Source organism: Delphinus delphis, chromosome X (genome assembly GCF_949987515.2).
Source record: "Delphinus delphis chromosome X, mDelDel1.2, whole genome shotgun sequence".
Lineage (NCBI taxonomy): Eukaryota > Metazoa > Chordata > Mammalia > Artiodactyla > Delphinidae > Delphinus > Delphinus delphis.
The window spans coordinates 41,543,441-41,687,619 of record NC_082704.1 but is presented as its reverse complement, the minus strand read 5'-3'; the positions used below and the strand labels follow the sequence as shown (position 1 = coordinate 41,687,619).

The window sequence follows — 144,179 nt, the reverse complement described above, 5'->3', positions numbered from 1 at the left end:
TTTTGCCTTCATTTGGGAAGAGAAACAATTCACCTGCACAGTAATGCCTCAGGGTTTTACTGAGAGTCCTTATTTCTCACAAATCCTGAAGGCTGATCTGGATGGTATAAAGTTCCTTTGGGGTTCTACTTTGTTGCAGTATGTGGATGATTTGCTTCTTTGCCCTCCTTCTCAAGCCTTCTCATAGGAAAACAGCATCCACTTGCTAAAGCTTTTAGCCTTAAAGTGACATAAGGTTGCCAAGGGAAAAAAAAACCCAGGTTCGATATTTAGGGCATCTGATACCAGAAAAAGGGCTATACCTGGATCCAGAAGGCTTCATGATGTCCTGAGTTTCTGAAAATCCAAAACTAAGCGCCAACTACAAGGTTCTCTCGGGCTAGGTGGATATTGCTGAAACTGGATTCCAGATTTCTCTCTTACAGCCAAATCTCTGTATATTTTACTAAAGAGCAACCCCAACACAATTTTATGGGAAGAACCAGACAAAATAGCCTTTAAGGCCTTAAAGGAGAGTTTGATGAACCCACACACCCTTGGGCATCCAATGATCAGATTCCCTTTTCCATGTTTTTATATGAAAAGGAAGGTAATGCCTTTGGGGTACTCACCCAAAAACATGGGGACCACCATTGATCCACAGGGTATTATAGCCAGCAACTGGACCTTGTGGCACAGGGACACCCCCACCCCACACCTTGCCTTAGAGCCATTACTGCCACTGCCTTTTTGGTTAAGGCTATCAAAAAGATCGTGGTGGGATCCCTTTTAACCATTTTTGTACCTCATGCGGTAGAAGCCCTTCTGAATTCTCATCACACTCAACATTTCTCAGCCACCTCAACTCCTAAGAAGTCCTTTTGTTAACTTCCTCACATAACTCTTTCAGGTTGTAATAACATTAACCCTGTGACTCCTCTCTCCTCCATCATCAACGAAGTCCCTCACAACTGCTTAACACTTATGGATCACCTCCTGATACCTTGTGATGATCTGCAGGAAAATCATTTGGGTAATGTTGACTTCTCATGGTTTGCTGATGGTTCTTTTTTAAAAGGTGATCATAGTAAATATTGTGCTGGGGATGCTATCAGAACTCCTTTTTATGTTGTTGAGGCAGCATCTTTACCTATGGCTACTTCAGCCCAACAGGGCTGTACTTCAGCCAAGTACAAAACTGCCAATATTTATACTGATAGTAGACATGCTTTTGGAAAAGCTCATGATTTTGGAATATTGTGGAAGCAACATGGCTTCCTAACTTCCAGTGGAAATAAAATTTTAAATGGCCCCTATGTTCAGGAATTATTGAATATAATACTTTTACCTGCCACTTAAGCTATTATTAAAATTCCAGAAAATTCTAAACTTGACTCCCTGGAAGCTAAGGGAAATTACCTTGCTGACAGTTCCACAGGGAATGCTGCCCTTAAAGGAACCAAAAGCAGTCAAACTTCTGTCACGGTCCAAAGGGATATTTCCCCAAATGATAACTTAGAAAAACTGGCTGGAGAAGCCCAACAATTGGCCTCAGAAAAGGAAACACAAGATTGGAAATTCAACAACTCTTGGTTTGATAAAAAGCGAAAGCTTTGGTTCAGATCAAATAACAATTCAGTCTTACTGAAGACTCTAATATTCCTACTCCTAATCATTGTATATGCATTAAACCATTGGTCTACTGACAAAATTACAACGTTCATGAATCAATATTCGTCGGGAAACATTAACAAAGCTGAAAAAAATGCCTACCTCATTTGTCCCACTGGTCCAAAGTACAACCCAGGGAAGCCTATTCTTACTGCTCCCAAGTATTTTAAACTGCCTTATAGACCATTCAAGGTCTAGCAATTGGATTTCATACAACTTCCTCCATCTCAGGGATGTAAATAAATACGTTTTGGTTATGGCCTGAATGTTTGCACACTGGACTGAAGCCTTCCCTTGCAGAGAGGCTACTGCCTCTTCTGTGGCTAAAGTCCTTTTGGAAAATATTATACCTACCTGGGAAAATCCTCTCAAACTTCATAATGATCAAGGGACCCATTTCACTGGTCAGGTATTTTTGACGTCTGTGCTGTTTGGCCAGTTTTACAACAGTTTCACTGCACTTAGCACCTTTAATCCTCTGGTTTATTCAAATACAGTAACGGCATTATTAAAACTCAATTGGCAAAATTTGTATGGGCCCTCCAAATACGTTGGCCAAAAGCACTGCCATTGATCCTTCTAAATCTTATATCCATCCCTTTTGGAACTCAAACGCTCACCCTTTGAGATAGTCACAGGTCACTCAATGCACTTGGTTCCTACCTCTTTTGCCCCACAACTGACAAAATGAGAAATACTCCAATATTGCAAAGGCCTAATCGCTTCTATTAAAAATAACCATGTTTGGGCTTCCCTGGTGGCGCAGTGGTTGAGAGTCCGCCTGCCAGTGCAGGGGATACGGGTTCGTGCCCCGGTCAGGGAGGATCCCACATGCCGCAGAGCGGCTGGGCCCGTGAGCCATGGCCGCTGAGCCTGCGCGTCTGGAGCCTGTGCTCCGCAGTGGGAGAGGCCACGGCAGTGAGAGGCCCGCGTACCGCAAAAAATAAATAAATTTAAAAAATAACCATGTTTTAGTAGAGCAATGTTTTCACAGTGTGCTCTCAGGAGACAAAGACCTTAAGCACCCTCGCAGCCTGGAGATTTCATCTACTGGAAAAGACACCTCCAGGACTTCCCTGGTGGCGCAGTGGTTAAGAATCTGCCTGCCAATGCAGGGGACATGGGTTCGAGCCCTGTTCCGGGAAGATCCCACATGCTGTGGAGCAACTAAGCCTGTGAGCCACAACCACTGAGCCCGCCGCGTGCTGCAACTACTGAAGCCTGCACTTTAGCCTAAAGCCCATGCTCTGCAACAAGAGAAGCCACTGCAATGAGAGGCCCGCGCACCACAATGAAGAGTAGCCCCCGCTCACCGCAACTAGAGAAAGCCCGCACGCAGCTACAAAGACCCAACACAGCCAAAAATAAATAAAATAAATATTAAAAAAATTTATAAAAAGGACACCTCCAGAAGGACTCTCTTTAACGTCACTGTAAAGGCCCCTATCAGGTACTGCTAACCAACCCTTGTGCCATCAAACTCCAGGGAACAGACTCTTTGATTCACATGACACATGTAAAGAAAGCACCGCACCCTGAGTGGACCTGCACATCATCTGGTGACCTGAAAGTAAATAGTTCCCAGAATTGAAGCAGACAACATCTGATGAGACAGCTTTCCAAAGATATCTAGGACAGGCTTGTCAGAAGTTTGTCTGCCAATCCTTTGATGATGATACAACATGTCATATGATCTCCAATGTCTATGATCTTGATGATATATGGACTTTAGATAAAAAGTGCCTCAGAGTTGTCCCTCCTGCCCTTCCTTGTTACTCAAATGTGATCTCAATAAGTTTCCAGTATGTGCACTTTCCCTGCATTGTGGGACACTACACCCAGGAAAGGTCCCTTCTGGCACTGAGGGACAAAAAGCCACTGAAACCAGAAAACCTGACTCTTAACCAGTGATGCTTTCAGAGAACAATCATGATCAAAAGGAGGAAATGTAAAAATTAATAAACAAAAACCACAATTAAAATTGTCAAGAGGCTAGAAGGGGGAGGTCTCACACCCTATGACAACAGCAGAGACCAACAGGAAGACTTCCTTTTCTTGCCTGGCAAGAGTTCAGCCAATGAGATTGTCACAACTCAGCCAATGCAAAGCCACTATACTTCAAACTCTCAATTCCTTGAATGGACTTTTTGTTTAGTATAGCCCACCCAACTTCCTTTTCTCCTCCTTGCTGTGAGGGGTACTTATGTTTGGCTTGTCATGGTTGCAGACCCCAAATTGTAATTCTCTGTTGATCCCGAATAAACCCATTTTTGCTGGAGAAATAACCAGCAGCCTATGTGATTTAGGTCAACACTTAATAAAAGGGGAAAATGTGTACAGGGTATATGGGAACTCTCTGTACTATCTTTGTAATTTTTCTAAAACTGTATATCTAAAACTGTTCTAAAAAATAAAGTTTTTTTAAAGTTGACTTTAAAAAAAAAAGAAGTACAATATAGTCTGTCCAGAAAAGATGGAAAGGCCCAGAGCTGAGGCAGTTTCTCTGGTCTCTGAAATCTCACTCACACAGCCTGTGAGTCCCTTAACTTAATACACAGACTCTGAAACCAGACTGCCTGGGTTTGAATTCTGGGCTTTACCACTAACTAGCTGGGTAAACTTGGGCAAATTACTCAACCTCTTTGTGAACCTCACCTCTCTCTTTTTTTAAAAATTTAATTTATTTTTTATATAGCAGGTTCTTATTAGTTATCTATTTTATACATATTAGTGTATATATATCAATTCCAATCTCCCAATTCATCCCACCCCCACCCCACTTTCCCCTCTTGGTGTCAACACGTTTGTTCTCTACATCTGTGTCTCTATTTCTGCCTTGCAAACTGGTTCATCTGTACCATTTTTCTAGATTCCACATATATGCATTAATATACTGAACCTCATCTCTTTTTTTTTTTTTTTGCACTATGCGGGCTTCTCACTGTTGTGGCCTCTCCCGTTGCGGAGCACAGGCTCCGGACGCGCAGGCCCAGCGGCCATGGCTCACGGGCCCAGCCGCTCTGCGGCATGTGGGATCCTCCCGGACCGGGGCACGAAGCCGCATCCCCTGCATCGGCAGGCGGACTCTCAACCACTGCGCCACCAGGGAAGCCCCCTCATCTCTTAAAAAGAATGATAGCCCCTATTTTTTGTTATAATAAGGATTAAGTGAGTTTAATATGTATAAAGTGCTAAAAAGAGTGCTGGCACATAGTAAGTTCTATATAAATACTTTGTAAACTTAAAAAAACCATGATGACCAGAAGTTCATTTAGTGGGCTTCCCTGGTGGCACAGTGGTTAAGAATCTGCCTGCCAATGCAGGGGACCCGGGTTCGAGCCCTGGTCCGGGAAGATCCCACATGCCACAGAGCAACTAAGCCCGTGTGCCCCAGCTACTGAGCCTGCACTCTAGAGTCTGTGAGCCACAACTACTTAAGTCCGCGCACCTACAGCCCATGCTCCGCAACAAGAGAAGCCACCGCAATGAGAAGCCCACGCACCGCAACTAGAGAAAGCCTGCGCGGAGCAGTGAAGACCCAACACAGCCAAAAAAAAAAAGTTCATTTAGTAATTAGCTTTAATCAGACAAGGTAGGGAGATGTGGGGGTTTGGCTGCTATGAACTAGGCAGTGATTACCATGGATATGCCAGAACCTTGACAGCCACTGTTAGGACGTGGACTTACTCTTCATAAGGGGGCAACTAAGCTGTGTTACTCTGGCAAGAAGGCTAGAAAGCTCAATACACCTTCCTATTACTCTACCCATCCTATTTCTTTCACCCAAAAAGAACCAACTTCTAATCAGATACATAATTAACCACCCCAAGGTAAGCAAAATGTATCATTATCTCCATTCTGTAGATAAGAAATCTGAAAATGGTAGGTTTAATTTTATTTTTTTTACATCTTTATTGGAGTATAATTGCTTTACAATGGTGTGTTAGTTTCTGCTTTATAACAAAGTGAATCAGCTATACAAATACATATATCCCCATATCTCCTCCCTCTTGAATCTCCCTCCCACCCTCCCTACCCCACCGCTCTAGGTGGTCACAAAGCACCGAGCTGATCTCCCTGTGCTATGTGGCTGCTTCCCACTAGCTATCTATTTTACGTTTGGTAGTGTATATATGTCCATGCCACTCTCTCACTTCGTCCCAGCTTACCCTTCCCCCTCCCCGTGTCCTCAAGTCCATTCTCTATGTCTGCATCTTTATTCCTGTCCTGCCCCTAGGTTCTTCATGACATTTTTTTTCTTAAATTCCATATATATGTGTCAGCATACGGTATTTGTCTTTCTCTTTCTGACTTACTTCACTCTGTATGACAGACTCTAGGTCCATCCACCTCACTACAAATGACTCAATTTCATTTCTTTTTATGGCTAATATTGCACTGTATATATGTGCCACATCTTTATCCATTCATCTGTCGATGGACACTTAGGTTGCTTACATGTCCTGGCTAAATAGAGCTGCAATGAACATTGTGGTACATGATCCTTCTTTAAGATATGTTCTTAATGAAGAATTTGTGTGATGCCAGTTTGACCTTTTTTAGTGGTACTAACAAATACAGACTGCCTGAGATCAAGTTAGGAAGCTTTGCTAATTATCAGGAAGTAGACATGAAGCTGCTACTTCTTGTCTCAAAGGGAGATGGCTATCATGGAACCCAGACAATCAGACTCTGGTGTTTCAGGCTCCAGGTCTTATCAGTTTCATGAGCAAAGCTGGAGTAAGGCTGGTTTTGATCACAGGCCACATATAAGGTTTCCCTTTCATCTGGCATAAGCCAGAGCTATTCTCCAGGAGGTCCTTATGGGAATCCAAATAATTTTCTAGGGAATGAACTATGCTCTAAAACATGCTATGAAATGTGAGTCCCTATTTGGGGATGGCTATTCTCTAAAACAGTGGGTGACTCTGCAGAACCCTGCTAAGTTATTCATTGATAAGCTGGCACATACACTGTGCTCATCAGATAGCTAAGAAAAGCCCATCTGAGTATCAGCCTAAGTCCTTTGTTAACCCAACCAGAGCTTCCCCCAGCTCTGGGCCCCAACGTAATTAGTCATTAGGAAAATATAAAGCAAAACCACAATTAGATACCACTTCACATCCACTAGTATGGCTATAAAAAATACAGTGAGAGTTGGCGAGGATGTGGAGAAATTTGAACCATCCTGCCTTGCTGGTAGGAATGTAAAATGTAGAAACAATCTGACACTTCCTAAAAAGGTTAAACATAGAGTTATCATATGACCGAGCAATTACACTCCTAGGTATATACCCAAGAGAACTGAAAACATATGTCCTCACAAAACTTGTACACACATGTATATAGCAGGATTATTCATAAGAGTCAAAAAGTAAATACAATCCAAATGTCCATCAACTGATGAATGGATAAACAAAAGGTGGTATATCCATACAATGGAATATTATTCAGCCATAAAAAGTAATGAAATACTAATACATGCTAAAACACGGATTAACTGTAAAGTGACTGTGTAAATTACCCTTTCTACTTAGGCAATCACTTCCAAATACGGCTGTACTTTGATATCACCTGGGGAGCTTATGCTGCTCCCTGAGAATCTTTGAGAGTAGGGTACCTGGACTGATGTTTGAAATCAGTTAGAGTAGATGATCTCTAAAATCCCTTATAGCACTAGGAATTGTATGAAATCTATGATAGTGGGTCACCAACACCCACATTTTGGAAGCACAGGCAGTAAGAGAACCAAGCCCAATGAACTGTTGTTCATTAGAACAGGTCTTCCAATTGAACTCTAAGCTGGTTCTTCTCCAAGGCATCTCTCCACCCCACCCGCACCCCCAAGGTTGCATGAAGATATTCATAACAGGAATGAACTATGGCTGAAGGGATAGGTCACACCTGATGCCATCATGCCTATGTGGGTTGCTTTAATAAGAAATCACCCCATTTTGCCACTAGAGTTGACGATAACCAGTCCCTCCCTCTATGACATAGACAAGGTTGGATAGAATGAAGTAATGGACTTCTGACAGTCCCAGGCTTCCTGTTTATCAGTACCTGTGTACTCATAAGCTGATTTAGGTTCAGAGTTAATAATGGGGCTGATTTCTTGTTTACTTGTTTCCCTTAATATTAAAGAACTAAGCTGAATCATGTTCCGGATACTGACCTCCTGCTGGCCTCGTGTAAACGCAACTGAAGAGACACGAAGGTAATACTGTAATTATTTCTCTAGACCTGTTCCACCATTTCCTCCAATGTACCTGCCCACAGTCCCTCAAAGAACAAATCTTTATGATATATATTATTAGGGGAAGTGACTAAGTAGTGTCTACAAGATTAAGGGCAGGGTTGGGGGAGGATGGCCAATTCTATAAGGCAAGTGAATCAGGGAAGAAAAGCATCCTTGGAGGCTTTGGGGAGGGGTCCCCACACCACCTTCTACCACCTGGCTGTGCCTTTTATGACTGCATTGGGACCACTGCAGGCAGAGCCCCAAACACCAAGGAAGAGTATAATTCTTTCTTTAGCCTAAGAACTAACAGTACTTTTAAAGCTTTGGCTCATTTTCCATTTCTAGGAATGTGACCATCATTATCATTGGACTGGACAACTCAGGCAAAACTGTTCTTGTGAAGGCATTCCAGAGACGTAAGGAATTGAGAGTATTAGATCCTGGTTTAGGTCTCCCATGGGTCCCAGCGACCAATGAAACAATCATTCCTTCCTAGCCTTACTTCATGACCCTTGAGTTTCCTCTTTTAAGGTAAACACTTCCACACACACACACACACACACACACACACACACACTCTCACTCTCTCTCTCTCTCTCTCTCTCTCTCTCTCTCTCTGCTCTCCTTGGGTGTTATCAGCATGTTTATGTAATGCCTGTCACCTGCTCCCTTTATAAGATATCCTAATTGAAGGTCTTCTCATAATGTCAGTATGAATGAACTCAGACTATGTAAAGCACCACAGTCGATTAGGAAGGATAGCATGTTTGAAAGTGTCTAGTTTCAGAGCTCAATTAAAGTGGAATTTGGTCTAGATAAGAGAGACAAGTGGGGGATGATGAAGAAGTTCAATAACGTGAAACTCTTTGTGACAGTTCATATAGAGGGTTGGAGCTTGAGAAATGGTGTCAGTTCAGAGACGTGCAAGTTTAATACCAAATCTCCAGTTTAATACCTTGACATTTCAAGAAGCCGTTACACAGAATTTCAGGGAGCTACTTTTCCGGTTGTGAAGACACAGCTAACTGCTAGCCAATCAAAGAGCCCAACACAGTGGTTGGCACAGGATGCCCTCCACTGATTTTTATTAAATAAAAGAAGGGTTATGATGAGGTGGTTGTTTTATATAGGCTGGCAGCAATCTACAAAGTAGAGGAAAGGGCTAACTTGACTCCTCTGCCTCTGGCCTACTTGAAGCCAGCATCAATTTCGTTGAAACACAGCAACAGCCTGCTGGCTGATCTTGCCGTCTGTAGCTGTCTCCCCAGTATTCAGTCCACACAGCTGCCCGAAGGACTTAATGCAAACATCTGATCATGACCCAACCCTGCATGAAACCACTCAATGCCTCCCTGTTGTCATCAAAATAAAACTTAAGTTCCTCAGCTGCACACAAGGAAGGCCCTCCATGATTTGGTCCCTGATTTTTCCAGCTTCATTTCCCATGCTCTGCACATAGGCCCCTTGATGGAGCCAAAACAAATGACTTGCCATTCATCTGCCACTATACCATTCTAGTTCACATGCCCACGCTTTCTGTACATGCTCTCCTGCTACCTAGCATTTCATCCCCTCCATCATCTACCTGCTTAATCAAATGCCTCAAGACACAGCCTAAGCTTGACCTCAGGAAAGCCATCCCTAATGCCCAGCGCCTCCTTCTTCAGCTTCTACTCTATTCTGTGCCTCCCTCGATCATGCACTTATCACAACATCACTGCACAACTGCAAGTCCATCCCCTACACTGTGAGCCCTTGAGGAAAAATAATGGATTTTTTTCAGCTCTGTATCTTCAGTCTCTGTACTTTTAGTACGTTCAGGTAGGTACTCATTCACTTGTGGAATGAATGTTCTCCCTCATTCCACCATCCTCCTCAGGCTACATGTTGCCTCATTCCAACTTTTCCCTCTCTTCCCCTCCCCCCACCCTCAGAGTGGCAGCCCCAAGCACATTTTAGCCAATGGTTCAGCCTGGTATCCCACCTTATGGGCAGCAGACTTGACTGCCTCTCCCAATTCTGATTGGCAGAAATGGTAAAAAGGTAAGCAGCACCAAGAAAATCAAGGAGCCAGGGTAAATCACAAAATTACTGATAAAAGTGGGGATAATTTTTAGAGCCCAACTCAGCCCCACCCCTAGATTCCCATCCAGTCTGGGTGGGGCCCGGGAATCTATGTTTTAAGAACTCCCCAGGCCTTTCAATTGGCCAGTCAGCTTTGGGAAGCACTCATCTGTAATTAGCCCTATGCTATTTTGCCTATGAGAATAGCATCTGCTTTCCATTCTAATTCCTGGAGGACAGAGCCTGGAGTCTATTTAATTTGTTACTGTATAACTTGCCTTGTGCTTGGTGAATAACTTGGGGCTGATTGATAAACCAATAGGTTTATGGTTGTGACTTCATTCACGGAGAAGTTTTTAATGGCTAAGAAGCAAAGTGCCACTGATGTCACATTCTAAAGAACATCGCAGGCCACCTCTGTCCATGCAGGACTGCCAGAGTCAATCTAGTAGGTTCCTCTGTACCCAAAATGCAATAGCTTGCCCCCCCACCAGCTCCTGCAAATGTTTATGATTGCCAAAAACAGATAACAGCCTAGGGAGGAAGTTCCAATCTACAAGTAGTAACTTGTGTGAATCTCTGAAGACACCAGCTATAAAATATTTGGGGACATAAGCCATTATCATTAACAACATCATTCACTATAACTATTTTGTCTGGCATGGTCATATGGGGCAAGAAACCCAAGCATGAGCACAAGCAGGTGCCCTAAATGAGGGCGTTTAAAGCAGTTTCTCTCAAACCCGGCTATACATTTCAATCATCTGGGGAGCTTTAAAAGAAAATGCTGCTTGAGCCCCGCCCCAGATCTATGGCATCAAACTCTCAGAGAATGAGGCCTAATGTCATAGGTTTTAAAAGCTCCACAGGTGATCCTGAAGCATAGTCAGTACTGAGAGCCAAAAATCAGAATCACCTGAAGAGCTTTCACACCAACTGATCTGGGACCTGAAGGTTCAGATATTTTGGCCTGGAGAAGGCCCAGGGAATCAAAATCTTAACAAGCGCACCAGATGATGCTGAGACACAACAGGCATGAATTTTACTGCTCTTTAAGGCAGTGGGTCTCAAAATGTAAGGTGCAGAAGAATCACCTGGGGATTTTGTTAAATGTAGGAGTTTGCTAAACATACAGATGCTTGGGTCCCAAGCCTAGAGATTCTGATTCATTTGGTACAGGGTAGGGCTTAACAATCACCCACATGTAACTCTAAAGCAGACAGTCCCCAAACTATGCTTTATGCAACACTCTGCTAGGGATATAGAAATGGATTCATCTCAGTACCTGTCCTCAGAGTGTTTATAAATTAATAGAGGAAATAAGAGAAATGTAAATTTTCAGGGGACAACTTCTGGTGGCATCTAGAGTTTGCCAACAGTACATTGAATTATTGAAGAAATGGTAAGGTTTCAAGTAAAAAGAAAAAAAATGGGGAAAGATAAAGCTTGCACTGATACTGAAAACAAGATTTTAAAATTACCTTTAGAGTTTTAACCTCTTCACTTATTATTTTTAAGTAGTCTAATACAGACATAACAAATAACACATCAAAGCTGTGACTGAAAATCATATGTTCTGTGAAAGCTATAATTAAAAATAAATCATTGACTAACATAAAAACAGAAGAGGACATTATGAGATGACATTAAAATGTAATAATATGTACATATACACACATATAGAGAGAAATGTATACATGTAAATGTGTGTATAATCATACATTTCCAAAGATCTGAAAGCATCCTATTAACTTGTCAGCTAAACGACTTATTCTGGCAATCCTATGGAAAATGTTCCAGGTAGATTTGAAACTATAAATAAGAAGCTACTGATTCTGGTCTTAGAACTCCCAGGTATGAGTGTAGAGAATCTATAAAATCATTTTGCTACTAATATGGGCAGAGAGCTGGGCCAGAACGGTCAGTTCAACAGACTGGAATGTGTCTATGGACTGTCATGCTGAACCACATTTCTCTGGGGGCTGAGTGAAGGGTGGAATACCCTGTGGGATTGTATGGTCTGGCCATAGCCTTGAAAGGGCAAAGGTATCTGAGTTTGGCATGGTTTCTCGGAGGAGATAGGAGGAAGAGGACTTCATACGCTCATCCACAGTAACAGGTACCATAAACATTTACTGAACACCTACTGTGCATAAGGGAATGCAGAGCCCCTCCCTCACAGAGCTTAGATTTTAGCTGGGGAGACAGGACATGCACAGAATGAGGTGAAGGGCCAATTTAACAGGTCATGTGTTCAAAAAGAGAGAGAAGTAAGAGCTGGACTGGTCAGAGAAGCTTCCTAAAGTAAGTGGTACTTGAGCTGGGCCTTGAAGAAAGGATGCGAGAGAAGAACGTCCTGTTCATTCATTCATTCATTCACTCATCAAATTCATTCAACAAATATTTATTGAGCACCTGTGTGCCAACCTCTGTGCTTGGCATTATGTATATAACAGTAAGTAAAACTGAAGGGATTCCTATCCTGTTGCAGTTTATAACCCAGATAAATAAATCATAGAATTTATAACACTGTAATATGTGCTGTGATGGTGGTAAGCCCAGAAGAAAGTGGGGGATGGTGGTGTGAGTTAGAGAAAACTTTCTAGAAGGAACAAGATCTAAATTGATATTTAAAAAACAAAATAGGTGTTAACCAAGCAGAGAGTAGTGGAAGAGTGTTCTAACCAGCAGGAATAGCATCTTGTGAAGGCCCAGGGCAAGAAAGAGCATGACAATCATGTGGAGTGGGGGGTAGAGAGGCACATGAATCAAGAAGCATAGGGAGGAAGAGACTGGGTACCAGGGACCCTGGACACCAGTCAGGGAAGAGATGGATCTGGCAGGTTAGGAGGCAAAGGAGTCTGTATTCTACCTTCGGAGCAGTGGGTACTCACGGAAGGTTACTGAGCCAGGAGAGGGTAGCATGAGCAAAGTGCGGTTTAGGAGGATGGATTGGCGAGCATGAGCCAGATGGCAGGATACATTCGTAGGATTCCTCAGGGCAGGCTCTAGTCAAAGTTCAGATCATCGTTTAACAAATTCATCTAACTATAGCCCCATTTTGTTGTTGCTTCTCCTCTCTTCCCCCATGTATAGTACTCCCCAGTAGGACGGGCGGTAGTATGAAACCTGAACTGACCACACTCCTCCTGGATGATTATGAAGTTTCCGTCTATGATCTGAATGGAGACAGGAATGGCCGAGAAATCTGGCCAAGCTACTACGCGCAGGCACATGGACTTGTTTTTGTCCTGGATTCCAGTGACTTAAGCCGCATGCAGGAAGTGAAGGTCATCTTACCACACCTGCTGTCTGATGAAAGAGTGGCCGGGAAACCCATCCTATTGTAAGAGTCTGCCTTTGTGTCCAATTTCCCCTTCCCATTTTGTGCCTTTAGAAGAAGTAGACAGAGGAAGGGTTAAGTGGTCCCTGTGTCACATCCAGTTAGACTTCCTCTCCTCTTTGGCTGAGGGGGAGTGGCCCAGTCCTCTGGGGGCTGTTTTCAAGAGCCACTTTCTACCAGGCACTGCCATGGGGGAGCCTGTTACCTAACTGTGCAAAGGTAATTTTGAAGGCAAGCATCAGAGGGAAATGGAGAGTAATATCTGGATCTTCCACTGCACCCCCAGCCCCAACCCATCCCTCGACTCTTCCTGAAGACTGCCTTCCTAAATTTGCTTCTTTTTTCTGGCTTCAGGCTTTGACCCTGAGATGATGGCAGAAAACCCCTATTTTGTATATTCAGTGCCAATGGCCTCCTCCCCTGGTAAACTGCCCGAGAGTTATGTAACTAACTCTTACCCCAGGGTGATGATTCAGGTGGCCAGTCAATCCTCACCCCTCCCCCACTCCCTTTTAGCCTTTTTTGTTCCCCGTTAGGACCACCAACCCAAGCGTGGACAGAGTTTGGGGGAGGATGTAGAAGCGCCAAATTCATTCGTATCCCAGTTAGCAATTCTAATTAAAGTTTGATGGTGTAGTGTAGAGGAAGTGAGAAATGAGGCCTGGGGATTATCTCGGATTCAAATTACTTGTGCTATTCTTTCCTCCACTGAGAGTTGGCTAGAAAAATGTCGGGCTCATCGCACTGGGTATGGCTTAAAAGCTAGTCCCTGGATATGTAGCAGCTGTACTAGAATTGGTTGTCCCCCTCTTTCCCTTCTTTTCTTTCCCTTGGCCTCTATCTCGGTTTTACTCTTCCTCTCTTCTTCCCTCCCTCTCTCCAATGCCCGGCTTTAGCCTGGCCAACAAGCAAGACAAGAAGGACGCCTTGCTACTTCGTGATATTACTGAATATCTGCTGCTGGAAAGGCTAACAAACAAGAACCAGTCCCTGTGCCGAGTGGTAAGTGTCTAGCCCTCCCCTCCCTTGTCCTCTCAAGCAAGGCCGATGCCTCCCTTGGCCCATAATCAGCCTCCTATGCCGGGTCTTAGGCAGAGCCTCTCTTTGCCAGGCAACAACTACAGTGATGATTTCTGACTCAACAGTGATAATAAATATCACACTCTTACAACACTTTCACATCTGTTTTCTCATTAGGCCTGCAAAATAGCTCTTTAAAGTTGGAAGTTTCAATAGCTTCATTTTATGGTTAAGAAAGTTAAGGCTCAGAGACTCTGAGTGACCTGTCCGAGATCACACATCCAAGACATTACACTTGATTAAAGGATCTTAGCTTTTGTACCTTTCATATACCTTCTCAGGAGTGAATGCTGAGAATCTCCTAGGAAGTCTTAAGAGCCTCTCTAGGCACAGCAGAGCTTATGTGCACCTGTGCTCTTTGGCTGAGGGTGACTGGGACTGTGAACCCCAGGGGTCCCAGGTTGCTGGGCTGGAGCCTTCTCTTTTTGTCACAGGAGCCCTGTTCAGCCATCAAAAACCGCCAGAGAAGGAACCATGAGCCTATAATTGGAGGCCTGCGCTGGCTGTTATCTGCCATTGGGGATAAATATGAAGAGCTGTGTGCTCACCAACAGCCACTCCCATCGAGCATCCCAGCCCCCAAGAGCACCAGAGGCTTTGGGGAAATATGCTCATCAGACAGGTACCAAGCTGTCTCTATTAGGTGTACTGATAAGAATAGATGAAAAAGGGCTTCCCTGGTGGCACAGTGGTTGAGAGTCCGCCTGCTGATGCAGGGGACACGGGTTCGTGTCCCAGTCCGGGAAGATCCCACGTGCCTCGGAGCGGCTAGGCCCGTGAGCCATGGCCGCTGAGCCTGCGCATCCCGAGCCTGTGCTCTGCAATGGGAGAGGCCACAACAGTGAGAGGCCCGCGTACCGCAAAAAAAAAAAAAAAAAAAAGAATAGATGCAAAAGTCAGTCTTCAACCTAAGCAGTGAGTTCTGGGAGGGGCATGGATTCTGTGCGGTGCTGAGCAAGTCTCTCAAGATCAGTTGGCCCAAATGGGGCGAGGGCAGTGACCACAAACATACCAACATTGTTAGGTACACCCTCCCCTCGGCACAATTTGAGTGGTCACGTCAGTGGGATAAGTTAAGTCATCAGTATTACATTGTCTCCAAAACAGGGTTTCAATTCCCTGGTTTGTCACAGAGAGGAGAAAAGGAGCACGAGCCCCTTAAGGAGCTTATTGGCAATATTCTATGGCTAAATACCCTGGAGGTGCCCCACATTCTCCGCTTCCTGTTCTCTGATCATCCCAATGATAAGGAAAGATGGGAGGGAACAGGAATATGGAAAAGAAGAAGAAAAATAAAGAAAACGGGGTGATCAAGGTTTTGAGGAATAAAAGGACTAAATGTCCTCTTGTTCTGTTGTCCCTTTAATTGTTCCAAAGACATATGGCAGGGATGGGGGGACAGCTGGATTTGATTAAGGAGCTTGCATCTGTTTTCACTATGGCTTTGTCCTTTCTATCTTCCCCAGCTTCACTACCAGGATGGGAAAGTCCGAAGAAAAAAGACAGCACCTAGGACAACACTCAATGGAACCTAGGCCTCTAAAGCCAATCCTACAGGTAAGTGGCTCACTAAATGTTATTGCCCCAGGGACCAATCCCTGAGCTCTCGGGCACCAACTGACTTTTTTTCCCTTCATCTTCCTGCTATACAGAAAGAAGGTATAACAAGACCTAAAAAGAACACATCAGTAACATTTGCTTTAGACGAACCCAAGGAGGAGGATGAATGTTATGGGGGAAATGGAGCTTGTAACACCACTGAGCCTGGCTACAATCAGAGTCCCCAGCTCCATATGCTGAGGAAGCTTTTTGAAGGTAATCCTGGATCAGTGGTTAGTCAGAGAAGAAAAGATATAAAGGCTTTTCCTCACAATTTATAAAACAGTATTCGTATTTTGAGTCCAAAACTCTTTTCTCATACTATGGTTGGTGGTCAGAAGAAAGATATGTAGATGAAGTGCTTGGGGATCACCCTCTGGCCGTCCAGTATGATGCCCCAAGATCTTTGTTTGGATGGCTATAAGGTTATCTTAAAGGTTATGATTTCCAGTGGTGGAAGTACAAATTGGTACAACTTTTAGGGAGAGTAGTTTGGTTGTATGTCTCCCCCCTACTCTCCCTCTCTCTCTCAATAGATATATATCGAGAACTTTAAAACTGTGGAAACCCTATGAGCCAATCATCTCATGTCTTGAACTGAAGCCAAAGATAATTACACAAGTACACAAAAAGGATGCTCATGGTTGCTCAATCATAGCATTGTGTATAACAGCTAAAAGTTGGAAACAAGCTAAATGCCTAACAATAGTGAATGGCTAAATCAATTATGGTGCACCCACACAATGGAATACTATGCAGACCTTAAAAGGGCTAATGTTGACTTATATTTACTGACATGGAAAGTTTTCCACAACCCAAAGTTTTGTTAGAGAAAATGGCAATTGAGAGCACAGCACATATAGCATGATGTGTACACATGCATAGAACATCTGGAGGGGAATCACCGAACACAAGCAGTGGTTTTCTCTAGGGGTAAGATTCTAGGTGATTTTGAGAAGAGCCAAGGTACCTTTCTTTGGATTTTTGTTATTACTGGAAATTTTTTTAATAATCATATATGATTTCTCCCAATATACTAAAGGCACTAAAAAAATCTGTGATGACTTAAAGGCCCATTGTTGTTAATGTCTTCTCCATCTCAGTGTTCCTTGGCCCCAGTCTCCATGACAATAAACTGTCAATATTATAATGTCACTTCTGCTCTCCAAAGGATCTGGCCCTTCAGGCTACCCCAGAGCCTTGGGTTGTTACACCTACACAGAGGGCCCTAGATAGGAACATTGAGGAGGAGAGAGGTACTGCTCTGGGAAGGAGGATGAGAGGTGAGTGGATGGAATCTGGCAGAAGAGTGGAGGAAGTGTCTTTCTAGATGTCAGAATCTACCTTTAAATCTCTGTCCAAAATTGAAATCCATTTTTCATTTCTATAACCTCAGAACCAAGGGCAAAAACGAGAGAAGACACTGGGGACCTTGGAAAGTAGCTAACACCCTCCTCACCTGGATGGACAGGAAGCCTGGTGCTTAGCTTTGCTTGCAGTGACTACCTATTTTCTTTCTTTTTTTAGACTTTTAACAGAGTGCTAAAGAGGAAAATGAAGGGAAGTCAAAAGAAACATCTCATATCCCTCCTTTAGTAAATGGGTTCATCTACAGAACCATTAGGATTATTCAGTTTTTCAATTTCTGTTTGTTAGTACCTCTACAGTCCCCCTACAACTCCACCTACTCTATCATAATATCCCTGAGAACTCCCATTGTGCCTGTACATCGACATTCGAGCCATAAAATGAATCTTATCCCCACCGAGAGGCTCAAGAACAGTTAGGCGGCATCCGTTTGAGAGTGAAGACAACGTTGGCAAAGAAGATCAGAGCCTTGACGTCTTTGTACCCAGGTGCTCCCGATGAAGTTTGTGAGCAGCATGTTGTGGGTGACCAACTGCAGTTGAGCCTTAGAAGTACAGGGTCAGTTTAGAATTACATTTTCCCCCTATGTTCTTGGGTGGAAGGGGACTGGCATAAATAAATAGAACTGTTCTGCTGAGAATTATGCTCTGCTGAATCAATTTCAATCACGCCTCTGAAAACAACTCAGTTTTAAATTCCCTACCACTGTCTGAGAAGCCTGGCGACAATTCTTTTGTTGTCCCTTCAGGAATAGCAATTGCTGTCTCTCCTAACACTTAGGTTAGGTATGCAAAAACCGTACGAGCTTAAACACATTCAACTCTCCATCCCAAGGAAGGCAGTAGTAGTGGTGGTAATCATTCTTCACTATTAGTTCAGCTGTTACTTTCACCATCAATACCACAGCCCCCATTTACTGAGTGCCTTCTGGATGTCAGACGCAGCACTAAGCTCTTCACGTTCATTATCTTATTCACAAAAACCTTGGGGGTAGGCAGTATACCTGCCTGCATTTTACAGATGAAGAAACTAAGGGGTAGGGAAGTTAAATAACTTATCCAAGGTCCCACAGCCTGTAAGATGCAGAGCAGGGAACCAAATCCAGATCTGACTCTAGAGCTACTTTAGGCCAGAAAGATCTGCTTATGCTTTGCTCAAACTCTACCCAGAAAGAGAAAGCTATACCCAGGAAAGATGCTGAAGCCTCACCACGCCCATGTCAGAACTACGTTGACAGCAATAAGCACACCCATGGTAGTGGCAGACACGGGTGAGTGAGCACTTCCATTCTGCCAGACGCTGGGCTAAGTGGTTTACATACATTACTGCCTTGCATCGTCACAAGCCTATGAGGTCGGTTCTATTATCATCATCTTGCAGAGGCAGAAATTAATGTTCAGAGAGGTCAAATCATTTACCCCAGGGCACCCATTAGGAAATGGCAGAACTGGTTTTCAAACTAAGCTCCAACTCCATAACTCATGCTCTTAATTCCTATCCTATATGGTCTCACCAGGCAGTATAAACCAACTAGCCTATAATTGTTTCTGAGAGATAGAAACCTGGCACATAAAGGATCAGTCTCACAACCCCTTCTGGAGGGCCTGACACTGTCAAAGACTGCAGCATTTGTTTTATGCATTGCATATGGCCTCATGTCCAAGAGGATCACCCCAGGCACTTTGTGGGTCTTTGACAGGATTCTGACTAAGGCTCAGCTTATTAGTCATGGAGCTGGAAGGAACCTTACACCTCTAGTCCAACCCCAGTTGTTATACAGATTAGGAATTTGGTACAGAAAGGTTAAGTGACTTGCCCATGACTGTAGAGCGATCACTGACAGACATGCTCCTAAAATCCAGATCTCCTGCATGCCCAAGCCAGTGTGCTATCTTCCATGCCCCAATGTACTACACCCTCTCTGGGGCTTCTCTGGCCACTCTTGACCCACCTACTTTCCTCCAATTTGCCCAATAAATATCACTGGAGAATTCTGCTGACAATCATTCTCACCCAGGGACGCAGCAAATACCTCTACTGAAGAACAGTTTTATCAGGCAGGAGACTATAATTCAACAAACCAAGGTTCTTCAGAAAATTGGACCACCCACATTTCTCTATATGGCATGTATGTCTATGAGGCAGGCATACTTTCTCAGCCAAGAGAGAAGGAAAAGTATGGCTAAAAGGGTGTGGGAATGCTATCTATGAATATGGGCAGGGTGGAGAATTTAGGTTGAAACGACCTCTGACAAAACTGAATTTCAGTATATTGGCATACTTCCCTTTGTACAATATATGTGTTCCTGGGTGTCAACCAAATTTTCCTACATAAAATCTATCAACCAAAATTATTTAAAGAGGGCTTCCCTGGTGGCAGAATGGTTAAGAATCCGCCTGCCAATGTAGGGGACACAAGTTCCAGCCCTGGTCCGGGAAGATCCCACATGCTGTGGAGCAACTAAGCCTGTGTGCCACAACCACTGAGCCTGCACTCTAGAGCCCACGAGCCACAATTACTGAACCCTGCGTGCTACAACTACTGAAGCCCACACGCCTAGAGCCCATGCTCTGTAACGAGAAGCCACCACAATGAGAAGCCCACGCACCTCAACGAAGAGTAGCCCCCGCTCGCCACAACTCAAGAAAGCCCACAGGCAGCAATGAAGACCCAACGCAGCAATCAATCAATCAATAATAAAATGAATAAATAATAAAATGATTAATAAATAAAAATTTAAAGAATACCCCCCAATACAGCCAGCATACTCTTATTTAACATCTTTACTGAAGTATAATTGCTTTACAATGTTTAGTTGCTGCTGTATAACAAAGTGAATCAGCTATATGTATACATATATCCCCATATCCCCTCCCTCTTCTGTCTCCCTCCCACCCTCCCCATCCCACCCCTCCAGGTGGTCACAAAGCACTGAGCTGATCTCCCTGTGCAATGCGGCTGCTTCCCATTAGCTATCTATTTTACATTTGGTAGAGTATGTATGTCAACGCTATTCTCTCACTTCGTCCCAGTTTACCCTTCCCCCTTCCTGTGTCAAGTGCATTCTCTACATCTGTGTCTTTATTCCTATCCTGCCCCTAGGTTCTTCAGAACCATTTTTTTCCCTTAGATTCCATATATATGTTTTAGCATATGGTATTTGTTTTTCTCTTCCTGACTTACTTCACTCTGTATGACAGACTCTAGGTCCATCCACCTCACTACAAATAACTCAATTTCATTTCTTTTTATGGCTGAGTAATATTCCACTGTACAATGTGCCACACCTTCTTTATTCATCTGTTGATGGACACTTAGGTTGCTTCCATGTCCTGGCTATTGTAAACAGTGCTGCAAAGAACACTGTGGTACATGACTCTTTGAATTGTGGTTTCTCAGGGTATATGCCCAGGAGTGGGATTGCTGGGTCATATGGTAGTTCTATTTGTAGCTTCTTAAGGAACCTCCATACTGTTCTCCATTGTGGCTGTATCAATTTACATTCCCACCAACAGTGCAAGAGGGTTCCCTTTTCTCCACACCCTCTCCAGCATTTATTGTTTCTAGATTTTTTGATGATGGCCATTCGGACCAGTGTGAGGTGATACCTGACTGTAGTTTTGATTTGCATTTCTCTAATGATTAGTGATGTTGAGCATTCTTTCATGTGTTTGTTGGCAGTCTGCATATCTTCTTTGGAGAAATGTCTGTTTAGGTCTTCTGTCCATTTTTGGATTGGGTTGTTTGTTTTTTTGATATTGAGCTGCATGAGCTGCTTGTAAATTTTGGAGATTAATCCTCTGTCAGCTGCTTCATTTGCAAATATTTTCTCTCATTCTGAGGGTTGTCTTTTGGTCTTGTTTATGGTTTCCTTTGCTGTGCAAAAGCTTTGAAGTTTCATTAGGTCCCATTTGTTTATTTTTGTTTTTATTTCCATTTCTCTAGGAGGTGGGTCAAAAGGATCTTCCTGTGATTTATGTCATAGAGTGTTCTGCCTATGTTTTCCTCTGAGAGTTTTATAGTGTCTGGCCTTACATTTAGGTCTTTAATCCATTTTGAGTTTATTTTTGTGTATGGTGTTAGGGAGTGTTCTAATTTCATTCTTTTACATGTAGCTGTCCAGTTTTCCCAGCACCACTTATTGAAGAGGCTGTCTTTTCTCCACTGTATACTCTAGCCTCCTTTATCAAAGATAAGGTGACCAAAGGTGCATGGGTTTATCTCTGGGCTTTCTATCCTGTTCCATTGATCTATATTTCTGTTTTTGTGACAGTACCATACTGTCTTGATTACTGTAGCTTGTAGTATAGTCTTAAGTCCAGGAGCCTGATTCCTCCGGCTCCGTTTTTCTTTCTCAAGATTGCTTTGGCTATTCGGGGTCTTTTGTGTTTCCATACAAATTGTGAACTTTTTTGTTCTAGTTCTGTGAAAAATGCCATAGGTGGTTTGATGGGAATTGCATTGAATCTATAGTCATTTTCACAATGTTGATTCTTCCAATCCAAGAACATGGTATATATCCCTCCATCTGTTTGTATCATCTTTAATTTCTTTCATCAGTGTCTTAGTTTCCTGCATACAGGTCTTTTTTCTCCTTAGGTAGGTCTATTCCTAGGTATTTTATGCTTTTTGTTGCAATGGTAAATGGGAGTGTTTCTTTAATTTCTCTTTCAGATTTTTCATCATTAGTGTATTCTTATTTATTTTTCAGTGAACAGTTTGGTTGCTGCAGGCTGTTACCATACTCCAAACCCCTTATCAAGCTGGGTGGCCAAGCAATTTCCCCCAGTGAAGACTGGAATAAGAGTATGTACCTAACGGGCTTGTTGGGAGAATCAAAGGGGACAATCCAGAGCAAAATGCTTAGCAGAGTGCCTGGCACATAATAAGTAGCTCATGAAATGTTAGCTACTATTATTATGATTAGGGGAGGATCTTAGATCATTAGATAGCTATACCCCCTTTCTGAGAGAAGTATCCTCTTTTCTGCAAAGAACAACCCAAAGAGAGAGGTCTTAGATTCTAAAATACAAATAGTATAGGGATCTAGGGTAACTATAACCACTGCCAAGCAATGATTCCCAGGTTTGAGAATCCTAAACCTGCCAAAGAAGTCTTACAAATCTGTCTTAGCGTGGCAGCCCAGGAACCAAGATCAGTGAGAGTTTCTTGAGCCTTGAGGGTAAATTTTCTTTCAGGCAAGCGGTTGCCTTGGAGTTTCTCTCATTGTCAAGGTCTTGGCCTCCCTCCTCCAGGATTTTTAAAGTCTAGCTCCTGTCAGAGACACTTTGAACATATAACCCTGGCCCATCATTCAACAAGCCCCATGTGGCTCCGGATACTTGTCCACTTTGTCTTGAAAGACAGGTCTGGGTTTTCAGACTAGAGAATTCCATATGTATAGGTAGAGGTGTCCCTCTGCTCTGAATGGTTTTTACTCCTGAAATCTTGTTACTACTCTTCATATACTGTTTCTACCCACCGTGTATTGCCCAATCAGTAAGGTTGGTATCCAGTATGATCTGCAGAACATGGGTCAGAGATTCAGTACACCATAAGGGTTAAGGAAGAACTGTGGTAATTTAGGGTTGGAGATGGAAACCAGGAATAACTAACCTAGTCACAAATCCCATGGAGATTTGAGTGTCTGGGCCATCCCAGTGGTGTTTCTAATATCACTCTTCCCTCCCAGTATCCTATTAAAAATCACTCGTTTTCAAGGCAGTTGCAACTGGCAAGACGTAACCAAATATACCGAACACAACACCACTCAGGAGAATTTTGCCAATTAGCATCCTTAACTATAAAACACCATTGGCTATGGGTGGAGTAGCGCTCAAGCCTGGACTCACTGCTTTGTCACTCACCCCTGTAAACCCTTTATTGGATGGGCCAAACTTGGATTTCTGACAGGAAGGGGTGTAGAGAACAGGAGCTCTATCGCCCAGCTTTCCAGGACTTGAAACCATCCCCCATCCCGCTTTATTTTCACAGGTGTGCCTAAAAGAACTGCAGCCATGGCGCCCCGACCTGTGCCTTATTCCTTTAGGTATAATAATCCATCCTCCCACTCCTCCTTGCCTTTTCTTCCATATCAAGTTACGTGGGAAACACAGGTGGAGTTGTTATCCCAGGCAAGAGAGAAAGCAGGAGGAACTTCCTGCTGTTGGCAGGGAGATAGTATCAGCTGAGGGTCGTGGGAGTCAGGGGGCTTGTACTTCCACTCCGGTGCCCCTGAAGTGCCCAGCTCAGGTTCAGGGAGCCCGGGAGGCTCTGCTGTCAGGTGCCGGGCAGAACGATGTTAACAAAGCCTCAAACTGCGCTGTTCTATGATGACTCAAGAATCCCACGCAATCCCACGCTCCTGCCAGTCGCCACTTCCAGGAGCTAAAATAGACCTCTGATGCTAAGAGACAGCAGGCCTTTTATATCTGCTCAGAAAAATGAGCCCAGCCCTAAGAACGATCCTGCTATTCAATACAATGGAATGTTATACGGCCATTAAAGATGCAAACTATGCACACTGTGCAGGTGGGAACCAGAATGCGAAATAATGTTACATGAAAACAGCAAAGTAGGAAATAGGTACACATGCCAATCACAACTATGGAAAACACACATCGAAGAGTTCATCCCTAAAGAACCAAAGAAAATGAAGAGCACCACAGTCCTTTGAGTTTCCACCCCCCCCCCCCACATACACACCACCTTTTATTATAATACACTTTTTTAAAACTGTCATGCTGGTCATGCTAGGTTACTGAGGCACCTGTCTTTTAAGTGACACAGGAGTTAACTCTGCAGATCATTTAATTCAGGGAATAAAGAAGAACTGAATGCTAAGGGGGCTGGTGCTTTAAAATGACTGGATTCTTCCTCTTCCCACGCCCCTTCTCAAGATCAGGGCACGTTATCATTCCAGGTTTAGCACTCCAATGAGAAATTCCTTCAAAACACCTAGCCCACCAAACTCTAAGATGGGAGTTTAAGGAAACATGTATTTGGACCTCTCTGAAGTCGGACTGCTGTGTTTTGAACTAAGCTAGCTTATATGGAGAGAAAGGAACTGTTTTTTGATAGGCTGACAGAAATTCCTCATTGAAAAAGAATTGCTAAATGCTCTCCCCCAACCCCACCCCTTGTCACCTTGTCACTGGTAGTGCTTAGAGTTAGCCAAACATCTAGCACATATTTGGGTGTCTGGGTGAGCACTATTCTCTTTCTGGGGTCCTGGCTTCAACACCTGCCCAGACTTGGTTTTTCTAGAATTAGCTTCCAATCAGTATGTTTAGTTTTTAAAAGACTATGTGTAGATATTTTTTAAAACTTTGTATTTTGAAATAATTTTAGATTTACAGAAGAGTTGTAAATATAGTACAAAGAGTTCCTAGATACCCTTCACCCAGCTTCCCCTAAGGTTAACAACTCATATAACTCTGGTATATTGATCAAAACTATGACATTAATGTTAGCACAATACTATTTACTAAACTACAGGGCTTCCCTGGTGGCGCAGTGGTTGAGAGTCCGCTTGCCGATGCAGGGGATACGGGTTCATGCCCCGGTCCGGGAAGATCCCACATGCCGCGGAGCGGCTGGGCCCGTGAGCCATGGCCGCTGAGCCTGCGCATCCGGAGCCTGTGCTCCGCAATGCGAGAGGCCACAACAGTGAGAGGCCCGCATACCGCAAAAAAACAAAAAACAAAAAACAAAAACTATTTACTAAACTACAGACTTCATTCATATTTCACCAGTTTTTCCACTAATGTCCTTCTTCTGTGCAGGATCCAATCCAGGATCCCATGTAGTGATTATATATAGAATGTTTAGTTAAAAAAAAACACCCCTAGAAACAAGTTTCCTTTTAGGAGGTGGAACAGGTAAGCCAGTAGGTGTCTGGGCAATTTATGATCCTGAGCTATTCTACCCAGAAGGGAACTCTATCACTTCTGTACCAAAGCCCTTAATTCAGAACACCTCATCATGGTTATTTTCAGAAAACATGTCTTACATCAGCACTTCTCACAGTAGTACAAAGGGATTTGACAAGTGGGTTATTTTAGCAACCAATATTATGAGGGTGACAAAATGAGCAGGATGGCCTTATCTGTTTCCTATGTGTCATTTTTCTTCAAACTGTATTGAAACTTTTTACTAGAAGCTGTAATATTTGAGTGTAACATAAATGCTGAGAAACACCCACACCAACAGGGAAGGTACTCTTTCCAATGTGTGTTTGGTTTTGTTTGCCTGAAATTAAGTATTGAAATCTTACAAAAACCAAATTGATTAGGTTATTTTGACTCGTTAATCTTGAGAGGAAAGGGAAAGCAGGCTATAACATCCATTTATTCCTTCAACAAATAATCGGATAATCAAGAATAACTCCCCCCTTAATCCATGCCAACTATGTGCCAGGCAATTTGCAAAGTGCTTTACAAATATTGTTTCCAGAGGATTTAAGAGGTTAAGTAACTCACCCAAGGTCACACAGCATAGAGTGATGGAGCCAGAATTCAAGGCTGGGTCAGCCTGATTCCAGAGCTGGTCGTCTTGGCCAGTACGCTATATTGCCGCTCTGAGCACCTGCTCCATTTCAGTCACTGCGCTGGGTGCTAGACAGAGATACAACACTGAACAGCCCTTATTCCCTCAAATCTTACAGTCTACTTGGAGGAGAGAGACCATTAAAGAGCTAAGTAACAGCCCTCTCTTCTCCTTAGGTATTCCTTGGATTGGTTACAAGTAAAGGTGATCAGTAAATGCAATCAGTGAATCCCAACACCTTTATATATTTAAATTCCTTTTTTAGGTCCTCAGAGAAAAGTCCTTTCCCCTCTGTGTACCCTGAGGATCCCTAACAGTTAGGAATGAACTTGAGGATACTGACATGTTCCTCCATTTTGTGGCTCTGGGCTAGATGTCAGCATTGCACACACACACCCCCACCCTGCCACTTAGTCTCCTTTGATGAGAAACAATGGGAACTATAATGTGCAGATACATATAATGATGAAATCAAATCAGCTGATGGAAATTTTTAAAGTCTGGGACACAATAATTATATTCCATTTCAACTGTCTTTTCACACTTGCATTAATTGGTGAGCTCTAAGGGAGCTTCAACTGGTTCATGACTATATGGCATTCCATTTTGAAATATATTTCTTAGAAAAATGACAATGATGACCCTGTAAATTATAAACTGGCAACGTGATTTTAAAAGTGAAGGGCTGGAAGACTTAAATCTCAGCAAATGACAATCATTCTCTTCTCTCTCCCAGCCTCCAAACAATCAAATACCCTAACCCTGTGGTTTTCGAGGCTGGCTGCATATGGGAATCACTGGGGAAACTTCAAAATTACCAATGCCTGTGTCCCACCCCCAGAGACTGTGAAGACTTAATTGATCTGGGGTGTGGCCTGGGTTTTGGAAGTTTTAAAAGAACCCCAGGGGATTTTAATGTGCAGACAAGTTTGGGAACCACAGCCCTAATCGGAGGACCATAACCCTGGCTGCACATTAGAATCATCTTCGGGGCATCTTTAAAAAGTCCAGATGCTTGGGCCACATCCCAGACCAGTTAAATTAGAAGATGTGGGGGTAGTGCTCAAGTCCCAGGAACCAGGATTTTTTGAGAAGGATTTTTCAAACAACCAGGATTTTTTGAACTCCCAGAGGAGTTCAATGTGCAGCCAAGGCTGAGAAGCACGGCCGTAGGTGCAACTCCACACTTGCAATAAGGGCAAAGGCAAAATTTGCACTCAGACGTTCAGCAACTCTAAGATGAGCCTAATGTGAAGAAGCCAGTTCTAGAAGCCAGGTGGGAAGCAGGCTGAGGACAAACCCTTAGAACAACTGTCCTACTTTAATATTAAAATGAGCTCACTTTTCTCTTGCCATGTATGAGGGTCAACTTTTAAGGCTTGTCTAGGATCACTAGTAACTGATGGTATCTAAGCCCCACTCCCTACCACACCCACCAAAATAACTGCAGAAAGAATGGGAAATAAAGTACTTTAAAGGGATGAAAACCTTTGCAAAGGGCTGCAAACCACTGCTCAGAGACCCTGCATGGATGTAGACAAGGAGGAAGCAGAAAAGCAAGCTATTTGACCTACGTATTATCCAACTAGTTAGTTTTTACCTGCAACTTCATGTGCATTTTTACTCACCAAGCCAAACTCTGGGCTTGGAGGAAAAAAGCCCTAGACCATGATTCTCAGCCTTACCTACACATTAGAGACATCTAGGGAGCTTTTAAAATAATGAGGCTAGGGCCACACCCAAAGTGAATTAAATCAATCTCTGAGGGGATGACATCCAGGAATCTCTGTTTTAAAAGGTCCCCAGAAAAAAAAAAAAAAGGTCCCCAGGTGAAAAGGTGAGGGAGAGGGATAAACTAGGAGGTTGGGATTAACATATACACACCACCATGTATAAACTAGATAATCAAAAAGGACCTACTGTATAGCACAGGGAACTCTACTCAATATTCTGTAATAACCTATATGGGAAAAGAATCTGAAAAAGAATCTGAAAAAGAATGGATATATGTATATGTATAACTAAATCACTTTTCTGTACACCTGAAACTAACATAACACTGTAAATCAACTATACTCCAATATAAAATAAACATTTCAAAAAATACATATCTTAAATAAAAATACTTTTAAAAGTAAAAATTGCTTAAAAATGCTAAAAAAAAAAGGTCCCCAGGTGATTCTAATGTTGCAACTGTAAAACAAAGAATATTGCCCACCATCCAGTTCTACCTTCAGTACACCCTGAAAGGAATGCAGAGCGAAGATCAAGAATGAGGCACTCTGCTCTGGGAAAACAGGCAGAACAAGCCCTCAGTTACAATATTTTCAGGAAAAATTTTTATGAACCCAGATTCTTGCATCTTCCCATACTTAGAAAAGCACTAAAATCATTAGCTAAGATGTCTGTGCCTCGTGACTAGCAGCAACCTTCTACCAGGATGTGTGCTTGGTTGCACATATCCCCTTCGCCAAAATCACATACATGCTGACCTCCCCCCTTACCTCTTTGGAGCAGTTCCTCAGAGCTCTCTGATAGGCTGTCTCCTGGGCTTTAGTCCTCAGTTAAGTCCCCAAATAAAACTGAACTCACAGCTCTCAAGTTATGCGTTTTTATTTCAGTTGACACAACCAAGGCTGAGAACTGTCACTCTAAACCAGTGGTTCTCAAACTTGAGTGTGCATCAGAGTCACCTGGAGGGCACATTAAATAAAACACACATAGCTGGGCCTCACCCTCAGAGGTTCTGATCCAGTTAGGGTGGAACCTGAAAGTCTGCATTTCTAACAGGCTCCTAGGTGATGCCAATGCTGTTGGTCCAGGGACCACACTTTGAAAGGTAGAGCTCCCCGTGGACCACTGGTTCTCAGCCTTGGCTGCACATGAGAATCACTGGTGGGCATTTAAAAAATACTGATGTCTGAGCCCCTCCCTAAACCAATTAAATTGTAATGTCTGAGGCCCAGGGATCAGCGTTTTTAAAGGTGATACAAATGTGCACTGAGGCTTGTGATCCACTGCCCTAGACCTAGATATTTTACAGCTGGAAGAGATCATTTAGTATAAACCCTTAAATTTCCTGAGAATTTATAGCTACTTTAGCTACTACTGGTCCAGATGTCCCAATCCCAATTTCCACTATTCTTCCTTAATCATTACTGTGTATTAACAATGGGGATTGTAAATCAACTATACTTCAATAAAATTAAAAATAATAATTAAAAAAACAATGTGACCAATTTAGGGTGACCAACTTGTTGTCCTGGTTTGCTTAGGACGCTCCTGGTTTTAGCACCGAAAGTTCCAGATTCAGAGTAAATCGGGACAGTTGGTCACTGTGGTAATGTTTTACAGCTCACAGATTGGAATACAGTACTATTAGATTTTTTAATTTTTTCTGTACGCGGGCCTCTCACTGTGGTGGCCTCTCCCGTTGCGGAGCAAGGCTCCGGACGCGCAGGCTCAGCGGCCATGGCTCACGGGCCCAGCCGCTCCGCGGCATGTGGGATCTTCCCGGACCGGGGCACGAACCCGTGTCCCCTGCATCGGCAGGCGGACTCTCAACCACTGCGCCACCAGGGAAGCCCAGTACTATTAGATTTTGCTTCTAACATCCAGCATCCATCCTCCACTAAAAGGAACCAGGGCTCCTTGGAAACAGCTGATTCCAGGACTAGGGCAGAGAAATGTATGGTGAGCCTAGGAATTTTCTGTCAGAATCTAAGGAAGTGCTCAAAGACTCATGGAAGCATGTCAAAAGGACTAAAGGGACTCCCACTGGCCAAACTGGAGAAAATTTGAGCATTACAAAGAAAATGCTGAACTGAATGTAAAGCACTGAATTTACATTAAGAAAAACACTGAATTAAGTGACTTCCAAAACAATAAGTAAAACTACTTCTCTACTATTGGAAGTAACTATTACATCAACTTGCTCTGAAAATTGGTATTCGAGGGAAAAGAATTAGGCCTTTACATGATCTTTTTGGTTCATATCCTATAGATGAGAAAAAGCTCATCTTTACAGAAGAATGCCAGCTAAGAAACATAGACTGGATGATAGAATTAGGAAATCACCATCTTGCAACCCCTGATTAAATCACAAAGTCAGGAAATACATTTTAAAAATTAGAAAAACAAATTACTGAGTGAGGAAACAGGAATTGATGGATGCTGAAATTTTAGGTGAGAGGTTATTGGGGAACAGGACAGTCACATGGTACCAAAGTAACACCCCAGATTTCTTGCTAATTAGGAAGAGAAAATTAAAATTACATGGAGAGTTCTGAGGGCCACCACCTTAACCATCACCTTTACTAAGAGTGGACAACTGCCATTATGTACCACTGGATGGGATGCTACATGAAGTACACAGCATTATTTATGAAGCATACTTATCAAAACTGAATCTAATCAAGCCTCTGGACCTAACAACTTCCAGTTTACAGGAAACTCAGGTGCTGGAAGGGAAAGCTAAACACCATCATAAGAAAACAAACCATCCTGGTTTACCCAGGACTGAGGACTGTCCAGGATGCAGGATCAGTGTTAAACCAGGAGAGTCCCAGGAAAACTAGGATGGTTGGGCACACACACAACAGTCAGAAAGATTCATAAGTGGGGCAGACCTGGTCTCTAAAAGTCAGTGATTAACAAAAAGTGGGGAGACTGTTCTAGATTAAAAGACACTAAAGAGAGACCACACTCAAATGCAACATGTGAACTGGCCATAAAAGACTTCAGGGGACAGCTGGGGAAATCTGAATATAGAGCCGTACTACTCAGCTAGCCCACAGATGTAAATGAACCAGGTCACTAATCACACTATTTAATCTGGCTGACATATTTTTGGTAAGAAAACTTCCTCAATGAAGGATGTGGTGCACTGATACACACTCTGGTACAAGCTCCTTATCTCCCTCTGAACCATCAAGCAGTTTGCAGACCACACGTTGGGAAGCACTGTACTAGATAATGGATAACACTAGCAAAGATCACTGAGGTACTGGTAATTTCTTTTTTGGCTGGGCTTACGGTATTATGGTTATGTAGAAAAATGTCCTTATACTTAGAAGATGGATGCTGAGACGTTTAAAGGTGAAGTGCCATGGTGTCTACCACTTACTTTCAAATGGTTTATCAAAGAATAGATACACACACAGATAAAGCAAATATGGCAAAATGTTAACATTTGTTGAATCCTGGCGGTGGGTATACTGGTGTTCATTGTATTATTCTTTCAACTTTCTTGTATGCCTAAAACTTTTCATTATAGAAATGACGAAAGCATAATTCTAAGATCATCTTACTTACAAGGTGTAACACTAACAGAATTACCTGGAAGCTGATTACCTACAGCTAATCCTATATTTATTCATCAGATATTCCTTAGGGGATAGCTAAGTTAAAAATAGAAAAATGAGTCGAGTTAGCCAAAAGAAAAAAGCACATTCCCAGCTGAGGAAACAGAATGAGAAAGGACCAGAATGGAAAAAAATTATCTTTTTCAAGGAAAGGAACTCAATGTGTATAGAAAAATGAGGCTACCCAGATTATGAAGGGGCTTTGAGGCTTCATGAAGAATCTGAGACTTAATTTTAAAGGCAAGAAGGAGCCCATAACAGACAGATTTCAAGCACCAGAGAAACACAATGAGACTGGCATTTTAGAAAACTCACTGTGGCTGTAGAGAACAGAATGGATGGGGGCAAGAATGAAGACAGCAGCACAAGTTAAGAACATGGCCCTTTCAGTAAATAATCTGGTGAGAGATGATGGTAACTTGTAGGGATGGAGACTTGGTGATACACTGCATGTGGGCAGAGGGTATGGGAAAAGAAGGACTCAGATATAATTCCCAGGCTTCTGGCTTGAGTGACCAAGTAGATCGGAGTCTGTCATACAGAGTGAAGTAAGTCAGAAAGAGAAAGACAAATACTGTATGCTAACACATATATATGGAATCTAAAAAAAAAAAAAAAAGGAAGAAACTGGTCAGAAGAACCTAGGGGCAAGATGGAATAAAGATGCAGACCTACTATAGAATGGACTTGAGGATGTGGGGAGGGGGAAGGGTAAGCTGGGAGAAAGTGAGAGAGTGGCATGGACATATATACACTACCAAAATAGAGTTAGTCGGAAGCAGCCGCATAGCACAGGGAGATCAGCTCGGTGCTTTGTGACCACCTGGAGGGATGGGATAGGGAGGGTGGGAGGGAGGGAGATGCAAGAGGGAAGAGATATGGGGACATATGTATATGTATAACAGATTCACTTTGAAAGCAGAAACTAACACAGCATTGTAAAGCAATTATACTCCAATAAAGATGTAAAAAAAAAAGATTGGAAATATAGGAGCAAGAACAGGTTTGGGGGAAAGATGTGAAGCATGCAACATTAGATATGTTGATTTCAGAGTACCTAGAAGATATCCAGGTGGAATCCACCTTGTCGGCAGTTGGATATGAGAATGAGAAAGATAACTCCAACTTCCGGTTTACATAACTAATAGATGGGATTGCCATTTACAGATATAGGCAACAAAGGAGGAGAAAATAAAAGTCACTTTTCATTTATGTTTTACATTAAGGTTTTTCAGCTACAAAAATAATATTATTTATATAAAATAAACTAGGGAAATGGAAACATAATGTATGTAATATACAAATATATATTATTTACATAAAATGAAAAATAGGGAAATGGGAATAAAACTTATCTGACTACCATTAATAAACATTTTTTTGTCATTTTAGATTATTTCCTTCTAATATTTTTTATATGGATATTTATATAGTAGCTTTAAGAGCCATATTTTTCTGAGAAAGGGGCTTCTCTAGAGGTATTTAGGATTGAGAAAAATTAAAAACACTAGCTGACCTGATATCAGTTTGTAAATCAGACAGTGCTCACTAAGTTACACGTCCTTAGTCTGTTAAGATTCAAAACATAATTTAATTGTTGGGCACGTATCCAAGAACAACTCCGGAGTTGAAGAAATCATGACTAGAGAACGTCAGTTTCAATACCCATACTACACAGCCCAATTATAGGTATTCAGTTTCTTCTTTGAAGCTCTCCTTTCCCATAGGGTCTCTACTACAACCACGTCTCCCTCCACAGGTGAGAGCTAATTGGTGGTATTGCTCCTAAGGGAAACCACATTTTTAAAAGCTGTTCTGGAAGCCTCAAAGCCTAGAAAACCCAAAGTAATGAATCTCTACTGAGATCACACAGTCACTCTGCAATCATTTCATAGCTTACTCTGCTTTTTAAAAAAGCTAGACTTGTTTCTAGTTCTAATCCTTGGCTACCTCATGAATGCAGAACACATCTAGTAAAATCTCCAGGCAAATACAGAAACCCGAGTCAATGTGAAATTATGACCAGATGTGGAAAAAAGCTCAGTTGTCACTCCACCACAGGCAGAGCTAGACAGAGGAGACAGACTGTAAACTAGGATCAAGGGAGCCATGATAGACTGACAGCAAAAAGAAGGAACAGTCCAGATCCAGGGCTAAGGAGTGGTCACAACCAGGCAAACACGCAAGAGAGGCAGCAAACGTGAAAACTAAGGTTATAAATCTACCTCAGGTAGGAGGTCCACTATATTCTTCCTGCTCAGGGTCCAAAGATTGGTTTCCTCGGTAATGCTCTCAGGGTCAGCGATGTAGCAATATGCTAGACCTGGAAGTTACTGACACTTCAGCCTTAAAAAAGAACCTGCAGGCTTGTAGGAGGCTGCTTATTGAGTGAAGAGAAGCACCAGCTCACAGTGCGGGGTGTGGGGGAACAGATCCACAGGCACAGCTTGTCTTAGGACGAAAGGCTCGCCAAGGAGCTTCTTGGCAGAGTTTGGAGGACAGCACAACCTGTAGAAAGAAATCATAATATCAGTTTGAGATAGCCTAATCCACCAGAGGGCAGACAGCAGAAGCAAGAAGAACTACAATCCTGCAGCCTGTGGAATGAAAACCACATTCACAGAAAGATAGACAAGATGAAAAGGCAGAGGGCTAAGTATCAGATGAAGGAACAAGATAAACCCCCAGAAAAACAACTAAATGAAGTGGAGATAGGCAACCTTCCAGAAAAAGAATTCAGAATAATGATAGTGAAGATGACCCAGGACCTCGGAAAAAGAATGAAGGCAAAGATGGAGAAGATGCAAGAAATGTTTAACAAAGACCTACAAGAATTAAAGAACAAACACCTAAACAGAGATGAACAATACAATAACTGAAACGAAAAATACACTAGAAGGAATCAATAGCAGAATAACTGAGGCAGAAGAATGGATAAGTAACCTGGAAGACAGAATGGTGGAATTCACTGCTGTGGAACAGAATAAAGAATGAAAAGAAATGAAGACAGCCTAAGAGACCTCTGGGACAACATTAAACACAACAACATTCGCATTATACAGGTCCCAGAAGGAGAAGAGAGAGAGAGAGACAGAACCTGAGAAAATATTTGAAGAGATTACAGTCAAAAACTTCCCTAATATGGAAAAGGAAATAGCCACCCAAGTCCAGGAAGTGCAGAGAGTCCCATACTGGATAAACCCAAGAAGAAACACGCCAAGACACATAGTAATCAAATTGGCAAAAATTAAAGACAAAGAAAGTATTGAAAGCAACAAGGGAAAAACGACAAATAACATACAAGGGAACTCCCATAAGGTTAACAGCTGATTTCTCAGCAGAAACTCTACAAGTCAGAAGGGAGTGGTATGACACATTTAAAGTGATGAAAGGGAAGAACCTACAACCAAGATTACTCTACCTGGCAAGGATCTCCTTCAAATTTGATGGAGAAATCAAAAGCTTTACAGACAAGCAAAAGCTAAGAGAATTCAGCACCACCAAACGAGCTCTACAACAAATGCTAAAGGAACTTCTCTAGGCGGGAAACACAAGAGAAGAAAAGGACCTACAAAAACAAACCCAAAACAATTAAGAAAATGGTAACAGGAACTTACATATTTATAATTACCTTAAATGTGAATGGATTAAATGCTCCAACCAAAAGACACAGGCTCGGGCTTCCCTGGTGGTGCAGTGGTTGAGAGTCCGCCTGCCGATGCAGGGGACACGGGTTCGTGCCCTGGTCCGGGAGGATCCCACATGCCGCAGAGCGGCTAGGCCCGTGAGCCATGGCCGCTGAGCCTGTGCGTCTGGAGCCTGTGCTCCGCAACGGGAGAGGCCACAACAGTGAGAGGCCCGCGTACCGCAAAAAAAAAAAAAAAAAAGACACAGGCTCGCTGAATGGATACAAAAACAAGACCCATATATATGCTGTCTACAAGAGACCCACTTCAGACCTAGGGACACATACAGACTGAAAGTGAGGGGATGGAAAAAAGATATTCCATGCAAATGGAAATCAAAAGAAAGCTGGAGTAGCAATACTCATATCAGATAAAATACTTTAAAATAAAGAATGTTACAAGAGACAAGGAAGGACACTACATAATGATCAAGAGATCAATCCAAGAAGAAGATGTAACAATTATAAATATATACGCACCCAACATAGAAGCACCTCAATACATAAGGCAAATGATAACTAATAAGAACCTGCTGTATAAAAAAATAAATAAAATAAAATTCAAAAATTCAAAGAAAAAATATTCAGTTTGATAAACCAAGGAGAAACTACAGGAACACAATTCCTTAAAATTTAAGCCCTTCCTCTGTGTTCCCACAGCTATCACATTTAATGTAACTACCTGGGTTTTTTAAACCATCTTCCTCATGGGAGTATATAATCTTTTTGAGGCTAGAAATGAGGCAAAAACTGCTTATTATTCATCTCTGTGTTCTCAGTGTGTGACACAGAGTAGGGGTTCAATGGTGAATGGAGCAAGGGGCCTGAGTCATACTTTTCTGTATGATTTACACACAATAGGTTATTAATATATATATTACTGAATTATTCTACTGAAAACTTCCTAAGCAAATTACTTTTTCCCTTATCACAGGAAGTCAAGTAAAAATGAGAACAAAAATTCACCTATAAACTCACCATTCAGAGAAGAATACATGCTTCTAACTTTTCAGGATATATCTTTCCAAATATGTACATTTAAATTGGTTTCTTAAAGTGGAGTCACACTGTACATACTATACACACTGTTTTACAACAGCTTCTTCACATAATAACACATCATGAGCATCTCTCCACTATATGTAGTTACCTCACTTTTATTGGCTATATGGTATTTCATTAAATAAATGTAATGTAGCTTATTTATCTAATTCCTTGCTATTGGAAATGTAAGCTGTTTCTAACCTTTTGCTATTTCAAAAAATCCCTTCATGAATATTCTTATAGTTATATCTTTGCTTACATTTTTAGTTATTTAGAAGAACTGCTGAGTTGAAGGGCCTGTATGTTTTTAAGGCCCTAAGATATGTATGACTAAACCTTTTTAAACCTTGTTAAAAAAGGTTGTACTAATTTACACTCAAACCAACAAACCAGATGAGTTCTTGTTTCCCTGGCTAACACTCAGTCGTTTAAATAGCACTGTCCTATTCAAATAAGGAACAAGACAAGATATTCACTATCACTCCTACACTGGAACATCTTCTTATCCAATGTAATAAGAAAAAAAAAGTATTAGAAGGAGAGAGACAAAACTGCTTTTATATGGTGATCATATGGCCAGCTACCAAGAAAATGAAAGAGAATCAACTGGAAAACCTGTAAAACAAATAAAAGAATAGGTAGCTTGACACAAAATCAGCAATAACGAGTTAGAAAATATCATGAAAAAGGTCCCTGTCATAAAAGCAATAAAAACTTTACAATATCTTGTATTAATCTTAAGAAAAAAGACCTGTATTGGGAAAAAAATACGTGTTTATATTTAGAGAATTCCATAAGCCTAGAGTAATTGAAGAGATAGGTCACATACCTGTATAGAAAAAATACTGTAAAAGATTTCAATTCTCCTTAAATTAATTGGAATCAATAAATTCCAATCACAAGCCCAAAAGAATATTTTTGATAAGTTGATTCTAGAGCTCTGTTAGAAAATACATGAAAACGTTAAGAGCATATATCCTTTAACCCAGCAATTCCACATCAGGGATTTATCTAATAAATATACTATCACATACACTTATTCATCACATATACATAGTCATTGCAAAAATACACAAAGATATATGTACAAGGACATTCACTGCAACACTGTGGTAACAATAGAGTAGAAACAACCTCAAAATTCATTAGGATGAATGTCCCTTCAAAGGGACAAGTTAAATTATATATTTATGTAAGTTAAAACTATACAGCCTATTTTAAAAATTAAGTAGACCTTTAAGTACTGATGCAGATCCTACATCATTGTAGAACAATCTCCAAAATCTACTGTTAAGTGACAAGCATGGTGCAGAATAGTGAGTTTTTAAAAATTTTTTAAATTGAAGTATAGTTCATATACAATGTTGTGTTAGTTTCAGGTGTACAGCAAAGTGATTTAGTTATACATATATATATATATTTTTAAAATTCTTTTCCATTATAGGTTATTACAAGATACTGAGTATAGTTCCCTGTGCTATTCAGTAGGTCCTTGTTGTTTACCTACTTTATACACAGTAGTGTGTATACGTTAATTCCAAACTCCTAATTTATCTCCCCCACCACCACCGCTATCCCCTTTGGTAACCATAAGTTTGTTTTCTACGTCTGTGAGTCTATTTCTGTTTTGTAAATAAGTTTGTTTATATATCACTTTTTTAGGTTCCACATATAAGTGACATCATATGATTTTTTTGGCTTTGACTTATTTCACTTAATACGATAATCTCTAGGTCCAGCAGAACAGTGTTTATAGTCTGTTTCTATCTGTTTACAAAAGAAAGAGCGATGTACACACACACACACACAGAATATATCTGGTAGGCTACACAAGAAACTAGGAAGAGTGGTGACATCTGAAGGACTAGGAGCCAGGAATAAGAAGACTCATTATTCACTGCATGCACATGCACTCTTATGTACTGTTTTTTTTTCCTACCATATGCACACACTGTCTTTTCAAAGTAACTTTTTCTTGCCTTTCTGAGGCCATGTTTATTGTTTTACTCAGTCTGAGTGTTAGCAGAATCCTAGGCTTACTCTTAATCGTTGCATTTTTTAATCTATTGTTTTGCAAAATAAATATTTTCATTTTATTCAAAAGTGAAACATATAAAGGTATATAGTGAAGTTTCTCCACACCTCTGACTCCCATCCCTGCAGTTTTCCCCCACCATAGATAACTACTATTATCAGTTTTTTGTTTTTGTTTTTGTTTTTTTGGGCCACACATCGCAGTATGTAGGACCTTAGTTCCCCGACCAGGAATCGAACTGGTGCCCTCTGCAGTGGAAGCACAGAGACTTAACCACTGAACCACCAGGGAAATTCTTTTTTTTTCTTAATTTTTTTCTACTAATCAGTTTCTTATAAAACTTACCAGTTTCTGTATGCATATACAGCAAATACAAATCAATATTCTCTTCACCTTTTGTCCGTTTTTACAAAGATAGCTATCATTATATCAACAATTCTGCATACCTTGCTATTTCTATTCAGAACCAAAATCACAAGCCACAAAAGAAAAAACAGACTGGACATCACCACAATTAAATAACCTTGTGCTTCAAAGGATAATGTCAAGAAAGTGAACAGACAACCCACAGAAAAGAAAATTTCTGTAAATCATATATCTGATAAGGAACTTATATCTAGAATTTTAAAAGAATTCTTAAAACTCAATAATAAAAAGATGACCCAACTGAAAAATGGGCAAAAGATCTAAATAGACAGGTCTCCAAAGAAGATATATATAGGGCTTCCCTGGTCGTGCAGTGGTTGAGAGTCCGCCTACCGATGCAGGGGACACAGGTTCGTGCCCTGGTCCGGGAAGATTCCACATGCCGTGGAGCGGCTGGGCCCGTGAGCCATGGCCGCTGAGCCTGCACATCTGGAGCCTGTGCTCCACAACGGGAGAGGCCACAACAGTGAGAGGCCCGCGTACCGAAAAAAAAAAAAAAAAGATATATATATATATAAAAATGGCCAATAAACATATGAAAAAATGTTCAACATCATTAACCATGGGGAAATGCAATCAAAAACACAAGGAGGTACCACTTCTCACCCATTAGGATGTGTATAATAAAAAAGACGACAGTAGAGTTAACAAAGACGTAGAGAAATTGGAACACTCATATACCGCTGGAGGGAATTTAAGATGGGAGGCTGCTTTGGAAATAGTCTGGCAGTTCCTCAAAAGGTTAAAATAGGTACCATACGACCCAGTAATTACACTACTAGGTATCTACCCAAGAGAAATGAAAACATATGTCCCCACAAAAACTAGCACATGAATGTTCATAGCAACATTATTCATAAGAGCCAAAAGGTGGAAACAACCTAAGTGTCCATCAACTGATGAGTGAATAAATGTGGTATATATCCATAGAATGGAATATTATTCAGCCACAAAAAGGAATGAAGTACTGCTACATGCTACAACACAGACGAACCTTACAAACATCATGCTAAGAGAAAGAAGCCAGATGTGAAGGACCACATTTGCAAAGAACTTCACTTGTATGAATTCTGCAGAATAGGCAAATCCATACAGACATAAGGTCGATTAGTGGTTGCCTAGGGCCAGGGGGTTGGGAAAAAATGGGAAGTGACAGGTGAGAAGTGCAGGGTTTCTTTTGGAGCGATGAAAGTGTTCACAATTAGACAGTAGTGATGGCTGCACAAGTCTGAGAATGTACCAAAAACCTTTGAATTGTACATTTTAATTAAGGTTGAATTTTATGATATGTGAGTTATATCTCAATAAAGTTGTTAACAGAAAATAACGTACCTTAGAGATCTTTCCGTATCAGTAAACAGAGAACATCTTCATTCTTTTTTATAGCAGCATGGTATTCCATTGTATGGATGTACATATTTGATTTAACTAGTTCCTCACTGATGGACTTTTAGGACATCTCATCATTTGCTGTTATATTGCAATCAATCAATCAATCAATGCATGTCATTTTACATGTGTGTCAGTATATTTGTAGGATAAAGCCTCAGGAATGGAATTACTGGGTCAAAAGGTATATATACATTTATGATCTTAATCTATATTGCTAAATTTCCTTCCATGGGATAGTGCCAATTTACACTCTGACCAGTAACTTTTTAGAATTCATGTTTCCCCATAGTATTGCCAACAGTGCATTATCAAACTTTGGAACTTTTGCCAACCTGAGATACAAAAAGTGGTATCTCAGGGTACTTTTAATCTGCATTTCCACTATAATGGAAGAGACTGAGCATCCTTTCATGGTTCATACACATTTATGTTTTCTTTTTATATCTTGCATTCATTCTTCTTTTGCGCTGTTGTTTTTCTTACTGATTTCCAGGAGTTTGTTAATAAATTAAGGAAAAAAGTTTGTAATATGAACTGCAAATTTTTTTCCAGTTTGTACATTGTTTCCTCTCTTTGCTTTTGGTGTTTTTTATCATGCAAGTTATTGATTTTTAAAACTGTTTTATTGCAATATCATTCACAGCTCAACCACTTATTCAGTTCAGTGGTTTTTAGTATATTCACAGGATTATGCATCTATCACAACAATCAATTTTGGAATATTTTCATTAACCCCTTAGCAGTCACTCCCCATTTCTCCTGAAACCCCCCACCCTAAGCCCTAGACAACCATAAATCTACTGTCTGTCTCTAGAGATTTGCCTAGTCTGGACATTTTCGTATAAACGGAATAAGTGGCCTTTTGTGTCTGGCTTCTGGATACCAGTCCCTTATCAGGTAAATGATTTTCAAATCTTTTCTCCCATTCTGTGGGTTGTCTTTTCATCTTTTCACTTTCTTGATGGTATCATTTGCAGCACAAAAAGTTTTTTTTAACTTTGATGATGTTCAATTACACACACACACACACACACACACACACACACACACACACACTTTCTTGTAGCTGTTCCTTGGGTCTTTGATGTTATATGTATGAAGGCTTTGCCTAACCCAAGTTCACAAAGATTTACTCCCATGTTTCAAGCTCTTACATTTACTTCTATAATCCATTTTGAATTCATTTCTGTGTATGGTGTAATGAAGGAGGTTTTGTTTTATGTAGCCAAATTTAACAACCTTTTATTATATGTCTTCTGAATTTTCATAGTTAGAAAGGGCTTCTGCACTCCAAGATTATAAAAAAATTCTCTGATTTCCTAGGGTACATTTATGATTTCCCCTGTTTACACTTAAATCTCTTAACTCTTCTATAATTTATCCTGGTCTGCAACATGAGATGTAGATCCAATCTTTTTTTTTTTTTTTTTTTTTTTGCCTTAGCTACCCAGTTGTCCACCATCATCTATTAAATAGTTCATTTGTTCCCCCATTGATTTGAGGTGCCACCTTCATGATATGTATATAAAAACATTTTTAAACTGTATAATGAAAATAAAAATAAAGGACAACTGGAAGAGTATGCAGGAAAAGATAAGGAAATAAGTGTGAAAATATACAGGCCTCATGATTTTATTTTGGGTAGAAGCAGCTCTTTGACAACTTTCTCAATTTTTTCCCATGGGTACTGGTGTGTTTAGGTTTACTGTAGCTTCTAGAATTAATATTAGCCATTTGCATTCTTCCGGGAAATGTCCCATTTCATCTAGGTTTCCAAACGTATTAGGAAGGAGTTATACAAAGTACTTTCTTATATTTTTAAAAATTTCTTCATATCTATAGTTATGCTCCTTTTTCTCATTTAAGACTTCATATTCTTGATTAGGTTTACTTATCTATTTTATTTTCTTCTTCCAATAACACCTTCTGGTTTATTTGTTGAGTCTATAGGTTTTTGTTTTTTTTTTACTGGGGTGTAGTTGTTTTACAATGTTGTCTTAGTTTCTACTGTACAGCAAAATGGAGTTCCCTGTGCTATACAGAAGGTTCTTATTAGTTATCTATTTTATAAATATTAGTGTATATATGTCAATCCCATTCTCCCAATTCATCCCCCCATCCACTTCCCATTAGTGTCCATACATTTGTTCTCTATTTCTGTGTCTCTGTTTCTGCCTTGCCTTTGTAGTTCATTAATTTCTGGATTTTTAAAATGTTATTGATTTCTTCCTTCAGTTTTCGTTAGCTTTATTGTTCTTCTAGCTCACTGACTTGAAAGCTCAATTTATTTCCTTTTAATTCTCATTTGCTTCATCTAGGTATTTCATCTGTACTTTATTTATTAATTTATTTATTTTGGCTGTGCCACACAGCTTGTGGGATCTTAATTCCAAGACCAGGGCTTGAACCCAGGTCCTCAGCAGTGAAAGTGCAGAGTCCTAACCACTGGACCGCCAGGGAATTCCCTCATCTGTACTTTATACCCACCTATGTTGTTCCAATATTACAAAGCAATTGTGTTATTTATGTAAAAAAGAGAGAGAGATTACAAGAAGAAAACATTTCAAAAATCAAAATAATTGAGCAGGGCCAGAACTGGGAGTGAAGCAGAAGGCATTCCCCGTGGGTGCACAATTTAAGAGGGTGCCAAAAACTCAGTAATCAAGACAAATGATATCTTGATGCAATAATTTGGAAAGTCAAATTGTAAAATTATGGCCAGCAGGCTGGCTGCCTGCTTTCATAAATACAGTTTTATCGGAACTAGGGCCAGGACTAGAGTAAGGTGACTGAGGCATGGCTTACCAAGTACAGGAGTGGATCTCACTTTTTAAAAAAACTTAATATTTTGTTCACAGGTATTTTGGACAATTTAATTTCTGAAAATACTGCATTAAAAATGCATCTTGGGGCTTCCCTGGTGGCGCAGTGATTGAGAGTCCGCCTGCCAATGCAGGGGACACGGGTTTGTGCCCTGGTCCGGGAAGATCCCACATGCCGTGGAGCGGCTGGGCCCGTGAGCCATGGCCGCTGAGCCTGCGCGTCTGGAGCCTGTGCTCCGCAATGGGAGAGGCCACAACAGCGAGAGGCCCGCGTACCGCAAAAAAAAAAAAAAAAAAAAAAAATGCAACTTGATTACTAAGATTTGGGGCATCCTCTTAAATTTTGTACCTGATGTGGGTTGCTTTATTTGCCTCATCCAAGACCTGGCCCTATAATTGACTCTTGATGACAGTATAATGACGTTTTTATTTCTTTATACTTCTGTACACTTTCCAAATTCTGCACAATAAGCATAACAATAAGGATTACTTTGACCATCAGGAAAAATTAATTAATTAATTTTTTGCAGTACACGGGCCTCTCACTGTTGTGGCCTCTCCGGTTGCGGAGCACAGGTTCCGGACGCGCAGGCTCAGCGGCCATGGCTCACGGGCCTAGCCGCTCCGTGGCATGTAGGATCTTCCCGGACCGGGGCACGAACCCATGTTCCCTGCATCGGCAGGCAGACTCTCAACCACTGCGCCACCAGGGAAGCCCAGGAAAAATAATTTAAAAACGAAGTCAAGACTCACTCAATGATGTTCCTTGTGATTTCACCATGGGGCTTGCAGGAAACAAAAACTAGTATGCGGATGGCCCCGTAGTTTCGAATGGCTTGAACCACCTGGTAATCTAAAGGAAGAAACACATTGCTATTAATATAATTAAACTATCATGGTCCAGGTTATCATAAACTTGCAACTGGCTGGCACATAGCACTGGTTAGGAAAAGAGGAGAAGCAGGTTCAGAGCCAGCTCACTGAGAGCAGCCTTAACATGGTATAGAAATGAGAGACCAAAGCTGGTGGACATCATGGGAATACCTAACTAGCTCTGTAGCAGGAAATCTAGTCATCCTTACGCAGTCCCGGCCCGGGCTGGGTTCACTACAGCAACAATTAACTGCCCATCTTCCTTTGACTTCAGTAGCTGTGGCAAAATCTTCTCTGCTCGACCAGTATGGAATTCACAGTTGGTGATGCCTGCAAAAGAGAGGCCCACGTGCCATAACTCAAAATGTAAGCCAAGCAGATGGGGGTGGGGAGCTTCAGCTTTATAGAAACGTACAGAAAGCAGGGAGGGCTCTGCCATCTTCCCTTTAGATCTAACATACTTCTGCATAACAATGAAAGAAATGCTTTTGGAGCTGCTTCATTTTTTCCAATGCGCTTTCCCTTGCAATATCTCTGTAGGCCTTTCAGCTTGAGAGACTAGATGTGTTATTTTACAACTTAGTGACTCACACAGCACATAAGGACCTATACCAAGAAGAGAACCTTGACTATAACTCAAGTGCTCCTTCTGCTATATTGGAGGCTTTCACATGGAGCCTCAGGAGCTGTCTAGAAGTGAGGTAGAGGGGAAAGAAAATCTTTTTTCTATGTTGCAGTTTGGCCTAAGACTTTGTTCAAAGAAAAGGTCCTACTGCTAAAAATAGTTTGAAACCTATTGTATTGTTATGATGCCTCATGAGTCTAATGTCAAGAAGGCTCTTCTATATTATTCAAAGTTTTGCCAAGTTCCCTTCCTATCAGCTAGGCTTATTCCTTCCCTTAGGCTTTTTCCAGATAGAAACAAAAAGATTAGGGAGGGATAAATTAGGAGTTTGGAATTAACATATACACACTACTATATATAAAATAGGTAACCAACAAAGACCTACTGTATAACACAGGGAACTCTACTCAATATTTTGTAATAACCTATAAGGGAAAATAATTTTTTTAATGAATTTATTTATTTTTGGCTGTGTTGGGTCCCCGTTGCTGTGCCCGGGCTCCCTCTAGCTGTGGTGAGTGGGGGCCACTCCTCGCCACAGTGCACAGGCCTCTCATTGCTGTGGCCTCTCCCGTTGCGGAGCACAGGCTTCAGTAGTTGTGGCTCGCGGGCTCTAGAGTGCAGGCTCAGCAGTTGGGGCGCACAGATCCAGCTGCTCCGCAGCATGTGGGATCCTCCTGGACCAGGGCCTGAACTCGTGACCCCTGCATTGGCAGGAGGATTCTCAACCACTGCACCACCAGGGAAGCCCAGGGAAAATGATTTGGAAAAGAATATATATATATACATATATGTGTATATATATATATATATGTATATATATATATAACTGAATCACTTTGCTGTATACCTGAAACTAACACAACATTGAAATCAACTATACTTCAATTTTTAAAAAAAAGAAAAAAAAAGGGGGACCTCTTTTAGAAAGTCATCAGGATCCAACTCTGAGCACTCCAGAACACCTTCCCTTCCTCCCCAGTCATGGATACAGTAGATGCCCTTTCCCACACAACCGTTCCCATAGTACAGAACAACTACAGCTCTTAATTTCTCCCCAGAATGTGAGCAGTGTACCATTGAAGGCTACAGTCCACCTGGCATCCTCTACTGCCTGCTCCACCAACTCAATCCCAAGGACCTAGGAGGTATACTGAGCCAGAGAGAGGCCAATCACACCTGGGGAAGTAGGAGAGAATAAGAGGAGGGTATTTTATGGTATTACCAATGAGGTTATGCCTGCACCACTAGCACCACCTCCCTACCTCGGCTGCAAGGGCCCTGGGTTCTGCGTGGATGGTGTTGGGGAGATAAGCTGCATGTTGATTCTGCCCTGGGCTGCCACTTGCCAGTTACACAGCAGATGTCAAGGAGGATGGTGTTAGAGTTCACTCCACTCAGCTCCCCCATAGTCCGATACAGTATCTCTGCACCAGCAATGTTAACCTGGAAAAAGGCATCTGGAGAGATGCAGATCTTCAACCCCAGGAGATCTTCAAAGATGTGGGGTTCCCCAAACAGGAGCTGGTAGGGGGACTGCTGATGGCTGCAACGGGTCGTAGTGCTAGAAAAGAATAAAAGAAGAAAGCACCTTGGAATGGCAGACCAACCTATCTCTAGTGGTTGGTTGGAGAGGGAGGCCCCAGCATCTCAGCTAGGAGACAAAGCCTCCATGGCATGGCCCTGAGAGCTCTGGAGGAGTTTCCCTCTCAGGGGATGGAGGTACATGCAAACACTTGGTCATCAGCGGCGCTGCCTCAGTAATCCACAACCCAGACTATGGCAAGCCATCAGACTGCGGCTTGCTGTTGGGCTGTCCCAGGTTTACCTTTCCTGGAAGTAAAGTGATGTAAAGTCACAGACTGCTCCTGGCCCTTTGGTGAAAAACTTCTTTACAGTCTCCTTCTGAACACAGAGCTCCTCCTGCCCAGACCACAAAATCAGGAGTCAAGCAAAAACCCACCTCTGACAAATTTTCTCTCCAAGCTCTATGGTAATCAGCCCTGCAGTAGTCAGACAAGAAGGCACATTACTCAAATCCTATTATAGATAACACTTAAAGCAATGTTCTGTAGGACCAAAAAAAAAAAAAAAAAGCTATTTTCACATCTCAGCAGAAGCACTCCTTTGCTTATTGGCTTTTGACAAATGCTATACAACAGACATGGCACTTTCTCTGGTTTGAGCCTCTTTAATAGTTCTCTAAAGAAAGTGTGAGAGTTATTCTTGTTGTAACCTAGGAGCTAAACTAAGCTTCTGTCCCATCACAAACAAGCAATAACCTTTCAATTCCTTTCACACTTCTCTACTTCAAATATCCCATCCACCCATCCAAACACCACCTCAGAAGACACACGTCCTAAGAGAAAGGAAAGAAAGGGCACGGAACAGAATGAGCACAGTAACTAAATCCTTTCTTCAAGTTCTAAACGTTTTAAAATTCTTACGTCACTACAGAGAGCCCTATCCATCAGCTAGACACAAGGACATATGACAATAAACTATGTTGGAGCTATAGAGTTAAAAGGCCAGGAATCAACGACCTGGGTTCAAGCCCTATAGCTTTGCTATTTACTAGCTCTTTAACCTTGCGTACCTCTATGCCTCCATTTGCTCAGCTGTGAAATGAAGGGAACAATACCTCTCCCTCTCCAGCCTACTTCACAAGTTGCTTGAGATGATCACATAAGTATTAGAATATTTTGATACAGGCATGTTTGAAAGCTCTAAGTGTATTACAAATGTAAAAGTATTATGTAGATTATGAAATTCTGACCATATTCTAGTCTCTATTAAATTGGCTTCTGGAATTAGTAGAACACCTAATAAGTTCTGTGGGCAAAGTTCTTGTGAAAATCCTCAGGAGTCCTCACATGATAATTAACTTGGTAACCTAGCCTCAGTCTCTTTGGTTTCATTATGCCAGCAGCATGGTTAACAGGATCCTTGCCATCTCCTCATCATCATCCCCAACCCTTCTTTCCAACCCATACATTCTATGGATGCATTGTTTCTGCTATCTTCCCTGAAACCTCCAAATACCAACTGCAGCATATTGATAGTAAGGGCTGCTATAGAAGCTGTTCCTTATCATCCTTTGAGTCTCACCTGCCTTAATTCCTGGGGATGGAAAGAGATGATGGCCATTGTGTGCCCTTGGCTATTGGTGTGGGCTATGAGCTCACGCCAGTACCCACCTTCACGAAACAGAAGGCAGGGCTCCAATGGGGACTGTTGAAGGAATACTTTGTAGTACTAGGAAGAAAACAGTACTATTACACAGGCAAAACTAACAAAGTTTGACAGCTCATTATTCATGCTGAGCGACTGTTACGGGCTGAAGCGTATCCCCCCCTACACACAAATTCATATGTTGAACGCTTAGTACCTCAGAATGTGACCAGATTTGGAGACGAGGTCTTTAAAGATGTGTTTAAGTTAAAATTAGGCCATTAGGGTGGGTCCGAATGCTGTGGTTTCAGTTGGCCACGCTGCTACCCCAGTGGGCCCACCACACCAGTGGGCCTGGAGGACAGTATCAACCCATAGAGGATTATTCTCAAGCCTTAAAATTTAGTGGAATTTGCCCTGCTAGGTTTCAGATTTGCTTGGGACCCAAGACCCCTTTCTTCTTTCTGATTTGTTCCTTTTGGAATGGGAATGTCTATCCTATGCCTGTCCTACGATTGTATTTGGGAAGCAGATAATTTGTCCAGCTTCACTGGTTCACAGCTAATTCTGTCTTAGGATGAATTATACCTTGACTGATACCTCTCATCCACACTTCATTTAGATGAGATTTAGGACTTAGAGTTGATGCTGGAATGTGTTAAGAATTTTGGGCTGTTGGAATGGGGGTGAATGTATTTTGCATGTGAGAAGAACATGAATTTTGGGGGTCCAGAGGAGAGTGTTGTGGGCTGAACTGTGTCCCCCTAGGATTCATACATTGAAGTCCTAACCCCCAGTACCTCAAAATGTGACTGTGTTTGGAAATAGGGCCTTTAAGTAGGTGATTAGTTAAAATGAGGCAGTTAAGGTGGACTCTAATCCAATCTGACTGTTGTCCTTATAAGAAGAGGAAATTTGGATACACAGAAACATCAGGGATGTGCACGTGCACAGAGGAAAGCCCACATGAGGACACAGCAGAAAGGCAGCCATCTGCAAGCCAAGGAGAGAGGTCTCCGAAGAAACCAAACCTGCTGACACCTTGATCTTGGACTTCCAGCCTCCGGGACTGTGAGAAAATAAGTTTATGTTGTTTAAGCCACCCAGTCTGTGGGATTTTGTTATGGCAGTCCTAGCAAACTAATGCAGTGATATAAGAAACATGATCACTGCCCTGCAACCTTACTGAGGGATCCTATCCATGACAGCCCAAAAAGTATGTTCCATGAAGGCTCAGAGTTGTATCCTGAGTCTAGCACATAACCAGTGCTCAATAATTATTATTGAAAGAAGTTATGAAACAGCAAAGGTATCTGTATGAAGAATTTCAGCTTGTTGTGTACACAGCGTGGAATACAATAATCATCCATTTCTGTGAATTCCTCCTGGCAGCAATTCCTAATATACTACTAAGCTGCTATAATTCCATTCTTACTTATAACTTCCTGATGTAAGCCCATTGTTTCTGTATTTCTTCATATAACCAGGTGCCAACTAGCTTAGTTGGATCCTTCATCTTCCCCTGGTAAATACAGGTCAAAAGCAATCCTGATTCAGTGTTGAGATATCAGAAATCCTTAAAGCCAAACTTCAAACACAAGCCAGTTGCTGCCACAACAGGACACACTATCTGATCTACTAGGTCCTCTTGTTTTCATAATGCATGGGTTCTGGATCCACTGCATTTTCACACAAACCCAAAATAGTGCATGGAAGGGAGAGTTACACCAAAAAACAGTGCCACTTGAGAGGGTAAAAATCAATTAAGGGTGCACTTGACCACTTCTGCTATAATTTCATATAAATGCAACATAAGATGCTTAACGATACTTATACTGAACAAATTTTTCCAAATTTTGAAGTTGGTGATTTAAAGAAAGACTGGTTCAACTGTTGTTTACTTGCTGGTTGGAAAGGAATGTTTTCTGGAAGAAGATGCAAATGTCTTTGAGGTCCTAGAAGGATGGGAACTGAAAAACTGAGTCTGACCTGGAAGATAATGGGTAAGTAAATATGAAATACAGCTTCTGCACTGTATGAGCCAAGGCTTTGGTTTCTTCATTTATAAAATAGAGCCTGAAACTCCTATTCTTACATGGGAATGCCTAAGCATCATATTGCAATATACAGTTGACCCTTGAACAGCATGGGTTGGAACTGTGTGGGTCCACTTACATGTGGATTTTTTTCAATAAATATGTACTACATTACTACACAATCTGTGGTTGGTTGAATCTGGGGTTGGTTGAACTCGAGACATGGAACTGCAGATACGGGAAAACCAAGGATATGGAGGGCCAACTACAGAGTTATAGGTGCATTTTCAACTGTGCAGAGGGTCAGCGCCCCAACCCCCATGTTGTTCAAGGATCAACTGTATCAAATCAACACACTGTACACCCTAAACTTACACAATGTTGCATGTCAATTATACCTCAATAAAATAAAATTTTTAAAAAGAGTGAAAGGGCCTTCTGGTTAAAATAACAGACTATTCCTCTTTAAAATCCTACTAAAATGAAATAAAGGAATAAAAAAGACATAAACGTACTTAAACTCATTGATCCACCAATTCTCCCTTCTCTCTCTCTTGCATCATTTTCCTCCCTCACTACTGGATCATTCCCATCAATACACAAGCATGTTCTTCTAACTCTCCCACCTTTAAAAAGAAAAGTAACCTTCTCGAACCCACTTTCCCCTCCAGCCACTGTTCCATTTCTCCGCTCCTCTTTGTAGCAAAGCTCCTCAAAAGAACTGTCTATATTCACTGCCTCCCATTCCTCTCCTTCTACTCACCCACTCAAATCAGGTCCCCACCACTCCACCTAAACAGCTCCCATTATGGTCACCAACGACCTCCGTGTCATGCAGTTCAAAGGTCAATTCACACTCCTCATCTTACTTGACCTACTAGCAGCACTGGCACAGCTGATGAGCCCCTCCTCCTCAGTTCACTGTCTTCACTAGGCTTTCAGGATCCCACACTCTCCTGGTTTCCTCTGACCTCACTGGCTGCCCCTTCTCAGTCACCTTTACTGGTTCCTCTTCTCCTCCCAGACCTCTTAAAATGGGAATGCCCCTGGGTTCAGTCCATGTTCCTGTTCTCTTTCTATCTACTCTCACTCCCTTGGTCATCTCTTCCAGTCTCATGATTTTAAATAACATCTACATGTTAACAACTCCAAGATTTCTAATTCTTGAACCTCATCCTAACAGATCCAACTACCTATTTAACATATCTACTCAGATGCCTAATAGGTATCTCAATGCAACATGTCCAAAATTGAGCTACTAACCTCCCCCTGCTCATATCTGCTCTGCCACAGCTTTTTCCATTTCTGTAGATAGTAACTCCACTGTTCCACTTTCTCCTCCCAAAAACCTAGAGCCATTTTTCACTCCTCTCTTTCTCTTATACATTTCACTCAATCAATCAAGAAATCCTGCAGTTCTGTCTTCAAGATATATCCACCTCCTCTGCTGCTCCCACTGGGCTATATCATCTCACATCTGGATTACCACATGAGCCTCCTAACTAGTCTCTCCCTGCTTCTACCTTTCCCTGCAACAATCCATACACAATATAATAGCCAGAGTGATCCTGTTTAAAACCTAAATCATATCATGAGATGCCCGCCCCCCAATCAAAACCTCCAACAGCTCAGAATAAAAGCCAAAGTCCCAACAATGACCTCTAAGGCACTACACTATCTGGTCCCCATTAACTACCTTACCTCTTCTCCTATTACTCTTCTGAGTCTACCTTCAGTTCCTCCAGAAAGCATGCCATACTCCTACCTTAGGGCCTTTGCCATGGCTGTTCTCTTTGGCTAGAATGCTCTTCCCTCAGACCTTCACATGGTTGACACCCTCATTTCCTTTAAGTCTTAATTCCAAAGTTTCTCAACCTTGGCACTATTGTCAATTCTGTGTTGTGGGGGGCTGTCCTCTGCACTGCAGGATGTTTAACAGCATCCTTGGCCTCTACTCACTAGAAAGATACCAGTAGCACCGTCCAACTATCCCCCAGTGGTGACAACCAAAAATGTCTCCAACATTGCTAAATGTCCCCTGTAGGGCAAAACTAATTCCAGTTGAGAACTACTGCTTTATTCAAATATCACCTTCTCAATGAAGCCTACATTGATCCCATTTAAAATTACAACCCACATTTCCCCCAAACTTATGACTTCTCATCCTCCTTATCCTGCTGCATTTTCCCCAGGGCATTCGTCTTAGTCTGTTTGCACTGCTAAAACAAAAGTACCATAAACTGGATGACTTATAAACAACAAAAATTTCTCAGTTCCGGAGACTGGGAAATCCAAAATCAAGGTTCCGGCAGATTCAGTGTCTGGTGACAGCTTCCTCAATGACGGCTTCTGTCTTTTCACTGGAACCTCACATGGCAGAATGGACAAGCTAGGGGCTTCCCTGGTGGCGCAGTGGTTAAGAATCTGCCTGCCAATGCAGGGGACACGGGTTTGAGCCCTGGTCCGGGAAGATCCCACATGCCACGGAGCAACTAAGCCCGTGCGCCACAACTACTGAGCCTGCGCTCAAGAGACCATGAGCCACAACTACTGAGCCCACATGCCACAACTACTGAAGCCTGCGTGCCTAGAACCCATGCTCTGCAACAAGAGAAGCCACCACAATGAGAAGCCCACGCACCACAACGAAGAGTAGCCCCCGCTCACCACAACTACAGAAAGCCCGTGCACAGCAACGATGACCCAACACAGCCAAAAAAATTTTAAAAAACAAACAAATAAATAAATAAATAAACGAAAAGAATGGACAAGCTAGTTCTCTGGGTCCTCTTTTATAAGGGCACTAATCCTAATCATGAAGGCTCCACTCTCATGACCTAAGCACCGCCCAAAGGCCCCAACCTCTTAATACTATTACCTTGGGGGTGAGGATTTCAACATATGAAATTTGGAGGGACAGAAACATTCAGACCAGCACTGCACTTATCACCTTCTAACATATTATATAACTTACTTTATTATTATTTTTTAAAAATCTGTCTCCCCCCACTAAAATATAAGTTCCACAAGGGAAGGGATATTTTCTTCATTATTGTATCCTAAGCACCTAGAATAGTGCCTGGCATTTGTAGGTACTCAATTGTACTTGTTGAATGAATAAATGAAAGAAAGAACAGAGATAATGGGAGAGAAGACAACAAGAGCAAACCAGATAAAAGACTGGAATGGCAACTGACTTAGCAAGATGAAGGAAGCTACATCCGGATTGCCTACAAAGGGGGATCTGATGAGAGGTAAGGCTTATCTGCTCCACACAAGCCTGGAAAGGCTCAAACTTGAAGTGCAAGGAGATAGAGATGGGATAAGGTACAGGGCTTAAAACAGGGTTTGGTTGAAAGTCTGGACATAAAACTGGTAAACAACCTCATCCTACCAAAAACCTCTATCCTTCTGTAGCAGGAGGTTGGGGATGTTTTTTCCCTTAGGAAAAAATGAACACACAAATACCAGGAAATACCAGGCGGAGTGGTGGCACAGGGGTGGAAACAGGAAGATTCAATGTAAATTCTCTCAAGAAACTGAATAGTCCCAGAGTAATGATCTCCCGAGAGAGATATGGGCCCCCACCCACAAGCACCAGCAGTCAAGCCAAGAATCAACAAACCCACTCAAGCTGAACTGCCAATCAATTTAAAGCCTCATGCTTAAACATGAATGGTCAGGCAACTACCACCAGCTACTTGATTAAAGCCTTCATTGCAAAAGACAATACCCAAAACAAACAGGGAAAAAAAATCCCTGAAGGAAGCAGACAATTCAAAAAACAGGAAAAAGGGCTTCCCTGGTGGCGCAGTGGTTGAGAGTTTGCCTGCCGATGCAGGGGACACGAGTTCGTGCCCTGGTCCGGGAAGATCCCACATGCCGCGGAGCAGCTGGGCCCGTGAACCATGGCCGCTGAGCCTGCACGTCCGGAGCCTGTGCTTGCTCCACAACGGGAGAGGCCACAACAGTGAGAGGCCCACGTACCGCCAAAAAAAAAAAAAAAGGAAAAAAAAGGAAAAAGCAAGATTAAAAAATATATATATATATATGTGTATATATATATTACATTATTTTAAAAAAAGAAGATGCTATACAAAAGGAACAATCAGAGAACAAGCAAAAGCTTTTGAAAATTAAAAGGTGGTAGAAAAAAAGTCAATAAAAATGTTGGCATTTATTTCAAGAAAATTTCACAAAAAGAAGAACAAAAGGGAAAAGAGATGGAAAATAGAAGAGGAATGAGTAGCAGATTACAGAATCAATTCATGAAGTCCAAAATCCAAATAATAGGAGGTATAGAGAGAACAAAGAAAATGAGAGGAAGTACTTAAAGAAATAATACATCACACCAGTCAGAATGGCCATCATCAAAAAGTCTACAAATACTATATATAAAATAGATAACTAATGAGAATGTACTGTATAGCACAGGGAACTTTACTCAATGCTCTGTGGTGACCTAAATGGGAAGGAAATCTAAAAAATAGTGTGTATATATATATATATGTATAACTGAATCACTTTGCTGTACAGCAGAAACTAATACAACTTTGTAAAGCAACTATACTCCAATTAAAAAAAAAGTCTACAAATAAATGGCAGAGAGGGTGTGGAGAAAAGGGAACCCTCCTGCAGTGTCAGTGGGAATGTAAAGTGGTGCAGCCACTATGGAGAACAGTATGGAGGTTCCTTAAAAGACTAAAAATAGAGTTGCCATATGATCCAGCAATCCACTGCTGGGCATATACCCTGAGAAAACCATAATTCAAAAAGAGTCATGGACCGCAGTGTTCATTGCAGCTCTATTTACAATAGCCCAGACATGGAAACAACCTAAATGTCCATCGACAGAGGAACGGATAAAGAAGATGTGGTACATATATACAATGAAATATTACTCAGCCATAAAAAGAATGAAATAATGCCATGTGCAGTAACCCATAGATGGGCCTAGAGATTATCATACAAAGTGAAGTAAGTCAGACAGAGAAACATAAATATCATATGATATCACTTATATGTGGAATCTAAAACAATGATACAAATGAACTTATTTACCAAACAGAGGGCTTCCCTGGTGGCGCAGTGGTTAAGAATCTGCCTGCCAATACAAGGGACATGGGTTCGCCCTGGCCCAGGAAGATCCCACATGTCGCGGAGCAACTAAGCCCGTGCACCACAACTACTGAGCCTGAGCTCTAGAGCTCACAAATCACAACTATTGAGCCCATGTGCCACAACTACTGAAGCCTGCGTGCCTAGAGCCCATGCTCTGCAACAAGAGAAGCCACAACAATGAGAAGCCCGCGCACCACAACAAAGAGTAGCCCCCACTCACCGCAACTAGAGAAAGCCCACGCACAGCAATGAAGACCCAACACAGCCAGTCATACATACATACATACATAAAATAAAACAGAAACAGACTCACAGATATAGAAACAAACTTATGGTTACCAAAGGGGAAGGGGCAGGGGAGGGATAAATTAGAATTTGGGGATTAACATATACACACTACTATATATAAAATAGAGAAACAACAAGGATCTACTGTATGGCACTGGGAAGTATATTCAACACCTTATAATAACCTATAATGGAAAAGAATCTGATAAAGAATATATATATATAACTGAATCAGTTTGCCGTACACTTGAAACTAACACAACATTGTAAATCAACTATACTTCAATAAAAAAAAATAAAAATAGGGAATTCCCTGGTGGTCCAGTGGTAAGGACTTGGCACTTTCACTGCAAGGGCCCGGGTTCAGTCCCTGGTTGGGGAAGTAAGATCCCACAAGCCACGTGGCATGGCCAAAAATATAAAAATAAAAAATAAATTAAAAAAATAATAATACAGGAAAATTTCCCATGTCTGAAAGTATTAGTTTCCAGCTTCACAAGGACTAGAAAGTGTCCATCACAATTAATGAAAGAAGGGCCACATGATCATGAAGTTTCACGGACAGAGATTCCCTAAAAGCTTCTAGAGAAATAAAGAGGGGAGAGATTATCTACAAAGGAATAGGACTTAAAGTAGCATCCAGGCTTACACAATATTAGCGGCCAGATGACAATGAGACCATGTCTTCAAATTTATAAAGGCAAATGATTCAAACCTAGTATTTGAAATCTAGAAATACTCTCAGTCATATTGTCAGGAAAGAACTAAGACATTTATAGACATGCAAAAACTCAAAGTTTACTCCTAGGCACCCTTCCTCAGGAAGCTAATGGAGGTTGTATTCCAACTAAATGAGGATGTAAACCAGAAAAAGGAAGACAGGGGATCTGAGAAACAGGGGTAAAGACAGAAGAACAGCAAAAGGAGTCCCAAGATAACAGCTAGGCAGAAGGCCTCAGGAGCCTAGGATGGAGACTTCAGAAAAAAGGTCTTCAGGGAAAATACTAAACTCAAGTTTTAGACCATATGGAGAACATTGATGAATGTTTGACAGAGCTCTTAGAGCACTCAGAAAAAAAAATAGCAATAGGTTCAGAGAAAACTAAGCCAATGAGAAAATTAGGTAATTATTCAAGCCAATGAAAACTAAAAGTTGTAAAATCCATCATATTACATAGGACTAAGCAGTTATTTTTTTTAAATGAAGCATACAGCAGAAACTAACACACCATTGTAAAGCAATTATACTCCAATAAAGATGTTAAAAAAATGATCAAAGGATCAATCCAAGAAGATATAACAATTGTAAATATTAAAAAAATGAAGCATATTATTATGTGGAAAAAAGGTACAGAACTGTGTCCATATTAAGCTACCTTTTAGCTAAGAAAAGGGGAGATACAAATATGTTTCCATTTTTTAAAATAAATAAAAGTGAATAAAAATGTTACCCATAGAAGGAGGAAGGGAACTGGGCAGAGGGGACAGAAGTGAAAACTAGACCTCTTTAAATACACCTTTATGGGACTTCCCTGGAGGTCCAGTGGTTAAGACTCTGCACTTCCACTGCAGGGGGGGCAGGTTCAATCTCTGGTCAGGGAACTAAGATCCTGCATGTGGCGCGGCCAAAAAACAAAACAAAAAGAAAATACACCTTTATTTTGTAGATATGACTTTGAAACCATGTAAATATCTTACAAAATTATAAAACAAAAATTTAATCAAAAGGAAGAAGAAAAAAATCAATCCCTAAAATTTGAAAGCAAGAATGAAGAAAAAAAAAGAATCCATGTATCATGTCAAGTTGGTGGTGTAACTACAAAGAGATGAATTCCTTCAGAGCCACAATAATTGGACAAAAAGAACTGGACAGAAATCTTGAGCTCTTTTCAGTAATCATTTGTTAGTAATAATACTAGTATTGTTGTTCTGAAATTATATGTAAAGAGTAGGATGGAATAAATAAGTACAGCTGACCCTTGAACAACATGGGTTTGAACTGCACAGGTCCACTTATATGAAGTTTTTTTCACTAAACGTGTACTACAGTACTACACGACGCATGGCTGATTGAATCCACAGATGTGGAACCACAGATACGAAGTGGATTTTCGACTGCACAGGGGTTGGCGCCCTTAACTATGTCCTTGTTCAAGGGTCAATTGTAAGTATTCTAATGTTGTCAGGACTAAAGTTTTAATTGTAAGAGACAAGAGATAAAAATATAAAATCAAAGGATTTAAGTAAAAACTCTATAATTTTTAATTTGATTTGGACATATTACTGTGAACTCATGATATATTTTCTTTTAAAAAATATTTCCTAGCTCTGTCCACTAAAAAGGCATTGAAATATGACCAACTCAGTATAAATAAGCACGCACCTAGCACCCTGCCATTTCCCACTAACAGAGACAAGGATTCCTTAAAGAAACGGCTGAGGGCTTCCCTGGTGGCGCAGTGGTTGAGAGTCCGCCTGCCGATGCAGGGGACGCGGGTTCGTGCCCCAGTCCTGGAAGATCCCACATGCAGCGGAGCGGCTGGGCCCGTGAGCCATGGCCGCTGAGTCTGCGCGTTCGGAGCCTTGCTCCACAATGGGAGAGGCCACAACAGTGAGAGGCCCGCGTACCGCAAAAAAAAAAAAGAAACGGCTGATTCCAGCTCCCAGGCATAAAATGGACTAGATGTGCTAGAAATATCTTACCATTCCAGAACTATCACGGCCATCTAGGTCTCACAGCCAATTAAAAGAGGTTCCAATTGGCCAAAAATGGAGTAACTGGAGTACCAAAAAACCCCTAGTATCTGCAGTAGATTGAAACATATCAAGTATGTTAAAAATCTATGAGTTCCTAATGATACCAAAACAAACACATTAACTGATCATCTTTTGAGGAAGGTGAAAGAACCAAGGATTTATCCTGCCTTTCCTGTAAGAGTACCTTAGAGTAACCAAAGGGTTGATAGGGAAAAGTTATTTCTAGAAGAATTCCAGCTAATAAATAATAGATTTAGAACAGAACTGCATTGCAACCCCCCCCCCCAAAATAAGAGATCTAGGCACTGATCACTAATGACAGCTAAACCATTAAGCGAAAAGCTGACAGGGAACTTTTCAATGAGTGAATCAGACTGATGACACCTGAATCCGTTGTTCAATGTTAACATCACCAAAAAAGAGAGCCCATTAGACATCTACATATAAAAACATTCTTGCCAAAAATCAAACCTGAATCTGATCAACACTCTAGATCTACCAGCTTAGAGGAAATACAGGGGATAGAGGAAGAACATTCAATGATATCAAGGGGATTCAATCAGCAAAATCCAGAATGGGAGAATCTCCAGAGGAAAACAAACCAGTTTCTTCAAAAAGTAAATTGCAGGGACAAAAAAATTAATAGGGAGGGGTACTTAAAAATTAAGAGGCTAAAGAGACATGTTAATCAAATGCAATGTATATACCTTGTTTGAATCCTGATTTGAACAAGCCAACTATATCAATTAAGCTTTTTATGAGATAGAACAGTGCCTAATCTGAACATTTACTAGGTAGTTGATGATATTATGGGATAAATGTTTATTTGCAGGTGTGACAATGGTATGAAACTATGTTAAAAAATTAAGTCCTTTCTGTTAAAACTCATGCTGTGGTATTTATATCTTATATGATATAATGTCTGGAATTTGCCTCAAACAAATCCAAAGGGGCTGGTGGAAAGTGGGTGAGAGTATAGTGAAAGCAAGATGGGCCATGTGTTGATAGTTACTGAAGCTGGGTAATGGGTACATGGGGTTTGTTATACCATTCTATACTTTTACACGTTTGTAATTTTCCACAACATAAAATGAAAGAAAAGAACAGTACAATAAAGGAAACAAAATCTTAGTACATCTACTTGGCTCAGGAGTGAATATCTACAGTCATAACAATACAGATGCTAGAGACCAGTTGCTTGGACTGGAGTGGTGATGATGGTGGTGGAAATAGAAAGAAGAGGGTAGAGTCAAAGTATTTTTAGAAAGGAAAACTGAACGAAATAAATAAGAAAACAAAAAAAAAAGAAAGGAAAACTGAAAGGACGTGGAGATTTATTATATGTGGCTGAGGAGGAAGTGGTAGGATTAAGACAGAGGAGTCTAAGAGGACATATGTTTCTAGTACACGTTGCTACCATTTACTAACGTGAGAAAAAAGGGCACATTTGGAAAGGGAAGAGGGTAAATTTAGTTTAGGGCAATGGTTCTCAACCGGAGGTGATTGTGCCCCACAAGAGATATCTGGAGGCAGTTTTGGTTGTCACAACTCATGGCCTCTAGGGGCAGAGGCCACGGATGCTGCTAAACATCCTCCAGTGCACCTAATAGCCCCACACAATAAATAACCATCCAACCCAAAATGTTAATAGTGCGAAGGTTGAGAAATCTGGATCTGGGCCAATGCTGATTTGAAGAGCTCTACAGGAAAACTAGGTGAGGATGTTCGGTAGCCTTTGGAACCCCACCTCCTGAAGCTCAAGATGGAGCTGGTATGCAAATATAAGTTTAGGAGTTGTCAATTTACAGGTGGTCATTCCAATCATCAGCTATAGTGGTGTGCAATCTCCCATGAATATATTCAAAAAGAAGGCCAAGGACAGAGTCCTGGAGGACACCAACACTTATCGTGGGAAAGAAAGGGAGAAAAAGATCCCATGAGAACGACTAAGAAGTGGCCAGCGAAATAGGAGGAAAACCATCAGAGAATGGTATCACAGAAACCAAACAAAGACAGTGTTCCCAAGGAGGAAAATAAGAATAATAAGTGGTACCAAAGGCAGAGAAAAGTTGAGTAAGTTAGGGGCAGAAAGTTTCCATTTAATTTGGCAAAACAGAGCTCACTGATGAATTTGGCAAGATTAATTTCTAGGAATTGTTGGGGGCAGAAGCAAGAACCATCAGATTTTTTTTAATTGAATATGTTTATGAAAGAAAAGAGCCGGTAGAGGTGGAGAAAAGTAGGTAAAGAAACGGGAGAAAGAGGGAATGTAACAAAGGAATAAGGGACCTGGGGAGAGAGGAGATGAGTCCAAGATGGTGTTTCAAGGAAGAATAGCCTTGGACAGGTAGAAGACTAACAGCATTTCACTGAGATAGGAGGGAAAGGAGGGGTAAGATTTCAGCGAAATTGGTAGATGGTAGGGGAAGCAGCTAAGGGAATCCTCATCTGTTGGTCTTAATTTTCCAGTGAAGAACCAGGCACAGCCATCTGTCAAGAGCAAGGGTAAATGTGATGGGATAGGAAATTCGAGGAGAGGTAAGAGTTTGGAATAGTCACTGAAGACAATGGGAGAAGAAGCTGACAAGGGTCATGCAGGAAGATTTCCAGAGAATGATCCTATGATGGGAGTTGTGTTCTAGCCAGGAAATCTTTGAGGTCAAGATGTGTCCTATGAGAAGGCACCACCCAAGTGTCAGAAAGCTGAATCATTAGGAGGATGGGTGCTGTAAGTATAAACAGGGAACAAGTATGTCATTTGGAAGTCCTGTTTCTTTTGCCTTTTTCTTTTAAGTTCCAGGAGGGCAGGCACCATGTTTGTTTGAATCACCACTGGATCCCCAGCACCTAGTCCAGTGCCTGACACATAGTAGGTACTCAATAAATAGTGGGTACATGAAATAGAGGGATACTAAAATGTCTCAGAGGCCAATCTAATGATGTAGATGCCTTACGCCCATTCCCACATCTCTCATGATATGTTTCAACCTTGTTCTGCTGAAAACACTAGCCTTCCAAATACAGACACCTGCCACTTGCTATCCTGCCCTTATCAGTATCTCTCTGTCCTAAATTTCCCTTGTATTAAATTCCTTGGATGCTTGACATTTGCAATAATGGATGCAGTTCTCTCTCCTCCTCTCCACCCTCTCTGAACTGAAACACTAGCAATGTTCTCTCCACCGTTAAGAAGTACACTTTCAGAACAGAACCCCTCCTCCCCTGTAGCACTAGAAGAGCTCTATGATTAAAATATCAGGCATGCTGCCGTTATAGACTGCAATGCCTGGGGTCATCTTCAACCAGCCTTTGTTCCTTATTACCTGTGCCACTTGACTGTGTTTCTTGGGGATGTTTTTCAGATGTTAGACCGTACACAGACCATGTTCCTGTCTATGGAAAGAAAAAGAATTTGATTTACATGGTTTTCTTCCTAAAAGATTATTTAGAATAAAATGTCTAGCAACTCAAATCCCCTAATCCAAAGAGGCATATGCAAATATGAAGAAGCAAAGTACCTAATTCATGCTCAAGGCCATTTTTCAGAGAAAACCTGTTTCCTGGTCTGGCCATTAAAAAGCTTATTCTTAATGGAGCTAGTCCGCAATATTTTCTCTCATGCCACAAATGTGCAATATGATAATGTCTGCTTTCTGTTCAGATTTTAAGAGGGAAGTAAAATGTAATGGGTTTTGTTTTTCTGTTAGTGAATAACAGAACACTGACGTCATATACTCATTTAATTCAGCACACAGGGGAAAAAAAGAAAGCCAAGTGCCTATCCTAATGAACTGTAGTTTAAGGCATATGGATATTAAACAGTGTAACTAATATAAAATGATGGTGTTTCAAGTGGATTTATTGAAAATGGGCAAATGGTAAGTTCAGGAATAGAATCTAGGAATGGATACTGGAATTAAGTCTCAGAAATATGCCACTGTGATTTCTCTCACCAGCACTCACCTCCCCTACCAGTTCTTTTAAGGCAGATTTATCGCAGAAAGCTCTTAACTTTCAGGGATATGGGGATGTGAAATAGAAAGGGCATGTCTCTAATAAGCAGGAGACTGCTCCCAGTACAGAAAGTAACATAAAATGATAACAATGATGATGACGACGATGTTGACAACAATGATGATAATGAGACCAGCAGCACCAACATCAATATTTATGAAGTGCTTACTAGGTCTCAGGCATATGGCTTTTAGAGGAAGAAAGCTGGGGGGCGGGGAGGTTGATTCCTAGCACTATAATACAATGACTACTCACCAAAAAGTATCCCCAATTAATCTTATTTTTTAATGCCTTTTTTTAAATTGAAGTATAGTTGATTTACAATGTTGTGTTACTTTCAGGTATACAGCACAGTGATTCAGTTTTATATGTATATATATACATATACATATATATATATATTTTAGATTCTTTTCCTTTATAGGTTATTACAAAATATTGAGTACAGTTCCCTGTGCTATACAGTAGGCCCTTGTTGGTCATCTATTTTATATATAGTAGTGTATAAATCCACTGTATGGATTTATAGTGTATGTTATAGTAGTGTATGTTAATCCCAAACTCCTAATTTATCCCTCCCCCACTTTCCCCTTTGGTAACCATAAGTTTGTTTTCTATGTCTGTGGGTCTATTTCTGGTTTGCAAGTAAGTTCATTTGTATCATTTTTTTTTGATTCCACATATAAATGATATATTTGTTTTTCTCTGTCTGGCTTACCTCACTTAATATGATAATCTCTAGGTCCACATTGCTGCAAATGGCATTATTTCATTTTTTGTAGCTGAGCAATATTCCATTGTGTATATATATACCACATCTCCAATTAATCTTGTGATCATGCTCTGCATCAAAGGCTTCCAGTAGCTAGTGGCTACTGTGTTGGAAAGTGCAGCTATATATGAAGCAGCAAGAACACTTGCTACTCACACACACAGAGCTATAAGAATAACCCCCAAAAAAAGCAAGGAAGAAAGGAAACAGGCATTCGGATATAAGGCTCTAGAGTTTGGAAGACATAACTGGCCTAAAGTGAAAATTTCAGAGTCATTAGCATATTGAGTTTAAGGACACGTTGGGGCATCTGGGTAGACCTGTTCAGCCAAGCTTCCTACAAGTCTAGCACCTGATAGAATGGAGGAGTGAAGACTTAAGCTGGGTACCTACCTTGAGCTGTTCTTCATGGCTCAGCCTCCAGAGTGGCATCACAACATCAGCCAGCCTTGAATAAAATAATCCAAGCACCTCATTCATTATCTAAATATGTACTGAGCACCTACTACGCATAAGTACTTCCTGCCACCATTTGCTCTGGCATTTTACTTATCATTCAGAAGACCTAACTCTCAGGCCCCTGGGGAGATGGAGTCTGGGAGGAGAGCCCATTTTGGTGCTGTCTACTTAACAAAGCCGAACAGATGGGCAAACCTAATATAAGAAAAATCCAGATTTATCAGGAGGTAATTAATCATATTATAAAAAGGCTTCACTGTTGCGTTCCTTTAAATAGCTCACCTCCCTAACACTTTTAAAATATAATTTGATTTAGAAAATACAGTTGTTGCATAAAATGAGGTATATTTGTGTTTGCATGGCTGCGGTGGGACTATTCATTTCTAATTAATCTCAACTCTAAGTCCCTGGTTTTCAGTATACCTGTCCTGGACCTTTTGAGACACAAGGTCCCAGTTAAATATTCTCTTTCTGCCAAAAACACACATAAAGGCAAGGAGAACATTTTCTGCAATCACAAAGCATTTCCACCAACATTCCTTAGATGTCTTAAGTTTGCCCTGGGTATCCTACCTGAGGTGCCCCCCTGAATCCCTGCAAATGCCACACTGTACGTCAGGCATACAGAATTTCAGTAGGCCCAGAGATTCAGATTTGTTAAGGGGAAGGGATATCACCCAGGGCCTTACCTTTCCTGCCAGGAATCATCTAGTGGTCCAAGATGTCTTGGTTTCTTCTGACTTTTCTGTCTTCTTTGACACTTCTTGGCTATCATGTGGGTGAAGTTTCCCTTACATGCTGAGCCCAGAAAGAGTTGTGACCAACCTGGAGGTTTTCTGGCACACCAGGGGAGCAAATAATAATAGCATCTACCTTATAGAGTGGTTGCAAGAGTTAAATAAAGGATAATAAAAAACACTTAGCACGGTGCTGGGAAAACTGGACAGCTACATGAAAAAGAATGAAATTAGAACACTCCCTAACACCATACACAAAAATAAACTCAAAATGGATTAAAGACTTAAATGTAAGGCCAGACACTAAAACTCTTAGAGGAAAACATAGGCAGAACACTCTATGACATAAATCACAGCAAGATTCCTTTTGACCCACCTCCTAGAGAAATGGAAATAAAAAACAAAAATCAAAAATAAACAAATACGACCTAATGAAACTTAAAAGCTTTTGCACAGCAAAGGAAACCATAAACAAGATGAAAAGACAACCCTCAGAATGGGAGAAAATATTTGCAAACGAAGCAACTGACAGAGGATTACTCTCCAAAATATACAAGCAGCTCATGCAGCTCAATATCAAAAAAACAAACAACCCAATCCAAAAATGGGCATAAGACCTAAATAGACATTTCTCCGAAGAAGATATACAGATTGCCAACAAACACATCAAAGAATGCTCAACAGCACTAATCCTTAGAGACACGCAAATCACAACTACAATGAGGTATCACTTCACACCAGTCAGAATGGCCATCATCAAAAAATCTACAAACAGTAAATGCTGGAGAGGGTGTGGAGAAAAGGGAACCCTCTTGCACTGCTGGTGGGAATGTAAATTGATACAGCCACTATGGAGAACAGTACGGAGGTTCCTTAAAAAACTAAAAATAGAACTACCATATGACCCAGCAATCCCACTACTGGGCATATACCCTGAGAGAACCATAATTCAAAAAGAGACATGTACCACAATGTTCACTGCAGCTCTATTTACAGTAGCCAGGACATGGAAGCAACCTAAGCGTCCACTGACAGATGAATGGATAAAGAAGATGTGGCACATACATACAATGGAATATTACTAAGCCATAAAAGGAAACGAAATTGAGTTATTTGTAGTGAGGTGGATGGACCTAGAGTCTGTCATACAGAGTGAAGTAAGTCAGAAAGAGAAAAACAAATACTGTATGCTAACACATATATATGGAATCTTAAAAAAATGGTTCTGAAGAGCCTAGGGGCAGGATAGGAATAAAGACACAGATGTAGAGAATGGACTTGAGGACACGGGGAGGGGGAAGGGTAAGCTGGGAAAAAGTGAGAGGATGGCATGGACATATATACACTACCAAATGTAAAACAGATAGCTAGTGGGAAGCAGCCGCATAGCACACACAGCGAGATCAGCTCAGTGCTTTGTGACCACCTAGAGGGGTGGGATAGGGAGGGTGGGAGGGAGACAAAAGAGGGAGGAGAAATGGGGATATATGTATATGTATAGCTGATTCACTTTGTTATAAAGCAGAAACTAACACACCATTGTGAAGCAATTATACTCCAATAAAGATGTTAAAAAAAAGCACTCAGCAGAAGATTAAATAGACAAGATGTTTGTAAAGCTCTGAGCAGTGTCCAGTGCCTGGGAAAAACTCAGTACATGTTAATTACAACTGTCATGATGTTTAAAGACAGTATGAGACTGAATGGGGGTGGCAATATTAAAGGAAGGGAGCAGGGGGAAGGAATAATGGGAATAACTATGAGTCAAAAGCTGGAAGAGTTAGAACAGGTGGAGGGCCTCACTTTGGAAAGAGGAAGGAACCCCTCTTCCTCCCACACAGGACTCTCTGTTGTTGCCTATTTACCTAATGGTGCCTGAGCATTGATGTTTAACTATTTTGAGTACCCAGGACACATGTATGGACTTGGCCAGACACCTCACTGATCTGCCATGAAATTACCTTTTTGCCCTTGCCCTCTACCTTGGATTTCATCCTAATGTTAAGTCATACCTTAATTCATAATGAAATACATTTCAAGTCCAACATATGGAATAGGTTTATTAACAAAGATTCTTCATGGACTCAATGCAACCAAAAATAAATAAATAAATAAATTTATTTTAAAAATTAGAAAGATTCTTCCATGGCTCCCTCTATTACTGTAAAATTAGTATGCATGATCACTACATAATTTAGAGGATGCTGACATGGGTGCTGTAATATTTAGCCCATACAGTATTTTGTATGTTTACAAAGTACTAAAGAAAGTAACTGTCATAGCTTGGAAGCATTCTGAGGATTTCAAATTTCTAACAGAATAAATTTAAGCTGGCCCGGAGTTCAGATGTTAACAATAACACACACCACCCAGCTCCCAGGAAGGGACAAGTCGTTAAGAACATGGGCTCTGGGGCCATGTTCTAATCCCAGCTCTTCTTCTCACTAGCTCTGACTCTGGGCAAGTTACTTAAGTGTTATGAATCTCAGTGTCACCATCTATAAAAATATGACTGGTAACACCTACCTTTCAGGGTTGTGGTAAGAATTAAATGAGCTCATATATAGGAAGCACTCAGGTCTGTGCCTAACACAGCAGCTGTTCAACATGTGTCACTGCCCTGCCTCAGGCTCTGATTCGAAGTGTGTCACCTGACTTCTTTGCGCCTTAATGTGTCCAACCTGTAAATCTGGTGAGATATAATGCATGCGAGTGCTGTGAGCGTAAGAACAATTACGTGGAAACTTAAACAACACACACACGCAAACTCTCCTAACCTCAGTGCCTGCTGGAGTGTGGTGAACTTAAGGCCCACTCAGGACCACCTGTTAATACTACCAAATGTGTGACCTGTGGTAGACCTTTTTCCAAGGTGAGACAGATGTGTATATTTGAAAAGCAAAACCAGAGAAAGGAATGAGCGAAGGGGCAGGAGACAAAGAATAAAGAATGGTACGGAGAGGGGCACTGAGGAGGCCCACACTACAGGTGGAGAGAGTGGTGCTCTTCCAGGAAAGGGGCCCTGTCCCTCCAGCTGGCAGGGAAGGAAGAAGGAAACTGCAGGCCCACTGGGGGTTGGCAGAGGGGCAGGGGAGCTGAGGAATTTGAGTACAGCTATCTCTATCCCATGATATTTAGACTTTTTGTGAGTGTGGGCCCTCTCCCTGGTGACTAGCCACCATGACTGTGCTCCACTTGCCCTGTACCCCTTGTCCTTCTACATTTCTCCAAATGGTCAGATATAGTCTACAATAGGACTCTACTATTTCAGGGTGCCAACCAGACATCTCTCCTGGTAAAGAGTCTCTCATCATACTTAGTAATTTCTCAAGTGAAATATAGTTTTCAAGGCAGTATAGTAATACCAGTCAAAGTGAGTTATATTTTGTTTTTATAGTGTTTCCTGTTTTAAATAAATGCTTGGGTTAAAAAAAAAAAAGAATGTGACAACTGCTCTATTTCTGCCTCAGGAATTGATCAGAAAGAGACCCAAGGTCCAGAGCTGCCAGAGAGCAAGGTATACTAACTCTCTAGGGCTGAATAGCTAACCAGCCTGAAATGCTCAGAGAGGTTCAAAGCAGAGACTATGTAGTAGGTTTAATCCTCACAGAGCCAAGGATCTCCTTGGAGCAAATGTTCACCCACGGAAAAGGATCCTGCTTACACTCTCCGTTCACCCTTCTTGCAGCTGGCCTGGCCCCAGACATGGTTCCTGGCTAAACCAGACGGACAGATGGGTACTGCTGCGTCCTGACTGCAGCCCACGTGCAGTCAGGTCCTTCCTTCCCCCACCAGACCCCCTTCACCAGCCCTTCCATCCCTCTCCTCTTTGGGCAAGTTCTGCCCACCGTGTTTGTAAGAAGGGTAACGAGGAAGAGACACTAGGAAAGGCTACCACTGAACTTGGGCGGGCTGCAGGGCCAGAAGAGCCGACAAGGGGAACAGGGGGAGGTCAGAACACAGGCGGAAGCAGAGCTGGATGCGACCACAAGCAGCCAGCGTCCGGTCGTCCCCTCCCCCACCTCGCCGGCCTTCCCAACTCCCCGCCCAGGAGGCAGCTTGGCGCAGTAAACAGTTTTCTCTACCGCAGGGGATAAATCGGGTTTTCGGACACTCCACGTACCCCTCTTACCTTCGTAACCTATAAATCTTCTTACAAACCGGAGGCGGTTAACGACAAAATCAGCTAAGGGTCCACATCGCAGCCGCTGGGGAGAGTCACTTCCTGGTGCGCCCAGCGCCTCTACTCCCGGAACAGACGCGACGGGACGCTGGGCTCCCCCGGCTGGCCCGACACCTGGAAGCTTGTCTCGTGAGCCCTTCCCCCGACTTTGTCCCGGTGCTTCTCTAGAAATCTTCCGCCAAAGAACTCGTTGCGCTAAGGCCCGGCGCCTTCACTTCCCAGCGACCCCTCCGCGCGGCCCCGCCCCCTGCCTGCTCGCCTCACCCTCCCATTGGTGGATCTGGATAAATCTCCTAAATCACTTAGAAATTCTCACTACTGTAGCGTAAACAGCGCTACCTCTATAGGGGTAGCCTACAACCAAAAGAATAGTTTTCTAATGGTAGAATTGCAGGCATCAGATCCATAATGGATTGGAAGATTGGCAGAGGAAGAGCGGGGTGGCTTCCTCAAATCGCAGCATTGAAGGATGCACACGTATGTGCTGTAAAAAAAATTGTTTTTATTCTGTTACTTTAACAGAATAAAATTTACAGCAAAGTGAATCTACATTTTATGACGCTCGATTTGTATGCTTAATAGTAATTGGGCTTAAATGGAAAACACTTTATAGTCAACATTTCAGTTATTTATTCAAAGCATAATATGCCTATTATGTGCAAGGCAATGCATTAACCCTATTGAGTACAGCAGTAAGTTAAACAAGGACCAATAACTCACATAACAGCAAACATTGTCAGCCTGACCAAGGTTCAAAGCACAGATCTGCCACTTATAAGCTGTGTGAATTTGGGCCAGTTACTTAATTGCTCAGTGCCTCATTTTTCTCATCTGAAAAAATGTCCTTATCAATTGTACCTACCTCACTGGGTTTTGATAAAGATTAAAGAAGTTAATGCATGCAAAGTGCTTAGAACAGAGTGAGCACACACTCAATAAATGTTAGCTATTATCATTCAAAAATAATTGTATATACTGTGTGTGTATATACACACACATGTGCATATATACCTTTTTTTAAAAAAGATCTTTATACGATGTGTAAAATAAATAAACTACAAGGATATATTGTACAACACAGGGAATACACCCAATATTTTATAATAACTTTAAATGGAGTATAATCTATAAGCGTTTTGAATCACTATGTTGTACACCTGAAACTAATAGAGTATTATACATCAACTATACCCTAATGAAAAAAAATTTTTAATCCACTAAAAAAAAGAAAAGAAGAGAGATCTTTGCTTCCCATTCTAAAGACTTGAGCAGGTAAGTGCTTGACTCAGATTGTGGCCTTCCTAACTGCTCTAATGGCTCTTGAGCAAAATTGGAGTGCAAACCACTGCTTCAGGTTTCTAGGCCTGCACTGGGCTAGCAAGTGAAACCAGGCCAGAGAGTGTGCTTTTGGGTCTCTTCTCCCTTTCTCTCCTCTTAATCCCCTCTTATTCAGAAAGCCAGCTCTACTCCTTTCCTCACCTCTTCTTCCCCTTTCTTCTCCTTCCCATGCCCTTCTGCTCCTTTATAATTTCTCATCTTGGCATCTTTTGTTGTGCCTAGCCCAGAGCCAGGTGCCCAATAGGAGCTCGATAAATATTTGTTGAATTGATTTGAATCCCACCTTGTCTACTGAAAGGAAAAGGGCATATCTTCGCTCACCCCCACCCTCACCTGCTCTGAGCATCCAATCGAACTCATTTAAAGCAGGTCTGTCATTTGAGAAGGCAGAACCCTGAGGGGTGACCAGAGAAAAGAGATTAAGGAAGCTATAATGTAATTACTTAGCCTTAACATTTCTATATATATTTAATCTGATAAACCATGTTCTTCTCTACAAGTGAAATCATTACATTTGTAAGAGGGGTAAAATATCCCATATTATAGAAAAGGTTAGACTCGTCAACAGGAAAGTCAATAAATGAACATGTCATAGGTGATAAGAAATATTGTTGAATTAAATAAGAGCCAAAACCAAGATAACCTTTGCTTAACTTTGTTACCAGCAAACCAAATCACTACAAAGTGAAATCTCTAGAAATTTGTCAAATATTCTCATTTTGGACCAAAGAAAGGATTTCTGAGAGGCTAAAGATTTCATTAGCTCTCAGAAATAACATGTATTAAATCACTTGGAAAAATAAATAAACAAATAAAATCACTTGGCAGTTAGGGCTGATTTGGTTGCATTAGCCGTGTTCTTCAGGTGTGCTTCCCAGGCCTCTAGGCCTGTGTTAGAGGCCATGAGGGATAGACATAGCCTGCACCCTCGAGAGTATGTGACCTGATGGAAAGACAAGGCTCACAAAGTCAGAATACACAACCATGGGCTTTGGTAATTCTAGAAAAGCAGAGGATATTCTTGGTAGTCAAGGAAGGAAGAGAATGAGAATTGAATTAATGCATAGAATTTTAATCACCTGAGAGGAGGTGGGGGCTGCAGCATGAAAAGAGGAATGAGCAAAATATATGTTCAAGGCCCAGGAGGAGGCAGGCCCGGCTGGAAGGGACTGTGGTGCCAAAGTCAGTGGAGATCAATAGGTCCAGGAACATAAAGGGCCTGGAGCCATTCATACTGTATTTTTATACTTTTGGGCAGCATTAAACATTTTTATTAAATAGGAAAAAAAAAAAAGAAGGGCCTGGAGTTGTAGTGCTGGGATGAGGGGTTTGATCTAGTTCCCTTAACAACAGGCAGCTAGTGAAGAATTTTTCATGAGATGTTTCTGGAAGTGAACTTTAGCAGCTGTGTTTAGGATGGATTTTAGGGTGTAGTGACTTGGAAGCTGAGGGAGACTGCTATAGTCATCCAGATGGGAGGTGCTGAGTCTCTGTACTAAGGCAGGCTACACTGCACTTTGCAAGAGTTTCTCAAAATGTGCACAGGGGCCCGTGTGCAACGTAATCATCTGGGGTGATTGTAACACGTGCAGGTTCCTGAGCCCCACCCCACACTTACAGAATCAAAATCCGAGAGGGGTAGGGCCCAAGAATATCTGGGTTTTTAACAAGCACCCCAGTGATACCCGTGAAAATTTGAGCCCTACTACCAGGCATCAACTCAAATTCCAGATGAATTAGTTGAAGGTCAAAAAAATAAAATAAAATCGTAAAAGCCCTAAAATAAAATATAGATGATTATACATCTGAAATTTGGAGGCAGGAGAACTTTAGCAGTGGGAAAAAACCACCACATACATAGATTTTACTACATAAATCTGACAAACTTCTATATGACAAAAATATAATTAAATTCAATCATAAACAAACAGAAAAATATATATGACTATGGCAAAAGGTCATTTTCTTTATTGTATAAAGAGCTATATAAACTGATAAGAAAAATCCAATGACCACAATAGAGACCTTGGCAAAGACATGGAGAGGTAATTCGCAGGAAAAGAAACATAACTAGTCAAAAAATGCTTTGTTCTACCTCACTAATAATGACAGAACATGCAAACTATACATCAAGTAGATAATACTATTTTATCTATAAAATTGATGAAGATTTAAAAAAGAACTGATATTCCTCAAAGTAGACCATGGACAGTGAGGCAGATGCTCTCATGCATTGCTGGTGGGATTGTAAATTGATACAAACTTCCTGGAAAGCAATTAGAATCCAGAGCCTTTAAAATTTTTATACTATTTGCCCCAGAAATTCCACGTCTAGGCATCTATTCTAAAGAAATAGAGATGTGAACAAAGATATATGCCCAGAGGCTCTCAAAGTTAAAAATAAGAAACCATCTTCAAGGTCCAACATTAGAAAAATAGAGAATGGTTATGTAAAATATGGTCTGTCCATAGACTATTAGACACTAAAAATTATGCTCATAGTATGGTGTTAGAAGTCAGGATGGCATTACCTTTCTGGTGCAGGGAGTGGCTGGCAGGGGGTATGAGGAGGCTTCTGAGGTGCTGGTAGTATTCTATTTCTTCATCTGGGTGCTGGTTATAAAGATGTATTCACTTTGTGAAAATTCATTGTTATACTCTTCATATGTGTGCTTTTCTGTATGTGTTACACTTCAATAAAAATTTTAACTTAGGGCTTCCCTGGTGGCTCAGTGGTTAAGAATCTGCCTGCCAATGCAGGGGACATGAGTTCGAGCCCTGCTCCGGAAGATCCCACATGCCGCGGAGCAACTAAGCCCGTGCTCCGCAACTACTGAGCCTGCACTCTAGAGCCCGCGAGCCACAACTACTACTGAGCCCGAGTGCCACAACTACTGAAGTCCATGCACCTAGAGCCCGTGCTCTGCAACAAGAGAAGCCACCCAATGAGAAGCCCACGCACCGCAACGAAGAGTAGACCCCGCTGGCTGCAACTAGAGAAAAGCCTGCACACAGCAACAAAGACCCAATGCAGCCAAAAATTAATTTAAAAAAATTTTTAACTTAAAATTATGTCTTTGAAAAGTTTATAATGACATAGAAATATGTGTAGAAGGCAACCTTAAGTGAAAAGGGCAGGGTAAAAAATTGTGCATTCAGTATGATTTTAAATTTGTAAAGAAAAAAATGCATTGGAAGGCAATATGCCAGCTGTTTTCAGTGGTTGCTTCTAGAGAGTAGGCTTGGGGTGATCATTTGCAATTTTTTTCCATTTCTGTACTTTCTAATTTTTTATACAATAGACAGTCATTACATTGAAAATTAGGGGGGAGAGAAAAACACCTAAAATATCAGAGAAAAAAGTGACTTGATGAATCTTGGTGAAGCTCCCATAGTCCAGTATATGGAACTGAGAACTAGATTTCATCAGTTCCCGTGGAAGTGATTTAGACTCTGAGGGACTAATTTACACTAAGCAGATTAATAGGAGACTGGCTTACGAGCCAAATGCCAGTGAGGAATACAGTATCTAGTGACTGACATATTCTTATCTCCTGTATAAGGTTATACCTACCTACTATTGATGTACCTGTGAAACCAAACTAACGATCATTTGTAATTTGAATATATGGAGCTGAATGGTTTTGAGGGAGCTCTTTGGCTGGGTTATTTGTAACACATTTTACCAGATCAGTGTTCCTGTTACTTGAACAATGCTGGATAAACACTGACACTCCAATGTTCTTTTTCCACCATCTCTAACTAGTTGCCAGAATCTTCTGTCATTACAATATTAACTGCCTCCTAGCCTCATTACATGTCACAGTTGCCAAGGTAACAGCTCATCTTACATGAATTACATTCCAGGTTGGTAGCTCCCAGGTGAGATATTGGGAAGCATCTTAATCTCATCTGCAGTATATCTACAAATTATATTTACAAGAAGCCACTTCGGGGAAGAGTCACAGACAGCTAGTTTCATCCACTGTGAGCTTTTATTCTTTTTTAATTTTCAGTTGAAGAGTCTATCATTTCCTGATTTATGTGTCTAATTTTTTCTAAACTCTACCTCTTAGGTTTGGAGATACACATTACTTTTGGGGCCCTTCAGTTCCCTGATAAACGTTAAGGGTTTTTGACAATAGTACTTAGGAGAATGGCACTGGCACTTACTTAGGGAAATCAGGGAATCTTTTGGGAGAGGGAGATGATAGTGCAACATCGAGTGAAGGTCCAGTGGGCATGTAGAGAAAGAGTTAACATAATAGGAAAGCTCTTATGTTGGAGGTGGGAGGAATTACCCTGGAAACTGTCACCAAACTACCTAGCTACCTTTATGTTCTGGTTTCCAGGGTAACACAGGTATTTACTACCTCACATTTACATGGCTAGTGCTAATGTTCATTTTCTGACTTAATAAGGTCTCAACCCTTTGCTTTTTATAGTGTTGAAATTTGCAATTCAATGTCAGTATCATCCCAGCACTGACAGTCATCCCTTAGATCTAGATGTAGAGAAATAACATGGGGACACCTATCCCATGTCCTGCTCTACATTGGAATGCCATCAGTACATGAACCTTGGCTTCATGCTTGGGACTCAGCACTGAGGGCACAAATTCTACAAATTACCTAGAGGCTAAAATTTCAGTCCTTTCCAAATCACCATCCTCAGCAAATGCTCAATAATAAAGAGACTCATCTCTACTTTCTTTCCTGATGCTAGGTACCTGGATTTCTTTTAAGAGCCATTATTAGGCTGAATGGAATGGTAGAACTAGACTGTTTTTAGGCATGCACCCACTTTTATATTCCATGATTCTGTGAAGAGACTGGTAGATGAAATACTTTCTGCCCCATTCCCATTGAGTTGTTTAAGATACACTATTTGGTTTCTGATCTTATAATTAGGATCTTTTCCAGAGGAACCCAATCACATTGGAAATGAAAGTTGATTATCCAGAACAGCCAATATAATAATAATAATGAGTATCCAGGGCTTCCCTGGTGGTGCAGTGGTTAAGAATCCGCCTGCCAATGCAGGGAACACGGGTTCGAGCCCTGGTCCGGGGAGATCCCACATGCCGCGGAGCAACTAAGCCTGTGCGCCACAACTACTGAGCCTGCGCTCTAGAGCCTGTGAGCCACAACTACTGAGTCCACGTGCCACAACTACTGAAACCCATGTGCCTAGAGCCCATGCTCTGCAACAAGAGAGGCCCCCCCAGTGAGAAGCCCGCGCACCGCAACAGAGTAGCCCCCATTCGCCACAACTAGAGAAAGCCCGCTCGCAGCAACGAAGACCCAACGCAACCAAAAGTTAACTAATTAATTAATTTAAGAAGGTAATGAGTATCCAACATTTATTGAATCCTTACTTTGTGCCTCCCACTGTGTTCCGTGTTCTATATGCATTATTCCATGTAAGTACCTATTTTACAGATAAGAAAATTGGCAGCTGTATTTTATAGATGCGATAACTGAGACTTAGAGAAGGATCAGTAACTTGCCCCAGGTCACACAGTAAGTGATGGAACCAGAACTTGAATTCAACTGTCTGGTGCCACATCTCCACTCTTAATCCTTTAACTTTCGGCCAGCGGTTCTCAAATTTTGACGCCAGCATGCATCAAAATTCCCTGGAGGACTCCTTAAAACACAGATTGCTGGGTCCCATCTCCAGAGATTCTGATTCAGTAGGTCTGGGGCAGGGCCTGATAATTTGCATTTCTAACAAGTGCCCAAGTGGTGCTGATGCTGATGCTGCTGGAGCATAGGACCTGCACTCTGTACTCTACTGCCTCCGGTCAAGAGCAGAAGAGCCTACAGCTGAAATGAAGCACAGGGGGCTTGTGCTCTCCTCATGGCTCAGTGCTCAGGGATCCTGGGGATGTTCTGATCTGCAGGTTTCAGTCACTACCTCTGCCACTCCAGGAAGACCAGACAACTGACTAGAGACTCCACCCTGGGGGAGTACACAGTGCATAGGCTGCTTTCATAGAATACAATATTTCTGGAAAGAACTGGACATATCCTGAGTTAGGCTCAGTTTCTAACTTAGTCCTGACAGCTATAAAAACCTGCTGCATGTATCATGTGATCTTGGTTCTCCTTTGGAAGTAACCTGAAGGGTTAAAATTGAAGCTCAGTATTTGCTGAGTATAGCTACCTGTCAGTTGGGATTTTGATATAACTCACACATTCAGTCTGAGGCTGCGGAGGGGCTCGATTAGCACCACTTGTGAAGCTGAGGAAAGAGCCATTACCTTGCAAGCTCTCCTTAGAGCTGGTTGTTCACACCTACCTTATAAAGAACACATGTTACCTACAGTAGACAGAGGCACACGTTGAACATAACAATTACCCCACCATAACGTTATTTCTCTTTTCATTTTTTCCACCATGTGCCTTGTAGTTTCCTGAGATACAGCTGAGGCCGCTGAGTTTCAAGGCAGCAGAGTGAGGTGTTCATTAGTGTAGCTGCACACTAGAATCGCTTGGACAGCTTTGTAAAAATACCAGTGCTGGGAACCCCCCCAGACCAATTAAATCAGAGTCTCTGCAGATGGGCCCCACTAATATGCATTAAAAACACATTTCCAGGTGATTCTAATGCTAACCAAGTTTAAGGACCAATAATGATCCAAAAATATAGGCTCTGCTATGGGGCAGACTCCACTTCTAGCTCTGCCACTTAGGAAAAGATGGCCTAACCTCTCTGAGCCTCGCTTTCTTCCATCTGTAAAACCTGGCATAATAATTGAACCCATTGGACTTGTTTCATAGGGCTGTCTGGAGGATTAAATGGGCTGGTGTATATAATGCACTGTAATGATACAGTGCCTAGCACAGAGCGATCTCTCTCTAGATGGTAGCCAGTAATAAAATTAAGGCATCCCACTTCAGTCTACAGAGCAAGTCCTCAGATTGTGACCCTATGGGAGATGTGGGTGTTGTACCCACTCTTGGGTGGATCTCACAGTCTTTCAATCAGGACTGCTATTACAAGGCAAATGACTCTGCAGAACATCTACTGTACATCACAGCAAACCTCTCCCATAACAAACTGAGGAATGATGCTTATTTGAATAAGACACAAGTAAATGCAAACTAGAAACAAAGTAACATTAATAGTCTAAGAGAGCAGCCCACAAAATACCTCAAGGGAATAATAGACCACTTGGGGTTCTCAGACCACACTTTGAGAACCACCAAAAGAATGCGGGATGATCTGTGCTATAGCTGGTCACCTCATTAGCAGTTACCCCAGAATTTCCAGAGCATTCAGGGGTCACAATACAAAAAAACAACCCAGTTCTGTTGCCTAATGTCTCACTAATTTACACATTTATGTTAACTCTTCACTCTCTGCAGGCATGTGAGTTTGTGAACCCTTGGGCAGTCACCATCCAGAGACCTCTACAGTTGAAGCAAAAACCTACAGATATTTAAGTGGTAAGATGTAAGGAATGAGATGGATCAAGAACAGAATTTCTCAGGCCCTAAGAGACAACAAAGAGGGCCACCTCTTTGTAGGAACCAGGTATAAGGTCTCAGCTCAGTTTCAACTTCAAGTTGAAAAATCCAGTATTCTATTTCACCTCCAGAGCCAGATAAAGAATATCCATCTCAACCAATAGCCAACATCATGATAAATGATAAAATAGAAGTTAGTATAATGTAGTTGTTAACAAAATGAACTTTTGGTTTCAGACCTACCTGGGTTTTATTTTATTCTTTTAAAGATTTTTTTGATGTGGACCATATTTAAAGTCTTTATTGAATTTGTTACAGTACTGCTTCTGTTTCATATTTTGATATTTTGGCCGCGAGGCATGTGGGATCTTAGCTCACAACCAGGGATCGAACCTGCACCCCCTGCATTAGGAAGGCAAAGTCTTAACCACTGGACCACCAGGGAAGTCCCCCTACCTGGGTTTTAAATGCCAGCCCAGGGACATACAGGCATGTGACTTTGAGTAAGTTACTTAATCGAAGCCTAACAATGATAGTTCCTACTTTTTAGGGTTGCTATAAGGAATGAATGAGATTATGTATGTAAAACACCTAGAATGTCATTTGACACATGGTAAGCCCTCAGTAAATGATAGCTCTTTACTAACTTGAAACAAAAGGCAAATACATCCAAATGCCATGATGTGAGTTATGCTGCCGCTGATGTCAGACACTGCTTTGGTGCACAGGGAGAATTTGAGCAGCGGAAGTGCTTAGTAAGAGAAAACACAAATTAACTTGTCAAGTCCTTCCTCTCTCAATAGGAATAGATTCTTTGATAACAATGATTGTTTCCCAGTAGTAACAAGCATTGGCTTTCATGTTTCTTTTTGTGCTCCAAATCATGGTTCCTTGACATGTGGTAAGTGGGCCTCCATTTGTACTCTTGCCCCAGGCCAGGCAAATGTTAGAAGCTGGCCTGTAGCTAACACAGTAAGATGTGAAAAAGAAAGGAGGCATAAGTATTGTAAGGGAGACAAAAATCGTCATTATTTGCAGCTGATCCAGTTGTCGATCCAGAAAACACCCAAGGGAATCAATTGAAACACTCATAGATTTAACAAGAGAGTTCAGAAAAGAGTTCAGCAGAGTGGTTGAATACCAATCAATAGTTTTCCTGTAAGTCAGCAACAACAAGTTAGAAGATATAATGGAGAAAAAAAATCCATTCATGATGACAAAAAAATAGCATAAAATCCATAGGAATAACTTTTAAAAAAATGTATAGGCTCTACACAAAGAAAACAAGGATATTTGTACATCTCTCAGCAACTGGGATTTGAATAAATGGAAACTGATGCCATATTTCTGGATGGGAAAGCTAAATTTTGTAAGATATCAACTTTTAAAATTAATTACATGTTTAATTCAATCCAGTCAAAATTCAAAGTTATTTTACCTTGATAAAGTGATTCTAAAGTTCACCTAAAACAATAAATAGGGGAGAATGGCAAAGAAATTTTAGAAAAAGAATAATAGTGATGGGAGACTTGGCTTATAAGATATTAACATGTATACATAAGTTATAATATTTAAAACATAGTACTGTCACAAGAATCGACAAACAAATCAGTAGGACTGAACAGAAAGCCTTGAGTCTCACCTAGAAAAAGATAAGAACCTGATATACAATAAAAGAAGCATCACAGACCAATGAGGATAGAGTTAGTCAACAATATTAAATGTAAAAAAAGATGAAAGAATAGAACTGCTTTAAGGAAATATAGGCAAATGTTTAATCTTCAGATTGGGAAGAATTTTCTAAGCATAAAAGCAATGAAAAAATCATAAAAGTGTTGTTAGATTTGACTCCATCAAATTTATTGACAAACACAAACTGGAAAAATATTTAAAACATGATTGATGTCATATAGATCTCTTATGAATCAATCAAAAACCACTAACGCTCAAAATAGAAATAGCAAAGGACATAAACAGAAGATATACATACTACAAATAAATATATGAAAAAATGTTGTAACACACAAATAATCCACAAAATACAAAATTCTAAATAATGAAATTAGTAAAGATGAAAAATGCACTGATACTCTCAATGCAGATCTGATGTGGTGATGCATATATATTTCTATACTGCTGATCAGAGGGTAAATTTTTTTCCTGGAAAGCTCTTTAGTAATATGTATCGAGTCTTTTAAATATTCATATCTTCTAAATGAATTAAAGGAGCAGCAGCAGCAAACTGAGGAACAATACAGGTTTAAGTTGAGTACCCCAACAGGTGGCAGCCCTGCTCTGGACTTGGGGAGCTGCTTCCCTGCTGGTTCAGTTTCCTCATTCACGAAATGGAGAGAATTAATAGTACTAATCTCACAATACATGCAAGTCACTTAGCATAGTATTTGGCATCCTCTAAGTGATGAGTAAATGTTAGCTGTTATTAAATTTGTATACATATGCATATGTATATATGAAAAATTCATAATTTTGACCTATTCACCTTCTAGGAATTTATCTTAAGGAAAAATTCAGGAATTCAGAAAAGACTGATATACAAGGATATGCAGAAGGAAAAACCATGGAAACAACATCAATATCTAGCAATAGGAGAATAGTTAAATGAATTATAGTATATTCAAATGATGCTGGGGCATTATACAATCATTTTTAAAAGACTGTGTTTTTGAAGACAGTCTAATGATACAGAAAAATTGCTAACAACGGAAAAAAAAGCAGGGCATAAAACTGACTCTATAGTAAGATTAAATTTTGAAAAATAATTTATATATATTTTGTACATAGGTATTTAAGAAAAAGGTCAATTAAAATATTGACCCATCAAAATATTAAGAATGTTTATCTCTGCACACTGGGATAGAGTTATTTTTTCCTTGTAATATTTATTATTCAGTACTTTATACATTTTTATAATTAGTAGAGTTATTCCCATTATCATGTAATTTGAAAGGAAAATAGCATATATATATTTTGATCATTTGCTTAAGTATGTGAATGTGCTTCCCTAAGTACTCATTTTACTGCCATATTCAATGTAGGACATTTGGAAAACAAATTATAAAGACAAACATTTCATTTTGGTTTATTCTTTCCAGTCTTTCTTTTATGTATGAAGAAATTTTCTCCTCTCTAACAAATCCTACTCTCTACTATGCAACAAGCCCATTGGGAGCAGGGTCTATGCCTCATTTATCTGTGTATTCCCTACAGTGCCTAATTCACTTGTATGCACGTTGTAGTCACTCACTAATTTATAGGTCGAATCATAATAAGAAAAGAGTCTGAAATGCTTCCACTATAAGATATAAATGATTGCTAAATCTTAAAGTGTTACCACTCCCCAGGATATTTGCATTTAATTCATCAAATTTTTCCCAATCAAGATATATTAGGATCTGGTGCACAGCAGGGGTTGTTCTAGGTACTGTAGGGGATATACAGAAGTTGTTCCTCCCCTTTAAATGCTTATAATCTAAACTAGTTGTGGAGTTGATTAGGAAGGCGGAAGAAGCAAAAAGAGAACCACATCCATTGAGGTATCATTATGTTAGACACTGTGCTAGGCAATTTACGAACATGGAATTCTTACAACAAACCTTTGAGGCAGAATTTTCATTCACATTTTTTTTTTTTTTTTTTTGCGGTACGCGGGCCTCTCACTGCCGCGGCCTCTCCCGTCGCGGAGCACAGGCTCTGGACGCGCAGGCCCAGCGGCCATGGCCCACGGGCCCAGCCGCTCCGCGGCACGTGGGATCCTCCCGGACCGGGGCACGAACCCGCGTCCCCTGCATCGGCAGGCGGACTCTCCACCACTGCGCCACCAGGGAAGCCCTCATTCACATTTTATAAATGTAGAAATGGAGGCTCAGATAAATGACTTATCCAAGTTCACAGAGTTAGTGGTAGAGCTGGGATTGAAACCCTGGACCTTCAGGGTCTGATGCCAGACTGTTCTCTCTTTCTTAATGAACATTGCCTCTTAAAAAGGTGTGTGTGTGTGTGTGTGTGCACGCGCACACTGTGTAATTACAGTGCTCGGCAGTATCAGGTAAGTGCCCTATTTACGATGCAAAATATTATACAGAGAGGCAGTAAAGCAATGGATAAGAACCTGGGCTCTGGAAATGACTGCCCAGGTTTGAATTCTGTGTCTCCACTTACTAGCATATATACTCTTGGGCAAGTTACTTAACTTCCCTGTGCCTCAGTGTCCCATCCATAAAATAGGAACTCATATCTAGCTCACGGTGTTGCTGTTAAGATGAAATTAGTTAATACAAGTCAAGGGCAGTGTCTAGCACTTAGTAAATGGTCAATAAATATTGGTTACTATCACAGGAAATCAGAGGAGGGAGAAATCATATCCAGCTAGCAGTGGATCAGGGAAGGCAAAGGAGGTGACATTGAAAAAAAGGCTGAATGCTAATGAAGAGTGATAGAGCAGGGAAAGGGAATGTAGGGGAGGTAGGAAATCTCAGGTTGGATGGGACCATGAGTGGATAGGAGATGAGGGGTGGCAGTGGGAATTACTGGAAGATAAACCTCTGAAGAGAGGCAGAGGTCAAAATGTGGAGGCCCTTAAATGCCAAATTTAAAATTCTGGAGTTAACCACTGGGCAATGGGAGCCATGAAAGGTTTTGGAGGAAGAGGAAGATAAAGCCTTCTTTGGCAGCAATCAAGCTGGACAACTTTGCAGATTTATCCTCGAGTGTTACCAACTGCAGAAACCACCAACTCTGAGGACTAATGTTTTGACTGAGGGAAAGGAAAAGGAGAGAGAAGGGGGGAGGTTGGAAAAGGGGGGTGAATAATTAAAGGACTATACAGATAAAAAGCACTCCTGGTGCGAAGTGATAGAACGGTCTTCCTTAATTCCTCATTGCAGAGGCAGTCCAGGGACTGAACTCGAAGCGTAACCTACCTTTTCCCCCATTTAAGACTTGAAGTTTCCACCTCAGTTTAGGACTTCATTTAATATCGAGACTGTGCTTTTGGCCAGTGTGGAGCAAGCGTAGGGCATTAGGACCCAGCGATTGTTGTAGTGAGAGAGGTTGAATCTCGGTCTCTCAATTTTTCCCTCGAGCTCCCTCCTCTCCCTTTGTCATTCTAGCTGCCTGCTGCCTCCGCAGCGTCCCTCTAGCTCTCTCTGTGCTAAGTGCCTGCGCCTTAGACAGGGTGCGCAAAGCAGCAGTGTTAGTCGGGACCTGCCTTGGTGACCCCATGGCATCCCCTAGAACCGTAACCGTCGTGGCACTCTCAGTGGCCCTGGGACTCTTCTTTGTTTTCATGGGGACTATCAAGTTGACCCCCAGGCTCAGCAAGGATGCCTACAGTGAGATGGTAAGTGAAGCAAACGGGTGATGAGGAGCGCACCCCCAAGGGATGGCGAGTACCTCTCCCCTTCTTTCCTTCCCGGTCCATGGTCCCAGCCCTTTCACCCCTACCCCCACCCCTGACCCTCCCTTCTCCCCAACAACTTTGCAGCTGGGAAGGAGCAGCTGGATGAGAGCGATTTCATTTGCAGGCTATGCCGGGAGCAACTGTTTTGGAGCCACTGAATGCCAGTTGGGGGAGGGGTTGCCCAGTGAGTACCCCCACCCCCAAGTAAACCGGAGGGCTGAGACCTGCGTAACACCTGTCATTGGCAGGAGTCCTCCCCTCCTTCCAGCACACCCGAAGTCCCGGCAGCCAGTCTGCAAGTCTGATTCCTTCCCTTGGAGCTAAGAGTTTAGCAAGCTGGAGAGTTTATTTATCTTGGGGAAGAACAAAAGGCAAGGAGGAAAGAGCTGAGGGCGAATGGGCTACTGAAACAAGCAATTTTTAGGGGCAGGGAAGGTATTCCTCATCCCTGGCGGAGAGCCGATGGTGTTCCCCTAGCTGCCTGGGCGTGTGTCTATATCCTTGAGACAAAGCCGACTTGACCCAAATAAAGGTCACCGAGAGCCTGCTTCTTCCCCTTCTCTCAAGGGAGAGCTGGATGTTTTGTTTTATTTTGTTTTGTATATGGGCTAATCTGCAAAATCTGTAAAGTCTGCTTTTCTTCTCCTGCAAAATAGTCCTTAATCCCCACCTTGTCTCCCGTGGATGCCCAGGGCCAGGCCCTCTGCAGGTTTTCCCCTCCGCAGAGTTAGAATCACCTGAAGGCGAATGGCCAAAACATCTCCTCTGCAACCTGGGGGCTGGGCTGCTCTCCACAGTTGGGTGTGAAGAGGACTTGTTCCTATGCTGTGGAGTACGAGGTGATGGCAGGGGATGTTTCCAGCACTTCCGCTCTCGCTTCTCCCCCTGTCACTTTGCCTCTTCATTTCCCCGCCCCAGCTGAAGAGAACCTGCTTCTCATTGCTTTTGCCAGGCTGCCAGTAATGGGAGGGAGCCCATTAATGGGTTCTCAAGGTCAAGAAGGAAAAGAGCTTAGGGGAGGAACAGGAGGGAGAGAGAAGAAAGACAAGAGGGATTCCCCATTAGGGCTAACGCAAGGAGGAATAGCTCCACACGTTGACAGTTGACAGGAATAAATAGCTCTCCTGGAGCTCACTGCGGAGCCTTCCAGAGCCCCTCAACGTGAGCTGCAAGTGGATGGAGTCTGGCAAATTGTAGACGCTCAGAAATGTTTGCAGGCAGCTCTGGCTTCTGTCTCAGGGTTTGAGCTGGTGTTTCCCATGTCTCTCTCACCACAGGATCACCTTGGCGTCGGGGAGGGTGGCTGGGACTCAGGGGCCAAGGTCTAGCCCCAGTTGCAAATCCTAATGTGTTTCTCCTTCCCCCTTTCCCTCCTCCCAGAACATTTGACCAGATGGAATTGAAATCAGGTCAAAATGAGTATCCAAGGCAGCCTGCATTGGGGAGGGGAGGGGAAGTGGGGTAGCAGAAGCCACCAAAGGCAGAGGGAAAAGGTGGAGGGGAATTGCCACTATATTTTTGTCTTGGCAGCAGTAGTTTGGCGTTAGATTATAAATAAATGCATATGCTCTTGCTTTTCTTTCCTTTTCATATATGCATACATTTATATGTTTATGTGTGTGTGCCTTGGGTATATTTAAGCTTTCCCTTGCCTTAGGGACATAGTACCCCTCTTCAGTATACTCCCTGTCTCCCTATATCCTGCTCAGCTGCTTTAGAGGCCTCCCAAGCTGCACCCTAAGTACAGTGTTAGGTTTTGCAGGCAATCCAACTAAGATGGAGTCACCGGGAAGCTTCCTATCAGCTTGGCAGGAGCTCATGAGGAGGACCAGCCACAAATGGGTTTTCAGTAGGTTTCTTCCTAGGGCGTGGAGCTGTCTATTACAGTTCAATGAAAGGCAGAAGAAATATATGACGATTCCATATCATACGAAGGAACATATTTAAATAGGTATAATCTAATACAGCAGTACAGAACCATTGTGTGTGTGTATGTATGCACAATTCCGTGCTTCTGTGCTCAGGGGCATCTGGAGGCAATGGAAGAACTATATCTAGCTGGGAGGTAAACTTCACAGTAGCATGAAGCTTGAGGAGGATTTTCAGACCGCCGTTTTCCAGGGTCCCCTCCTGCATTGAGCATTGGGCCCCAGGCTAGAGATGGCTTTCTGGCATAGGGCCCACTGCATAGTGCCTGGGCCGGCCCAGCTTTATTGTTGAATCCATAGGGAGTGGGGACGATTCAGTTCTAGTACACAGAAGTTGCTCAGTTTATATTTGTTGAGTGGCTGGGTGAATGAATGAGTCATTGTAGCATTGTCTTGGCTTGTCACCACCCTTCAGATTTCTCTGGTTGGCTCTTGATGATGCAGTTCAGAAGCCATTTCTTGCCCAACCAGAGATCAGCTGGGATGACTCTCTGGGATTTTCTGTTTTGCATTTAGGAGTGATTCCTTTGCATTGATGGAGTTAGTCATGTATTGACTGCAGTGGCTTTTTGTATAAAATCTCAAGGTGTTGTTGTTGCTCTTGTTGTTTATTCTTTAAAACATCTCTGTGAGGTAGATTTATTTTTTAAAGTTATGCTTATTTTACTGATGGATAAACTGAAACAGAGCAAGTTTAATGACTTATCCAAGATCCTAGGGTAAACTGCTGTTGGAGCAGAGATTAGAAACCAAGTCTGTGACTCAGTATTCCCAGTAGAGGAGTCATTAATGGTTACAACTGCTTTTTTGGATGTCAGAACTTACAACCGATTCTTGAAAATATCTGGCACATTTTTTCTCCTTTTTTGGTACCAGTTTAACTGCCCCAATCCCATATTTTGGGGTTTCATTTTACTTCGAAACCAATTTTTCAAATTTAGAGTTGTTTTTTTTTTTTTTTGCTTTTCTGTCAACTATTTTTTCTTGTTCTAAAGCCATTAGTGTTATGCTTAGGTATTATCCCCTGCATAGAAAATCACTGCTAAAAACCAGACAAACAAATGACTATGAATTTCTTTCCTGTCTCTACTGGGGAAGTCAGGAAAGGTTAGTGGAAGGAGTACAGACTTTGAGTCATGTAGGTTTGGGTTCAAGACCTGACACTCTTAGTGTCTGTCTCAGTTTCCTCATCTGTAAAATGAGGATAACAACCTACCACAGGAATTTGTTGTAAATATTAACTGAGATTACATATGGAAGCATCTAGTACAGTGTATGAATATGGTAGGTGTTCAAGAAATGCTCTGGGTTGAGGTGATGATAATTGATTCTATTTTACTCAGTGGTTTCCTGACTAATTCAAATGGCCAGTTTAAGGGATTGAAATCAGGCATGTAAAAGAGCAAGATGCTATTTCCTTATGCCATGGTGAACAGACCTCTATGCAGTCAGCTAATATAGAAAACTCCACACTTGCTGCTGGGTAATACACAGTGGATCCCATGCAGGATTTCCGGATGCCTCTCTTGAATAGCCTGTTTGGTATGTGTCACTCCATACCTCCTCCCAATTTAGCAAGTGTCATTATAGAGTACTCTAAATCCCACGTGAATTCAACACGACTGACCACTCCCCTGACTAAATGCCTTCATTAATTCACTTGAAATTGTGAGACAGCACTTACAAATGCTGCTAAGCAGTTTAACATATGAATGGTTGACTTGCTCTAAATTTGGTATTCAGCTCTTTGTGACAGTGGTTCTATCCTGTAAGCACAAAGGGCCACAAATGGAATAGTAAGAAAACACCACAAATCCTGTCACATTGAAGCTAAAGGATTTTGACCATGAGGAAGAGAGGGCAAGTCTCTGACAGGGCAGATCTCTGCCACTTGTTTGCATCCCCTTATAGGGAAGGTTTGTTGTTGATTTGTATGATTTGCTAATTTATAGTTAAATGCCCTCTGGTATTTCCCCAGGGTTTGTGTAGCCCTAGGAAAATACTCCAGATAGGTTTGGGCAGTTTATTTAATGTCCATAGGCGATCTTTTATACTTCCAATCACACTATTAATTGCTTTCCAACTACATAATAGTTGGAATGATAAGGTAATAATACTAAGATAATAATAATAAGAGTAATTTACTGATGCTTAGACTGTTCTCTGAGGTGTTACAGTACGTTTATTCCCTCAGAGAGGCAACTGACCCTGAGATGTGCAATGACTTTGCTTAGTTCACACAGCTAGCCATCCTAAGCTAAACTACATTGACATTTGTGCCAGGGAGCTTATAGCCTCTCAATGGCCAACAGCTGTGCTTGTTTCGGAGCGACTTTTGACTGACAGTGGAAGTCAGACCCTTCTCCCCTTAGATGCAATCTGGGAGGGATCCACTTTGGTTAGTAGGACCAGGTTTGCCAGCTTCCTTTTTAGGTGGGCATTATATGACAGTGGAAGGTAGAACTGCTTTAAAGGTGTTTTTCATTCACATGGATATTTGGCAATTAAACATGTGATGGTTTATTATTGCATTTAAGAAATGATCTATGATTCACATATGGCTATTTTTCCTACAGAGATTCAGGAAAATCATACTTGAAACAGTAAATTTTGCAGCACTTATGTAGCATTTATGATCTAAGATATCAACCAGGCTGAGATTTTTAGCCAAAATATATTTTTGTCAGTGTCCTCTTTGCTTTCATATAGTTTTTTCCCTGTAAATTGTATTGAAGTATAACATACATACTGAAATGTGCACCTAAGTGTATACAGCTTGAGGAATTTTCAGAATCCCCCTGTGTAACCAGCACCCATATCAAGAAGCAGAACATGACCAGCATCCTAGAAACCTCCCTCCTGGCCCCTTCCGATTACTACCTCCCCAAGGGTAAATCCCAACTCCAACAATATAAGTTAGTTTCACCTGTTTTTGAACTTTATATAAATGGAATTATACAGTATATTAGCTATTTTTTTTCTTTTACTTAACTAGCATAAATGAACTAAAGTAAACCAGTTGTGAGCTGCTCAAGTTTAATGTAATTAATATGAGATCATGGCCCCTGGGGTGTTGTGAAGAATAAATGATAAAAAGAAAAAAGGTATAACTAACAAAAGGCTCCATATGCTTTTGACTCATGTCTGAATCATATAGTCTCATACTATAAAAATGGACCTGCTTGAATCATTGCTATTATCATTAAAATAATTACTGTGGCTTGCAAACATATGGATTTCTAATAGTGTGGTTCATTAATGATAAAATATGTGTGTGTGGCCCTTGGTTGATGCTATGACGTTATGATTCTTTGACCAAATCTCCAAAATGCTCATTTAATTTACAAAAGGGGAAACTGAGGTAATAAAATACTTAGTAATTTTCTGCAAGCAATTTAGGGGCAAAACTAAAATTGGAATTTAGCTTGTCTTAGCCCAAGGATATTGCTAGATGACTGCCTTTGATTAAAGGGGTTTGAAACATTTGACTAAACCCTTCTGTCTCCTGCTTCCTTCCCCTATAAGGAAACTATGGTTTCAGGGTCTGGGTCATGGCAATGAAAAAGAAACAGACATAACAAAGTGAGCTTCCAGAGCCTTTTGGGAGAGTGACTCAGTCAACTCCCTTTATTCTTACTTGTCAGAACAATTAAAGTCGTTAGAGATCTAATTACTATAGACTTAAGACACATGACCCTTCTGTTGTTGGAATTGAGGTGGCCCAGACCAAGTATTGTTGCTGCTGGCAATAGTAGGATACTTTTGATGTCTCTATCCTACTCCACAGGAGAAAGAATAAAGGGCTTCCTAGACTGTCAAAACCTCATCCAAGCTTAGTCCCATCTCTAACAAGTTAAACGTTCCCTGTCTGGAGTCATGGAGAATAGATGCTATCTGTACCTACTCAGCTTTGAACTAAAGATTTGATGAAATGACTTATCCACATGCAGTTTCCTCTTGAGAAAAGAAGGAAAGAGGCAACTGCTGCATAAAAATATCTACAGCTGCAGTTTAAGAGGTTAGATAAACAACTGAAAAAGTAATATGTAGTTAGAGCAAATGCAGAGAACAATGATCACTGAAGTCATAGGAACTTGATTTAGAGACCTGAAATTTGGCCTACAGATTTCACTATAGTATAGATAAAAATATATTCCTAAATGATGGGTGGTTAGCCCTAGGCAAAAAAGGAATGTTTCCAGAAGCCATTCAGTCAGCATCTGGAAATCTTGGCTGTGCACTGGCTGTAAGAAGCTCATCCTGCTTCCTGTGTTCATTATGTCAGAAGGTTACACTTAGGATTTAGGAACTGCCTCTTGGGGAGCTTTGTGTTGCTAATTTTAAAAGGTCCTAGCTTAAAAGTGTTAAGGAAAACTCTTGGGTCTGGATTTCTTTCCCTTATGTCCCCCTGCTACCATCACCAGAGTGTTGAGGGAGAGAGAGTGGGCAGGTGACATCTAGGTTAATAGTGAGAGGAAACTGCCAGATGCCCTAATCCTCGGCTCAGCTCTGCTCCACATGGGTCTAGCTCAGTTCAGCCCAGGGTTTTACTCTGCCTACTGGTCAACCTCTCTCCTAATTTCTCTCTGAAAATCCCTGATTTAACCTAAAATGGGAAGAGGGAAGAAGAACGACTGATACTTTGTGTTTCACTATATGCTCAGGAACAGGTTAGGGACTAGAGGTGAATAAAGGTAAATAAAGACAGGATCTGACAGGGCTAGGATTCGGAAGAGGTGTGAGGCAGTGTTGTGCAAGTGCAGAATCAGATCCTGCCTCTATTTAAAGTTGTGATATTTTATTTGTTGTGGATATTATTTACCTTAATCAATGAGTGTTTTGGTGCCTTCTTAAATTTTACACTCAGGGGACATAGGCTTACTTTATCTTAGTCCCAGCCCTGCTCAGGAAAATGAGGCTCAGAGAGGGCAAATAATTTGCCCAGGGACACCAACTAGAAAATGACAGATATCGGATTTGAAGCCAAGCCTGTTTGAATCCAAATCCATTCTATTTTTTACTAAACCACTGGTCTTGAAACAGTACTCATAAAGGACTATCTTGTGCTACTCATGATAATTAATCCATGAAATAAAGGTGCATTCACTAGAGAAATGACTTAACATTTGTTCCAAACTAGAGTGTGTGAACACTATTCTAAGCACCAGATGCTCCTGACAGGTCAAGTTGGCTTTCTGCCTGATTCTTGTAATACTTGTCTTGCATCTGGTGCTTTTGACTATTCTCTTCTTAAAATTTTTGGCCCCTATGACCCCATCTCTCCTGGTTTTCCTCCTACTTTTCTGACCACACTTGCTTCTGTTTATTTTGTGGATTCTCTTCCTCCTCCCATTTTTTAAATGTCTGTCACACATTTTCCCACTGTATACATTCTACCTGGGCATACTGATAACTGTCAATTCTGTATCTTTACCCTCTATTATTGAGCTGCCTACTAGAAATTTCCACTTAGGTGTCTTAGAGATACTTCAACTAAAAAACTCCAAATTGAGTTCCTCATTCCTTCCTGCCCCATCCCCCTCTTCTTCTGGATGCATTCTTGACTTCTCCGTTTCCCTCAGTGTCCACATCCAATGAGACATCAATTCCTGTTGATTGTGCATTCAAAGTATCCTTGAGTCTCTCCCCTTCCCTCTATTCTTACTGTCATTACTCTAGTCCAGTTCTCTCACCTGATCTCCTGGCTTCCAGGCATACCCCTTCCAATCCATCCTCCATGCTACTTCCAGAGGGACCTTCCTTAAAAGCAAATTATGTTGTTCCCCTGGCTTATAGGATAAAGTCCAGCTCCATAACATAACAGTCCATGATGTGATTCATATCTGCCTTCTCTGTCTCATGTCTCACCCTTTCCCCCTTCCTCCCCCAACCTATGCTGAGCTGGGGCAGTGTTCGAAACACACCAGTCTATTTTGTGCTTCAGGGCCTTTGCTCATCCAGCTTCCTCTGCCCTCGATGCCCTTCCTTTATTGATCTTGCGAACATCTGCTCTTCTTTTAAGATTCCGCTCTAGCTTTTCTCAGTCCCCATCTAGGGAGATTTGACCACTCTGGTGTGCCTCCACTGTACCTACTACATAGTTTATTTCAGCACCCATAACACTTTATTGCACTTATGTACTTCTATAGCTTTTCTTCTCATAAACTCAAACTTCAGGAAGGCAGGGCTTTTGAATGATTGATGTCTGTGTCCGGAGTACCGAGTACAATGCCTAGCACAGGAGGCACTTAATAAATATTGAATGAATTAACGGATACTTCATGAAAACAAAGTAGTGGGCAAAACCAGAAAGACACTTGATAAAATCTCATCAATTTACTACAAAATGAGGATTGGGTCAATCTGAATAGTGAAAAATATGATTATCTATTACTCTAAGGTCAATATAATTCTATTACTTTGTAGTATATCCAGTGCCTCCCTTCTCTGTTCCATGATATCTGCCTTTGGGCTACAATTAGACCTTATACAGTACTCTATTATATACCACTAACCGTGCTGCTTTATAATGTCGTTTATGCATCTGTTTCCCCCCACTACACTGAGAGCTTCTTGACCCTATCATATTCATCTCTATATCTCCATCACATAATCCATAATAGGTATTCAATAAATGTTTATTGAATTAAAATTAATGAACTTGAACCAGGCTAATCAAAGTAGTGTCTTGTAAAATCCTAGGGATTTATCTCAATGATCATAAGAACGATTTTTGTCTTACCATATTTTAAAGATATATAAGGGGCTAACATTTGCATACATTTAAATTTTTCTGTTTGCTTAGCACACACTTTTTTTATTTTTACAGATTCCACAAATGTAAACTCCAACTCAGCTCTTTTTTGAATTAACACAGATTCCAAATTAGGGAAGTCCAAATTAGTGAGGCTTTACCGCCTTGTCTCATTTTTGTTGGTATTCATATGCATCTGGGTTTGGACAAGGTAGGCACTAGAAAATGTGGATATGGCTAATCGGTACCAGTTTTTATGGGCCCAGTGAATTTTCTTTTAAATTCTTAATGTTGTTTATGATTTATGATCAGAAAAAAATTTTTTTAATAAAAGGTGCTTCCACTGCAGGGGGCATGGGTTTGATTCCTGACTGGGGAACTAAGATCCCGCATCCCACCCACATGGTGTGGGCCCCCCCCCAAAAAAATTTTTTTTTAAACTATAAAGCCAAATTCTCTTACCTTTGGTGCTGTTACTAAGGTTTAAATCACAGGGATCTCAACAGATTGCTTGCTTTTTTCCTTAATTACAAGGCTTTTATTTAGGGGGCACAGTAAAAAAAGAATATGACACGCTTGGCTGGTGTGGAAAGGGAATGGTGGGGAAGAAGGACCTTGCTTGTGTTTTCTTCATTCTAATGTTAAAACCATGGTTAATGCAGCGATTTCCTTATGGTATTCCACTCTAGAAACGTGCTTACAAGAGCTATGTCCGAGCCCTCCCTCTGCTGAAGAAAATGGGGATCAATTCCATTCTCCTCCGCAAAAGCATTGGTGCTCTTGAGGTGGCCTGTGGCATTGTCATGACCCTTGTGCCTGGGCGTCCCAAAGATGTGGCCAACTTCTTCCTACTTTTGCTGGTGTTGGCTGTGCTCTTCTTCCACCAGCTAGTCGGTGATCCTCTCAAACGCTACGCCCATGCCCTGGTGTTCGGCATCCTGCTCACCTGCCGCCTACTGATTGCCCGAAAGCCCGAAGACCGGTCCTCTGAGAAGAAATCCTCGCTGCCAGGGAATGCGGGGAGTACCGGCAATGCGGGAAATACCGAGGAGCAGCCGTCCTTATATGAGAAGGCCCCTCAGGGCAAAATGAAATTGTCGTAGGAAAGCGGAAGTGCAAAAAAGTGGACCTTCCAGGCAGTTGCCTCCATGACACCCAGGAAGATGTCAGTGTGTGTTTTTCATTTGATTTATTTATCTTGGGGGAAAAGGGACAAATATAACCTACAAATTAATGGCCCTATTGGCTTGTGTACACCTATACCCTAAAATGACCTCCCCACATAGATGTATGTGCACCACCTTTAATCACTCTGGGGCAACTCTCACATCTTGCTGCATGTACATGTATATGGCTAACTATTGAAGTGTATTTGTGAGATGGACTCCAGCAAGCATGTGACTGTGAGATTAAGTGTGGGAAAATGTTACTTACTGTGTGTGTGTGTTTGCGTGTTTGCACACACGTGCGAAGGAGAAGGCTCTGATCTTGAACTAATCCTGCATAGGTATCTTCCCTTTATCGACTGATTCTAGTGAAGGCAGAATAAAATAAATCTCCTATAAAGAGAACGCTACTTACTTCTTGGTATAAAACAAACTATGTATTCCCATGGGATGGAGGAATCCCTCACTAGATTAAGCTGAAAACTTAAACCTACCACTTTAGGAAAAATTTCCTTCAATTTGAGACACTGAGTTACATGTAAAATGAATTAACTTCTACTTTAACAGTTGTTTAAATTGTAAATACTCCATACTGAGTTTAATTAAAATAAGGGAAATGTGCAGTCAATAGATAATCTAATTCTTCAAGTGATAAAATTAGAAGTTTCACCTTGCCTTTGTCGGAGCCCAACCTACTAAGCTCCTTTACTCACACTTGGAAACTGAAACAGTAAACTTTATATCGGACATCTTTTTTGGATTTTCTTAAGCCAAACGCTGCCTCACTTCCACTATTCTCAGCAGCTAACCAGGATTTGGCAGCTGCTCCACTGTTGTGGTTGAGGGAGCGAGGATTAGTCCCGTTAGAAGTCTGTGAATCTCAAACTAGCTGTTCTCTTAAATCATCTGAAATTTGACAGAGGAGCCGTATCCAGTGTTTCTCTGCCAAACAGATTCACTATTCCTATTGAATTTTCACTAAGCTTTGCTAGTGTAAGCAGAGATCCAAGTTACCCCCACAGCTGTCTCCTCTACACCTCTTTATCATTCCAGTGAGTTGAGTTTAGCTGGGGGAAGGACATTTGATATAGGTTAGTTGGATTGAGCAGTATGAAAATTTGCTTTCTTCATTACGTACTGCTGCTTCTCCTTGTTAGATGTGCTTTGATGGTTTTAATATTATTGTGCCAGGGATAGGGAAAGGGGTGGGAGTGTTGTGTGTGGGGGGAGTACAAATTATTGTATTTTCTTCGATATCATTGTTCTTGTTGATTGATACCTCTCTGTCTTATTTCTCTCATTCTTTCAAAATAAAAATTTTTGAAGTTTGGAGGAAATGGTCTGGACAAATAATGAAAATCTGGAAAGAAAAGGTCATATCATGGGATTCAGGTTGTCTTATTTTTGAGTGGATGAGGGAGGAGAATAAAGAGAAGGGGGAGTACAATAACTTAATATACTAATGAGGTTACTAACTTTCCAATCTCATTTAAGTTTCCTCACACTTCTGTGATGTTAGCACATAAGACAGAAAGCCACAAAATTAGATCTCAATACAGTTCCCAGGTTTGGGGAGTTCTGCTTTATTAGGTGATGCCAAGGGAAGGTAGAAGAATGATTTCAGAAATAATTGCAGGTATATTAAGTAAAGATGAACCAGTGTCTCACTATATATGCATCCACAAACTGGCATAAATTCCAGTGCCACAGACTTGTCACATTAGGCAAGTTATTTTACTACTCAGGGCCCCAATTTCATTTACAAAAATAAGAGGATTGAAGGCTTAAAATTCTTTCCAATTTGCATTTGAGTATGAAATGATTATTAAAAAATGACTCGAGAAATTTTCAGTTTTACTAGATAGGAAGATCAGCTATCATAGTAAATATTGAATACTCAGTTCTCATACATGATTAAATATGATTTCTTGAAAGTACTTTGAAAACAATGTAAGATGTGGTAAATAATCATTTTTTGCTGTAGTCTTTCCCAAATACATCAGCTTAGTCTGATTCTTCATCTCTCCCCAAGATTGCAAAGTTTCCTCCCACACTTCTATTTTTATTTATTTATTTTTTTTGCGGTACGCGGGCCTCTCACTGTTGTGGCCTCTCCCGTTGCGGAGCACAGGCTCCGGACGCGCAGGCTCAGCTGCCGTGGCTCACGGGCCCAGCCGCTCCGTGGCATGTGGGATCTTCCCGGACCGGGGCACGAAGCTATGTCCCCTACATTGGCAGGATTCTCAACCACTGCGCCACCAGGGAAGCCCCCTCCCACACTTTTGCCTATAGTTTATGGGTATATTTTCGCCTCAAAAAATCAGTGAGAGTCATTAAATTTTTATCTTTCTTCTCCAGTTCCTACTCTAGTAAGAGACTAAACTAGGGACTAAGTTCAGGTCTCAGACTAAGCCCTTGCTGCTGTTTTAGCCAGTTTCTTTAAGGTCCATCGATTCCTCAAAGTTAGGAATCTTTACTTGTTGACTGGCCGGCTACCTACAAGATGCCACATTTGGCTCAGGATATACGTTTCCAGCATACTCTAGAAGGTATGCGTGCCCATCCTCGGTAAAAGGAGGGCAAATTCAGCCGCCGTCCTTTCCTCCCACCTCCTAGCGACAGCTTCAGAGGTGTCAGACCCTTTAACCTAATTCTCTTGCCCAACATGGGAGAAGCAGCCTTTATTGAGAAGTTTGCAGTTTCATATTTTCCTACAGATTCAAAGCCCGACATTTGGGGTCAATCTGAGCAAATGGATCACTGTAATTGGTCTTGTTAAACTCAAGAACCGAGATACTAATTGTTCCGTTTTAGGCACAGTGACGAATGGGAACAATATTAGAACAGTGGGAACATCAGCCAATCGGCTGATTTCAGCAGCAACTGCCCGCTAGCCGGGCGTACCCGGGCCTGGCGGGTGTGGCCGGCGGCTCTGCGGAATTGCGTTTGCGTCAGCGTGGGCGCGCGCGCCGCCTCGCGCCATTGTGCTGTGACCCAACCAATCAGGCTTCAGCAGAGCGCGCGGCTCCGCCCTGAAGCCCCCTGTGTCGCCTCGGAAGCGCATGCGCGGGGCGGAGCCCGCTCATTTGAATCCGGGAGGTGACGTTTGGACTCCAGAGGCTTTGGGACTGAGGAGTATTTTAGGTGAGGTGCTTTTAAACACCGGGCAAAGTGGGAGCCCCGAGGCCGAAGGGAATCAATCTCCTGACTTCTGAGTAAGACTGTCCTACAAGGTGTCGGGTTTTCCCCCAGAACGGGAATCTGCCCAATGGGTCAGTTGTCGCGGCCAAGTTCGGTCCTTGCTGGGGCAGGCTGTGAAAGGGGGTCCTTGGGGAGCGATGGGACGGTTCCACTGGAAAGGGCCAGAAGCTGCTCGCCCGCCCTTCTTTCGTAGGACCCTAAAAAACAACTCGGAACCTGGAACCTCTCGGTGGGTTAGACATGCATATTGCTCTTCTGCTCCAGCCTCATCTGTTCTAGGGAGGTGGGGTTGAGTGTCATTACGACCATTCCCTTAGTTTTTCCTATTTGAAGCCCAAAACTTAGAAGTCATTCTGGCTTCCTCTCTTTCTTTTTCCCTACATCTAATTCCTTTATTACGGCCTTGCCCAGTCTCCTTCCAAAACATTTCACAAATACCATCATTTTCTACCTTTCCTACCATTTACACCTTAGGCCAGGTTCAGATTGCAGTCATATCTCTTCTGGACTTTTGCTAGACCCTTTTAATTGTCTATTTCCACTCCTGCACCCCTAACATTCTATTCTTCGTACTGCAGCTAAAATGATCTTAAAACATAAATCAGATGGTATCACTCCCCTCTGTAACAGTCTTCCCTTCCCCCATAGTTGCCTATGACACTTAAAAACCAAATTCCTTGTTCTGGCTTACAAGCCCCAATATAGCAGTCGCTGTCTGCCTTTTTGACTTCGTCTCCTACTACTCTGTACCTCTTTCATGCTACTACCCCCACCGACCCTCGCCTCTTACTGGTGTTGTTGCTGTTTCTTTAACACACAGAGCTCTTGCTTTAAGGTCTTAGCATATCTTGTTCTTTCCTCTCCATGAAATACCCTTCCACCAGCTCTTAACATGGTTGGTTCCTCCTGGCATTCAAATCTCAGCTTACAGTTCACATCAGAGAGGCATTCTCTGAACACTTATTCCAAAGTAGCTTCTCACCCCCACCTCTTTTCTATGACATCACTGTATATTATGTTCACTATTATTTACTTATTTATTGACTCTCACAGCTCCTCTTCACTCCACCCCCATAAGTTTCATGAGAGCACAGACCTTGACTGTTTTGTTATTTTATCCCTGGTGAGTAGAATTGTGCGTGGCATATATTGTAGATGATGCTCAGTAATTATTTATTGAATAAGTGAATTATCGGGGCATGTTTCTGTTCTGAGAATCCTTAGTTTGGCCACCAGTTTGTCTTTAACTTAGCACTGACAAAGCAGGCAGTATTAAAGATTAAAAGCAAAATCAAGGCAGGGTGGAGAAAAATAGGAGCGGAGAAAGTAACATTGAGTTCATGAGATGGATTAGTTTTGGACTCACTTATGTGATATAGCCCTTTTAAGAGAATTTGTTATGTTGCCTGTACTCTTACTGTTTTTTTCCCCTCACAAGGCCGGCTAGTGAATGTTACCTTGGAGAGTCATTTCTGTTCCTATTTAGGTCAAGGGCTTTTTGAGAAAGTTAACCTATAGCTTTTGTTGCCTGGATTGCTGTCAGTTTTTTTATTGTGTACTTGTATGCTAGGTCCTCTGTACTAAATGTGGGAATACAGGCATGTGTGATCCCTGTCTTTGTGGAGTAAAAAGGGAGGGACAGTTTGGCTGGTTAATGGTAACTTGACACTTGTTTCTGTATAGAACACGTGCAGTAATGTCACTTCAACGGAAAGTTAAGAACTCTCAGGCACGAAAGAGGACTTCACAAGGTAGTAATAGCTATCAGACTACACTCTCAGCCTGGAAAGTAACAGAGGACCTAAGTGACTCAAAGAGCATCTCGAAACATGGACAAAACAATCCAGTGGAAGATTATGAACGTGCTGATGATCAAGCAGAAGGCGCTCTGCAAATAGCACTGACATACTTTGAGAAAGGTAACACAGATTGTTTTCCTTATGTTAAGTCCTATTCCTTTAAAAATATTCAGACTTTTTTTCTTAAGGATTTTTAAAGGAAAGCATATTTTTGCTCATTTGTGATTTTTGTTTATTTAATGGACATTTATTGAGCCCTTACTACGTATCAATATGCTAGGTACTAGGAATATAGCAACAAAGCATGTTCCTGGCAGAGTGGTTTCCAAACTGTTACACATTGGGATTTCCCGAGAATCTTTAAAACCCACTGGTACCTGGCATCCACTCTTAGACTTTCTGATTTTATTGGTATGGGATACAAGCTAGGCATTGGGATTTTTTAATGGCTCCTTAGGTGATTCCAATGTGCAGCAAAGTTTGGGAACCACTGCCCTAGTTTTTGAAACAGCTTAGTCTAAGTTCAGTGCTTTTAGTTAGTTTAGAGCAGAGAAGCCAGGGCAGGATTCAGTTTTCCTGCTTTGCTGTGAAGTATTCAAGGGTTTTAAAGGCTTTGAAGGGTTTTTAGGAAGACATCTTTTACGTAAAGCTATTCCTTTGAAGAATCCTAATTTGTAACTGTTGAGGCTGAGGAGTGAGAGAGTTTTAAAATCCTCACTATTTAATACTGTTCCTCTTCCAGGTTCCATTAAAACTTCACAGAGTAAACATAAAACCTTGGAGAAACACTTGAAAACTGTGGAAAATGTGGCATGGAAGAATGGCTTAGCTCCAGAAGGAATTGACATTCTATTAAATGTGGCACTCAGTGGCAAATTTGGTATGTCAAGGGGATAAATTTTTCAGTTTGCTATTTGTTTTGCCTTTCAGACTTTGAATTAGATTGTTGATTGGAATCAGCTGCAGTTAAAGAACTATGTATTTTCCTATTCTCTTCATAAAACCAATCTGATAAGATTATATCAATAAGATGGGCCTTTCTTGTGTTCAGACTACCTTATGAACTAAAAGTTTCTATGTGCATATGCTGAAAATGGCTAGTTATCACATATCTTTACAAATAAAATGGACCTCTCACTGTTGTGGCCTCTTCCGTTGCGGAGCTACAGGCTCCGGATGCACAGCCTCAGCGGCCATGGCTCACGGGCCCAGCCGCTCCGCGGCATGTGGGATCCTCCCAGACCGGGGCACAAACCCACGTCCCCTGCATCAGGTGGACTCTCAACCACTGCGCCACCAGGGAAGCCCCAATAAAATGAATTCTTGTCACCAAATACATGGGAGCCATTTTTAGTATTTCTCTTAGGAAGGATAAATAATAATTTAAATAGTGTTGCCAGAAGGCACATTAAGAGATCACTTGGTCTATTTTATTGCCTTTAGGTTCACTTATCTATGGCAAGTCCCTGTTGATACTGTCTCCATTCCAGTCTCTGTGGCCTTAATAGTCAAGATGCTTTTTCTTTTGTGCCAATGCTTCCTTTTCTGTTCTAAGTTCATTTGTAATGGCAGTGGGGGGAGATTCTTAGAAAGAAATAATATCTGTCCATTATTCTTTTTACTTGAGAAGAACCTTTTTACCTACCCTCACCCAAATTTAGACTTAGAGAGTATTTTAGCCCTTGAACATTCTCATTTTAAAGGTGAGGAAACTGAAGCCCAGAGTGGTTAAAGAGACTTGCTTAATCTCACAGCTAGAACTGGGGAACTCAGATCTCCTAACTCCCCTTCTAGTGTTTATGCTGCACCACACTGCTACTGGGTTTTCTCCTTTTTTTTTTTTAAATTAAGACACCTATCAAAATTGAATACTTTATATACCATTTTCTAGCCCTTGCATATTGGGTTCCTTTGTGCATACCCTATCATGTTTGCAGGTGTGTGTGTGCGTGTGTGTGTGTGTGTGTGTGTGTGTGTGTGTCTGAGAGAGAGAGACAACACATTACTAGCCAAATTCAGTATATGACTTCCAGGAATTTTAGTTCTCTATATTTTAAAAAAATTTTATTTATTTATTTTTGTCTGTGTTGGGTCTTTGTTGCTGCGTGCAGGCTTTTCTCTAGTTGCGGCGAGTGGGGGCTACTCTTCGTTGCAGTGCACGGGCTTCTCATTGCAGTGGCTTCTCTTGTTGCGGAGCACGGGCTCTAGGTGCATGGGCTTCAGTAGTTGTGGCACGCGGGCTCAGTAGTTGTGGCTCATGGACTCTAGAGCACAGGCTCAGTAGTTGTGGTGCATGGGCTTCGTTGCTCCACAGCATGTGGGATCTTCCTGGACCGGGGCTCAAACCCATGTCCCCTGCATTGGCAGGCGGGTTCTTAACCACTGTGCCACCAGGGAAGTCCCTAGTTCTCTATTTTTACCTGATTAGTTCTCTTTGTTTTCCTACAAAGTTAAATTTGACCTAATAAAATTGGTCTTCTTCTAAGTGGTTTCAAATTGGTTTTGACAAATTTCTAGGAATTCATATTTAACTGATTAGTGTTTATCGAGAACAATTCTATCTATCCCTTCTCCCCTTAAAACATGTATAGAATGTACAGATGTTTTCTATTTTGGAATTTCTCTTTTCTTTTTTGATATCTCAGAAATTAATGTTTAGAAGGTTTTTGTGATGTTTGCCAGGTCTTATTGCAAATGCATGCATGTTTCAAAATGCATGCCTCAGCGTTAGAAACTTGTATGTAACAATTTAAAAAATAATCTCTGGCTTTCTAGTCTAATTTCGTTTTTCTGTTGAGCTGGAATTTGGTGACATTATATGTAGCCTCATTAATTGCTTTTCTCCTTTTAGTTATTTCTGTGATATCCACCATCACTACCAGATCTTTATATGTAGCTCTTTTGCTAAGTTGAAATACATATTGAGGGGCAGGTGTGCTAGAAATGTCATAATTAGGTACAAAGGGACTTTGGACTCTTTAGTAATTGAAAAGTCACTGGGAAGTAAGAATAGAGTCTATATTGAATTCTCCCTTTGAATTTGGTACATGTGTAAAGTGTTAGCGGTCAGACTGTTGTAAACTTTACAAGGGTTGGGGGATGGGAGTAGGGGAGAAGAGAGGAGTAAAAACAAGATACCATGAGACTGGAAAGCAGAGATTTTTATTCTTGTGATTCATTACCTGCCATCCCTGCTTCCTTTCTTCTCCACAGAATGATGGGGTAGGAATTGATGAGATATATTGAAGTTATGTAGGATATATAAATCTAGAGATCTGATGTACAACATGATGACTATAGTTAGTAATATTGTATAGAATACTGGAAATTTGCAAGAGAATAGATTTCATGTGCTCTTACCACACACAAAGAATGGTAACTATGTGAGGAGATAAAATGTTAATTAACTTGACTGTAGTAGTCATTTTATTATATATAGGTATATAGTATCTGCCGGGTGTTGGTTCCAGGACCCCCTGCGGATACAAAAATCCTAGGATGCTCAAATCCCTTGATAAAATGGCGTAATATTTGCATATAACCTACACACATCCTCCTATATACTTTAAATCATCTCTAGATTACTTATAATACCTAATACAATGTAAACACTATGTAAATAGTTGTAAATACAATGTAAATGCCACGTAAATAGTTGTCTTGTGTGGCTAATTCAAGTTTTGTTTTTTGGAACTTTCTGGAATTTTTTTTAAACGAATATTTTCTGTCTGTGGTTGGTTGAATCCACAGGTGCATCTTATCCATATCCATATGGATATGGAGGGCTGATTATATCATATCATCATGTTGTGCATCTTAAATATATACAGTTTTTATTAAAAAAATAAGAGGTCTACACTAGTAGGAAAAGAAAAGATGTATAAGATGTTTCTGAGAATGCTACTTGCAGGCGAAGTTAAGAACAGTGTTATCTTGGTGAATGGATGTGATCACCATGCTATAATGCATGTAAGACAGCGTTTAAAGACCTGTATGTTTCTAAGAATGCTACTTGTGGGAGAAATTGAGAACAGTGTTATACTGAATGGATGTGATTACCACGCTATAATACCTGTAAAACAGTGGTTAAAGACACATGTATCCAAGATATTGTTGAGGCTTCTACTTGCATGAGAAGTTGAGAACACTGTTTTTTCCAGTGAATGGTTGTGATCACCACTGTATAATGCGAATAAAACAATGTTTAAATACAAAAAGAAATGATGATATACATGTATATTTAATTATTGAAGCCTTAATAAGCAGAAGTTGACATAGGGTATACACAAAACTACTTGCAAACTCACTTCTATTAGCAGATGGGAGGATAGCATAGAAGCCAAGAGAGTATGATGGAAAGATTGGACCAATATAGAATGATATTACTACCAGCTAATAGTATAGTTGTTTGATTCTGCTATCCTTCCCACTTTTGGGGGGGGAATGGAGACTAGAAATATATCTATTTATTCTTAAATGTAGCAGCTCATGCAAGATATCTTAGAGTAGCTTTAAATAAATCAGAATCTATTACGCCATTTTAAAAAGTCCTTGAAATTTTCCTAGGAGTAAAAGACTTCTTTTGAGGTGTAATTCACGTACCATAAAATTCACCCTTTTGAAGCATACAATTCAGGTTTTTTTTTTTTTAGCATATTCATAGAGTTGTGCAACCATCACCACTATCTAATTTCCAAACATTTTCATCATGCCAAGAAGAAATCCTGTACTCATCCTCCCTTGTTAGATAAAAATATTAGAACCAAAGAATTTGCTTTATAGTTTATATTAAAAGTTAAAGGTACATTTTTGTTTCAAACTATGTTTTATAATGATGATAAGAGATATTGAATATTATTTTATTGCCTTCAATGTGAAGTGAACTTTTTAGGACTAAGAGTTAATAATAGTAAGGAAACAGTCAAGATCCCAAAATGTAGTTTGATTTAGAGTTTGTCTGCTTTCCAGGGAGTGCTGTAAACACTCGGATATTCAAGTGTATGATTCCAGCAACTCTAATATCAGAAGATTCTGTGGTTACGGCGGTCTCTTGGCTTTGTGTTGGCAAGTGTTCTGGTAGCACCAAGGTAATCTTTTTAAACACTTTGATGGTAAGTCCTTCAGAACTACTTAAGGGCTGGCAAGGAAGAGCCACTTATGGAGTAATGGCAGTGGCCTTTTGTGCAAAGCCTGTAGTTTTGGAACAGTGTAGCTTGATGCAAGGAGTCTGTTCAAACAGAAATTTTTACTGAGAGATAAAATTTATTATCCTTCTTTGTGCTAGAGGCTTCTAAAACAGCCCTGAGGGGGAAATTAAGCTCTCTGCAAGTTATATTTCTCTAAAGATAAGCATTTTGTCTCTCAATAGGTACTTTTTTATCGTTGGCTGGTTGCAATGTTTGACTTCATTGATCACAAGGAGCAAATTAACTTACTCTATGGCTTCTTTTTTGCTTCATTGCAAGATGATGCACTGGTAAGTAAAAATTGGACAGCATCATGCATCGATCAAATGGTACGCGCTTGTATATCGATGCACCATATGTGCTTCAAAGTGCCACACCACTTTCCTTACTTATTTTAAAATATATGAAACACATAGAAAAGTATAAAGAGTAACATAAAAAACATCTTTACACCTGTCAGTTTAACAAATAAAATTTTTAATGCATTTGCTTTATATCTTTTTTAAGGAAATAATTGTAACAGATAGAATTGAGTTCACATTGGAGTCTCTTTGCTGATCTAGAGCAATGATTGCCACCTTTTCCCTTTTAAACCACTTCAACAGGGTCCTTTGAGTCACTTATTGTACAGTTTCTTTTTTCTTTTTTTTTAACATCTTTATTGGAGTATAATTGCTTTACAATGGTGTGTTAGTTTCTGCTTTATAACAAAGTGAATCAGTTATACATATACATATGTTCCCATATCTCTTCCCTCTTGCGTCTCCCTCCCTCCCACCCTCCCTATCCCACTCCTCTAGGTGGTCACAAACCACCTAGCTGATCTCCCTGTGCTATGCGGCTGCTTCCCACTAGCTATCTATTTTACATTTGGTAGTGTATATATGTCCATGCCACTCTCTCACTTTGTCACAGCTTACCCTTCCCCCTCCCCATATCCTCAAGTCCATTCTCTAGTAGGTCTGTGTCTTTATTCCCGTCTTACCCCTAGGTTCTTCATGACATTTCTTCCCCTTAGATTCCATATATATGTATTAGCATACGGTATTTGTCTTTCTCTTTCTGATTTACTTCACTCTGTATGACAGACTCTAGGTCTATCCACCTCACTAAAAATAACTCAATTTCGTTTCTTTTTATGGCTGAGTAATATTGCATTGTATATATGTGCCACGTCTCCTTTATCCATTCATCTGATGATGGACACTTAGGTTGCTTCCATCTCCGGGCTATTGTAAATAGAGCTGCAGTGAATATTTTGGTACATGACTCTTTTTGAATTATGGTTTTCTCAGGGTATATGCCCAGTAGTGGGATTGCTGGGTCATGTGGTAGTTCTATTTGTAGTTTTTTAAGGAACCTCCATACTGTTCTCCATAGTGGCTGTACCAATTCACATTCCCATCAGCAGTGCAAGAGTGTTTCCTTTTCTCCACACTCTCTCCAGCATTTATTGTTTGTAGATTTTTTGATGATGGCCATTCTGACCGGTGTGAGATGATATCTCATTGTAGTTTTGATTTGCATTTCTCTAATGATTAATGATGTTGAGCATTCTTTCATGTGTTTGTTGGCAATCTGTATATCTTCTTTGGAGAAACGTCTATTTAGGTCTTCTGCCCATTTTTGGATTGGGTTGTTTGTTTTTTTGTTATTGAGCTTCATGAGCTGCTTGTAAATTTTGGATATTAATCCTTTGTCAGTTGCTTCATTTGCAAATATTTTCTCCCATTCTGAGGGTTGTCTTTTGGTCTTGTTTATGGTTTCCAGTTTCTTGATTAACACTGTGAAAACCTCATCAGAATTAATGAGGAGAGGATTACTTTTCATGAGATGCCAATGGGCTGATTTTGATAAAATAGCATAATTATTCCCATTGAAAACGTTAATAACTCTAAGAAATCAATCTACTGTCCACATGGAGGACTTTCAAGGACCATCAGTAGTTCACAGACCATGTGAACCATTCATCTAACTGAATTCCTCTTGCTTCTGGAAAGGGAATTCATTCATTGATTTCATTTTTAAAAAATTGACTGTGTTCATTGCATTGATCAAGGCAATGTAGAAGATTCAAAGTTTAGCAGAGAGTTTCCATATTCCAGGGGTTTATAATCCAGTTGGGGGACTAAGGAAAGCAGATAAAGTTAAATAATGTATAAGTTAAATTATCAAAGACAGTATATGTTAACACGAGGATAATAATTGCTGTGATACTCCCAGGAAGGAAAGAACACTGTAAACCAGAGTGATTAGAAAAAGCATCATAAAGTATGTAGGCATTGAGCTAGGCCGTGAAGGTTGAGTAGGATTTGAGATTTGATGTTTGATATGACAGGAATATTTCAAGCAAAGTTGTGAACTGTGTAAATTGTATTTCAAGAGATCTTAAATAGATCAGATTGACTTAATTACAATTGGTGTCAAGCAGTGGTGGGTGGTAAGGCTGAAAAAGTTGGGTGAGGAAAAATTGTAGAGGTCTTTAAATGTGATGGTAAGGAATTTGAACTTTATCCTATATCCAGTGGGGAAATCACTGAAAAACTTGGGGCAGAACATGTTGAAAGCAACACTGTAGGAAGCTGTATCTAGTAGTGCCAAACATTATGAATTATGATGGAGGCTAGAGTCAGGAAAACTAATTAGGAGACTAACTTGATGATGACATCCTAAACTAGCAGTTCTCAGATACGCTCTGTGGACCCCTTGAGGCTCCCTGAGAACCTTTCAGGAGGTCTCAGTGGTTCAAGTTATCTTTATAGCAATATCAAGATGTTATTAGCTATTTTCACTGTGTTGACATTTGTACTGATGGTGGATAAAACTGCTGGCGCCTTAGCACAAATAAGGGCAGTGGGGCCAGACTGTACTAGTGGTCATTGTGTTCTTCACTGCAGTAAAAAACAAAAATGCTAGTTTCACTTAATACTGTCCCAAATGAAGCAGTAAAAATTACTTCATTAATTATATTAAACTTCAACCTGTGAGACACATCTTTAATATTATGTTTGATGAAATGGGAAGTACAAATAAATCCCTTCTGCATACTAAAGTACAACAGTTGTCCTGAGGAAAAGCACTTGTGTGATTGAGTTGTGAGCTAAACCAGCTGCTTTTTTCACAGAATACCATTTTTACTTCAAAGAGTGACTGACATATAAAATGTGGTTATTCAGACTTGGGTATTTGGCAGATGTTTTCTTGAAAATGAACAAAGTGAGCTGGTCATTTCAAAGAAAACAACTGGCACTGTTTTTTGCCAGTGATAAAATTTGAGCTTTTAAGCGAAAATTACAAGTTTGGAAAATTTGTATCTGCCACTGTGAACTTGACAGCTTCCCAATACTTAAAGACTTTCCTGATGAGGATGGTAGCAATATTAATGAATGTGATTTTTAGATATTGTATAATGAAATGTGTCAATATTTGGAAGCTTGGTATAGCTAATTTCCAAATTATCAAGTATGATATTATGAAATTATGCATGGGTAAAAGAGCCATCCAAAGTGTAAGATATATCAATGAATTTTAATGGAACAGAGTACAAAGACGGTTCATTGATAAGATTTCAGATTCCACATTGCAGCTGTTCCCTAAGAGGCTATCACTTACCAAGTTTTAGTGAAGTATCAAAGACTAATATCCGCGATTTTCTGAAAAGGCTATTAAAATATTACTTTCTTCTCCAACTACATATCTGTGTGAGGCTGGCTTTTCTTCATGTACTTCAATCAGAACAACATATTGTAGCGGATTTAATGCAGAAGCAGAGAATCCAGCTGTATTCTATTAAGTCAGAAACATTAAAGAAATTTGTAGAAATGTAAAACTGTGTCACTCTAAGTCATTTTTGGGGAAAATATAGTTATTTTTCATAAAATATTTCATTTATTGTTAGCATGTGATGGGCTTATTTTTATTTTTATTTTTTGCAGTACGCAGGCCTCTCACCGCTGTGGCCTCTCCCGCTGCGGAGCACAGGCTCCAGACGCGCAGGCTCAGCGGCCATGGCTCACGGGCCCAGCCGCTCTGCGGCACGTGGGATCCTCCCGGACCGGGGCACGAACCCGTGTCCCTTACATCGGCAGGCGGACTCTCAACCACTGCGCCACCAGGGAAGCCCTGGGCTTATTTTTTAAATGAGTTAGTAAACATTTAAAAATTTCCGAGTTTTAGTTTCTTATATGGTAAATATCAACAGATATAAACCAGATAAACAAAAGCTCTTTGGGGTCCTCTAATTTTTAAGAATGTAAAGAGTCCCAAGACCAAAAAGTTTGAGAATCACTATCCTAGACTAAGGGGAATGAAAAATTGAAAGGACAAATTTTAGGGGAAATTGTAAAGGAAGAATTGACTTGCTACCTATATTGGATTAAGGGAAGGGTCAAGAGATGAAGATCCAAGTTTTTAAGGCAGCATGACTCAGAATGATGGTACCTTTGACCGTAAAAGGGAATTTGTGAAATGGAGGTAGTTTTGGAAGGAATATAATATGTTTGGCTTTAGATGTACAAAGTTTGAGGCTACATCCTTTAGAAATTCACTCAATGAACATTTATTAACCACATAATATGAATGGCATTGAACTAGTATTAGAAATACAAATATGAGTTAGAATAAGTTAACTATAAGCCTCATATAGTTAAATTATATGAGGCTTATATGCCAGGCACTAGTATAGTTTATATACACAGTATTTCATCATCTCTAAGATGCCATTAGTGTTAAGATGCATCATTATCTTATGAACCATTACAATAGAATGCTGCCATTAAAGCTATCACATGATATGGATTTTAGGATTAGTTCTGTTTTCAGAGATGTTAAAATGTAGAGAAAGAAATGTTAGACTATGTAAAATATTTTTTTCCCAGTTCTGAGGGTCTGAAAGTTCTTTTCTTACATCAGTATTCTTAAAAAAAATTTATTGAGCACCTACTATTTTCTACACTTGTGCTACCAGTATAGTAGCCACTAACTTCATTTGACTAAGTGAGCACTGGGAATGTGGCTAGGCCAAACTGAAATGTGTTGTAAGTGTAAAACACACACTAGATAAGAAGTGGTTTTAACTCACATGAACCTCTTGCGAGCCTTATGTGGTATACACTTTTTTTTTTTTCTTTGTGGTATGCAGGCCTCTCACTGTTGTGGCCTCTCCCACCGCGGAGCACAGGCTCCGGATGCGCAGGCTCAGCGGCCATGGCTCACGGGCCCAGCCGCTCCACAGCACGTGGGATCCTCCCGGACTGGGGCACGAACCCGCGTCCCCTACATCGGCAGGCGACTCCCAACCACTGCGCCACCAGGGAAGCCCTGTGGTATACACTTTTATCCCCATTTTAGAGATGAGGAAGCTGAGGCACAGAGAAGTCAAATAATTACCCAGAGTCACGTGACTAGAGCCAGAATTTATGGAAAATGATATTCCCATTTTAGAGATGAGACAACTGAGGCTTGGAAAAGTTACATAACTTGGCTAAGGTAAGCTATCTAGTAAGAGGCTGAGCCTTGAAGGTCTTTAAATGTAGTAGGAGAGAAGATAAGTACAGTGTGAATAAATCCTGTGATAGTATCCACAGAGTTCCATGTGAGTATAAAGGAGAGGTAGCAAAATAAGACTGGGGATCAGGGTTAAAGTCATAGGAATTTGTTTTCAACAGGAAGAGACATGGGTGTTGATGTCAATACGTTTGTGGGTTAGTAAGGGAGATGATTGAGGGAATTCCTGGCCAGTGGTTTTAGTGATTTTTTTTCCTCAAAGTTTCACTTAAGTAGGAGGCAAGGTCTTCTGCTGAGAATGAGGATGGGAAGATAGAATATTATGTTTGAGGAGAGAGTATACATTTTTTTTTTTTTATTAACATCTTTATTGGGGTATAATTACTTTACAATGGTGTGTTAGTTTCTGCTTTATAACGAGAGAGTATACATTTTGAAATAGCTTTCGGTGGAAATAGAAATAGGAGGTTAGAGACACAGTTCTGAAGGACCAGATGAGTTTAGGGAGCACGAATTTGTGATAGGTAATTTCTCCAGGATGGGACAAGGAGGCGAGAGAGTGACCGCCGATGGATCAGGAAGTCTAGAGAGAAAAGGGAGAAGGTGAAGACAAAACGGCAGATGGGGAGCACACGCAGCTGAGGTTCAGGATGCCTTGGTGACATTCAGGAAATGTATTGGGTTTAAAAACTGGAATAATAGAAATTGTAGCAGTGGAGTTTAAGATTTCAGGAGGGGGTGGTTCAATGTGATGACAAGATTCAGAGTGACAATGGGGTGAGTTGGTGAAGTAGTGTGAGGGGATGAAGGTTATTGGAATTGAAATTTTCTCTATCCTTATGGATTTATTGTTGTTGCTGCCCATTTATCAATTATAGAGGGAGGTATGTTGAAAATCTCCCACTATGAAGGCAGATTTGTTAGTTTTCCTTTAAAGTTCTGTCAAATTTTACTTTATATATTTTGAGTCTATTATTAGGTATATGCACAATTATAGTTTTCATATATTGTCCTGCTGAATCAAACCTTTATCATGGAGTTGCCCTTTGTTAGAAATGCTTTTTGTTTTAGTCATTTCGTTTGATATTGACATTGGCTAGTATATTGCTTGGTATATTACCATCTTTTGGTTTTTTGAAAAATCTTCTTTTGCCCTCATGTCTTAGATGCCCCTTTTATTTATTTATTTTTAAAAAACTATTTTCTTTTTATATTTTTGGCTGCATCAGGTCTTAGTTGCGGCACGTGGGATCTTTCGTTGCAGCACGGGCTCTTCGCTGTGGTGCGCGGGCTTCTCTTTAGTTGTGGCGCGGGCTCCAGGGTGTGTGGGCTCTGTAGTTGTGGCGCACAGGGTCCAGAGCACATGGGCTTTGTAGTTTGTGGCACTCGGGCAGGCTGTCTCTTTGAGGCTCACAGTGTGGGCTTTGTTGCCCCATGGCATGTGGGATCTTAGCTCCCCAACCAGGGATCGAACCTGCATCCCCTGCATTGGAAGGCAGATTCTTTACTGCTGGACCACCAGGGAAATCCCTTAGATGCCTCTTTTCAATAGCATATAACTAGATTTTATTTTTAAATCCTGTCTGATTATTTTCACTTTTACCTGGAAAATTAGTTTATTTACTTTTGTAGTGATTGTTGATACAGTAGAAATGAATTGAAATATCAATATCTTATTTTGAGCTTTCTAAATGATCTGCTTTTTTCTGATTCTTTCCCTCATCCCTCTTATTTTGGATTGATTGTGGTTTTCCCCCATTCTTGGTTGGAAATTACACATTCTGTGTGTGTTGTTTTAGCTGTTATTGTACCTATTTTAACATGCATATATAGTGTAAAATGTAAAACAGTGTCATCCTTCTTACTGTTTTTCTTTTGTTTGGAAAATGTAGTTATTTTTCATAAAATATGTCATCTAGCATATAATGGGTTTATTATTTTTTAATGAATTAATAACTTTATAATGTTCTCAGTTTAAATTTTTAATTTTTTTTCTTAAAGTCTAAAGGTAACTAATATCTTTACCTTCATCTTGAATGATACAAGGACCTTAGAATGCTTTAACTCTGATCACACCCCTCCCAGATTATATGCTATTATCTGTTTTTAGTTCTGGCTCTTTCTTCTCCATCCTCCTCCACATACACATACAGTAGACATTATTTTCTTCACAGTTGGTGTTTGTCTAGATTTGCCCACATATTTGCCAATATCTTTGCTCATCATTTGTTTTTGCATCTCAGACCTTCAATCGAGTTCATTTTCTAGAATATTCTTTCAGTAAAATCTTTGCCTAAAAATATCTTTACTATGCCCTTGCTCTTGAAAATTGGTTCTGCTGTGTGTAGAACTCTAGGGTGACAGTGAAATTCTCTCAGGACATTGACAATATTGCACTGGCACCTCCTTTCCATTGTTGTCGAATCAGTCTAATTGTAGTATGTCATTTCTTTTCTCGCTGGATACTTTTTTAAAACAGCTTTGTTGAGATGTAACTCACATACCATACAGTCCACTCAAAGTAAAATCCACTGGTTTTTAGTATGTTCACAGATATGTTCAACCATGAACAGAGTCAGTTTTAGAACATTTTCATCACCTCAAAAATCTCATACCTCTTGGGAAACCAAAAAAGTCATGTGACTTGCTTTATTGTGACATTCTTTCACTTTATTAAAAAAAAACTCATACCTTTTAGCTATCACCCCCATCTTCCTATTTAGAGGTTCTTAAGCAACTCTTAATCTATTTTGTGTCTTTAGAGATTTGCCTATTCTGGACATTTCACATAAATGGAATCATACAATATGGGGTCTTTTTTTCTTTTTCTTTTCTTTTTGTTTTTGGCTGCCCTGCGCAGCATGCAGGATCCTAGTTCCCCAACCAGAGATCAAACCCAGGTTCCCTAGAGTGGAAGCACGGAGTCTTAACCACTGGACCGCCAGGGAAGTCCCTAATATGGGGTCTTTTTTGACTGGCTTCTTTTACTTAGCATAATGCTTTCAAGATTCAGCCATGTTGTCAGCATGTATGAGTACTTCATTCTTTTAACCTGTTATCTTTTTTCCATAATGTAAAATTTACCATTTTAACTATTTTAAGTGTTATTAATGGTTATAAATTTTTAAGTGTTATTAATTTTTGTGTTATTAATTGTTATTAATTGCATTCATAATGTTGTGCAACCATCACTGCTATCTATTTTCAAAACTTTTGTATTACCATAAACAGAAACTCTCTAGCCAGTAAGCAATAACTCCCCATTCCTCCTCCACCCAGCCCCTGGGAACCTCTAATCTACTTTCTGTCTATGAATTTGCCTATTCTAGGTGCCTCATATAAGTGGAATCATCCAGTATTTGTCCTTTTGTGTCTGGCTTCTTTCACTTAGCGTGTCTTCAAAGTTCATCCATGTTATAGCATGTGTCAGAACTTCATTTTTATGGCTGAATAGTATTCCATTGTATGTTTATACCACATTTTGTTTATCCATTATCTGTTGATGAACCCTTGGGTTGTTTCTATCTTTTGGCTAACATGAATAATGCTGCAGTAAACGTTGGCATGCAAGTGCCTGTACAAGTCCCTGCTTAGAATTCTTTTGGATACATACTTAGGAGTTCTTCCAGGCAGGGACTGAGCCTCTTATAACCCAGGTATTTAGTATTGTAAACTTCATAAGAGCAGACCTTTTTGTCTGTTTTATCCACTGCTTAATAAGTACTTGTTTCATGAGTGAATGAATGAATAGGAGCTATTCATAAATGTTTGTCAAATAATTGCAATATACTTGAGTAGTTTTCATGATGCTGACTAGAGAGTTTCTTGCTCAGCATGGCAGAGGGGAAGGGGGCCTGCTTTTTTTCTTTTTCTTTTCTTTTTTTCTATCTTTTAAAAAATACTTACTGAAGTATACATACACAAAATTACTTATAAGTTATCAGCTCAATTAATTTTTATAAACCGAACATATTTGTATAAATATCAGCCAGATCAAGAAATAGGGATCCTAACTTTTAAAAGCATTAAAAGTCACAACTTGGCAGGCGCCTGACTCTGTAGTGACTGAGATGTGGTGGTTAACTATTTGTCAGAAAAGCAATTGTAAAGTCTTAGATGCACATGAATTTTTCCTTTCTAGATGTGATTAAAGGAGAATGTCAGATAGAATGCTGGGACCTAGGGTGGCACTCATTTCATACCCAACATGATAAACAGTATTGCTAATGGTTCATATCCTAGGGATGTGAGGCAGTGAGTTTCTTTTGTTTTTTGTTTTTTTTTTACTGAAAGTTACTATATTTTGTGTACAATGTGGCAGACTTGGTCATAACATGTATTCTTTCCTTAAAAACAAGAAGACCCTATATATAAATCCACACTTATTACAAGTATGTTCATTCTTTATCAACCCATTTCTAAGTAAAGGAGTGGCAATATGGAATGCTGTACTTCAAAGTTTAGAATCAAGACTACTAAATTTGAGTTTGTTTAAAGAAAATCTTTGCTTTTGTTGCCTTCTCTAGTCCTATTTAATAATTTACTTTTTCAGTTTCCTAACGTTTAAAGCAGGTATTGGCAATTTTTTTCTTAAAGGGCCAGGTAGTAAATATTTAGGTTTGAGTGCCATACTGTCACAAGTACTCACTCTGCTGGTGTAGTGCAAAAGCAGCTACAGACAGTAAATACATAAATGAATGACTGTGTTCCAATAAAACTTTATTCACAATAACCAGCAGTGGGCTGGATTTGACCCACAGGTTGTTGTTTACCCATCCCTCCAATAGAGTATTATTTCCTTGTCTGATAAACAGATATTCTTAATTTAATGAACTCTAATTTATTGGGTTTTTTTTATGTTTTTATGGTTATCATTTTTTTTTAATGAAAGAAAAACACTGCCACCCTCTGGTCCTGAAGATATTCTACTCTAGTTTTCTTCTAGAACAGGTATCAGCAAACTTTTCCTGTAAAGGGCCAGATAGTGAATATCTTAGGCTTTGCAGGCCACTCAGTCTGTGTCACAACTGCTCAGCTCTGCTGTTGTAGTGAGAAAGCAGCCATGGCCAATACATAAATGAGTGACTGCGGCTGTGTTCCAGTAAAGCTTGATTTGCAAAAACAGGTGGACCGTAGTTTGCTGACCCCTGATCTAGAATAAAACCTCAACAAATGGACGCTCAAAATGAAGTGGTATAAGGGAACCAAGGAATCATTTAGTAGTTTAACAAATTTATTATGTGATATTTGCCAAACTGAGGGCTAAATGATTAATTAAATTCTGGTATATCCACTCACTGGAATATTAAGATCATTGAAAATGATCATTTTGAAGACCAAGTAACATGGGAAAACACTTTTAAGTGGGAAATCAGGATAAAAATTTTAAGTTTGTATCTTAATAAATATGGACCTACTAGAAGGAATACATGAATTTTTGTTAGGTAGAAGAATCTTTTTCTGGTTTTCAAATTGTCTGCATTGTCGTTGTATTCCAAAAATAACTTTAAAATGGCATAAAGGGATGCCAATTAAAACTATTGTTTTTTTTATCACTACTATTTAGTATGAAAAAGAGAAGCTTTGTAAAACTATTGTTCAGTGAAGTCCCAAAGCCTTTTTTCTTAGTATAAGATTGACATTTGAGGAAAATGCATTGTTGCTCTGTTCAAGATATATTGTCATTTTTTTCTTTTATTTTTTATATTTTGACAGTGCCCTTATGTCTGCCATTTGTTGTATTTACTTACCAAAAAAGAAAATGGTGAGTATTTTCATTCCAATTGTATTACATTCACTCTGTGGAATTAGCATTTGTATCGGCCTTTATAAAGTTAACTGTTAGCATTAGTTCTATGACAAGGTTTTGTGGGATTTCTTTTTAGTACTTTTATCTAAGAGCATCTGCTTAATGGCTTAACTGAACAGCGTAATTATATTCTTAATGTGTTGTAAGGAGAAGCTATCTGAACAAGGTTTCTTTTTATTCTGAACCACAGACTAGTAATTCTTTTCTTTACCTTTTCTAGTCAAACCATTTCGTGTGAGAAAACTGCTTGATCTTCAGGCCAAAATGGTGAGTACTGAAAAGACTTAAGACTGGCCAGTGTACTTTGTGCTAGGTACCGAGCTAGGCTTTGCGGATGTAAAATCGAAGGCGTCATTACCTTCAAGGAACTTAATTGCCTGGGGAGCTCAGTCAACAAAATAAAAAATCAGAATCAGACTGGGGTCAAGGAGGAGTGGTGATGGTGAGTAGAATTTAACTAGGCCAAGAAAGAAGAGAAGGGCACTCTTGGCAGAGGGAACAGCATGAGCAAAGCCAGGTCGATACCAAATAGCAGAAACCGTTTACGGAACTGGGTTGGTATGGCTGGAAAATAAGTGTTAGGGAGTAGTCAAAAATGACTACTTTATTTTATTAAAGTGACTAGCTTATTTATTCTGTGGCTGTGATCTAGGAAAGCATTCTTTTCTGGATACTTAAACTTCAGTATATTCCCTGACTTTTATCTCTTGTCCTTACAGCTCTCTTGCATTGTTATTTCCACTATACCTGCCAGGTAACAGAAGTCTGTGAAGCTTTGGGTGTAAAACAATAGGAAGTTGTAGTGCCTATGCCTAACTGTTGAAGCCTGCGTAACCTATGTAGAGGCATTCAAATTTCATGAAAAATACAAACACATGCGCACATGTGTGCTTCTCCATTGTGAGGTTTCCTGTTGGTACAATTCAATGATTGTTCTTGTTTTATAGCTTCCTATTTTGGCTCTCTGGGTGCAGTATATTCTCGTAGCTCTCTGAGGATAGTAATGATAATGTTTTTGTCCAAATTTAATTTTATTTCACATTAATAGAAATTATGAAAACGATATACATTTTTCCATGTTAACAGCAAAACAATTCAATGGAATAAGAAAATCTTACCATAAATAACATCTTGTTGATTTGTATTAACTGAGACAAGTATATGTTCAAGTTAAAAAAATGACTCAGTACAGTGTCTAAAAATTTTTAACCCAGACATTAAATATATGGCTTCATTATTAATATTCTATATAGTACATTACTAAATTACCCCATTATCAATGCCTATTTATAAAGATACATTCATAAAATTGTTTTGATAAGCTGGATTTTGGTGACTTTGATCACATCCAGCAATACCGAGCCTAGAAGACATAGCCATGCTCACATGTAACTGAACATGTAAAATGGTAACAGGCATAATCAGCCCATGTAAGCAAATGTATTGGGTATGTGAATTTTTGATACCTGCAGAGGTATGTGTCCCCTCTATACCCATCCGTGCCCCATAACTTCCCATCATGATGGACACAGAACAGAGAAATTGTCTTTCTGGTGGCAAGCATGAATGGTGGGAAGTGGAGCAGGCACGTTGTTATCTTATACGCACCAGGCCCTTTGAGAGCAGTCTTTGGAAAAGGCCCTTTGTTTGGTCTTTCATGGTAGATGCTTTCCTCAAATACCTGGTAAACATTGTTTGCCCATATTTAATAATAAAGCACTAAAATGGTCATTGGAAACTTGTGTACGTGAGCAGGACTTGTTCATTGTAGGATCTTGATGTTTCATTGGGAAATTCCCCAGATGATGGTGTCATTTTTCCTAAGAAATTCTCCTGGGGACTTCCCTGGTGGCGCAGTGGTTAAGAATCCGCCTGCCAATGCAGGGGACACGGGTTCGAGCCCTGGTCTGGGAAGGTCCCCCATGCCGCGGAGCAACTAAGCCCGTGTGCCACAACTACTGAGCCTGTGTGCCTAGAGCCTGCGCACCTCAACAAAGAGTAGCCCCTGATCGCCTCAACTAGAGAAAGCCCATGTGCAACAACGAAGACCCAACGCAGCCAAAAAATAAATAAATAAAATAAAATAAAATAAAATAAAAATTCTCCTGTTTCCTGACTAGGGGTTGTATTCGTCAGGCTTCTCCAGAGAAACAGAACCACTAGGATGTGTGTATATATAGAGAAAGATTTTTATAAGGGATTGGCTCACAAGATTATAGAGACTCATAAGTCCAACATCTGTAGGGTGGGCCTGCAGGCTGGAGATCCAGGAGAGCTGATGTTCCAGTTTGAGTTCATCGGCAGTCGGCAGTCTGGTGGAGAATACTCTCTTGCTTGGGGGAGCTAGTCTTTTTGTTCTGTATAGGCCTTCAACTGATTGAATGAGGCCCACCCACATTATGGTGGGTAGTCTGCTTTACTCAAGAGTCCACCCATTTAAATGTTAATCTCATCAGAAACACCCAGAACATTTGATTTGGGCACCCCATGGCCCAGCAAAGTTGACATGTAAAATTACTTGCCACAGGGCTATAAACCTGGCTACTAGCACTCTGGGACTTAAGCAGTAGAAAAGATTGGGGATAGGTTCTGGTACACTCCCTCAGTTCTGCAAACTGTATGAGTCCAGCTTTTATCTTCAGTGAGTAAAACCCTGATGTTTGCCAGTGTAGTGAAGGAATTTGGGGTTCTAACTGCTTCTTATGTAGGCTTTCAACCAGTCCTTCTGTTTTTCAGCCCTCTTGCACCTCCACTTTTCAGAGGTGCAAGAGGGCTGAAAAACAGAAGTGCAATTTCCCTCAAATTTCTGAGCCTTTCTGGGAGTTCTCAAGCATGAATCTGCTGCTTTTGAGGCATTTTCTGTTGCTGCCTTAGCTTTCGTTTTCTCTATTCTGCTAAATTGATTATTGTTTGTCCATCTTCATTTGAGGTTCCAAAATCTTGTTGAGACCTCACATGTGCTATTGTCTGCCTTCTTGTTTTCTTTGAACTTGTGCTTTATGCATTTTTCCATTCCTTTACTTTTTAGTGGGGCTTTATGAGGACCCAGAATTAAACATGTATGTTCAGTATGCCATGTTTAACTGGAAGTCTCTCTCTCTCTTTCTTTTAAGAAAGTGTTAACTTTTTAACAATAAAGATAGGTTTAGTTAACTAGACAATAAGTTCTAAAGGTCTCTCCACTCCTAAGTATTTGCTCTTTCAAAAACATTCCAACTCAAAGCAAACACTCTGGTGCTAATTGATAATGAGTACAGAGATCAGAAGATATTTCAGCATAGATAGCCTGGGTCATTTTGGTTTTGTTATCATAAATTTAATTTCAGGAAGCTATTATAAAATAGGAATACTGTATTTCTAATCCCCATTTTCTGCCTTCCTTATTTTGTATAGTAGTTGATTCAATAAAATAGTAATATAATAAAACAGTTCGGTTTCTTCCTTGGAATTTTAGTGGTATGCTTCCTCTGGATAGCCAGATATATCAAACACAGGTATCCAGCAGTAAGGACTTCTGTCATAAAATTAATGTTTTTGTAAAGACTTCAGTTATATCAAGCTGTTTGACTTCTGCATACTAATTGTTAGATATCCTAGTGAATTTTCCAAGGATCATGATGCTAAGGTATTAATATTTCCTTTGCTCTGTTTTCTTGGCTTCCCTTTTTGTCCTTCCACCTTCCTGTCTAAATCAAGAATGAGTAAACTTTGAGTCCTGAGTATTATACCAGTGAGAGTAAGCCATGCTAGCAGATATGACTGGTAAGCCTAAGGCACGGGCAGAGAAGAAGAGAGAAAATATAAGGAAGAAGTAAAATATGGAAAAAGGTCACAAAAGAGAAGATGACAAGTTGGCGAGGGTTGCTTTATGATAGTTGATTTAAATGTTTGAGTTTCTATTCCTTGATTTTCTATAGCATCTTCCTATAGCTATATCACATAATAAAATTAGGGTCTGAATATATGTTTAATCTTTTTATTTTATTGTTACTTTTTTTTTCTTACTGGCCACAGAATTGAAAATTGAAACTCTTATTTTATTTCAGGGAATGCAGCCTCATCTCCAGGCTTTGTTGTCACTATATAAATTCTTTGTTCCTACTTTGATTTCTGTATCTTTGCCTATGAGGAAGAAGGTAAGGGATTAAGGAGCAGTAAGTCATATTGAGATAGAAATATGTTGTTTTGAGTAAGTTAATTTATAGATTTGGACTAAAATGTTTACAGCATACTGTTTTAAGATCTAATATTGTGGCGCTGTTTCTGAGTGTTTTTAGGGATTAGCACTTCATTTTGATTCCATTCAATGTATTCCATTCAATGTAATAGATTCCTGATTAGAAAAAAAAACTTAAATGGATTTGCATGGGTGTAAAATATTTCATAATTAATATACTTTCAATTAATGAAGAGTTTTAGGTTTTATGCTGCTCCGACTTATGGATACCTCCTCTCGTGTACTTTACATTCAAATTTATAGATCTATTTTAAGAATTCAGAGAATCTGTGGAAGACAGCTCTACTTGCTGTGAGGCAAAGGAATCAGGGACTTCCTCCAGAACCTCTAAAGTTGATGTTAGCTAATGTCCATCCTATAAAAAGAGTAAGTATCTAAAACCCCAAGTGACTTGCAGTATTCTTTTATTAAATTCAAACAATAACCATTCAGATGTTGGAAGAGATTATAAATATTTAAGTACATTTTAATTACCCAATATTCTATGCAAACTATATTCAGACTCCATTCATTAAACCACCTTAACAAGTGCTTTTACATTTATAGTTTGTAATCTGCTTAGTCCATTGATAGATTGTTTTATTATCTTTCTTTTTTAGAAATGGAATTCTCACTCAGTTATACCAGTGCTAAATTCCCGTAACTACAGTAAAGAAAGTGGGAAAAAGGGGATGAATCTTTCTGATTATTTCAGTAGCAATGGATCATTTCCACTGGAACAGCTTAAAAGCTTCCCTCAACTCTTACAGAACATCCATTGCTTAGAGGTATGTGACTGGACCATGTGCTTATTTGCATTTTCCATTTGATCTTCATGGCCTTTATTTTTGTTATATATTTCCTATCTGATGATTTCCTTGTTGCTCTGATCTCCTTTTTATATACTTACAGTTGACCGATTGTTCTGTCTTTGCAGCTGCCTTCTCAGATGGGCGCAGTGCTGAACAACTCTCTGCTACTACACTATATTAACTGTGTCAGAGATGAGTCAGTCTTACTGAGGCTCTATCACTGGTTGAGTCAAACATTACAAGAAGGTAAAAATTGATACTTAGAAGTGTTAGATGAATGAAGAAGGAGTAAGATGGTTTACAAATGGGTTTCTTTTAAAAGGGTGCCAACTTCTAGACAGGAGGAGCCTTCATATGCTGTAATTATTTTTCTGGTAATCATGTATTCAGAGCCTGAATGCTGCTGCTGTTGTAATTTTAAGGGGTAGTAAGAAAGGAGGTGTATTGTTAAGGAAACACTGCTGGATGGCCACCAAAACTCACTGGGTGGCTCTACTTTGATGACTGTCACAGTCCAAGGCCTCTTCATCTTTGTATGTTCAGAAACTTGCTGTTAAGCCCCCAGAACCATCAGATTAATGCTAACCAAACTCAGAGACTGTTGTGTAAGCCAGAATGTCAACTTTTTATTTCATAATAGAAGTAATTCTGGTGACCAAAATTTTCATGTTTGCCGACTAGAATAGCTCCTCTCTGCTATCAATATATATGGGGGCCACATTAGTCATCAGAAAGTTTCTTAATTGTAGAACTGAAGGAAAAGGCAGTGAGGGAGTTTTTCATCCAGGCCATAGTAAAGCCTGATCATTTCATTCCTCCAAGGAGGTCGATTTCTCTAAACATAGTATTGAGTTCACCAGATTATTTCTTTCCTGGATAAGTAAATCCTGACTCTTCAAGTGTTTAAGGTCAGTTTTAGTTGGTTCCAGGATAACTCTCCTTTTCCTACTCAGTCTTTCTTTACATAGGATATGATACAGTTTGTTAGATTTCCACTAACTAAAGTTCTGCCACCCTTAGATTACCCCCAGCTCACCCTAATTGAAGTTTAGGCATTCTCAAACTTTTAATTCATACACTTATAGTCTTTTGGATTACTGTGTGGCATAAAGCTAATCACATTCATTATATGTAACATTTACTAGTTTATTTTTTCACCGTAAGCTTTCCCCCTATATTACCAAGTTCTTGAGAAACATCACACTATCACTTCCACATATATATTATAGTCTCCAGTGTGAGTTGGCTAGGATGTATGAGACAGATAGCTTGTTTATATTTGTCATTTATTTGTCACTTTAGAGTTGTGGTGGTTATGTTTTGTGTAGTTTTTAGTGTTGTGCAACCGGAGCCTTATGTTTAATATTTTTGTTCCAGAATGTATTTGGTACAAGGTGAATAATTATGAACATGGAAAAGAATTTACCAACTTCCTGGACACTATCCTCAAGGCAGAATGCTTCTTACAAGTAAGATTCTGCTTGTTTCCTACACACTTCACCATTTAAAAAAAAAATATATATATATATTTATTTATTGAGCTGCGCTGGGTTTTAGTTGCGGCATGCAGGATCTTTAGTTGTGGCATGCGAACTCTTAGTTGAGGCATGTAGGATCTAGTTCCCTGACGAACTAGATCGAACCCAGGGATCGAACCCAGGGATCGAACCCAGGCCCCCTGCATTGGGAGCGTGAAGTCTTAGCCACTGGACTACCAGGTAAGTCCCACCACTTTTTAATTTATTTAGATATCCATTAAAAACCTTTTCTTTAGTGCTTGACATCTTTTGTAAACAATATTTATTCAATTCAAAATTCATTATAAATAGAGCCAAGTTGCACTGTCGTTTATCTTTGTACTGTTGGATTTGAAGAAAGAATTTGTTAAATTATGCAAATAAGAGAGAAAGGTATAGGGAATTCCCTAGCTGTCCAGTGGTTAGGACTCCGGCGCTCTCACTGCCGAGGGCCTGTGTTCAATCCCTGGTCAGGGAACTAAAATCCCGTGAGCCCCCTACCCCCCCAAAAAAGAGAGAAAGGTCTATAATTTAAGAGAACAAACTGAAGATGTAATTGAATGCATTAAATTAATTGAATTAGCCAGTAAGATAAATCTCATAGGGTCACTACTTGTGTCCTTATAATCAACAAACATTTTTTGATTGTCGAATATGTTCCAGCCAATTAATTATTTGGCCTGGGTAACCCTGAGTTATACTTTTAAGCTGCCACTCAGATATCAGCACCATCAAGAAGCCTTTACTCAGTCTGGGTTAGATGTTTGTTCTACGTGCTTCCTTAGCTCTCTGTGTTTACCTGTATCGTGGTACTTTCAGCATCTGTTTTTCCACACATGAGCTGTGGACAGGTGGGAACCATGTCTAACTTTTCTTCATGTATGGGTGTTCAACTTGGTACCTGATACAAAAGAGATTCTCAATAAATGTTTGTTGAATAAATCTTAAGGGTATGGTGTGAAACCATTGAATTAGAAGTTGGGTGTGGATAATGGTGGTGAGGATAAAAGGATGAATTTAGGTTGATTTTTTAGATTTCCTGCTTGGGAGGATGATGATGGGAATATAAGAAAAGCAGGCTAGGAAGGAAAGATATATTTGATTTGAAAGATGCCTGTGGGATATCTAAGAGGTCCAGTAGGCAGTTAGATAATGAGCCTAGAGCTCAGGAGTGAGATTTGGGCTAGAGATGCAGAAATTTTGGACTCCTCATGATATAGGTGGTGGTTTTAGCTATGTTATAGATGAGATTGTCCACAGAATTCATGTCATGAAAAGAAGGTCCAGAATAGAGTCTTGGTGCACGCCACTATTTAAGGCTCAGGACGACAAAGTTAAAAGGGAAAACCCTGGATCTTCACTCTGGTAAAAACAGAGGCAGCCTAGACATTCAGGCCTCTCCAGATGGTGCTGCCCAGAGTTTGGGTTTGGTCTATGGCCCCTAATGAAATTCCAGCCTTATTATACAACATTGTATACACTCTATTGACTATCATGTACTCCAAAATAATACAATTTCATTTATCTTTAAAAATATTCCATAACTTGACTTCTTACCTTCTTTCCAATTGGTAAAGTTTTATGGTGTTTGAAAACTATGTTGATAAAGATGGTAATGTATCCAAATATTAATCATCTGATCCTTTTTATGAGAAAGTCTGGCACCTAATCCAAGGCTTTTAATTATATTTATGACAAAAAACATTAGTCTAAGGGTAAAACAACTATAGCACAAAGTAAACTGGTTGTTTCAAGAGTAATTACAACTGAAGAGTTCCATGCAAGGTTTTACTATCAACTTGTGTTACAGGAGGGGTTTTATTCCTGTGAAGCATTCCTGTATAAGAGCCTTCCTCTCTGGGATGGCCTCTGTTGTCGATCACAGTTCCTTCAACTTGTGAGCTGGATTCCTTTTAGTAGCTTCTCTGGTATGTATCGTGAAAATTTGGAGTCATTTAATTTAATGTAATATTAATTAAAAGGATTGAATAATTTTTCTTATTACTTTTAGAGGTGAAACCACTTCTTTTTGACCATCTGTCACGGCTCTTCTTTACATCAACTATTTATTTCAAGGTAAAAAAATTGTCTTGCTTAGATTCAATAGGAAATATTAGTCTGTGGCTGGTGGTACACAGTTTTAAACCCACACTATAGCAGTGTTTTGTAACAGGAGTTGCTTGGACCTGGACTTGAGGTCCTGCATCATTCAAATCAAAGTTAATGTGTAGAATCTTCTGTTTTTAAGGTTTTGTTACATGTAATTTTCCTGAACTGTAACAGATGACAAAGTGAATGAACAGGTGGCAAATGAGTATTAATAAAAACAAACTGGGAAATAACTTAAGCATACTTAGTTTGATTGTTGTGGTTGATAATTTTGTAGATACACTTATTCATTTCTCAAATGTGTATTGAGCACCCACTATGTGTTATAATATAGTCATTTTCTGCTAATAAAATTGTTTTAACCTTATATAATAAAATTAAAAGTTGTTACTATTTTGCGGTGTGCTCCAAAAAAAACCCACTGTGGCTTCCAGGACTAAGTTTGAGAGCCACTTTTTTATAGAATGGTTATTCCTTTTCTAAAAGAGTGACAATATAATTAATGTTTCTTTTTTTCACCTTAAATCACTTACTGTTTGCCACATTTACAGGAAAAATATATTGTCTTGGTTAGTGTTTGTCATAATCAACTGGTACTTTATAATTACCTATCACATTAACTTGGATTCAAGTTTTATTTATATTATTTGTAACTTTGTACCTTACCATGTCATGTCATTCACATGACAATACCCACTGCTTCTCCCAGATAACACATTTTCAGAGACTTCATTTTGCAACTTTCTGTGATTCTCTTCCGATCTTCTAATTCAGTTATTCTTTATTTCTTCTCTTATTCTACCAATCTAGAGCGCTATTTATCTGTAAATATTAGGTTAAACCATATGAATAGGTTTAACCTAATAAGTCAAAGATGTTTGACAATTGGCAGTTTCATATGTTCCAGCCTAATAAGTATATATACATTTATACACACATGCATATATTTATATTTGAGAGTGGGGGGTGGGGAGAGGAAGGGAAACAGACAGAAGGCCAAAGACAGAAATCAGGGGAATGCTCACTGTTTAATTCTCACTGAAAAGGAGGTGTCTATGAAGGAACCTTTTCAAGAGGTATGAAAAGAACCAGGAGAACAGTAGTGCCAAAGAAACAGAGAGAATACAGGCTATCAAGAAGGAGTGAAGGGATAATGTTGCTACATATCCCAAGAGGGTCCAGAAAGATGTGGACCAAAAAAAAGTTTCTTTTGGAATTGATAATACAGAGGTCTTGGCTACCTTTGTGAGCAGGTTCAGTGGAGTGTGGGGGTAAAAACCAAATTGTGGAGGTTGAGGAGTTGATGAGAAATGAAGACAAGACAATGAGTATTGACTGTGTTTCCAAAAGTTTGGCTAAAAAGAAGAGGTAGAGAGAGAGAGAGAGAGCTGTAGTGGGACTTTGAATCAAGGGAAGGTTGTAATTTTCTTTGTTCCCAGAGTGAGAAAAACCTGCACATGTTTATAGATAGGATGCAAGGAGCCAGATGAGAAGAGAGAGAGGTTGAAAATGGGGGAAAGATGAGGGATAATTGACAGTGGCAGGGTTTCAGAAAAAGCATGAAGGTATTGGTTTAAGACTAGGTAGAGGACTTTGATTGAATGGTTGGTAAGAGGTTGGGAGGTACTACTTATTCTCTAAGATTGGGGATGAGGATGTAGAGATAGGTGGACATATAGATACATTTGTACAGTTTGAAAAAAGAGCAAGAAATTGAAATACTTGTGCCTAAAAATGTTAAATTTCTCAAAATAGGAAGTGCATTGTAGAGGACAGAATTGAGTAGGGGGCTTCAAGATGGTGTTATGTGCTTAGCCATTAAAAAGAATGGGAGCGAGAGACAGCTAATTGAAGAGAAATATAGTAAAAAGGATTATTGAGCTTCATTAAGGGCCCAGATGAAGTTGGAGACCATAACTTAGGAGTGTAGAGCTGTGCTTCTCAACCATTTTTGTTTTAAGCCCATGCCCCCTTCTCATAAACGTAAGAATCTCATGCCTTCCTTTAATGTGGAGGCTGGATGGGGTAGAGTAGGTGAGTGGAGATTTTCTGAATATGTCATAGTAATATCGAATATCTTTTCAAGTGTTAAATTGATACCAAAATAGAGGATTGTTTTAGGTGATTCCAAGGTTGCTTTCAACTTGAACATATTTATAACCTGAATGTGAGGTGTCACTTTCTAAAAAAATATATGTTTCTTAATTAATTTATGTATTTATCTATTTTTGGCTGTGTTGGGGTCTTCGTTGCTGCACATGGGCTTTCTCTAGTTGCGGCGAGCTGGGGCTACTCTTCATTGTGGTGCGCGGGCTTCTCATTGCAGTGGCTTCTCTTGTTGAGCATGGGCTCTAGGCGTGCAGGCTTCAGTAGTTGCAGCACGTGGGCTCAGTAGTTGTGGTTCGCGGGCTCTAGAGCGCAGGCTCCATAGTTGTGGCGCACGGGCTTAGTTGCCCTGCAGCATGTGGGATCTTCCTGGACCAGGGATCGAACCCATGTCCCCTGCATTGGCAGGTGGATTCTTAAGCACTGCGCCACCAGGGAAGTCCCTAAAAAAATATTAATTGAACTGTGCTATGAGGTAGCAGTAAGCATTTTATCACTGGAGATACTCAAATATAAATAGTATCTAGACCATCATTTATTAAGGATATTTAAGAAAGGTTTCCTGTGTTAGGTTTTGGGATGGTATGGATTGCTTTCAAATTTATAGATATTATGATTTATCCTTATAAGTGTTCCAGGCACACTTATTTCAAGACTATATTTTTTGTATGTGAATGAGTCCCTGGGAAATCAAGGCAAGGCCTGACAAAGGAAAAACTATAGGATTGTTTGTTTTCCACAATCACAGAAGATAAATTTTATGACCAACAAAAAGAGTAAATTGCAGTTGTAGACACAAGGCGAAAAGGGTGGGAAACTCCTATCTGTAGCAGCTTCAAAGGATCTCTGAGGGGAAATAATAAGGGGTGGGTGATGTAATATATGTTATGAATGAATATAATTTAAAGAAACAAGAGTCTGTTCCTCACTGATAAGATGGGGGCAGGCTTGTAGAGAAAATGGTAAAATAAACTTGTACTTGCATTAATCTGTCTCTTGGTGACCGATTAGGTTGGAGAAGCAGCTATTGGGTTCTGAATTGGATGTGGTTATCTCCACAGTCCCTTCCACCTCTAGGCCTCTGGTTTAGTCTGTTAGTTCTCAGCACTATGGTATGTCTGATGATTTTTTTTGTTTTGTGTCCACAGTGTAGTGTTCTTCAGTGTCTGAAAGAGCTACTGCAGAATTGGCTGTTGTGGCTTTCTATGGACATCCACGTGAAATCTGTGAACAGTCCTCTGTGAGTTATCTTACAACCCTCCTTAAGAGTTGATCTCTACAAAACTGTTTGCATATGGAGTTTAATAGTGTGGCATAAAACCTAATTGCTTCATGTAAATGCTTAATTGTACTTTTCTAAAAAAAATGTTTTTTGTTACTTTTCACTCTTCCCTACAATCCTGTGAGGAAAGTTAATTCTTCAAGTTTTATTCTATAAGTCAGAAAGCAACCCCCAAGCCTCTGAGTCACTTGCAAGAGTTAATATAGCAAAACAATGGCCAGCTGATGTTAGAACTTGCAACTTTGACTTCCATTCAGTTTAGCTCATTTTATAAAATGTATTCTTGCTTATATGTGAAGTCAATTTTGATGATGGCTAGGAAGATCTGTAATTTTGCTGTACAGATTTTTTTTTATGTTCCTCTGATGTATTTTGCTTATATATGTTAATTTATTTTCACTTCGTAATTAAAAAAGAGCCCTGAATTTCCATTATGTTCATTACTGTTAAATGTGAAACCTCAAAGTGAAAGTAAAAGCCTGACTGAATTTCAAGGAACTGCCTGATCAGGTTTTTTTTGACTCTTTCTACCTAGAGTCTTTTGCTTCTCCTGTATTCTTTTTTAACATTAATTTTTTTTATATTATAGAAAATTACAAACATATTCAAAAGTAGAGAAAATAGTACAATTGTTACCCTTATGTACGCATCACCCGGCTTCAACAGTTATCAACTCATGGTTAACTTTTTTTCATCTATAACACCCCTCACTTTCCTCCTCCTTTGTACTAGATATTTTTTAAGCAAAACCCGAACATCATTTCAGCTGTTGAAAAATGATACCAGTATAACACCTAAAAATTAATAGTTCTTAATATGTTCAAATATCTAATGGATGTTCAGATTCCCTGTATTATCAGTCACATTCTTACTTTATAAGATAAGGATCCCTTAGCTCCAACTGCAAGTAGCTGGTGGTTGGCTTAGTTAGATTAGCCCAGATCTATTTTTCTATATGTTCTTTTCCTTATAGTTATCTCCTACTTTGTTAGGAGAATAGAAGCTTCTTGGGAGTTGCCTGGAAACTTTTTAATTCTTCATATTCATTATTGCAGTGCTTCCATATATCGTGTATGTCTGATCACTTTTAGAAGGAAATGGAGCATTAGTGCGTAGTGAAAGTATCTTGTAAAGCAGTGCTTCTCAAAGTGTGGTCCCTGAACCAGCAGCATCAGCATCACCGGGGGTCCTGTAGAGATACAAATTCTCAGGTACTACCCTAGACCTACTGAAGTACACTCTGGAGGTAGAGCCCAGTAATCTGTGTTTTAACAAATGCTTCCAAAATTTTGGTGCAAGCTAAAGTTTGTGAACCACTATCATAAAGAAATTCCGTTTGAATAGTTAACCTCTTCAAACACCTCAATTCTATTAAGAATAGTATGTTTGCATTTATAATCTTTGGCCAATTTGCAATGTAAGTCTTAGGCACCCTAATACAGGTGCTTTATAATTTATATATTTTCTTTATAAAAATCCTAGGATCCTTTTTAATTAGTGTCATAAATTTTGAGAGGGCATTTACAAAGGGGCTCTGCTTTCTAAAATTCTTAAAACAAATAAATGGACATAATTGTAGGTAACTTTGCTTGTCATAATACTACTTGGCATTATATAATATAGCTGTTAAGTTCTCAATAATTTTTCTATCTTGGAGATATGAGTGTAATGCTATGTCTCCATCGTATGACAATATGCCATATGACTGGCAAAGAGGGAGTAAATTGTAGTTGTAGATCACAAGGAGAGAAGGGTGGGAAACCATTCTCAGCAGTGGCTCTCCAGGGGGCATTTTTGGTTGGCACAGTGACTGGGAAGAGGGTGCTAGCATCTTTTAGTAGGTAGGAGCCAGAGGTGCTAAACGTTCTGTAGTGGGTGGGGAGTAGGAGGCAGTCCTGAATGGTGAATTGTGTCATCCAAAATGCCAGTAGTGTCCTGTGGAGAAACACTTTCAAAGATGCTACCTGAGCAATCATCATTGTACAAATTATTTCAGACATATTTGTCAGATGCTGCCAGAAATCATAAAGTACAGTTTTGCAAGTGATGGGCTGACTGTATGTATGCCCACCTATTTGAACCGTCTCTTAATCTTTCCCTGCTTGCTCTGGCACAGAATCATCATGGTGGTGGGTAATGGTAGAGTTATCATCATCTCAGGCTTTAAGACTATATATATGCTATTCCTTTTTCCTTGTGCATAACTGTTGTTGGCTACCTAGATCTGAGGTTAAAGCTATGAAATCACATTTCCCAGTCTTTTCCTAATCCACTCAACAGTGGATTGAAGGAGAGGGGTGGGGAGATGGATGGATTGAACCAGTTATACCCATGTGTAATTTAAAGAGACATGGTTCACTGATTTGGGAAGAATATAAAATATCTAGATCTGGTTTTTACTAGAATAAAAGATGCCAAAAATTTTACTCATTCAGTTTTAGAATTGAATTCCAGTTAAATTAAAGTGAAAATATTTTTAACAGCATTTTAGTTCAGGAATTTAGGCAAAACTCGGTTTGGATTTGTGTACTTAGAAACTAATTTGCTGACTGCTATGGTCCCTGCACATTGGTGATATTATCTAAAGTCTGGAGCTTAATCCTTTCTTTCTCTGGTATTTACTAGTAGAATGGTTGCTCAGGGATGTTCTATGAATTGATCTTAATGGTTCCCTAGAGGGCTGTATAGTTTTATGATTAATCACTGCAGTTAAAAAAAATGTGAATTATACATTGGAGCACTGATCGTTTTCTGAAATTCCCACCGACTTTCTGCTGTATATTTAATCCAGCTTTAGCTTGGAAAATGTGAGGAGTTTTGCTAATATGGATCTTGGTTTCTTATTGCAGAGAGACAACTTTAGGTGGATCCATGAATTCTGTGTCTAAACTGATTCACTATGTAGGGTGGCTGTCCACTACTGCAATGCGCTTGGAAAACAACAGTACCTTCTTGCTGCACTTTATTTTGGATTTCTATGAGAAGGTAGTACACATCCCATTTTCGCTACTTTGATTTTTGTGATGGCTGTCTGCTTTACTAGTCTATTGTTTAAATTTTATGCACAACTATTAAGTTGGGCTATGACCTTATTAGCATACTTGAGATAAGCTATGTATTTTGAAGTTAATGATTGTATTCTGGCCTGAATAGTTAACATGCATAAAACAAAGGGGAAAAAGCAAAAGCTTTTTTTGAAGTCCAGGTACCACTTTAATAGACGTTCCCCTGAATAATGCTGGCCCTAGACAGAAGTCTGTCTTTAGTATCACTTTTTTCTCATCCATTGTACATTTCCAACCCCTGGTAAAAAAACAAAAATACCTTTTATTTCTTTAGCTCTCCACCCCCCACCTTTCAACTGCCTTATTTCTCCCAGTACCTATGATTCTGGTCCTCTTCTATTGTTTTATAGTATTCAACCTAGACAGAACTATTATACAGGAAGTACCCACTAATCTCAGTTTTCCTGGCTTCTTCCCTTCATTGATACTTAGTTGTCTTGTGTTATATTTGCTTGGAAGCATGCTCCTTTGTTTTCCAGGTTGACAGCTAACTAATATGATAATTCAGTATTTATAGGACTTAAGAAGAAAGAAATGCTCCCTTCCCCTTTCTCCCTAACTCTAAGATCTCTCCCCAGAAAAAAATAAAAGAGTTTAATAACTACCTTGCAGAAATAATCCTCTCTTGTAAGGTTGCTGTTTGGTGAGGTACATTTTTAAGCAGGTTGTGGCTACGTATTCTATTTATGAATCAGGCAGGCCCAAACCTGATGTTATATTATTGCTTATTCTCTAGTGGTGATTCTTTGAGTGAAGTTGGTTGAGGAGTTCTGAGGAATAATTTATATACTGGTGTTGTCATTCTTCCCAAAAGGTGTGTGACATATATATAAATTATAACCTTCCATTGGTGGTGTTGTTTCCTCCTGGGGTCTTCTATCCTGCACTCCTCAGCCTGGATTCCAGTATCCTGAACCAGCTCTGTTACATTATGGACAGGTACAAAGCCTTTTTACCATTTTATGAATTAATACATCATAATTCCATCTTCATTTTACAGCTATACAATAATTTATGAATATACTACAATAAGTTTATTGTACATAATACAGTGAAATATAAAATACAATAATATTGTTATCCATTTTCTGCCAGGACCTTTGGAAAAAGGAAACATGGCTTTCTTTAGGGAATGACCTTCCAACATGGGACTATTTTAACTATGTTTTTAAAATGTCACTGTGAGGGGATATGGATTAAAAGGATTCACAGTTAAGGATCTTTTGTGCAGTGGTACCGTTGCACTCGGCATTGTTAATTCTCACTGCTGTGTCTCAAAGAATAATTAGTCATTTACTGACAACTGGTTTAAGTCTACATAGCTTCTCTGGTAAAAAGAACATTTTCTGGGAGATAAGGGGAGCTATTACCAATTATATGAAACTGTAAGTATTATTTCTGATCTCTTCTAATTTTTTCACTTATGGACTGAAATTGCTCTTTTTAGCCCATAAGTGTAGACCCTTTTGGCATAACTTATAAGACTATGCCAAGGTTAAAATGTTGAAAAGCTACTTAGAATAGTTCTCAGGCAAGAAAAGATTACATCTCTAAGTTTTCCCTTTATCCTTTCTACTGCACCTTTTTTTCCACATTAGGAAAATACGTTTTGTAATATGTTTTGTATCAGTGACTGCTTTTGAGCCTCTATTAATTTTTAACAGTGAAACATTAAAAGCATTTCCTTTTTTACTGAAGTATAATTTAGAGTCATATCTTAAATGCATATCTTAAATTTACAAGTACTTATCCTAAATGTACAACTCAATATTTGAGCCTCTATTAATTTTTATTCTTTGAGGAAAATGTACCACAAAAGGAAAAAAAACTTAAATAGACAGCTGGATATTTGTGTATGTGCATATATTTACATTTAAAATGTAAACTTTTGTTTATGTTTACATATCAAAGGCATTTAATGGTAAAAGTTCTCTTTGCTCTGTCTTTAGGTATCGTAAAAATTTGACTGCTGCAAAGAAAAATGAGTTGGTACAAAAGGTATGGATGATGAATCTCTGTTTTAAATCACCATTGTTTAAAAATTGAGTGTAGAGATATATGATCTGTTGGGAATAAGAAGGAAAGGGAGAATAGGTGATGATGACAATTTTTTTTCTTTCCCAATAGACAAAATCAGAGTTCAGCTTCAGCAGCAAGACCTATCAAGAATTTAATCACTATTTGACAGCCACGGTTGGTTGCCTGTGGACATCCAAACCCTTCCAGAAAGGATTATATATTGACCCCAAAGTCTTAGAAAAAGCTTCAGTAGCAGAGTACAAAAACAGTTTAAATTTAGTCCATCATCCTGCTCTTTTGGGTTATGCTGTTTTCTTTCTGCTACAGGTAAGAGTATTTAAATGATTTTTAGATTTTCTATAGGAATACTATGATGGCAGAAATAGGAAACACCATAAATTTAGCGTGTCTGAATTGCAAGACGTGTTCAGTCATACTTTTTGAGTATCAGCTAACTTTTGGGCATTGTGCTAGGCTCTGGGGATTCAAAGTTAAGTAATTAGTTTCTACCCACAAAGAGCTTGGGCTTGTGGCAGAGACAAATTTGTGAACATTACTGCAATACAGTTAGGTGAAGTGAGAAGAGATACAATTGTGAGAATTAGTGAATATTAGTTCAGTTCTACCTGCGTAGAGGTGGTGCCAGGTAAGAAAAGGGTACAGAGAAGTTGAAGCTTTAGTAAAATCCTTCTAGGCAAGATGGAAAATGTAGGCTAGATGATGTTATAATTAGAGTTGGAGTCTTAGCCAAAGACTGCTGATTTAATGGGTTGATATCAGTATGTAAGCAAGGAGGTCTTCTCAGGACTTTACACCAGCCTTGTCATTTTCAACATTATCAGTGACTCAGAGAACTCAAATGGTGTGCATATCATATGTGTGGATGACACAACAGGATGGGATTACAAATACAGTGTTAGAATCTGGATTCAGAATTCCCTGAACAGACTGGAACATTGAGAAATCTAACAAAATGAAAAAGTGTATAGAACGGGGGAGGTATTCATTGAGTAAATGTTTAATATATTCATGTAAGAACCAGGCACTGTGGTGAACAAGACACATCTGAGTACTGCCCTTGTAGAGCTTGGAATCTAGTCAGGGAGGCAGTCATTAAACAGACATCTTACAATAAAGAATGATGAGTAATATAGGGAAAGTACAGAGAATGATGAAAAAATATACAGGGGGGCTTCTGTAGAGCCAGTTCAGGCTTTACAGAAGTGATGCTAATTGGAGTTTTAAAGGATGAGTATGAGCTTGTCAAGACAGGAGCAGTATTTGAGGAAAAGTGTAAAGCTAGAACAGGGGACAGCAAACTTTTTCTGTGTGCGGCCAGACTGTAAATATTTCAGGCTTTGCAGGCCACATGGTCTCTGTTAAGATTACTCAACCTTGCTGTTGTAGCGTGAAAGTGGCTATAGACAATGAGTAAATAAACGGGCATAGTTGTGTTCCATAACAGTTTATTTACAAAAACAGGCATTGGACTGGATGTGGTTTGTGGACCCCTATGTTAGAGCATGCTATGTTTGAGGAATTTAAGCAGAATTATAGGGCTTGAGCAAGGATTCTACCCTGACTCAGCAGCAGAAGTACCCGGGCTGCTTTTCCAAAGTATACATCCTTGATTGCTTCCAGCCTGACATTTTGATTTACTAACTGGGGTGATATCCAGGATCTGCTTTTTTTTTTTTAAACATGTTCATTGGAGTATAACTGCTATACAATGGCATGTTAGTTTCTGCTGTGTAACAAAGTGAATCAGCTATACACATACATACATCCCCATATCTCCTCCCTCTTGCGTCTCCCTCCCACCCTCCCTATCCCACCCCTCTAGGTGGTCACAAAACACTGAGCTGATCTCCCTGTGCTATGCAGCTGCTTCCCACTAGCTATCTATTTTACATTTGGTAGTGTATATATGTCCATGCCACTCTCTCACTTTGTCCCAGCTTACCCTTCCCCTTCCCCATGTCCTCAAGTCCATTCTCTATGTCTGCGTATTTTTTTTCTTTTTTTTGAATTTTTGAATTTTATTTATTTTTTTATACAGCAGGTCATTATTAGTCATCAATTTTATACACATCAGTGTATACATGTCAATCAATGTCTGTCTTTATTCCTGTCCTGCCCCTAGGTTCTTCAGAACTATTTTTTTTTTTAGATTCCATATATATGTGTTAGCATACGGTATTTGTTTTTCTCTTTCTGACTTACTTCACTCTGTATGACAGCCTTTAGGTCCATCCACCTCACTACAAATAACTCAATTTTGTTTCTTTTTATGTCCGAGTAATATTCCATTGTATATATGTGCCACATCTTCTTTATCCATTCATTGGTCGATGGACACTTAGGTTGCTTCCATGTCTTGGCTATTGTAAACAGAGCTGCAGTGAACATTTTGGTACATGACTCTTTTTGAATTATGGTTTTCTCAGGGTATATGCCCAGTAGTGGGCTTGCTGGGTCGTATGGTAGTTCTATTTGTAGTTTTTTAAGGAACCTCCATACTGTTCTCCATAGTGGCTGTATCAATTTACATTCTCACCAGCAGTGCAAGAGTGTTCCCTTTTCTCCACACCCTCTCCAGCATTTATTGTTTCTAGATTTTTTGATGATGGCCATTCTGACCAGTGTGAGATGATTGTAGTTTTGATTTGCATTTCTCTAATGATTAATGATGTTGAGCATTCTTTCATGTGTTTGTTGGCTATCTGTATATCTTCTTTGGAGAAATGTCTATTTAGGTCTTCTGCACATTTTTGGATTGGGTTGTTTGTTTTTTTAATATTGAGCTGCATGAGCTATTTATATATTTTGGAGATTAATCCTTTGTCAGTTGCTTCATTTGCAAATATTTTCTCCCATTCTGAGGGTTGTCTTTCTGTCTTGTTTATGGTTTCCTTTGCTGTGCAAAAGCTTTGAAGTTTCATTAGGTCCCATTTGTTTATTTTTGTTTTTATTTCCATTACTCTAGGAGGTGGATCAAAAAAGATCTTACTGTGATTTATGTCAAAGAGTGTTCTTCCTATGTTTTCCTCTAAGAGTTTTATGTGTCTGGTCTTATATTTAGGTCTTTAATCCATTTTGAGTTTATTTTTGTGTATGGTGTTGGGGAGTGTTCTAATTTCATTCTTTTACATGTAGCTGTCCAGTTTTCCCAGCACCACTTATTGAAGAGACTGTCTTTTCTCCATTGTATATCCTTGCCTCTTTTGTCATAGATTAGTTGACCATAGGTGCATGGGTTTAACTCTGGGCTTTCTATCTTGTTCCATTGATCTATGTTTTTGTTTTTGTGCCAGTACCATATTGTCTTGTTTACTGTAGCTTTATAGTATAGTCTGAAGTCAGGGAGTCTGATTCCTCTAGATCCCTTTTTTTCCCTCAAGACTGCTTTGGCTATTCAGGGTCTTTTGTGAAATATTTTTAAGCAGGGTTGTAGTATGGTCTGAGTTGACATTTAGTGGAGATCACTTTGGCTTTTTGGTGGAGGATAGAGTTATAAGAGGAGGCCTGAGTGGAAGCAGAGGCACCAATTAGGAGGCTCTTGGTATAGACAAAATAGATTGATAGTGATTTGTATGCAAGTGGTGGTAGTGAAGATGCATAGAAGTGGACTGATTGGAGATATACTGCAGAGATAGAGTAGACAGGGCCTGATGGCTTGATCAGAAGTGGGAATGAGAAAAAGGAAAGGACTTTTGAGTTTTTTGAATCGAGCAAGTGGGTTGATGGTGGTTCCATTTATTAATAAGAGGAATACTGATAGAAGAACAGGATAGGTTATTTTGTTTTTTGCAGAGGACAAGTTGAGAATGAAGTTTCGTTTTGACGTACTTAAGTTTGAGATGCCTGTTAGATATCCAAGAAGAAGTGTAAGTAGGCAGTTTGAAATAGGGGCTTAGAACTCAAGAGAGTGGTTGGAATGAGAGGAATCAATATGGAATTCATCAGCATGGACTATACTTCATCAGTTCCAAAAACACACATTTTTTTTCACTTTCTATAACTTCTCAGAGATCAAGATGCATCTTGTGATTGATGTCAGCCAGGCAGCAATCATGATATAGTTGTCATTTGCTGTTTTTGAGTGTGTGCAGGCAGATTGCCAGAATCAGACCTTGCAGATTGGATGTCAGCAGCATGGGGGAAAGATAGGAGACGATGCTGGAGCACTGTTTTAAGCTCTCAAAACCAAAAACCTTCTTCTGGAGGAAGAAGGGAGGGAAGTGGTGAACCATACATGTTATGGACTTTCCTTGAAGCAAGGGCCAAAAGTAGGTTAGATTTATGCAGTTGGGACCCAAGCACCATAGCCTTTTTTAGTCCCTTTAAGAAATGCTACATAATCGATACTCTGGCACAGAGGATGATATTGTGTGAAAAAACATAGATATCCACAACCCTTGAGTAGAAAAGTAATTCAGAAGAGTTGGACTCTGAATGTGAAGTTTTAGAAATACTTTCATCACTTAATTTTGTTTATATTTACCATTTCATGTTTGTAAAAATGATATATGATCAAAATCTGCCTACATCTAAAACTCTTTCAATCATTATAAAATAAAAACTTCTAAGTGTTAAAAATGCATTGTGTTATGTGTAGTTTAACAGGCAGAGTTTTTTCTTAGTGATACATAAAAATTTGTTAGAATTGATGGCTCTTCAATGAAGTACAGTAGGTGATAGTTAAAGCCGGGGAATAACTAGATAGCTCACATAGCTCTGAGATATTATAAAGAATTACAAATTCATAGAATCTACTGGGTACCCAGACTACCTCACCAGACTTCATCCTCATCCTTCAAAACTCAATTCAGGTACTCATATTCCTCAGAAAAAGCCCACCTTCCATCTCCACCCCAGTGGCTGAGTACAGAATTTTAAAAAATGAAGCCAAATATTAGCAAAATGGTGCTCACTTTATCCACTGTGATTTTTTTTTTCTGTTTGTGCTTCTAGGGAGAAATATGGAAGGTTATAGTGGGTGCTTATTCAAAAGGAATCCAAGAGTGTTGGTAGGAATAGAACATAGCAAATGAATCAGATAGTGAAGAGCCATCTTAATTTTCTGGTAATTTTTGCTAACCAAATATTTTCATCCCCATTTCTCTCCGTTTTCTTTTTTGTTTTTGTTTTGAAAGGAATGGCCAAAAGAAAGGAAAGTAAATTTGAGCTCTATTCGGGTAAGTAAATTTATTTTCATCATGTTCAGGGATTTCATAAAGCTTCATTTCATTAGAAGAATTTATACCTTTACTTTTTCCCAAATCCCAAGTCTGATGCCTAGACAAAGTCAAAGTGAAGTGTTTGCCTTCTGAATTAATTCCAGTGACTTTTATGTGACTTCGTTGGCACATACCCTCTACATAGATAAAACTATTCATAGTTTGACTCTTGCTGTTGTGTCTGTGCATCATCTTATTTTATAATACACTTGCATATAGTCAAAGTGTCACTGTAATGCGTCTTATTTAACAAAGCCAAGCACAATTGTCTCAATATAGAAACTCTGCTGTGTACATATTTAATATAGGAAGTAATATAATAATGTCTGTGTTGTCTGTTTTAGATGTTAAATTCCTAGAGTGCAGGAATGATGACCCATTTCCATTTCACAGTACTTGTTCATTTGAACAGCTGAATTTTTTTTTATTGGAGTATAATTGCTTTACAATGGTGTGTTAGTTTCTGCTTTATAACAAAGTGAATCAGTTATACATATACATATGTTCCCATATCTCTTCCCTTTTGCGTCTCCCTCCCTCCCACCCTCCCTATCCCACCCCTCCAGGTGGCCACAAAGCATGGAGCTGATCTCCCTGTGCTATGCGGCTGCTTCCCACTAGCTATCTACCTTGCGTTTGGTAGTTTATATATGTCCATGCCTCTCTCTCGCTTTGTCACAGCTTACCCTTCCCCCTCCCCATATCCTCAAGTCCATTCTCTAGTAGGTCTGTGTCTTTATTCCTGTCTTACTCCTAGGTTCTTCATGACATTTTTTTTCTTAAATTCCATATATATATGTGTTATCATACAGTATTTGTCTTTCTCTTTCTGAGTTACTTCACTCTGTATGACAGACTCTAGGTCTATCCACCTCATTACAAATAATAGCTCAATTTCGTTTCTTCTTATGGCTGAGTAATATTCCATTGTATATATGTGCCACATCTTCTTTATCCATTCATCCGATGATGGACACTTAGGTTGTTTCCATCTCTGGGCTATTGTAAATAGAGCTGCAATGAACATTTTGGTACATGACTCTTTGAATTATGGTTTTCTCAGGGTAGATGCCCAGTAGTGGGATTGCTGGGTCATATGGTAGTTCTATTTGTAGTTTTTAAGGAACCTCCATACTGTTCTCCATAGTGGCTGTACCAATTCACATTCCCACCAGCAGTGCAAGAGTGTTCCCTTTTCTCCACACCCTCTCTAGCATTTATTGTTTCTAGATTTTTTGATGATGGCCATTCTGACTGGTGTGAGATGATATCTCATTGTAGTTTTGATTTGCATTTCTCTAATGATTAAGGATGTTGAGCATTCTTTCATGTGTTTGTTGGCAGTCTGTATATCTTCTTTGGAGAAATGTCTATTTAGGTCTTCTGCCCATTTTTGGATTGGGTTGTCTGTTTTTTTGTTATTGAGCTGCATGAGCTGCTTTTAAATTTTGTAGATTAATCCTTTGTCAGTTGCTTCATTTGCAAATATTTTCTCCCTTTCTGAGGGTTGTCTTTTGGTCTTGTTTATGGTTTCCTTTGCTGTACAAAAGCTTTGAAGTTTCATTAGGTCCCATTTGTTTATTTTTGTTTTTATTTCCATTTCTCTAGGAGGTGGGTCAAAAAGGATCTTGCTGTGATTTATGTCATAGAGTTGAACAGCTGAATTTTTTTGCCAGTATAATAAAAGGAATATTTAGCCCTTAAAATTCGGGTACTCTCTGGTTTGACTGTTACTTAGTGACTGAGTTTCAGTTACGAACCTGGCCACTCGAGCTAACTCTTGGTATGTGCATCCAGGGTGCTGGGAACTTATCCTAGGCAAAGAAGAGGAGGTAGAGAATAAGCAAACGGAATATTTGATAAGTAATTTTCCCTTTTTTGTGCCTGCAGGGGAAGAAATGGAACTGGTATTTGGACTATTTATTTTCAGAGGGGTTACAAGGCTTGAAACTTTTCATAAGAAGCAGTATTCATCGTTCTTCTGTCCCCTGAGCAGAGAGCATAAACCACCTGATCAACATTAAATGAATGTTGACAGAAACAAACTGAGCATATGGGACTAAATTCCTTCCTTGTTGCTGGAGAGGTCAAGTAGCTCAACTTGAGTTTCCATACTCATTTCACCAACAGACTGCCATCCTCAGGGAGTGCTTAGACTTGCCTTCTATCCATGGCTCAGGAGAGCCTCAATGTGGCTAATTTTATTTTTCAGGATCTAGATTCTTTAGCTCATTAGTGAAAAATGACTTCATCATCAGGCTCTGCCTTCCACCAAATTATACATAAAGAGACATATCTGTTATGTGGTGGGATTTTTCACATTCTTGTGGACTATGAGCTGCATTTTTGATGGAAGAGAGCAGGTAAATAATATATGGTGGCAGTTAAGCTACAGACATATTCATGCAAAATACTCAGCTGCCTCTGTAAAACCTCTGTGGATATTGCCATTTTTCTTATTGTGAACAACCACACCAACACCAAGTTAAGAGGATACATTTCTAGCTCTAAAAGGTGGCTCTAAGTAGTTGGTAGATTTCTGGGCCTTCACTGGTAGCAGTTTGATGAGAGAAGGAAGGGAAGAGGATTGTGGGATAATCTACATTCCTATTTATACCAGTTTGATTTCACAAAACTGCTCTATTTTGTGTGTGTGCACATGTATGTGTATGTATATATCCCATTTTTTAGTGTTTAGGTCCAAATTAACTAACTGTAACTATTTTCAGGAATAATTCTGAAGCTTTTAAAAAATTGTATAATAGCTAGAGTATCTTGCTGAAAATTGACTACAAAATTTTGCTTCAGCGCTACTGAATAACTGTCCCTCTTTTAATAAAATTCGTATCATTTGAAAGAAATCAAGCTGAATTTATTTTTATTTTATTATTTATTTATTTATTATTTATTTTTTTTGTGGTACGCGGGCCTCTCACTGTTGTAGCCTCTCCCGTTGCGGAGCACAGGCCCTGGACCCACAGGCTCAGCAGCCATGGCTCATGGGCCCAGCCGCTCCGCAGCATGTGGGATCTTCCCGGACCGGGGCACGAACCCGTGTCCCCTGCAGGTGGACTCTCAACCACTGTGCCACCAGGGAAGCCCTATTTTTATTTTTAAGTGCACATTGTGGCTCTTTTTTTTCCTTTTAAAGCAAAACAGAACCCTAAACTATATTATTGGATGGTGTTCAAACTAGAAATACTATTTATTCATTCATTTTTTTTCATTCATTTTTGATTTAATACATATTTATTGAGCTTACCATATACCATGTATTCTTCTGTGTGCTGGTTATACAGTATCTGCTTTTGTGGAATTTACTACATTCCATTGGAGAAGACAGATAATACAGATGTAAACAAATGTACAATATCAGGTGAAAAAGCAAGGAATAGGGACAGAAAGAAACAAACTGAGTGTATGGGACTAAATTCTTTCCTCATTGGTAGAGAGGCCAAGTGGTTCCACTTGAGTTTCCATGCTCGTCACCAATACACTGCCATCCTTAGGGAGTGCTTGGATTGTCTTTCTATCCATGGCTAAGGAGAGAGAGCCTCAGTGTGGCTAATTTTATTTTTCAGGATCTAGATTCTTTAGTCCACTAGGGAAAAATGACTTCATCATCAGACTCTGCCTTCCACCAAATTATACATAAAGAGATATACATGTTTGAGGGGGTTGCTACTTTAGATAAGATGGTTAGGGAAGGCCTGTTTGAAGAGGTGGCCAATGCAGAGGACCTAATGAGATAAGTGTATGAACCATGTGAATATTGTGGGGAAGAGCATTCGGGAAGAGGTAAAGGCAAGTAAAAAGGCTTAAAAATGTTAACTTACTTGGCATGTTTGAGGAATAGCAGAGGCCAGTAAGGTTACACCATAGTGATTAAGGGAGAAACATGGTAAGAAAAGAAATAGGGGAGAAAGCCAGAGAGTAGTTCATGAAGATCCTTATAGCCTGTTATGGATACGTAATGTGAAGCCATTAGAAGGACTGAGAGCAGAGGAGTGGCATCATTTTACTTACCTGTATGGAACTGCAGTGTGAAGGTTAGACTGAAGAGGATTAAGGGTGAAAGCAGAGAGACCAGTTAAGTTATTACAGTGTTCCAGGCAAGAGTCTTAGACTAGTGTGGTGGATGATGGAGAGTGGGGGCGGGGGGGGTAGTTAGATACTGGACGCAAGCTCTAAAGGTAAAGAAGATAGGATCTGCTGATAGCTTGGATATGAGGAGAGAGAAAGGGAGGAGTAAAGGATGACTCCTAGGTTTTTAACAGTAGCTGGGTGAATTCTGGAACAGAGAGATGAGGAACAGATTTGGAGGAATGTGGAATCACGAGTTCTTTTTCAGTCATGTTAGGTTGGAGATGCTAAATAGGCAGTTGGCTATCCAAATCTAGAGTTCAGGGTACAGTTTGGTACTGACAAAATTGATTTGGGAATCTTTACTGAATAGCCATGACATTGGATGAGATCACTTAGTACAGCTTGAAAAGAAAATGGCAAAGGACTGAGCCCTGGAGTATGCCAATGTTAAGAAGTAGAGGAGGAACCAGCAAAAGACTGAGAAGGACCCACCAGTGAGCTTAAAGAAAAATCAGGAGACTGGTATGCTGGAAGCCAAGTACAGAAAGTGTTTCAAAACGGAAGGGTTATTTAATGGTGTGGAATGTAGCCTATATACCTGGATAAAAGAAGCTTTAGCTGCTTTGAAGTAAATCTGATAGCTTCCCCAATGGGTAACTATTTAGAGAATTCTCTCTTTTTTTTTAAGTTTGTACTCCAAATAACTTCCCATATTGTTTTTCAGAACATGGTATTTTGATCCTTAAGATCATGTAGAACTTTAAATTGTGAGAAGGGGTTTGATTAGTTTTTATGAAATTTAACCAGTAACAATCTTCAGATCATGGAAGAAACTTTTCTAAACTTAAGTTTATGTTCTGGGAGAAAAAAATTTTCTCCTTTAGTTTGCCTTTTTGTTCAGTAATGATTCCCTGGGTACCTTTTTGACCATATTCTTCTCTTGATCAATTTTTTAACCCACTTAAGATTAGATATACAGCTATGCAAGTATGCCAAATCTAGTTATTTGAAAAGTCTTTTTTGAAGAATCTTCATGGCAAAGAAAAACAAAATTTAAATAAGAATAGCTATTTTGTTTCAGTACCAAACATGCCTAGAAAAGAAAAGAAATAGAAAATGTGGTTTATTTTCCCAATTGTACAAAAAGAACACTTTGTTTACCCAGTATTTGTGTAAAATTGTTGATGTTTTAAATATTGACTTAATATTCAATAATAACACTGCTATTAGATTTCTAACATTTTATTTTTCTTTTTATCATAACTTCTCCTTTGGTCTTGGGGGACAATCTGGAAAGAAAAGTAGATAAGTCTATGGTGCCTCACATAACTTTTATTAACATAGTAGAAATTCTCTTTATATCAGATACATTTTTTATCACAAAATGGTTTACTAGATAGAAGAAAAAATATTCTCTAAAATTAGTATTATATTTTTAAGATTTTTTTCAGTTGATACTACTTTTCACTTTGTTTAAATTATTAGGTTTTTTAATATAGAGAGCCTCTGTTTCTGTCATGTAAAAAAAATCTGTTTCTATTAAAGATGGATGCTATGGACTGAATGTTTGTTTCCCTCAGATTCATATGTTGAAGCCCTAACCCCCAATGTGATGGTGTTTGGAGATGGGACCTTTGGGAGGTAATTCAATTGTAAGGGTGGCGCTCCCATTAATGGGATTAGTGCCTTTATAAGATGAGACAAGAGAGATACAGTCTTTCTCTCCACTGTGTGAAGATCCAGCAAGAAGGCAGCTGTCTACAAGCTAGGAAGAGGACCCATGCTGGCACCCTGATCTTGGACTTTTAGCCTTCAGAATTGTGAGAAGTAAATTTGTTTTTTAAAGCCACCCAGTCTGTGGTATTTTTGTTATATAGCAGCCTGATCTGATTAAGACGATGGGCAATCGTGTTTAACAGAATATACTGTTGACCAGAATCATTAATGCTTTATTTTTGTAATACTCATAAGAGGATATCTTCCCAAGGAGCATAATAGTACATGTGAATTAAAGTCCATTTTAAAGTATATAACAGGAATGCAACATTTTTCAGCTTGCCAGGAAGAATATTAGCTTATCTAAATAGATTTGGTGCACAGAGCTGGAGGCTGGATGTTAAGGAGTCCTTCTATTGCTTCTAGTTTTAGGTTCATCATTAGTGAATTGTACGACCTTGGAAGTCACTTAAATACTTTGCCTCTTGATTCTCTCTTTGGTAAAATTTAGATTCTGATGTCTGTCTTTCAAAGGTTTGGCATGTAAAATGATAGAAAATTTGTAGAATTTTCATTGAAAACCCACAAAGGGGAAAAGAGATAGAAAAGTTTTTCCTACTTTGGAAGCTGTATTTGATCAAAGTATATCTTATAGAAATGCAATTAAAGACTATTCCAGCTCTTCCGCCGCCATTTTAAATCCAGCTCCATACAACGTTCTGTCGCCGCTGCTGCCGCGACACGGATTGCACGCCAGCGCCTCCCAGCCGATAACTCAGCCGCTATGGAAGACATGAACGAGTACAGCAACATAGAGGAATTTGCAGAGGGATCTAAGATCAACGCGAGCAAGAATCAGCAGGATGATGGTAAAATGTTTATTGGAGGCTTGAGCTGGAATACAAACAAGAAAGATCTGACTGAATATTTGTCTCAATTTGGGGAAGTTGTAGACTGCACAATTAAAACAGATCCAGTCACTGGAAGATCAAGAGGATTTGGATTTGTGCTTTTCAAAGATGCTGCTAGTGTTGATAAGGTTTTGGAAATGAAAGAACACAAGCTGGATGGCAAATTGATAGACCCTAAAAGAGCCAAAGCTTTAAAAGGGAAGGAACCCCCTAAAAAGGTTTTTGTGGGTGGATTGAGCCCAGATACTTCAGAAGAACAAATTAAAGAATATTTTGGAGCCTTTGGAGAGATTGAAAATATTGAACTTCCCATGGATACAAAAACAAATGAAAGAAGAGGATTTTGTTTTATTACATATACAGACGAAGAGCCAGTAAAGAAATTGTTAGAAAGCAGATACCATCAAATTGGTTCTGGGAAGTGTGAAATCAAAGTTGCACAACCCAAAGAGGTATATAGGCAGCAACAGCAACAACAAAAAGGAGGAAGAGGTGCTGCAGCTGGTGGACGAGGTGGTACTAGGGGTCGTGGCCGAGGCCAACAGAGCACTTATGGCAAGGCATCTCGAGGGGGTGGCAATCACCAAAATAATTACCAGCCATACTAAAAGGGGACGTTGGAGAAAACAGGAAGAGATTGCTAAAGTAACCCATCTTGCAGGACGACATTGAAGATTGGTCTTCTGTTGATCTAAGATGATTATTTTGTAAAAGACTTTCTAGTGTACAAGACACAACTGTGTCCAACTGTATATAGCCGCCAATTAGTTTTTGTTTTTACTTTGTCTTTTGCTATCTGTGTTATGACTCGACGTGGATTTGTGTTTATACAAATTTTATTTGTATGATTTCATGTTAAACCTCAAATAAATGCTTCCTTATGTGATTGTTTTTCTGCGTCAGGTACTAAATAGCCCTGTAAAAGTGTAATTTTAAATAAGCAATAATTAAGGCACAGTTTATTTTGTAGGGAGTGTTGATCCATAGGGAGAAACTGTGGTCCTTTACAAATAGCCAGCTACAGTGTCTACTCTGTTCTCTTTTTGTTAGATGTATTCTGTGTTCTAAGGCTTCATTTCCCTGTTAACTGAGGCTTCCACATACCTTTAAGTAATGTTGTTTTCTCTTTGTATATCTGGGGACTTTGTCATGAAAGTTTCTGTGGCGTAGTTATAGTGTTGTGATGAGTGGAAGCTTTCTAGTAGACCATAAGTCTTCTGGTTATATTTTGAAAAGTAACTTTTTAATGGCACAAAGCATGCTGGTAGCTCCTTTTATGAATAGAAAATATTTTGCTTTGCTCTTGTCTCTGGAAAGGCATTTGTTATGACTTGCTGTATTCAGTGGTCTGCTAGAAAGAGCTTTGGCTAATCATAATACCATAACTTTGTTTTCTTGATTAAACTGTCTAAATATACCCAGGGGAAAAAACACTTGAACTGTGTTATAGGAGCCACAGTTTAAGAATATCAGATGTAGTTACATTTAACACAAGGATTTTGGCAAATAGGTATGAAGTTACTAAAATTTGAACAAAAGTTAGATTAAAATATATGATGTAGTGGATGAGTAAATTAATTGTATACTATTCTGTTGGTATTATGTCACAGCAAGCACCAAACTGAACAAAATGTTTTCTGTTGGGGCATTTTTAGGAAGCTGTATTGGGTGTTAACTGTTACGTGGTGTGAGTTCTTAGAAAAAATCATGGTAGTAAGTTTTATCATTTTTAGCGCAGTTAGTGCATGAGCTGAATAGTTAAGCATATCCATATTCAAACGTAAAAGGAATAGTGGGGAAAGGTATCCCTTAAATCTTATGTAA

At 40.0% G+C, this 144,179-nt stretch overlaps 4 protein-coding genes and 1 pseudogene across 4 annotated transcripts in view; 4 read left to right on the top strand and 1 right to left on the bottom strand.

Moving 5' to 3' along the window:
- The window catches only part of TRMT2B (tRNA methyltransferase 2 homolog B), an 84,259-nt gene extending 17,039 nt beyond the window's left edge, over positions 1-67,220 (bottom strand). The window contains 13 exon segments of the mRNA XM_060002012.1: positions 33,482-33,764; positions 43,414-43,533; positions 43,743-43,863; positions 45,236-45,337; positions 45,508-45,722; positions 45,987-46,081; positions 47,267-47,413; positions 60,855-60,898; positions 60,901-60,913; positions 60,916-60,924; positions 62,711-62,765; positions 63,466-63,649; positions 67,178-67,220. Coding sequence (XP_059857995.1) covers positions 33,638-33,764; positions 43,414-43,533; positions 43,743-43,863; positions 45,236-45,337; positions 45,508-45,722; positions 45,987-46,081; positions 47,267-47,413; positions 60,855-60,898; positions 60,901-60,913; positions 60,916-60,924; positions 62,711-62,765; positions 63,466-63,649; positions 67,178-67,220 — 1,275 coding nt within the window. The 3' untranslated portion in view covers positions 33,482-33,637.
- Positions 7,583-17,764, top strand: ARL13A (ARF like GTPase 13A). Its single transcript, XM_060002013.1, has 8 exons — positions 7,583-7,867; positions 8,237-8,307; positions 13,052-13,301; positions 14,195-14,300; positions 14,813-15,000; positions 15,845-15,935; positions 16,031-16,193; positions 17,634-17,764. Exons 1-8 carry the CDS (start codon positions 7,809-7,811, stop codon positions 17,762-17,764), a joined length of 1,059 nt encoding a protein of 352 aa, XP_059857996.1. The 5' UTR covers positions 7,583-7,808.
- A 14,431-nt stretch (positions 67,221-81,651) lies between the features above and the next one.
- TMEM35A (transmembrane protein 35A) lies at positions 81,652-93,104 on the top strand. The gene is made up of 2 exons (XM_060002749.1): positions 81,652-81,868; positions 91,300-93,104. The coding sequence occupies exons 1-2, from the start codon at positions 81,749-81,751 to the stop codon at positions 91,711-91,713; spliced, it is 534 nt and encodes a 177-aa protein (XP_059858732.1). The 5' UTR covers positions 81,652-81,748; the 3' UTR covers positions 91,714-93,104.
- Positions 93,105-94,882: 1,778 nt separating this feature from the next.
- CENPI (centromere protein I) lies at positions 94,883-138,672 on the top strand. Its single transcript, XM_060002748.1, has 21 exons — positions 94,883-94,920; positions 96,661-96,896; positions 97,519-97,656; positions 101,745-101,863; positions 102,145-102,252; positions 113,183-113,231; positions 113,497-113,543; positions 117,323-117,412; positions 117,757-117,879; positions 118,113-118,280; positions 118,430-118,550; positions 119,682-119,773; positions 121,632-121,749; positions 121,833-121,897; positions 125,185-125,276; positions 128,168-128,303; positions 129,198-129,322; positions 130,333-130,381; positions 130,511-130,729; positions 135,559-135,600; positions 137,533-138,672. The coding sequence occupies exons 2-21, from the start codon at positions 96,674-96,676 to the stop codon at positions 137,632-137,634; spliced, it is 2,226 nt and encodes a 741-aa protein (XP_059858731.1). The 5' UTR covers positions 94,883-94,920; positions 96,661-96,673; the 3' UTR covers positions 137,635-138,672.
- Positions 138,673-142,159: 3,487 nt separating this feature from the next.
- LOC132418639 (heterogeneous nuclear ribonucleoprotein D-like pseudogene) lies at positions 142,160-143,241 on the top strand (annotated as a pseudogene).
- The last annotated feature ends 938 nt before the right edge of the window (positions 143,242-144,179 follow it).

Bases quoted from the DNA above. Each gene is read 5' to 3' on its own strand.
- ARL13A (XM_060002013.1), top strand. From the start codon at position 7,809: ATGTTCCGGATACTGACCTCCTGCTGGCCTCGTGTAAACGCAACTGAA. The intron at 14,301-14,812 runs GTAAGTGTCTAG...TTTTTGTCACAG, and splicing joins ACCAGTCCCTGTGCCGAGTG to GAGCCCTGTTCAGCCATCAA. The intron at 16,194-17,633 runs GTAATCCTGGAT...TCTGTTTGTTAG, and splicing joins GCTGAGGAAGCTTTTTGAAG to TACCTCTACAGTCCCCCTAC.
- TMEM35A (XM_060002749.1), top strand. From the start codon at position 81,749: ATGGCATCCCCTAGAACCGTAACCGTCGTGGCACTCTCAGTGGCCCTG. The intron at 81,869-91,299 runs GTAAGTGAAGCA...ATTCCACTCTAG, and splicing joins AGGATGCCTACAGTGAGATG to AAACGTGCTTACAAGAGCTA.
- CENPI (XM_060002748.1), top strand. From the start codon at position 96,674: ATGTCACTTCAACGGAAAGTTAAGAACTCTCAGGCACGAAAGAGGACT. The intron at 119,774-121,631 runs GTAAGATTCTGC...CTTGTGTTACAG, and splicing joins AGGCAGAATGCTTCTTACAA to GAGGGGTTTTATTCCTGTGA. The intron at 125,277-128,167 runs GTGAGTTATCTT...TTCTTATTGCAG, and splicing joins AAATCTGTGAACAGTCCTCT to AGAGACAACTTTAGGTGGAT.